The sequence below is a fragment of the Bombina bombina genome, chromosome 7 (genome assembly GCF_027579735.1).
Source record: "Bombina bombina isolate aBomBom1 chromosome 7, aBomBom1.pri, whole genome shotgun sequence".
In the NCBI taxonomy this organism is placed as follows: Eukaryota; Metazoa; Chordata; class Amphibia; order Anura; family Bombinatoridae; genus Bombina; species Bombina bombina.
This window is the reverse complement of record NC_069505.1, coordinates 213,913,645-214,057,823: the sequence shown is the minus strand read 5'-3', so window position 1 is coordinate 214,057,823 and position 144,179 is coordinate 213,913,645. Positions and strand designations below refer to the sequence as shown.

The 144,179-nt window shown below is 40.4% G+C and overlaps 1 protein-coding gene across 2 annotated transcripts; it reads left to right on the top strand.

Annotated features, from left to right (window-relative positions):
* Positions 1-24,378: 24,378 nt before the first annotated feature.
* Positions 24,379-88,695, top strand: AKIP1 (A-kinase interacting protein 1). 2 transcript variants are annotated; one of them, XM_053720606.1, is made up of 5 exons: positions 24,379-24,462; positions 33,828-33,998; positions 36,234-36,314; positions 60,717-60,830; positions 86,471-88,695. In XM_053720606.1, exons 2-5 carry the CDS (start codon positions 33,831-33,833, stop codon positions 86,663-86,665), a joined length of 558 nt encoding a protein of 185 aa, XP_053576581.1. In that variant the 5' UTR covers positions 24,379-24,462; positions 33,828-33,830; the 3' UTR covers positions 86,666-88,695. The 2 variants fall into 2 exon arrangements, with proteins under 2 accessions (XP_053576581.1, XP_053576579.1); XM_053720604.1 differs by having other exon boundaries at positions 36,231-36,314.
* The last annotated feature ends 55,484 nt before the right edge of the window (positions 88,696-144,179 follow it).

Genomic DNA, 144,179 nt, shown 5'->3' with positions numbered 1-144,179 from the left:
TAATATTTATATGTTATATAATACAGCTTATACATGTAACCTAAAGGTAGTTATATATCATGTTTATACACAGCACCCTCAGACAGTACAGTAATCAGACAGGTAATATTTATATGTTATATAATACAGCTTATACATGTAATCTAAAGGTAGTTTTATATCATGTTTATACACAGCACCCTCAGAGAGACAGTACTGTAATCAGACAGGTAATATTTATATGTTATATAATACAGCTTATACATGTAACCTAAAGGTAGTTTTATATCATGTTTATACACAGCACCCTCAGACAGACAGTACAGTACAGTAATCAGACAGGTAATATTTATATGTTATATAATACAGCTTATACATGTAACCTAAAGGTAGTTTATATCATGTTTATACACAGCACCCTCAGACAGACAATACAGTTCTGTAATCAGACAGGTAATATTTATATGTTATATAATACAGTTTATACATGTAACCTAAAGGTAGTTTTATATCATGTTTATACACAGCACCCTCAGACAGACAGTACTGTAATCAGACAGGTAATATTTATATGTTATATAATACAGCTTATACATGTAACTTAAAGGTAGTTTTATATCATGTTTATACACAGCACCCTCAGACAGACAGTACAGTAATTAGACAGGTAATATTTATATGTTATATAATACAGCTTATACATGTAACCTAAAGGTAGTTTTATATACAGCACCCTCAGATAGACAGTACACTACAGTAATCAGACAGGTAATATTTATATGTTATATAATACAGCTTATACATGTAACCTAAAGGTAGTTTTATATCATGTTTATACACAGCACCCTCAGACAGACAGTACAGTAATCAGACAGGTAGTATTTATATGTTATATAATACAGCTTATACATGTAACCTAAAGGTAGTTTTATATCGTGTTTATACATAGCACCCTCAGACAGACAGTACAGTAATCAGACAGGTAATATTTATATGTTATATAATACAGCTTATACCTGTAACCTAAAGGTAGTTTTATATCATGTTTATACACAGCACCCTCAGACAGACAGTACTGTAATCATACAGGTAATATTTATATTATATAATACAGTTTATACATGTAACCTAAAGGTAGTTTTATATCATGTTTATATACAGCACCCTCAGACAGACAGTACAGTAATCAGACAGGTAATATTTATATGTTATATAATACAGCTTATACATGTAACCTAAAGGTAGTTTATATCATGTTTATACACAGCACCCTCAGACAGACAGTACTGTAATCAGACAGGTAGTATTTATATGTTATATAATACAGCTTATACATGTAACCTAAAGGTAGTTTATATCATGTTTATACACAGCACCCTCAGACAGACAGTACAGTACTGTAATCAGACAGTAATATTTATATGTTATATAATACAGCTTATACATGTAACCTAAAGGTAGTTTTATATCATGTTTATACATAGCACCCTCAGACAGACAGTACTGTAATCAGACAGGTAATATTTATATGTTATATAATACAGCTTATACATGTAACCTAATGGTAGTTTTATATCATGTGTATACACAGCACCCTCAGACAGACAGTACTGTAATCAGACAGTAATATTTATATGTTATATAATACAGCTTATACATGTAACCTAAAGGTAGTTTTATATCATGTTTATACACAGCACCCTCAGATAGACAGTACTGTAATCAGACAGGTAATATTTATATGTTATATAATACAGCTTATACATGTAACCTAAAGGTAGTTTTATATCATGTTTATACACAGCACTCTCAGACAGACAGTACAGTACTGTAATCAGACAGTAATATTTATATTATATAATACAGCTTATACATGTAACCTAAAGGTAGTTTTATATCATGTTTATACACAGCACCCTCAGACAGACAGTACAGTACTGTAATCAGACAGTAATATTTATATGTTATATAATACAGCTTATACATGTAACCTAAAGGTAGTTTTATATCATATATCATATTTATACACAGCACCCTCAGACAGACAGTACAGTACTGTAATCAGACAGTAATATTTATATGTTATATAATACAGCTTATACATGTAACCTAAAGGTAGTTTAATATAATGTTTATACATAGCACCCTCAGACAGTACTGTAATCAGACAGGTAATATTTATATGTTATATAATACAGCTCATACATGTAACCTAAAGGTAGTTTTATATCATATTTATACACAGCACCCTCAGACAGATTGTACTGTAATCAGACAGGTAATATTTATATGTTATATAATACAGCTCATACATGTAACCTAAAGGTAGTTTTATATCATGTTTATACACAGCACCCTCAGACAGACAGCACAGTAATCAGACAGGTAATATTTATATGTTATATAATACAGCTTATGTAACCTATAGGTAGTTTTATATCATGTTTATACACAGCACCCTCAGACAGACAGTACTGTAATCAGACAGGTAATATTTATATGTTATATAATACAGCTTATACATGTAACCTAAAGGTAGTTTTATATCATGTTTATACACAGCACCCTCAGACAGACAGTACAGTACTGTAATCAGACAGTAATATGTATGTTATATAATACAGCTTATACATGTAACCTAAAGGTAGTTTTATATCATGTTTATACACAGCACCATCAGACAGACAGTACTGTAATCGTGTAGGTAATAGTTATATGTTATATAATACAGCTTATATATGTAACATAAAGGTAGTTTTATATCATGTTTATACACAGCACCCTCAGACAGACAGTACAGTACTGTAATCAGACAGGTAATATTTATATGTTATATAATACAGCTTATATATGTAACATAAAGGTAGTTTTATATCATGTTTATACACAGCACACTCACACAGACAGTACAGTACTGTAATCAGACAGGTAATATTTATATGTTATATAATACAGTTTATACATGTAACCTAAAGGTAGTTTTATATCATGTTTATACACAGCTCCCTCAGACAGACAGTACAGTAATCAGACAGTAATATGTATATGTTATATAATACAGCTTATACATGTAACCTAAAGGTAGTTTATATCATGTTTACACACAGCACCCTCAGACAGATAGTAATCAGACAGTAATATTTATATGTTATATAATACAGCTTATATATGTAACCTAAAAGTAGTTTTATATCATGTTTAAACATAGCACCCTCAGACAGACAGACAGTAATCAGACAGTAATATGTATATGTTATATAATACAGCTTATACATGTAACCTAAAGGTAGTTTTATATCATGTTTATACACAGCACCCTCAGACAGACAGTACAGTAATCAGACAGTAATATGTATATGTTATATAATACAGCTTATACATGTAACCTAAAGGTAGTTTTATATCATGTTTATACACAGCACCCTCAGACAGACAGTACTGTAATCAGACAGGTAATATGTATATGTTATATAATACAGCTTATACATGTAACCTAAAGGTAGTTTTATATCATGTTTATACACAGCACCCTCAGACAGACAGTACTGTAATCAGACAGGTAATATGTATATGTTATATAATACAGCTTATACATGTAACCTAAAGGTAGTTTTATATCATGTTTATACACAGCACCCTCAGACAGACAGACAGACAGTACTGTAATCAGTCAGGTAATATTTATATGTTATATAATACAGCTTATACAAAGGTAGTTTAGCTATAATGGTCTGCTTAATAAGGGGGGGGGGGGAGCTATATAACGGTCTGCTTCATAAGGGGGGGGAAGCTATATAATGGTCTGCTTAATAAGGGGGGAAAAGGCTATATAACGGTCTGCTTCATAAGGGGGGAAAAGGCTATATAACGGTGTGCTTCATAAGGGGGGAAAGCTATATAATGGTCTGCTTAATAAGGGGGGAAAAGGCTATATAACGGTCTGCTTCATAAGGGGGGAAAAGGCGATATAACGGTCTGCTTCATAAGGGGGGAAAAGGCTATATAACGGTGTGCTTCATAAGGGGGGGAAAGCTATATGATGGTCTGCTTAATAAGGGGGGGAGCTATATAATGGTCTGCTTAATAAAGAGAAAAAAAAGCTTTAACAGTCTGCTTGCCCACAGCAGGGCAAAAAGTTACAAAAAAAATACATGCCCTGCACCCAGAACTGCAGGCGGGCGTCGGGCAATAGGAATTGCGCATCCCGGTTGACTACTGCAATAACCTACTTACTGGCCTTCCTCTTTCCACCTCTCCCCCCTTCAATCCATCCTAAATGCCTCTGCAAGGCTAATCCACCTTTCCCGTCGCTCTGTGTCTGCTGCACCTCTCTGCGAGTCCCTTCATTGGCTCCCTATTCACAGCAGAATTAAATTCAAACTTCTTACCCTTACATACAAAGCTTTCACCAATGCCGCTCCCCTCTACCTATCCTCTCTAATGAACAAGTATATTCCAGCCCGCCCACTAAGATCCAACAATGACCTGCTCCTTGCATCTTCGACTATCACCTCCTCCCATGCTAGACTGCAGGACTTCTGTCGTGCAGCACCTACCCTCTGGAACACTCTCCCTTGTGCTGTCAGACTTTGCCCTAATCGTTCTTCTTTTAAATGCTCGCTGAAAACTTTTTTGTTCAGAGAAGCCGACCACCCAACTCAATAATAAATTAATTTCACTTACCTAACATTTCCCTCATCTAACTCTGTATTAACATCTTTCTCACTCTTGCAGTCCTCACCTCCTGTTTCTCAACCCCCTACCCTTCTAGATTGTAAGTTCCCACGGGAATAGAGCCCTCAATTCTTTCTGTATGTGTTTGTAAATTTTGTCTTGTCTCTTACAAGTTTTACATCATTGTTTTATTTAAATGAATTGTACCCATGGACAGCGTTGTGGAATATGTTGGTGCTTCATAAATAAAGTATAATAATAATAATGCTCTCTCTTTATCACTAGAGAAATGGCACAACCCATAATGCTCTCTCTTTATCACTAGAGACATGGCACAACCCATAATGCTCTATCTTTATCACTAGAGACATGGCACAACCCATAATGCTCTATATTTATCACTAGAGACATGGCACAACCCATAATGCTCTCTCTTTATCACTAGAGACATGGCACAACCCATAATGCTCTATCTTTATCACTAGAGACATGGCACAACCCATAATGCTCTATATTTATCACTAGAGACATGGCACAACCCATAATGCTCTATATTTATCACTAGAGACATGGCACAACCCATAATACTCTATCTTTATCACTAGAGACATGGCACAACCCATAATGCTCTATATTTATCACTAGAGACATGGCACAACCCATAATGCTCTCTCTTTATCACTAGAGACATGGCACAACCCATAATGCTCTCTCTTTATCACTAGAGACATGGCACGACCCATAATGCTCTCTCTTTATCACTAGAGACATGGCACGACCCATAATGCTCTCTCTTTATCACTAGAGACATGGCACAACCCATAATGCTCTCTCTTTATCACTAGAGACATGGCACAACCCATAATGCTCTATCTTTATCACTAGAGACATGGCACAACCCATAATGCTCTATATTTATCACTAGAGACATGGCACAACCCATAATACTCTATCTTTATCACTAGAGACATGGCACAACCCATAATGCTCTCTCTTTATCACTAGAGACATGGCACAACCCATAATGCTCTCTCTTTATCACTAGAGACATGGCACAACCCATAATGCTCTATCTTTATCACTAGAGACATGGCACAACCCATAATGCTCTCTCTTTATCACTAGAGACATGGCACAACCCATAATGCTCTCTCTTTATCACTAGAGACATGGCACAACCCATAATGCTCTATCTTTATCACTAGAGACATGGCACAACCCATAATGCTCTCTCTTTATCACTAGAGACATGGCACGACCCATAATGCTCTATCTTTATCACTAGAGACATGGCACAACCCATAATGCTCTATCTTTATCACTAGAGACATGGCACAACCCATAATACTCTATCTTTATCACTAGAGACATGGCACAACCCATAATGCTCTCTCTTTATCACTAGAGACATGGCACAACCCATAATGCTCTCTCTTTATCACTAGAGACATGGCACAACCCATAATGCTCTATCTTTATCACTAGAGACATGGCACAACCCATAATGCTCTATATTTATCACTAGAGACATGGCACAACCCATAATACTCTATCTTTATCACTAGAGACATGGCACAACCCATAATGCTCTATATTTATCACTAGAGACATGGCACAACCCATAATGCTCTCTCTTTATCACTAGAGACATGGCACGACCCATAATGCTCTATCTTTATCACTAGAGACATGGCACAACCCATAATGCTCTATATTTATCACTAGAGACATGGCACAACCCATAATGCTCTCTCTTTATCACTAGAGACATGGCACGACCCATAATGCTCTCTCTTTATCACTAGAGACATGGCACAACCCATAATGCTCTATATTTATCACTAGAGACATGGCACAACCCATAATGCTCTCTCTTTATCACTAAAGACCTGGCACAACCCATAATGCTCTATCTTTATCACTAGAGACATGGCACAACCCATAATGCTCTCTCTTTATCACTAGAGACATGGCACGACCCATAATGCTCTATCTTTATCACTAGAGACCTGGCACAACCCATAATGCTCTCTCTTTATCACTAGAGACATGGCACAACCCATAATGCTCTCTCTTTATCACTAGAGACATGGCACAACCCATAATGCTCTATCTTTATCACTAGAGACATGGCACAACCCATAATGCTCTATATTTATCACTAGAGACATGGCACAACCCATAATGCTCTCTCTTTATCACTAGAGACCTGGCACAACCCATAATGCTCTCTCTTTATCACTAGAGACATGGCACGACCCATAATGCTATATCTTTATCACTAGAGACCTGGCACAACCCATAATGCTCTCTCTTTATCACTAGAGACATGGCACAACCCATAATGCTCTCTCTTTATCACTAGAGACATGGCACAACCCATAATGCTCTCTCTTTATCACTAGAGACATGGCACAACCCATAATGCTCTCTCTTTATCACTAGAGACATGGCACAACCCATAATGCTCTCTCTTTATCACTAGAGACATGGTACGACCCATAATGCTCTCTCTTTATCACTAGAGACATGGCACGACCCATAATGCTCTCTCTTTATCACTAGAGACCTGGCACAACCCATAATGCTCTCTCTTTATCACTAGAGACATGGCACAACCCATAATGCTCTCTCTTTATCACTAGAGACATGGTACGACCCATAATGCTCTCTCTTTATCACTAGAGACATGGCACGACCCATAATGCTCTCTCTTTATCACTAGAGACCTGGCACAACCCATAATGCTCTCTCTTTATCACTAGAGACATGGCACGACCCATAATGCTCTCTCTTTATCACTAGAGACATGGCACAACCCATAATGCTCTCTCTTTATCACTAGAGACATGGCACGACCCATAATGCTCTCTCTTTATCACTAGAGACATGGCACAACCCATAATGCTCTCTCTTTATCACTAGAGACATGGCACGACCCATAATGCTCTCTCTTTATCACTAGAGACATGGCACAACCCATAATGCTCTCTCTTTATCACTAGAGACATGGCATGACCCATAATGCTCTCTCTTTATCACTAGAGACATGGCACAACCCATAATGCTCTCTCTTTATCACTAGAGACATGGCACAACCCATAATGCTCTCTCTTTATCACTAGAAACATGGCACAACCCATAATGCTCTCTCTTTATCACTAGAGACATGGCACGACCCATAATGCTCTCTCTTTATCACTAGAGACATGGCACAACCCATAATGCTCTCTCTTTATCACTAGAAACATCTTTGTCATCTACACAAGGCTTTTGGCCTAGTCTAATTATACTCTCATATAGCCTTTGAATGGTATATAATAGGCCACACCCTATTGAATTGGGCATAAGGGGGAGGCAGTAACTAGGCTTTCGCTCTTCTTTTTTTTCCTCCTGCTAATATATATATCTTTATACACACACTTCTCATATAGATGGCACTCTCCTTCGCAACACAACACTCCTGGTGCTCATGCCATATCAATTACAGTCCACATACAGAGCCTTTGAGGGACAGCCACATCCTCAATAGTGAAAACTCCAAAGCAGGCACCCAGGATAGGACATATTATTATTATACTTTATTTATGAAGCTCCAACATATTCCGCAGCGCTGTCCATGGGTACAATTTATTTAAATAAAACAATGATGTAAAACTTGTAAGAGACATGACAAAAATTTCACAAATACAGGAGGAATTGAGGGCCCTATTCCCGTGGGAACTTACAATCTAGAAGGGTAGGAGGTTGAGAAACAGGAGGTGAGGACTGAAAGATTGAGAAAGATGTTAATACAGAGTTAGATGAGGGAAATGTTAGGTAAGTGGAATTAATTTATTACTGAGTTGGGTGGTAAGCTTCTCTGTGTGTGTGTGTGTGTGTGTGTGTGTGTATATATATATATATATATATATATATATACACAGTATATAAACACACACATGATACAGGTAACAGGACAAAGCTGTAGGTATTTACTGTCTTCCAGGCAATAAGGGTACAACACCATACAGCCAATATGTGAAACTAGACCTCCCAGAATCCTCTGTTGCCAAATGCTGCTACTGTGCATGTCTTGTATTTTTTAAACCTTTATATCTTAGAAACCAATGTTATTTTCTCTCCAAAAATTGCACCTACTATCAGCAGAATAAACCAACCTATGTACTATCACTCACGAGAATGGTGATTAAAGGGACAGATTTTGTATTTGTTGCTATACAAAGAGGGCAATTTAAAATGTAATACAAATGTTTATTTTATGTGAGGTATTGAGAAAAATAAACCACTTTTTGTTTTTTTGTGAGGTGTGTCTCTACCCCCCAATAGAGTTGTGCGAGATCTGTCAGAGCTTCTATCCCCTGGGCCCCTCATGCACATCTTTTTAGTTTCAAGATTCTAAAAGCAGCTTTATTGTTAAAGGGACATTAAACACTTCGGTAAGATTACGAGTCTTGCGTTAGCCTTAAAAAGCAGCGTTAAGGGGTCCTAAAGCTGCTTTTTAACGCCCGCTGGTATTACGAGTCAGGCAGGTACAGGTGTACCGCTCACTTTTTTTCCGCGATTTTAGCATACCGCAAATCCCCTTACGTCAATTGCGTATCCTATCTTTTTAATGGGATTTTCCTAACGCCGGTATTACGATTGCTGGAAATAGTGAGCGGTACACCTTCTCCAGTCCAGACTCCTAACACATTTAAAAGTCAGTAGGTAAGAGTTTTATGGGCTAACGCTGGAACATAAAGCTCTTAACTAAAATGCTAAAAAGTACACTAACACCCATAAACTACCTATTAACCCCTAAACCGAGCCCCCCCCTCCACATCGCAAACACTATAATAAAATTATTTAACCCCTAATCTGCCGACCGGACATCGCCGCCACTTTAATAAATGTATTAACCCCTAAACCGCCGCACTCCCAGCTCGCAAACACTAGTTAAATTTTATTAACCCCTAATCTGCCTTCCCTAACATTGCCAACACCTACCTACATTTATTAACCCATAATCTGCTGCCCACATCGCCGCCACTATAATAAATATATTAACCCCTAAATCTAAGTCTAACCCTAACCCAAACAACCCCTAACTTAAATATAATTTAAATAAAATTAAATTAAATTACTACAATTAAATAAATTAATTAATACATTTTATTTATTAACCCATAATCTGCCGCCACCAATGTCGCCGCCACTACAATAAATGTATTAACCCCTAAACATAAGTCTAACCCTAACCCCCCTAACTTAAATATAATTTAAATAAATCTAAATAAATTTACTATAATTAACTAAATTATTCCAATTTAAAACTAAATACTTACCTATAAAATAAACCCTAAGCTATATAACTAATAATTACATTGTAGCCATCTTAGGGTTTATTTTTATTTTACAGGCAACTTTGTATTTATTTTAACTAGGTACAATAGTTATTAAATAGTTATTAACTATTTAATAACTACCTAGCTAAAATAATTACAAAAGGACCTGTAAAATAAACCCTAACCTAAGTTACAATTACACCTAACACTACACTATAATTAAACTAATTAACCAAACTACCTACAATTAATTACAATTAATTTAAATAAACTAAATTACGAAAAAAAAAAAACACTAAATTACAGAAAATAAAAAAAGAATTACAATTTTTTAAATCTAATTACACCTACTCTAATCCCCCTAATAAAATAAAAAAGCCGCCCAAAATAATAAAATTCCCTACCCTATACTAATTAGTTTGGGGCAATGCCCCGCAAAAGGCCCTTTTAAGGGCTATTTGTAATTTAGTATAGGGTAGGGAATTTTATTATTTGGGGGGCTTTTTTATTTTATTAGGGGGATTAGAGTAGGTGTAATTATCTTTAAAAAATTGTAATTCTTTTTTATTTTCTGTAATTTAGTTTGTTGTTTTTTGTACTTTAGTTTATTTAATTTAATTGCAGTTAGTTTATGTAATTAATTTAATTATAGTGTAGTGTTAGGTTTAATTGTAATTTAGGTTAGGATTTATTTTACAGGTAAATTTGTACTTATTTTAACTAGGTAGTTATTAAATAGTTAATAACTATTTAATAACTATTGTACCTTGTTAAAATAAATACAAAGTTGCCTGCAAAATAAATATTAATCCTAAAATGGCTACAATGTAACTATTAGTTATATTGTAGCTAGCTTAGGGTTTATTTTATAGGTAAGTATTTAGTTTTAAATAGGAATAATTTAGTTAATTATAGTAAATTTATTTAAATTATATTTAAGTTAGGGGGGGTTAGGGTTAGACTTAGGTTTAGGGGTTAATAAATTTATTATAGTGGCGGGTACGTTGGCGGCGGCAGATTAAGGGTTAATAAATTTATTATAGTTGCGGCGACGTTGCAGGGGCAGGTTAGGGGTTAATAAATAAAATGTAGGGTTCGGCGATGTTGGGAGCAGCAGATTAGGGGTTTATAGGGATAATGTAGGTGGCAGCGGTGTCCGGAGCAGCATATTAGGGGTTAATAAATATAATGTAGTTGTCAATAATGTCGGAGGCGGCAGATTAGGGGTTAATAAATATAATGTAGGTGTCGGCAATGTCTGGGGCGGCAGATTAGGGGTTAATAAGTGTAAGATTAGGGGTGTTTAGATTTGGGGTTCATGTTAGGGTGTTAGGTGCAGACATAAAAAGTATTTCCCCATAGGAAACAATGGGGCTGCGTTAGGAGCTGAACGCTGCTTTTTTGCAGGTGTTAGGTTTTTTTTCAGCCAGCTTAGCCCCATTGTTTCCTATGGGGAAATCGTGCACGAGCACGTTTTGCCAGCTTACCGCTGACTTAAGCAACGCTGGTATTGAGGTGAGATGTGGAGCTAAATTTTGCTCAACGCTCACTTTTCTGAGGCTTACGCTGGCTTGCAGAAAACTCGTAATACCAGTGTTGTCTTAAGTGAGCGGTAAGAAAAAAAGGAGCGTTAGCACCGCTCACCATTACCGACAAAAACTCGTAATCTAGCCGTTTGTGATTGTAATATAAAATGAAAATTTGAATATATAAAAAAACCTCTACAATATGCTTTCATTATTTATTTTGTCTTATTTTCCCGTAAATCCATTCTAAAGTTGTGAGCTTATCAGTTCCTTTTAGAAATTGGAGTGCAGAACACTGTTATATTCCACACAGCCATTGGCTGCACACTCTAGTGAGCTATTTATAACTGTTCCTAATTGGCCACAGCAGCGAAGGTAACCTAAGTTACAACATGGCAGCTCCCATTGTTTTATAGACACTAAAACTTTACACTTATTCTTGTCCATATTTAAACAGCTAATGAAACTATAAAAAATCAATCTACATGTTATTCTCACACTAATCTTTTCTTTAATGCACCATTCTATCTTGCATTTATATACGGCTAGATTTAGAGTTTTGTCGGTAACGACCCGCGTAGCTAACGCTGGCTTTTTTCTGGCCGCACCTTTTAAATAACTCTGGTATTGAGAGTTCACAGAATGGCTGCGTTAGGCTCCAAAAAGGGAGCATACAGGCATATTTAACGCCACTGCAACTCTCGATACCAGAGTTGCTTATGGACGCGGCCAGCCTCAAAAACGTGCTCGTGCACGATTCCCCCATAGAAAACAATGGGGCTGTTTGAGCTGAAAAAAAACCTAACACCTGCAAAAAAGCCGCGTTCAGCTCCTAACGCAGCCCCATTGTTGTCTATGGGGAAACACTTCCTACGTCTGCACCTAACACCCTAACATGTACCCCGAGTCTAAACACCCCTAACCTTACACTTATTAACCCCTATTCTGCCGCCCCCGCTATCGCTGACCCCTGCATATTATTTTTAACCCCTAATCTGCCGCTCCGTAAACCGCCGCTACTTACATTATCCCTATGTACCCCTAATCTGCTGCCCCTAACACCGCCGACCCCTATATTATATTTATTAACCCCTAACCTGCCCCCCACAACGTCGCCTCCACCTGCCTACACTTATTAACCCCTAATCTGCCGAGCGGACCGCACCGCTATTATAATAAATTTATTAACCCCTAATCCGCCTCACTAACCCTATAATAAATAGTATTAACCCCTAATCTGCCCTCCCTAACATCGCCGACACCTAACTTCAAACATTAACCCCTAATCTGCCTACTGGAGCTCACCGCTATTCTAATAAATGTATTAACCCCTAAAGCTAAGTCTAACCCTAACACTAACACCCCCCTAAGTTAAATATAATTTAAATCTAACGAAATTAATTAACTCTTATTAAATAAATTATTCCTATTTAAAGCTAAATACTTACCTGTAAAATAAATCCTAATATAGCTACAATATAAATTATATTTATATTATAGCTATTTTAGGATTTATATTTATTTTACAGGTAACTTTGTATTTATTTTAACCAGGTACAATAGCTAAAATAGTTAAAATAATTACAAAATTACCTGTAAAATAAATCCTAACCTAAGTTACAAATAAACCTAACACTACACTATCAATAAATTAATTAAATAAAATACCTACAATTACCTACAATTAAACCTAACACTACACTATCAATAAATTAATTAAATACAATATCTACAAATAAATACAATGAAATAAACTAACTAAAGTACAAAAAATAAAAAAGAACTAAGTTACAAAAAATAAAAAAATATTTACAAACATCAGAAAAATATTACAACAATTTTAAACTAATTACACCTACTCTAAGCCCCCTAATAAAATAACAAAGACCCCCAAAATAAAAAAATGCCCTACCCTATTCTAAATTACTAAAGTTCAAAGCTCTTTTACCTTACCAGCCCTGAACAGGGCCCTTTGCGGGGCATGCCCAAAAGAATTCAGCTCTTTTGCCTGTAAAAAAAACACATACAATATACCCCCCCCCCAACATTACAACCCACCACCCACATACCCCTAATCTAACCCAAACCCCCCTAAAATAAACCTAACACTAAGCCCCTGAAGATCTTCCTACCTTATCTTCACCATACCAGGTTCACCGATCGATCCAGAAGAGCTCCTCCGATGTCCTGATCCAAGCCCAAGCGGGGGGCTGAAGATGTCCATGATCCGGCTGAAGTCATCATCCAAGCGGGAGCTGAAGAGGTCCATGATCCGGCTGAAGTCATCATCCAAGCGGGAGCTGAAGAGGTCCATGATCCGGCTGAAGTCTTCTATCAACGGCATCTTCAATCTTCTTTCTTCCGGACCCATCTTGCAGACCTCCGACGCGGAACATCCTGCTGGCCCGACGGACTACCGACGAATGAAGGCTCCTTTAAGGGACGTCATCCAAGATGGCGTCCGACGAATTTCGATTGGCTGATAGGATTCTGATTCCATCAGCCAATCAGAATTTTCCTACCTTAATTCCGATTGGCTGATAGAATCCTATCAGCCAATCGGAATTCGAGGGACGCCATCTTGGATGACGTCCCTTAAAGGAGCCTTCATTCGTCGGTAGTCCGTCGGGCCAGCAGGATGTTCCGCGTCGGAGGTCTGCAAGATGGATCCGGAAGAAAGAAGATTGAAGATGCCGTTGATAGAAGACTTCAGCCGGATCATGGACCTCTTCAGCTCCCGCTTGGATGATGACTTCAGCCGGATCATGGACCTCTTCAGCTCCCGCTTGGATGATGACTTCAGCCGGATCATGGACATCTTCAGCCCCCCGCTTGGGCTTGGATCAGGACATCGGAGGAGCTCTTCTGGATCGATCGGTGAACCTGGTATGGTGAAGATAAGGTAGGAAGATCTTCAGGGGCTTAGTGTTAGGTTTATTTAAGGGGGGTTTGGGTTAGATTAGGGGTATGTTGGTGGTGGGTTGTAATGTTGGGGGGGGTATTGTATGTGTTTTTTTTACAGGCAAAAGAGCTGAATTCTTTGGGGCATGCCCCGCAAAGGGCCCTGTTCAGGGCTGGTAAGGTAAAAGAGCTTTGAACTTTAGTAATTTAGAATAGGGTAGGGCATTTTTTTATTTTGGGGGTCTTTGTTATTTTATTAGGGGGCTTAGAGTAGGTGTAATTAGTTTAAAATTGTTGTAATATTTTTCTGATGTTTGTAAATATTTTTTTATTTTTTGTAACTTAGTTCTTTTTTATTTTTTGTACTTTAGTTAGTTTATTTCATTGTATTTATTTGTAGATATTGTATTTAATTAATTTATTGATAGTGTAGTGTTAGGTTTAATTGTAGGTAATTGTAGGTATTTTATTTAATTAATTTATTGATAGTGTAGTGTTAGGTTTAATTGTAACTTAGGTTAGGATTTATTTTACAGGTAATTTTGTAATTATTTTAACTATTTTAGCTATTGTACCTGGTTAAAATAAATACAAAGTTACCTGTAAAATAAATATAAATCCTAAAATAGCTATAATATAAATATAATTTATATTGTAGCTATATTAGGATTTATTTTAGCTTTAAATAGGAATAATTTATTTAATAAGAGTTAATTAATTTCGTTAGATTTAAATTATATTTAATTTAGGGGGGTGTTAGTTTTAGGGTTAGACTTAGCTTTAGGGGTTAATACATTTATTAGAATAGCGGTGAGCTCCAGTCGGCAGATTAGGGGTTAATGTTTGAAGTTAGGTGTCAGTGATGTTAGGGAGGGCAGATTAGGGGTTAATACTATTTATTATAGGGTTAGTGAGGCGGATTAGGGGTTAATAAATTTATTATAATAGCGGTGCGGTCCGCTCGGCAGATTAGGGGTTAATAAGTGTAGGCAGGTGGAGGCGACGTTGTGGGGGGCAGGTTAGGGGTTAATAAATATAATACAGGGGTCGGCGGTGTTAGGGGCAGCAGATTAGGGGTACATAAGGATAACGTAGGTGGCGGTCGGCAGATTATGGGTTAAAAAAATTTAATTGAGTGGCGGCGATGTGGGGGGACTTCGGTTTAGGGGTACATAGGTAGTTTATGGGTGTTAGTGTACTTTAGAGCACACTAGTTAAGAGCTTTATAAACCGGCGTTAGCCCAGAAAGCTCTTAACTACTGACTTTTTTCTGCGGCTGGAGTTTGATTTCTAACGCTCACTTCAGGCACGACTCTAAATACCGGAGTTAGAAAGATCCCATTGAAAAGATAGGATACGCAATTGACGTAAGGGGATCTGCGGTATGGAAAAGTCGCGGCTGAAAAGTGAGCGTTAGACCCTTTCCTGACTGACTCCAAATACCGGCGGTAGCCTAAAACCAGCGTTAGGAGCCTCTAACGCTGGTTTTCACGGCTACCGCCAAACTCTAAATCTAGGCCCATAGTGTTTAATGTCCCTTTAATTATTCTCATGTACACATATGCTTCAACATTTAAATAATTCTCTTTCACGTGTACAATAACATTTTTTTATTATTTGAATGTTCCTTTAACTCAACATAAACTCACTAAATCTTAACATTTGCTCCTGTCTTTTTTGCATGAGTTTTCATTTTGTGGTTTTGGCAGATTTTGATGCATAATCTGCACAGATTTGTTTTAACTTGTATTTGGTTAGTATGTTAGTGTTCTCTGGCAACAGGTGTATCATGTCTCTCCAGCGCTGTGTTTTGTTTAGTTTATACGGCTACATTTAGTATGAATTTTATGTGGCTATTTAAACAGAACAGTTGCCAAAGTAGGTAAGGCGTAAACAAGCATATAAAAACTACACTACTTATCTAGATAATAAATTAAATATGTGATTAAGTAAACTTTGTACAATTAAATAAACCAAGTCCCAGCATATATGTTTGCTGTCAGTGTACAATTAACAGTAAAGTGTACAACGGTTGACTTATCCAGCAGATACAGTGCCTATGGCCAACAATATCTGTAGGAGTCTACGAAAACGTTTTAATTTATTTTAAAATGAAGAAAAAAACTTTTGGGGTTGTAGAAAATGTTTTATTTCTCTTCTCATGTTAGACATACCTAATTTAAATAGATGAAAACTTACTGATGAAATTACTTTTAATACTTCTCCTGCAGCTCAGGAGCAGGGTATCTGTTCTGGGCCTGGTATTCATAACTTCAGCATGGAGAGAAATCTCGCAAAATCTTTTGGATTATTTTTAGACCTCATATTGTAACGTAGGATTCTCTGTTTCACGTCAAGATCACTGCATAGCAACATAAACGTTTCTCAAAATAAAATTTGTGTTTCCAAATGTTTTTAAGGGCCTCACCGTACAGACAAGACTTCTTAGAATTTCTCACCTGAGCGGCAGAGTTTTGAATATTAGGTCCAAAGTCTGCCTCAGCCTTCCTCCCTGCATATGTCAGTGCCACTGTCTGTCATTTATGTGCACAGGACCACAGTCTGCCTCAGCCTCCCTCCCTGCCTATGTCAGTGTCATTGTCTGTCATTTATGTGCACAGCACCACAGTCTGCCTCAGCCTGCCTGCATATGTCAGTAGCACTGCCTGTCATTTATGTGCACAGCACCACAGTCTGCCTCAGCCTGCCTGCCTGCATATGTCAGTAGCACTGCCTGTCATTTATGTGCACAGCACCACAGTCTGCCTCAGCCTGCCTGCATATGTCAATGTCACTGTCTGTCATTTATGTGCACAGCACCACAGTCTGCCTCAGCCTACCTGCCTGCCTGCATATGTCAGTAGCACTGCCTGTCATTTATGTGCACAGCACCACAGCCTGCCTCAGCCTCCCTCCCTGCCTGCATATGTCAGTAGCACTGCCTGTCATTTATGTGCACAGCACCACAGCCTGCCTCAGCCTCCCTCCCTGCCTGCATATGTCAGTAGCACTGCCTGCCATTTATGTGCACAGCACCACAGTCTACCTCAGCCTCCCTGTCTGCCTGCATATGTCAGTAGCACTGCCTGTCATTTATGTGCACAGCACCACAGTCTACCTCAGCCTCCCTGTCTGCCTGCATATGTCAGTGTCACTGCCTGTCATTTATGTGCACAGCACCACAGACTCAGCCTCCCTGCCTGCCTGCATATGTCAGTGTCACTGTCTGTCATCTATGTTTACAGGACCACAGACTCAGCCTGCCTGCATATGTCAGTAGCACTGTCTGTCATTTATGTGCACAGCACCACAGTCTGCATCAGTCTCCCTCCCTGCATATGTCAGTAGCACTGCCTGTCATTTATGTGCACAGCACCACAGTCTGCATCAGTCTCCCTCCCTGCCTGCATATGTCAGTAGAACTGCCTGTCATTTATGTGCACAGCACCACAGTCTGCATCAGTCTCCCTCCCTGCCTGCATATGTCAGTAGAACTGCCTGTCATTTATGTGCACAGCACCACAGTCTGCATCAGTCTCCCTCCCTGCATATGTCAGTAGCACTGCCTGTCATTTATGTGCACAGCACCACAGTCTGCATCAGTCTCCCTCCCTGCCTGCATATTTCAGTAGCACTGCCTGTCATTTATGTGCACAGGACCACAGACTCAGCCTCCCTGCCTGCATACTGTATGTCAGTAGCACTGCCTGTCATTTATGTACACAGAACCATAGACTCAGCCTCCCTCGCTGCCTGCATATGTCAGTGCAACTGCCTGTTAATTATGTGCAAAGCACCACAGTCTGCCTCAGCCTCCTTCCCTGCCTGCATATGTCAGTGTCGCTGTCTGTCATTTATGTGCACAGGACCACAGTCTGCCTCAGCCTCCCTGCCTGCCTCCATATGTCAGTAGCACTGCCTGTCATTTATGTGCACAGCACCACAGTCTGCCTCAGCCTCCCTCCCTGCCTGCATATGTCAGTAGCACTGCCTGTCATTTATGTGCACAGCACCACAGTCTACCTCAGCCTCCCTGCCTGCCTGCATATGTCAGTGTCACTGCCTGTCATTTATGTGCACAGCACCACAGACTCAGCCTCCCTGCCTGCCTGCATATGTCAGTGTCAATGTCTGTCATCTATGTTTACAGGACCACAGACTCAGCCTGCCTGCACATGTCAGTAGCACTGCCTGTCATTTATGTGCACAGCACCACAGTCTGCATCAGTCTCCCTCCCTGCCTGCATATGTCAGTAGCACTGCCTGTCATTTATGTGCACAGCACCACAGTCTGCATCAGTCTCCCTCCCTGCATACGTCAGTAGCACTGCCTGTCATTTATGTGCACAGCACCACAGTCTGCATCAGTCTCCCTTCCTGCCTGCATATGTCAGTAGCACTGCCTGTCATTTATGTGCACAGGACCACAGACTCAGCCTCCCTGCCTGCCTGCATACTGTATGTCAGTAGCACTGCCTGTCATTTATGTGCACAGAACCATAGACTCAGCCTCCCTCGCTGCCTGCATATGTCAGTGCAACTGCCTGTTATTTATGTGCAAAGCACCACAGTCTGCCTCAGCCTCCTTCCCTGCCTGCATATGTCAGTGTCACTGTCTGTCATTTATGTGCACAGCACCTCGGACTGCCTCAGCCTCCCTGCCTGCATATGTCAGTAGCACTGCCTGTCATTTATGTGAACAGCACCACAGTCTGCCTCAGCCTCCCTGCCTGCATATGTCAGTAGCACTGCCTGTCATTTATGTGCACAGCACCACAGTCTTCCTCAGCCTCCCTGCCTGCCTGCATATGTCAGTGTCACTGTCTGTCATTTATGTGCACAGGACCACAGTCTGCCTCAGCCTCCCTGCCTGCCTCCATATGTCAGTAGCACTGCCTGTCATTTATGTGCACAGGACCACAGACTCAGCCTCCCTGCCTATGTCAGTAGCACTGCCTGTCATTTATGTGCACAGCACCACAGTCTGCCTCAGCCTCCCTGCCTGCCTGCATATGTCAGTAGCACTGCCTGTCATTTATGTGCACAGGACCACAGTCTGCCTCAGCCTCCCTCCCTGCCTGCATATGTCAGTAGCACTGCCTGTCATTTATGTGCACAGGACCACAGACTCAGCCTCTCTCCCTGCCTGCATATGTCAGTGTCACTGCCTGTCATTTATGTGCACAGCACCACAGACTCAGCCTCCCTGCCTGCCTGCATATGTCAGTGTCACTGTCTGTCATCTATGTTTACAGGACCACAGACTCAGCCTGCCTGCATATGTCAGTAGCACTGCCTGTCATTTATGTGCACAGCACCACAGTCTGCATCAGTCTCCCTCCCTGCATATGTCAGTAGCACTGCCTGTCATTTATGTGCACAGCACCACAGTCTGCATCAGTCTCCCTCCCTGCCTGCATATGTCAGTAGCACTGCCTGTCATTTATGTGCACAGGACCACAGACTCAGCCTCCCTGCCTGCCTGCATACTGTATGTCAGTAGCACTGCCTGTCATTTATGTGCACAGAACCATAGACTCAGCCTCCCTCGCTGCCTGCATATGTCAGTGCAACTGCCTGTTATTTATGTGCAAAGCACCACAGTCTGCCTCAGCCTCCTTCCCTGCCTGCATATGTCAGTGTCACTGTCTGTCATTTATGTGCACAGCACCTCGGTCTGCCTCAGCCTCCCTGCCTGCATATGTCAGTAGCACTTCCTGTCATTTATGTGAACAGCACCACAGTCTGCCTCAGCCTCCCTGCCTGCATATGTCAGTAGCACTGCCTGTCATTTATGTGCACAGCACCACAGTCTTCCTCAGCCTCCCTGCCTGCCTGCATATGTCAGTGTCACTGTCTGTCATTTATGTGCACAGGACCACAGTCTGCCTCAGCCTCCCTGCCTGCCTCCATATGTCAGTAGCACTGCCTGTCATTTATGTGCAAAGCACCACAGTCTGCCTCAGCCTCCTTCCCTGCCTGCATATGTCAGTGTCACTGTCTGTCATTTATGTGCACAGCACCTCGGTCTGCCTCAGCCTCCCTGCCTGCATATGTCAGTAGCACTTCCTGTCATTTATGTGCACAGCACCACAGTCTGCCTCAGCCTCCCTGCCTGCCTGCATATGTCAGTAGCACTGCCTGTCATTTATGTGCACAGGACCACAGTCTGCCTCAGCCTGCCTGCATATGTCAGTAGCACTGCCTGTCATTTATGTGCACAGGACCACAGTCTGCCTCAGCCTGCCTGCATATGTCAGTAGCACTGCCTGTCATTTATGTGCACAGGACCACAGTCTGCCTCAGCCTCCCTCCCTCCCTGCATATGTCAGTAGCACTGCCTGTCATTTATGTGCACAGCACCACAGTCTGCCTCAGCCTCCCTGCATATGTCAGTAGCAGTGCCTGTCATTTATGTGCACAGCACCACAGTCTGCCTCAGCCTCCCTGCATATGTCAGTAGCAGTGCCTGTCATTTATGTGCACAGGACCACAGTCTGCCTCAGCCTCCCTCCCTGCCTGCATATGTCAGTAGCACTGCCTGTCATTTATGTGCACAGCACCACAGTCTGCCTCAGCCTCCCTCCTCTCCACCATTTAGCTTAGACTCCCTTCACCAAAAATGGTCCATGCTCACAGTCTGCCATGACCCTGCCCCTCCTGATGTGGCCCTGGTCACAAAATGTCAGAGAGCCACTGCCCACAAGCTGATTAATTTAAAGGAACATAAAACCCAACATTTTTCTTTCATGATTCAGATAGAGCATACAACTACCGAATGTATTTCTATTAGCAAATGTACTTCATTCTCTATCCTTTGTTAAAGGAGCTGCAATACAATACTGGGAGTTAGCTGAACACAATGATGAGTAATGACAAGAGGCATATTGGTGCAGCCACCACTCAGCATCTAGCTCCCAGTAATGCATTGCTGCTTCTGAGTCTACCTACGTACCAAGAGAACAAAGCAAATTAGATAACAAAAGTAAATTGGAAGGTTTTTGACTTTACTATCCCTTTAATCTCCTGCATCTCCTGGGAATCCTTGGAAGATAAGTCAATGTGAAATGTGAGCTTAAAGTGAAGGTAAATTTACCCTAATGTCAACAGAGTATAGCATTTTGCTTGTAAAATAAATATGACTTTCATTCATCAATTTTCATATTTTTGTGTATATATAAAGTTATCGCTATATAAAGCAATGCATAAATGATCCACAAATTCAACCCATTTTTTTTTTTATCTGTTGATCAGGTTTTTCTATTACCCAATTGAAATTCTGGCCGTTAGGCGGCCGTCACTCCACGACATCCGCCCCTTCTTTCAGCTGCGCATGCGATATTTCATTTTTCTTCATAATGAAATCCAAACGCGCTCCCGTTTCGTGTATGCGTATTTGTAACAGCTATGATTTCCCATAGCATCAAATATCGAACGGCGATTATTGCATGCGCATTGAAAAACGGCATTGGCGGTTTGCGCATGCGCATTGTAATCCAAGATCGCGAGCGCGCATTTGAGAGCACCTGGAGAGCAGGTGGGACCGCTGAAGACTTCACACAATGAAGAAGGAAGTAGGGCTTGGGAGGAGTCAGGATCAAAACAGTGGTGAATTAGAAATATATTTTTTATTAAAACTATGGCAGAAAACGAAAAAATAACTAAGCGACTACATGAAGGGGATAATGATAAATGGTAGGTTGTCTTTAAGAAAGGCTAACTTTACCTTCACTTTAAGGTGCTGTTTTTTCATTTGTGGAAGCATATTGGACAAACACAGTCTTAATTCATGTTCCATTGACTGAAGTTTGGATCTGAATTTAGTCTGAATTTGAGTAAGCCTAAAAAATTGCATAAGTAAGTGGCGGCTAATGGCAACAGAACTGAAAATGCCTATCTGGAAATATCCGGCAAAAAATGCCTATCTGGAAATAAGTCTAAATTATACTATTACTGTGTGTTTTGATTGCAGAACTGAGTGGGCGGAGCAGTTGAACAGTAGGTCGTCAATACTCCAGTAACCCACTTGCTTGCTCTGCTGCAAAGTGTCCCTGGAATTTTTTATGAAATGTTGACAACTATGTCCAACTCGGTGGCACCACACGTTTTCTATAGACATATCCTAAACTATAATATATAATACATAAATATAAAACATAATCCATTATAATTGTAAAAAGTGATCTGTAATTTGGACAAAAATAGTGTTTGTTATCATAATTTAGAGGCACCACTCTACCTCTCATTGGTAGAGCCATAAGAATTTGGGTAACTGAATAATTCTTATATTTTTTAACCAATTCATGCCATGCTGTGTTTTTCTGTGTCCTCTGTTGTATGTAGCAGTATATTATGCCTCACATTATACATAAATATAATAAGCATAATAGACATAAGCAAAACAATCAAATGAATCCAGTTAAAGGGACATAAAACCCACATTTTTTTTTCATGATTCAGAGAATACAATTTTAAACAACATTACAATGTACAGCTATTATATAATTTGCTTAATTCTTTGCTAAACAAATAGCAATGCACCTGGGTGAGTCAATAACACGAGGCACTGATGTGCAGCCAGCAGTTCCTGCTCCTATTTAGATATGCTTTTCAACAAAGGATATCAAGAGAATGAAGCAAATTAGATAACAGAAGTAAATTGGAATGTTGTTTAAAACTGTATTCTCTATCTGAATAATAAAAGGAAAAAAATGTGTTGCATGTCCCTTTAATTATTAACATTAATTTTAAAGTACAGTCATATTCTGTATTAGTAAACAATGGGGTGTATTGCACATAAAGTACAGTCATATTCTGGGCAAAATTTATCAAGCCCCGAAAAAATGCGCCGAAAAAGTCGCGATTATTTTCGCAATAGTTCGCAATGTGTGAATTCAAAAATGTCGCCAGTATTTATCAAAATTCTAGAGACATTTTTGGGGCAAAACTTTTTTGCGATGTCAAGCGAATGGCTGATCCTAGTTTTCTTGCGAAAATGTCATTTTCACTTTATTTATCAATCCTAATTTTAGACACTGGTAAATGGTTTATTGTTTTAATCAAGTGATTGTTTAAAAGAATGCTATTTCTTATATATTAAAGTTAGTTTTATTTTGCCCCTTCTTTGGCTCTCTTTCATTAAGGAAGGTTGCCCGTTTTTTGGAGCTCATCTTCGTTCTTTTTAATACACTTATTTCAATTGCACTTAAATTATTTTACTTTTTTATAATATATTTATTATTATTCAGGATCTGCGCCTTGTTGTGGGCAATTTCTAACCCTAGATAAAGCAAGTAAAAGAAATATTTCCATTTTCCCTCCAGACAAACAACAATATTGCTCTTTATTTTTCACTCCTCGCAACCTACAAATTGGCGAGATTAAAAGCAGTGAATATTACATGCACCACTTTTCATAAATATATGAGAACTGCGAATATATACAGGCATTTTAAAATGCCAATAGAGAATAATACAAGAATTAGGCATTTCCAGACAATTTATTCGCATATACTTAAGACTTGCGAATGTTATGAGTCAATTTGTTCGCACATATGAAAAGTTGAGACTTTATTGGCGCATAACCTTTCATAAATATGGTGATATAATTTGTGAGGTTTTTTTTGACGACAAATGTGAGAATTTTCTTATTCTCACTTTGATAAATCTTGCCCACTGTATTAGTAAACAATGGGGCGCATTGCACAGGGCACATTGAGAAGACTGATAGAAAGTTTATGCGCATAGCAATTGGTGCTACAGTTTTGTAAAACATGATATTTTAACAGCAGAAAATAAACAAGTCACCTGACATGAGTACAGCAGTGCTTTTTATCTGAGGTAACTTTCCTGAAGGAGACTGTATTAGAAAACAGCTAATAACTACAATTCCCGACATGCAACAACACGTGTGTAACGCGTTTGTAACGCCCGTATTTCCGGCTGTGCTGTGTAGTGTCACGTGCCCCCCTACTGAGCCTAGATATAAACATGAGCCATTACGTTGTCCTTCTTCCCTCCCTCTGCTGTGCTGTCGCTGAGGTTCCTGGCTAACAGGTCAGTCACAAGAGCACTCATGGATGAAGTAATTACACTGACAGCTTAATAAAGTTTTGTTGATATACATTATATCTAGTACAACGTTTTAACATTATTTAAAAAGGAAATGAACATTTTTACAAGGGAGTCAAACCCTTTTTTTCTCAGTGCCAGATAAATATGTATTTAAGGACCTTTCATTACTGCCCACCGCACGCCAGACTCTAGGTCCATCTGTGCTGCTTCATATACAGACAGCAATGACACAGGAAGTGATGTTTAATTAATAATAGTATACTGTAAAGAGTTTATGTACAGTACAGAGTTTAAACCCTTGTCGGAGGGACAACACATACCAGTGATGTATTCAAGTCTTTTACTCCAAGTCTCTACCTTTAAAGGGACAGTCTAGTCAAAATTAAACTTTCATGACTCAGATAGGGAATGCAATTTTAATACATTTTACAATTTACTTTTATAATCGAATTTGCTTTGTTCCCTTGATATTCTTTGTTGAAAGCTAAGCCTAGATAGGCTCATAGGATAATTTCTGAGCCATTGAAGGCCACTGCATTTTGACATTTTTTTACAGCTAGACAGCGCTAGTTTGTGTGCCATATAAATAATATTGTGCTCACTCCCTTGGAGTTATTTATGAGTCAGCACTGATTGGCTAAAATGCAAATCTGTCAAAAGAACTGAAAAAATGGTGTGGACAGTTGTCAGAGGCTTAAATAAAAGGTAATCACAGAGGTAAAAAGTATATTAATATAACAGTGTTGGTTATGCAAAACTGGGGGATGGGTAATAAAGAGATTATCTACCTTTTTAAACAATAAAAATTCTGGAGTAGACTGTCCCTTTAAGGAAAAAAATCCAGACACAGTTAGTAGGAAGTGAAGGAAGATTGCTTAGGTGGAGCATCCAGATACATATCTAGATATCTACGTTTAGCACTTTAGCTGCAGCTCAAATAGTACTGCTAATCTGACCCTGCTGCCATGTTTGTATCCAGGGAGGACTTGATTGAGTTGAGTAAAGCCTTGTGCAAACACACTGGCACTTTCCAGCATAAAGCCTCATGCATGCACCCTGGCACTTTACAATCTTGTGTGCACACAATGGCACTTTGTAGCGTAAAGCCTTGTGCATACACCCTGGCACTTTCCATTCTTGTGCGCACACAATGGCACTTTCCAGCATAAAGCCTTGTGCAAACACACTGGTACATTCCAGCATAAAGCCTTGTGCAAACACACTGGTACATTCCAGCATAAAGCCTTGTGCAAACACACTGGTACATTCCAGCATAAAGCCTTGTGCAAACACACTGGTACATTCCAGCATAAAGCCTTGTGCAAACACACTGGTACATTCTAGCATAAAGCCTTGTGCAAACACACTGGTACATTCTAGCATAAAGCCTTGTGCAAACACACTTGTACATTCCAGCATAAAGCCTTGTGCAAACACACTGGTACATTCCAGCATAAAGCCTTGTGCAAACACACTGGTACATTCCAACATAAAGCCTTGTGCAAACACACTGGTACATTCTAGCATAAAGCCTTGTGCGCACACACTGGTACATTCTAGCATAAAGCCTTGTGCAAACACACTGGTACATTCCAGCATAAAGCCTTGTGCAAACACACTGGTACATTCTAGCATAAAGCCTTGTGCAAACACACTGGTACATTCCAGCATGAAGCCTTGTGCAAACACACTGGTACATTCCAGCATAAAGCCTTGTGCAAACACACTGGTACATTCCAACATAAAGCCTTGTGCAAACACACTGGTACATTCCAGCATAAAGCCTTGTGCAAACACACTGGTACATTCTAGCATAAAGCCTTGTGCAAACACACTGGTACATTCCAGCATAAAGCCTTGTGCAAACACACTGGTACATTCTAGCATAAAGCCTTGTGCACACACACTGGTACATTCTAGCATAAAGCCTTGTGCAAACACACTGGTACATTCCAACATAAAGCCTTGTGCAAACACACTGGTACATTCCAACATAAAGCCTTGTGCAAACACACTGGTACATTCTAGCATAAAGCCTTGTGCAAACACACTGGTACATTCTAGCATAAAGCCTTGTGCAAACACACTGGTACATTCCAACATAAAGCCTTGTGCAAACACACTGGTACATTCTAGCATAAAGCCTTGTGCAAACACACTGGTACATTCCAGCATAAAGCCTTGTGCAAACACACTTGTACATTCCAGCATAAAGCCTTGTGCAAACACACTGGTACATTCCAACATAAAGCCTTGTGCAAACACACTGGTACATTCCAACATAAAGCCTTGTGCAAACACACTGGTACATTCTAGCATAAAGCCTTGTGCAAACACACTGGTACATTCTAGCATAAAGCCTTGTGCAAACACACTGGTACATTCCAGCATAAAGCCTTGTGCAAACACACTGGTACATTCTAGCATAAAGCCTTGTGCACACACACTGGTACATTCTAGCATAAAGCCTTGTGCAAACACACTGGTACATTCTAGCATAAAGCCTTGTGCGCACACACTGGTACATTCTAGCATAAAGCCTTGTGCAAACACACTGGTACATTCTAGCATAAAGCCTTGTGCAAACACACTGGTACATTCCAGCATAAAGCCTTGTGCAAACACACTGGTACATTCCAGCATAAAGCCTTGTGCAAACACACTGGTACATTCTAGCATAAAGCCTTGTGCAAACACACTGGTACATTCTAGCATAAAGCCTTGTGCAAACACACTGGTACATTCTAGCATAAAGCCTTGTGCAAACACACTGGTACATTCTAGCATAAAGCCTTGTGCAAACACACTGGTACATTCTAGCATAAAGCCTTGTGCAAACACACTGGTACATTCTAGCATAAAGCCTTGTGCAAACACACTGGTACATTCCAGCATAAAGCCTTGTGCAAACACACTGGTACATTCTAGCATAAAGCCTTGTGCAAACACACTGGTACATTCCAACATAAAGCCTTGTGCAAACACACTGGTACATTCTAGCATAAAGCCTTGTGCAAACACACTGGTACATTCTAGCATAAAGCCTTGTGCAAACACACTGGTACATTCTAGCATAAAGCCTTGTGCAAACACACTGGTACATTCCAGCATAAAGCCTTGTGCAAACACACTGGTACATTCCAGCATAAAGCCTTGTGCAAACACACTGGTACATTCCAGCATAAAGCCTTGTGCAAACACACTGGTACATTCCAGCATAAAGCCTTGTGCAAACACACTGGTACATTCCAACATAAAGCCTTGTGCAAACACACTGGTACATTCTAGCATAAAGCCTTGTGCAAACACACTGGTACATTCTAGCATAAAGCCTTGTGCAAACACACTGGTACATTCCAACATAAAGCCTTGTGCAAACACACTGGTACATTCCAGCATAAAGCCTTGTGCAAACACACTGGTACATTCCAGCATAAAGCCTTGTGCAAACACACTGGTACATTCTAGCATAAAGCCTTGTGCTAACACACTGGTACATTCCAGCATAAAGCCTTGTGCAAACACACTGGTACATTCTAGCATAAAGCCTTGTGCAAACACACTGGTACATTCTAGCATAAAGCCTTGTGCAAACACACTGGTACATTCTAGCATAAAGCCTTGTGCAAACACACTGGTACATTCTAGCATAAAGCCTTGTGCAAACACACTGGTACATTCCAGCATAAAGCCTTGTGCAAACACACTGGTACATTCCAGCATAAAGCCTTGTGCAAACACACTGGTACATTCCAGCATAAAGCCTTGTGCAAACACACTGGTACATTCTAGCATAAAGCCTTGTGCAAACACACTGGTACATTCCAGCATAAAGCCTTGTGCAAACACACTGGTACATTCTAGCATAAAGCCTTGTGCAAACACACTGGTACATTCTAGCATAAAGCCTTGTGCAAACACACTGGTACATTCCAGCATAAAGCCTTGTGCAAACACACTGGTACATTCCAGCATAAAGCCTTGTATGCACACACTGGTACATTCCAGCATAAAGCCTTGTGCAAACACACTGGTACATTCCAGCATAAAGCCTTGTGCAAACACACTGGTACATTCCAGCATAAAGCCTTGTGCAAACACACTGGTACATTCCAGCATAAAGCCTTGTGCAAACACACTGGTACATTCTAGCATAAAGCCTTGTGCAAACACACTGGTACATTCTAGCATAAAGCCTTGTGCAAACACACTGGTACATTCCAACATAAAGCCTTGTGCAAACACACTGGTACATTCCAGCATAAAGCCTTGTGCAAACACACTGGTACATTCTAGCATAAAGCCTTGTGCAAACACACTGGTACATTCCAGCATAAAGCCTTGTGCAAACACACTGGTACATTCCAGCATAAAGCCTTGTATGCACACACTGGTACATTCCAGCATAAAGCCTTGTGCAAACACACTGGTACATTCCAGCATAAAGCCTTGTGCAAACACACTGGTACATTCCAGCATAAAGCCTTGTGCAAACACACTGGTACATTCTAGCATAAAGCCTTGTGCAAACACACTGGTACATTCTAGCATAAAGCCTTGTGCAAACACACTGGTACATTCTAGCATAAAGCCTTGTGCAAACACACTGGTACATTCCAACATAAAGCCTTGTGCAAACACACTGGTACATTCTAGCATAAAGCCTTGTGCAAACACACTGGTACATTCCAGCATAAAGCCTTGTGCAAACACACTGGTACATTCTAGCATAAAGCCTTGTGCAAACACACTGGTACATTCTAGCATAAAGCCTTGTGCAAACACACTGGTACATTCTAGCATAAAGCCTTGTGCAAACACACTGGTACATTCCAACATAAAGCCTTGTGCAAACACACTGGTACATTCTAGCATAAAGCCTTGTGCAAACACACTGGTACATTCTAGCATAAAGCCTTGTGCAAACACACTGGTACATTCTAGCATAAAGCCTTGTGCAAACACACTGGTACATTCCAACATAAAGCCTTGTGCAAACACACTGGTACATTCTAGCATAAAGCCTTGTGCAAACACACTGGTACATTCTAGCATAAAGCCTTGTGCAAACACACTGGTACATTCCAACATAAAGCCTTGTGCAAACACACTGGTACATTCCAGCATAAAGCCTTGTGCAAACACACTGGTACATTCCAGCATAAAGCCTTGTGCAAACACACTGGTACATTCTAGCATAAAGCCTTGTGCTAACACACTGGTACATTCCAGCATAAAGCCTTGTGCAAACACACTGGTACATTCCAGCATAAAGCCTTGTGCAAACACACTGGTACATTCCAGCATAAAGCCTTGTGCAAACACACTGGTACATTCCAGCATAAAGCCTTGTGCAAACACACTGGTACATTCTAGCATAAAGCCTTGTGCAAACACACTGGTACATTCCAGCATAAAGCCTTGTATGCACACACTGGTACATTCCAGCATAAAGCCTTGTGCAAACACACTGGTACATTCTAGCATAAAGCCTTGTGCAAACACACTGGTACATTCCAGCATAAAGCCTTGTGCAAACACACTGGTACATTCTAGCATAAAGCCTTGTGCTAACACACTGGTACATTCCAGCATAAAGCCTTGTGCAAACACACTGGTACATTCTAGCATAAAGCCTTGTGCAAACACACTGGTACATTCCAGCATAAAGCCTTGTGCAAACACACTGGTACATTCTAGCATAAAGCCTTGTGCAAACACACTGGTACATTCTAGCATAAAGCCTTGTGCAAACACACTGGTACATTCTAGCATAAAGCCTTGTGCAAACACACTGGTACATTCCAGCATAAAGCCTTGTGCAAACACACTGGTACATTCCAGCATAAAGCCTTGTGCAAACACACTGGTACATTCCAGCATAAAGCCTTGTGCAAACACACTGGTACATTCCAGCATAAAGCCTTGTGCAAACACACTGGTACATTCTAGCATAAAGCCTTGTGCAAACACACTGGTACATTCCAGCATAAAGCCTTGTGCAAACACACTGGTACATTCCAGCATAAAGCCTTGTGCAAACACACTGGTACATTCCAGCATAAAGCCTTGTGCAAACACACTGGTACATTCCAGCATAAAGCCTTGTGCAAACACACTGGTACATTCCAGCATAAAGCCTTGTATGCACACACTGGTACATTCCAGCATAAAGCCTTGTGCAAACACACTGGTACATTCCAGCATAAAGCCTTGTATGCACACACTGGTACATTCCAGCATAAAGCCTTGTGCAAACACACTGGCACTTTCCAATCTTGTGCGCACACACTGGCACTTTCCTGGGTAAAGCCTTGTATGTACACACTGGTACATTCCAGCATAAAGCCTTGTGCACACACCCTGGCACTTTCCAATCTTTTACGCACACACTGGCACTTTCCTGGGTAAAGCCTTGTATGTACACACTGGTACATTCCAGCATAAAGCCTTGTGCGCACACCCTGGCACTTTCCAATCTTGTACGCACACACTGGCACTTTCCTGGGTAAAGCCTTGTATGTACACACTGGTACATTCCAGCATAAAGCCTTGTATGCACACACTGGCACTTTCCTGGGTAAAGCCTTGTATGTACACACTGGTACATTCCAGCATAAAGCCTTGTGCGCACACACTGGCACTTTCCTGGGTAAAGCCTTGTATGTACACACTGGTACATTCCAGCATAAAGCCTTGTGCAAACACACTGGTACATTCTAGCATAAAGCCTTGTGCAAACACACTGGCACTTTCCTGGGTAAAGCCTTGTATGTACACACTGGTACATTCTAGCATAAAGCCTTGTGCGCACACACTGGCACTTTCCTGGGTAAAGCCTTGTATGTACACACTGGTACATTCCAGCATAAAGCCTTGTGCAAACACACTGGTACATTCTAGCATAAAGCCTTGTGCAAACACACTGGTACTTTCCTGGGTAAAGCCTTGTATGTACACACTGGTACATTCTAGCATAAAGCCTTGTGCAAACACACTGGCACTTTCCTGGGTAAAGCCTTGTATGTACACACTGGTACATTCTAGCATAAAGCCTTGTGCGCACACACTGGCACTTTCCTGGGTAAAGCCTTGTATGTACACACTGGTACATTCCAGCATAAAGCCTTGTGCAAACACACTGGCACTTTCCTGGGTAAAGCCTTGTATGTACACACTGGTACATTCCAGCATAAAGCCTTGTGCAAACACACTGGTACATTCCAGCATAAAGCCTTGTGCAAACACACTGGTACATTCTAGCATAAAGCCTTGTGCAAACACACTGGCACTTTCCAATCTCAGGCATCCCAACTCTCCCTGAGGTTCAGGGAGTCTCCCTGATGTCCACAAATGAAATGCAATCTCCCTGAAACTACAATACCATGATCCAACGTTGCCCAAATCCGGAAACAGTGTTTCTTTAAGGCAGTGTTTTTCAACCAGTGTGCCGCGGCAGACTGACAACAGTGCGGGGGTGTCCCTCTTTCAAATTTTGAAATATTGGGAGGTATGTGACAGGCTCATCAGGCATCATTTACAACCATGACATTGACATTCATTCACAGACAATCATTATGATTGTTTGTGAATGAATGTCAATATGTCATGTATAGTTTGTAGGAGGCATGGCATGACAGCACAGTACAGTGTGTGTGTATATACAGTATGTGTGTGTGTGTATATATATATATATATATATATATATCTCCTGTATTAGGCTACAATGTGTCATTTTGTAAAATTTTGGGATGGTGGTGTGCCGCAGGATTTTTTAATGTAAAAAGTGTGTCACGGCAAAAAAAAGGTTGCAAATCACTGCTTTAAGGAATGCCTGTAGTTGCAGTGACGTCATCGAGCAGGAAGGTATTGTCACAGCAAGTCTGGCTTTATTTTCAGTGTATTGCCTGTCTGCCACCCTCCCTCCTGCTGTTTGGAGGCGGCGATAAGGCTCTTGGGGGAGGAGGAGAATCAGCAGCAGTCAACATTGGCTGCAGCATAAGCTGAGTGAGAACTGAGAAGAGGGCAAAGAGAATGCGCGCCTGTGAGGGAGAGGAGATAGACACCCCTGCTGTCAGGTCCTTATTAAACTGACTCTACTGTGAGTAAGAAACATAATTACAAATAGCCCCTCAAACTCAAAATCACACACGCTCCCATACACAAAATCCGAAAGTCGTACAGGAAATACTATACTGAGTACTTCACAAGCTAGGAAGCTATGGAACCCTCAAAGAATGCATCAGTAACCAAAAAGCCCCACTGATTTTAATAAAATAAAACACAAATACTACCTTATTCGCTGAACGTAATTAAACTTCGTATTCTAAAATAGTTTAGCATTCAACAAGCATACGATCACTGGAAAATAGGTTTGTTGTATGTGGTTGTGCAATAAAGCTACTTTTTTATGTGAGTTTAGTGGGAAGCTACTTTAATAAGTCTCTTATTTAGGGTTTCCATGTGTCCATTATATAACGGGGGGGGGGGGGGGGGCACAGCACACTGCGCAGTAGCTGGTGAAGCCACCTCCCTGAAATGAGTTTTTACAGGTTGGGATGTCTGCAATCTTGTGCAAACACTTTCCAGAGTAAGCTTTGTGTGTACACACTGCCACTTTCAAGAGTACAGATTCTCATCAGTGCAAGACACAGATTAGAAGAAGGCTCTTGTAATGTGTATTGAGCACCTAGTATGTGCCAGTGATGTAGACTTGAGTCGATTGACTCTGATTCAAGTTGCTTCAATGACTCGACTTGTGACTTGTATATTTTTAGCAACCAACTTGCTGGCCTGAAGATGTATAGTAAACTATTGGTGAATCTGTTGTAGCAAACCAAACAATCTAGTAGACTATATCTCTATAGGAGATTAAAAATAATTAATTATATATAATTACACAGTATCAAGTGGAAGAAAATGTTTTTTTATGTTTGTTTAAAATCTTGTAGTTAATACTTATGTGTGGTATTGCAAAAATGTATAAACCAATTGTGGAAACTTTCTAAATAGATTAACACTTTGTTTGCAGCACTTGTTTTTGAAGGAGACCATTCCAGACTTGTTTCTGGAGTAGACATAGCTAGCCGCTGTCATTTTATTAACAAAACTTGCATTGTTTCACAGTATATTGTATTATCCTGCTGTGGCCAAATAGGACACAGAATCGTCTCACCCAAAATGTTCAGTTAAACTACAGGAAAATAGGCAAAATAAATAATAAAACGATGTTGCAAGTTTATTTTGTTTAGCTAGACATAAGTTAGCATTTTATATTACTAGCTCATTGTTTCATGGCCAATGTAATAACTACATCAGATAGTTACAAGTGCCTTTTTTACCCATAGAAAATGGGAATGGAGAATAGATACAGAAGGATGGAAGACTCTTTAAGACAAACTGCCGAGCTTGGTCTGGAGGTGCTACATCGAGTGAAAAGCAGAGAAGTGGACTGGAGCACAGGATACAAAGCAACGCCCAGAATGTGTAGAAAACCGGAAAGTAAGGAGGTTACACAGGTCAGTAAAATATGTCCTATAGTGAATTGTCTCTCCATGATCCTTAAAGGGCAGAAATAAAATACTGTTTGTGTTAGAGCAGTTTATTATTTCACTGTGTTTAATTCCTGCAGAGGGGTTACACTCATAGTTAATGTCCGCTCCAGACAAGCAGTGCTCTACTGGGAGCTAGCTGGACACATGACAAGCCAATGACAAGACATAAATGTGTAGCCACCAATCAGCAGCTAGCTCCCAGTACCGCATTGCTGCTCCTGAAGGACATTTGATAACAGATGAAAATTTAATTTTTTTCTTTCATGCTTAAAAGAGAATGTCATTTTAAACAACTTTCTAATTTACTTCTATTACATTCTGTTCTCTTTTTATGTTTTGTTAAAAAGCAAGGATGTGCGCTCAGGAGCGTGCACGTGTCTGTAGAACTATATGGTAGCAGTTTTGCAAGAATATTATACATTTGCAAGAGCACTAGAGGGCAGCACTATTTCCTGTCTTGTCGTGCTGCAAACACATACTCCACTATCTCTTTAACAAGGAATACCATGGGAATTAAGCAAATTAGATAATAGAAGTAAATTGGAAAGTTGTTTAAAATTGTATGTTCTGTCTGAATCATGACAAAAAAATGGGTTTAATTTCCCTTTAAGTGTGTAATTTGCACTCAGGGATGTGGAAATATCAAGATCTTTACTTGTTTAAGTGATATCTGTAGACCACTGATTTTCAAACCTGTCCTCACCTCCCTGACAGGCCAGATTGTGAGGATATCTGAACTGGAGCACAGGTGAAATAATCAGCTGATTAGTAAACATGGTTACTTTACCTGCTCTCATCCAAGGTAATCCTGAAAACCTGGCCTGTTGGGGAGGTCTGAGGACGGGTTTGAAAACCAGTGGTCTAGCCCCATCTGATGCATAAAATAATTTCAGGAAGTCAAACCTGTTATCCTATTAACCACTTGTCACATCAGACCTCAGATCAAGCCCATATGACCCTTTACCTTAATATTAGCACTGTCCGTAGCTTGTCTGTGACACACGGCATATCAGTGTCCTCATAGAGTGAATCCTGGCAAAAACGCCACACCACTCCCTAGCTGAATCCTAAAACTGACATTTATAACAAATCAGAGTGCAGTGAGTCTAATCTGTGAATAAAGTAAAGTCAGTGATGATTCCAATACACCATGTAAGTGATTTAGTTCATATGTGTGGTAGCTAAAGGATAAAACGTATTCAGCACATCACTCAGACCACATGTAAAATAATAGCGCAATTTTTCTGATTTTTAGAAAACAGTAATCCCAGACATTTATGTCTATTAAGTTCTGCATTTTTATTTCAGACTGTCATTTCAGACAGCTGGCATATCAGCATATCCTTACATGCGTATCAGCATATCCTTACATGCGTATCAGCATATCCTTACATGCGTATCAGCATATCCTTACATGCGTATCAGCATATCCTTACATGCGTATCAGCATATCCTTACATGCGTATCAGCATATCCTCACATGCATGTCAGTATATCCTCACATGCATATCCTCACATGCGTATCAGCATATCCTCACATGCGTATCAGCATATCCTCACATGCGTATCAGCATATCCTTACATGCGTATCAGCATATCCTTACATGCATAGCCTTACATGCATATCAGCATATCCTTACATGCATATCAGAATATCCTTACATGCATATCAGAATATCCTTACATGCATATCAGAATATCCTTACATGCATATCAGAATATCCTTACATGCATATCAGAATATCCTTACATGCATATCCTTACATTCATATCAGCATATCCTTACATTCATATCAGCATATCCTTACATGCATATCAGCATATCCTTACATGCATATCAGCATATCCTTACATGCATATCAGCATATCCTTACATGCATATCAGCATATCCTTACATGCATATCAGCATATCCTTACATGCATATCCTTACATGCATATCCTTACATGCATATCAGAATATCCTTACATGCATATCCTTACATGCATATCAGAATATCCTTACATGCATATCCTTACATGCATATCAGCATATCCTTACATGCCATATAATTATCACCCTGTGCTGTAGCAAGTGGTTATTAATAAATACTGCTTGTAAGGACCATGGCTGCCTTCACTGGAGCTTATAATATTACAGGGACAATTTTATCAATATTAAGTTTTAAGTATTTCTGCAAAATGTTTGTATCCCCAGCAGGAAGGAGAGGATGATGGGAATCTGGAACAGGCTTTTGATACAATTGCAAACTTTATGCATCACACTATGGAACAATGCAAGGTAACTGTTATTTCTTAGTGAGCTGTCTGCACTTTTCATTGGTACTTAAAGGGACAGTTTAGCCCAAAACGTTCTCTCCTTTAATTTGTTCCCAATGATCCATTTTACCCGCTTGAGTGTGTTAAATTGTTTCGAAATATCCCCTTAGCCTTTATATTGGCATTTGAAATAGCTGATTTAGCCTGTAGTATCCCTACTTATACTGAAAGTTTCTGTACCTAGGTATAAACTATTGAGTAACTATGTAAACACAGCCAGCAAAAGAAATTACACTCACAGTGGGAGGTGAAATAGATAAAGCTCCAAAATGTTCATTTCAATAGTTCTAAGTATTGTACAGAGACAGTGATAAGAAAGGGAAGCATTTGAGTAATAACGAAATCTGATCTGTCACCAAGCCTCTTTTGATGGGTTGTGGTTTAAAAGAGCAAATCCAGCTATTTATTTTGCAAAAAGAAGCATAAATGAACAATTTCTTATACATTTTGTAATCTGCAGCTGGTATAATAAGTTATGGGGGATCACATTCAGGGAAAAACAATATTACAGTGAACTGTCCCTTTAAGTAACACAGACGTTCAAAATCAAGCAGCAGTGTATTTACATTACTTACTCTTCCTCCATTCACAGTGTATGGTTCATTAGAAACTTTGGACTTGTTATATAACCTTTTTGATTAACTGTTTTTAAATTTATATTGCTTGTTTCTTTTACTAGATACGACAAGTCCACGGATTCTTCCTTACTTGTGGGATATTATCCTCCTGCTAACAGGAAGTGGCAAAGAGCACCACAGTAGAGCTGTCTATATAGCTCCTCCCTTGACTCCACCCCCCAGTCATTCTCTTTGCCTCTACTAAGTAATAGGAAGGGTAAAGTGGAAGAGGTGATAAATATGATAGTTTTTATTTTCTCAAGCAAGACTTTTTTATTTTAAATGGTACCGGTGAGTGCTATTTTTTCTCAGGCAGCAGATGGATGAAGATTTCTGTCTGGAGACTGATGATCTTAGCAGTTGTCACTAAGATCCAGAGAAGTTCCCACAGAATGGCTGAGGAGTACTTAAGAAACTTCAGTGTGAGGAGCGTTTTTCATGCTACTAGCATTGAGGTATGTTCAGTCATTTTTTTATGGATAGACTGTGTTATTTCAGAACTGGCTGACCGTATTCCCATATGGGAAGGGGTAAGCAGTAATCCTACATGTGACATAGAAGGGTATTACTGGGACCTGTATGTTGGGCTGAAAAAATGGTTGACACTGAGGACATAATGTTTGTTGGAGACAAAACGATTTTAGGTTTGGGAGGCAATTAACTTTTTTTGTGTAAAGCAAACGTTTTTACTTTGATGGCACTGGAGGGTTCACATGGCTTTTTTAAGACCTGGGTATATAGAAACCCACATGGCTAGGCTCTAGACCTCTTTAGAGCGGTTTTTACAAGGCAGAGAGACATCGATGTAGATGGGCGGGGCCTAATTTTGCGCCTCAGATGCGCAGTTGAATTCCCTATGCAAGCAACAAGCTCCGGTGGGCCTCAAAGGAAAGATTTGGCCTAATCGAAGGGTTAGTGTTTTTACAGACCCCTGAGGGCAGGTAGGCGCCACAGCAGAGCTGTGGCAAGGTGCAGGGGGTTGATATGGTTAATCATAACGTTTTTTGAGTAACGTTTTTGCCCATTAAGGGTTAAGCATAACTTTTCTTGTGGTGCAATCCTAGCTAGCAAGATAACACACATATATTCTAAAATTGGGATAATTATAACATTTTAGAGCAGTTTTGGAAGACTTTGTATGCTTTTTTTCTCTTAAAGGCGCAGTACCGTTTTTCAGATTATTTTTTTTCACTAAATAAAGTGTTTTCAAGCCTGTTTGTGGTCATTACTAGCCTGTTTTAACATGTCTGACATTGAGAAAAGTCAATGTTCTATGTGTTTAGAAGCCATTGTGGAACCCCCACTTAATATGTGTCCTTCATGTACTGCAAGGGCCTTACATTGCAAAGAACATATTTTAGGTGATAAAAGTATGTCTCAGGATGATTCTCAGTCAGAAGAGAATCAGGTTATGCCATCTAATTCTCCCCAAGTGTCACAACCCTTAACGCCTGCTCAAGCGACGCCTAGTACTTCTAGCGCGTCTAATTCTTTCACCCTGCAAGATATGGCTGCAGTTATGTCTACTACCCTTACAGAGGTATTATCTAAACTGCCAGGTTTACAGGGTAAGTGTGGCAGGTCAGGTATTAGAGTAAATGCTGAGCCCTCTGATGCTTTATTGGCCATCTCCGATGTACCCTCACAGTGTTCTGAATTGGGGGTGGGGGAATTGCTGTCTGAGGGAGAGCTTTCAGACTCAGGAAAGATGTTCCCTCAAACAGACTCAGATGTGACGGCCTTTAAGTTTAAAGGGACACTGAACACAATTTTTTTCTTTTGTGAATCAGATAGAGCATGAAATTTTAAGCAACTTTCTAATTAACTCCTATTATCACATTTTCTTCATTGTCTTGGTATTTTTATTTGAAATGCAAGAATGTAAATTTAGATGCTGGCCCATTTTTGGTGAACAACCTGGGTTGTCCTTGCTGATTGGTGAATAAATTCATCCACCAATAAAAAAAATGCTGTCCAGAGTTCTGAATAAAAAAAAAAAGCTTAGCTGCCTTCGTTCTCAAATAAAGATAGCAAGAGAACGAAGAAAAATTGATAATAGGAGTAAATTAGAAAGTTGCTTAAAATTGCATGCTCTATCTGAATCACAAAATAAAAAATTTGGATGCAATGTCCCTTTAAGCTTTAACACCTCCGCTTGTTACTCAGAGAGGTTTTAGCGACTCTGGATGAGTGTGACCCTATTGTCATCCCACCAGAGAAATTGTGTAAAATGGATAAATATCTAGAGGTCCCTACTTACACTAATGTTTTTCCAGTCCCTAGAAGAATTTCGGACATTGTTACTAAGGAATGGGATAGACCAGGCATTCCGTTCTCTCCCCCTCCTACTTTTAAGAAAATGTTTCCCATATCTGACACCATTCGGGATTCCTGGCAGACGGTCCCTAAGGTGGAGGGAGCTATTTCTACCCTGGCTAAGCGTACAACTATACCTATTGAGGACAGTTGTGCTTCAAAGATCCTATGGATAAAAAATTGGAGGGTCTTCTAAAGAAATTATTTATTCATCAGGGCTTTCTTCTACAACCTATAGCGTGCATTGTTCCAGTAACTACTGCTGCAGCTTTTTGGTTTGAGGCTCTAGAGGAGTCTTTTAAGGTTGAGACCCCATTAGATGAAATTTTGTATAGAATTAAGGCTCTCAAGCTTGCTAATTCTTTTATTACAGATGCCGCTTTCCAAATGGCTAAATTAGCGGCAAAGAATGCAGGCTTTGCCATTTTAGCGTGTAGAGCGTTATGGCTTAAGTCTTGGTCTGCTGATGTGTCAACTAAATCCAAGCTTTTAGCTATTCCTTTTAAGGGTAAGACCCTGTTCGGACCTGAACAAAAGTAGATCATTTCCGACATTACTGGAGGTAAAGGTCATGCCCTTCCTCAGGACAAGACGGTTAAAATGAGGACCAAACAGAATAATTTTCGTTTCTTTCGAAACTTTAAAGGTGGATCCTCTACTTCCTCCTCCGCTACCAAGCAGGAGGGGAATTTTGCACAATCCAAGTCAGTCTGGAGACCTAACTAGACCTGGAATAAAGGTAAACAGTCCAAGAAGCCCGCTGCTGCTACCAAGACAGCATGAAGGGGCAGCCCCCGATCCGGGACCGGATCTAGTAGGGGGCAGACTTTCTCTCTTCGCTCAGGCTTGGGCAAGAGATGTTCAGGATCCTTGGGCATTAGAAATCGTGACCCAGGGGTATCGATTAAAATTCAAGGATTCTCTCCCAAGAAGGAGATTTCATCTTTCACGTTTGTCTGTAGACCAGACAAAAAGAAAGGCGTTCTTAAGCTGTGTAGAAGACCTATATACCATGGGTGTTATCTGCCCAGTTCCAAAATTAGAACAGGGACAGGGGTTTTACTCAAATCTGTTCGTGGTTCCCAAAAAAGAGGGAACCTTCAGACCGATTTTAGATCTCAAAAGTCTAAACAAATTTCTAAAAGTCCCATCGTTCAAGATGGAGACCATACGAACAATTTTACCAATGATCCAGGAGGGTCAATATATGACCACCGTGGATTTAAAGGATGCGTATCTTCACATTCCTATCCACAGAGATCATTACCAGTTTCTCAGGTTCTCCTTCCTGAACAAACACTACCAGTTTGTGGCCCTCCCCTTCGGGTTGGCCACAGCTCCCAGAATCTTCACAAAGGTGCTAGGGTCCCTTCTGGTGGTGCTAAGGCCGCGGGGCATAGCAGTGGCGCCCTATCTGGACAATATTTTGATTCAGGCGTCAAATTACCAGCTAGCCAAATCTCACACGGACATTGTGTTGGCTTTTCTGAGTACTCACGGGTGGAAGGTGAATATACAAAAGAGTTCACTAGTTCCACTGACAAGAGTTCCTTTCTTAGGAACTCTGATAGACTCGGTAGACATGAAAAATTTTCTGACGGAGGTCAGAAAGTCAAAGATCCTAACTACTTGCCTAGCACTTCAGTCCACTCCTCAGCCATCAGTGGCGCAGTGTATGGAGGTCATCGGATTAATGGTAGCGGCAATGGACATCGTGCCGTTTGCTCGCTTACATCTCAGACCACTGCAGCTGTGCATGCTCAGACAGTGGAATGGGGATTATGCGGATTTATCTCCTCGGATAAATCTGGATCTAGAAACCAGAGACTCTCTTCTTTGGTGGTTGTCACAGGATCATCTGTCCCAGGGAATGTGCTTCCGCAGGCCAGCATGGGTCATAGTGACACTGTAGCAACTTGGCAGTACAGCAACAAACCGGATATTAGTGCTCGTGAAGACAGGGACTCTGCCACGGTCCCCCAATCACAATAGTACAAACAGTCTTGTCCACAGCACTATTTTCTCAAATTATCTTTATTTTCTGTTAGATTACAGACATAAAATAGCGACGTTTCGAGTGTTGCCACTCTTACTCATGCTAGTTACATTGTGTCACTCTACACCAATTTAAAACCCTCAGTTTCGCGCCAACCACTCCATTCAGTGGCTCTGCTGCCATCTACTGACCATCAAAGTTATTACACTTTAAAAACATTACAAAAATGTAACTATGTACTTAAATTTGATTGCCTATACAGTGTATCCTTACTCAATCTAATAATTCAGAATTTATGCAGACCAGTTCGTTACACATACAGAATTAATGCAGAATTTATACAGACCAGTTCATTACACTTACAGAATTGATCAATTCATTAAACATTTTATGGATAGACTATTTAAATGTCAATTTCATTAAATATATTTACAATGTATTCATAATGTCAAAATTGATTTTTTTCCTTACAGTATTTTTCACAAAAATCCCTTACAGAAAATTTTTACAAATAGTCTTTACAAAAAAATTTTTACAAAAAAATAGGTGGATTAAACATACTTTTATTTCTTAATGACAAATCTTTTAATTACTAATTTTTTTGAATTGAATAAAGATCTGCAGAGGTTTTTTAGGAATATTAAATTGAAAATATGGTTTCATGAAAATAAACATATAGAATTTGGAACAAAAGGTGTTGAAACTGATTGGAAATTAAAAGATTTGTCATTAAGAAATAAAAGTATGTTTAATCCACCTACTAATAATTATAGTGTCAACACATTTGTAACGATATAGAGGAATTAAAAAGCAAAAATGAAAGGAGAAACTTAAAGACAATATAAGAACAAAATTACAGGGTTTAATTTAACAAAAGGTGAATATAAGGCAATTAAAGAACTGAAAGGTAAATCTAGGGAACTTACTATCAAAAAAGCAGATAAGGGCGGAGCTACCATAGTGTTAGATAGAACATACTACATTAATGAAATAGAGAATCAACTCATGGATGAGGAAACATAGGAAACATACAAGAAATGAAATTACAATCCTGTAAATAAAATCCAGAAAGAAATTGAATTAACACTTAATAGAGCCTTTGATAACAGGGTGATAGATAAGAAATTGAGGGAATATCTGTTTAACAAGGAGCCTAAGAACCCAATTTTTTATACTGTACATAAGAATTTAGCTAGACCACCAGGGAGGCCCATAGTCTCCAGTGTAAATTCTGCTTTAACTAATATTTCAATATTCCTAGATAAAATATTACAGCCAGAGGTAACACTAATATCATCATATTTGAAGGATACAGGAGACTTTATGAATAAAGCCAAGGATCTATGCTTAGAATCAGATACATTTTTACTTTATACTATGGATGTAAAAAGCCTCTACACGGCTATCAAACATGAGACAGGGATTGGAATAGTTAAAAAGGTGTGTAAAGTGAATATCTACAAGTTGAATTTATTGAGGATCTATTGAGGCTTATCCTCTATTGGAACCATTTTTTATTCCAAGATGATTGGTATATCCAGGTGAAAGGGACAGCTATGGGGACCAACGTTGCCCCATCATATGCCAACCTGTTTATGAATGAAATAGAGGAAAGAGTTGTGTATGAAAATGAGAAATTCCAGTTATACGGAGCCACCTGGTGGCGATTCATAGACGATGTGTTTGGCATATGGTGGGGCAGCGTTGAGTCCCTTATAGAATTTGTTAATGAAATTAATGGAATGGAGTGAGGAGTCAGTAACCTTTCTAGCTACTAGAGTAATGAAAGAAGGAAATAAGTTAATATTTGATATGTATAATAAAGAAACAGACAGAAACACATTACTGAGCTATAACAGCTTTCATCCTAGAGGGCTAGTGGACTCCCTACCCAAGAGCCAACTGCTAAGGGTGGATAGAATTGTAACAGATCCTGAGATAAAGCAAATAAGAATGAAAGAAATGCAGAAAAAATTCTTAAATAGAGGATATCCAAGTACATTAATTGATAAACATACTAGTAGTATGAGGACTAGGGAACAAAGGACAGGAAAAAGGGCAGAAGAAGATAAGTTGATTTTAGTCACACAGTTCAATCCTATCAGTGAAGAAATTAAATGTATTGTGAAGAGACACTGGCACATATTAAGAGAGTGTAACAAGGAATTGGAGATTTTTAAAATTCCACCATTAATGGCTTACAAAAGAGTAAAAAATTTAAGAGACCAACTCACTAGTACAGATGTAGGGCCTAAGAAACAGGAAAGACAGACACTCCTAGGTAAAAAAAAGTAAAGGTTCATTCCCATGTCTAGGATGTATGAGTTGTCACTTCATAATTAAAGGAAAATATTTTTTCCACCCAAGAAATGGGAAGAAATATGAGATAAGAGAACACTATACGTGTGAGTCAAGATATGTCATCTATCTCATAAAATGTGCCTGTTCCCTAATCTACATAGTGGAAACTACCCGTATGGTCAGGGACAGGATATGCCAGCATCGCTCTAACATACGGTTTAAAAATCTTGAAGCCCCTGTGTCCCACCATTTCTTAAAATGTGGGCACCAGATAAGCCAATTAAGATGGCAAGTAATAGACAGTGTGGGTCCACAGAGAAACGGCAGTAACAGAGAAAAAAATATTGAAACAAAAAGAAATGTACTGGATATTTGAACTAGGGAGCATGGAACCTAATGGGCTCAATAGAAACTTTGATTGGTCAATTTTTTTAAAAAAAAATTTTTGTAAAAATTTTCTGTAAGGGATTTTTGTGAAAAATACTTTAAGGAAAAAATCAATTTTAACATGAATACATTGTAAATATATTTAATGAAATTGACATTTAACCCCTTAACGACCGACGACGTATGCCATACGTCCTCAAAAAAAAAAAAGCACTTAACGACCGAGGACGTATGGCATACGTCGTCGGTTAAACAGAGCACTGGAAGCGATCGAAATCGCTTCCAGCTGCTCTAACAGTATTGCAGGGATGCCTCGATGTCTAGGCATCCTGCAATACTGTTGCCGAGTGCCGGGACCGGATTGATCACTCCCCCATGAGTGATCACTTCCGGTTTTGCTCCACGTGGAGCCCGGCAGTGTTTCAGAGCATCGGAAGCGATCGGACACGCTTCCGATGCTCTGCTTGTGTGCTAAGTGCCTCGGTGGGTCGAGGCACTTAGTTAGTTGTAAAATAATAAATAAAATTAAAAAAAAAACGGATAAAATTAAAAAAAAGCCCAAATAGCCCCCCCTCCCCCTTCACTAGGCATCCAAGATGGCGATGCCCAGTGCATCATGGGGCCTCTGGGGGTGTCCCTAGCCTGCATCATCATAGGGGCAAGCTAGGGTCACCCAATCTGAGCCTCCCACCCAAAAAAAAAAAAATAATAATAAAATACCCCATTTGTCTGATCATGTCAATATTTGTAAATATTGACTATGATCAGTGTGGATCTCCCTCCCTCTCCTCACTTGCCATTTTGTTGGAGAGAGAGAGAGACCTGTATTTAGCAGAGAGAGAGATTTATTTCTTTTATTTGTTAAAAAATATAGAACCAAAGGCTCTTTTCAGAGCCATTAACCCCTAGCTTGCCAGTGATCACTATACATCACTGGCAGTAGCATAGCTGCACTTTTTTTTGCTGCATTTTGCTGTCTGTGCATTTTTAGGGGTTAATTTGTTGTAATTTTTTAAAAACCCAAAGGCTCTTTTCAGAAACATTTAGTTAATTTAATTTTCAGAGCCATTAACCCCTAGCTTGCCAGTGATCGCTATAAATCACTGGCAGTAGCATAGCTGTACTTTTTTGCTAGTTAATTTAGTTAATTAATTTAGTTAATTTAATTTTTTTTAGTAATTTTTTTCTGTGACAGATACAAAAATGTCACAGAAAAGATATAGTGCTGAGGAGGCGTATGCCATCCTTGCGTCAGAGTCAGATGCCTCTATGTCTGACTCAGACCCCAATTTTGACCCTGCCATATGCTCAGATACATCACTAGATGCAGTCTCAACTGATAGTGATGTATCTGTGTCTGCTAGCCCCCTGCCAGAAGGAGGCGTGTTGCTGCCATTGCTGCTGAAGAGTGGGTAACGCCTCATCTCCAGAGGCCAGATATCCCACCCTTCACAGCAAATGCTGGCATAAATATAGATGTGGCAGGTTTTAGCCCCCAGCAGTTTTTGGAAGTGTTTCTGGGCGATGATATATTGGGGAACATTGTCGCCCAAACTAATTTATATGCCCATCAGTTCCGTGCTGCAAAGCCTGGAACATATTTGGCAAAGCAGCAATGGGCCCCCATCAATGTGCCAAAATTCAAAAAATTCTGGGCATTGACTATGCTGATGGGCATCATAAAGAAACCCTCCATTCGCTCCTACTGGAGTAGTAGCCCCATCTGCTCTACCCCCATTTTCTCCCAGTCTATGTTGAGGAAGAGGTATGAAATGATTCTGCATTTCATGCACTTCAGCGACAACAGCCTGTGCCCCCCTAGGGAGCATCCCCAATTTGACAGGCTGTATAAAATCCGCCCCCCTGATAACCCACTTTTCTGCCAGGTTTGCAAAGGCTTATACACCTGGAAGGAATATATGCGTTGATGAATCCCTAATGAAGTATAAGGGAAGGCTGGGATTCAAGCAGTATATTCCTTCCAAACGCTCCAGATATGGGGTAAAGGTGTATAAGCTCTGTGACAGTGAGACTGGGTATACTCAGGCCTTCCGGGTGTATGAGGGAAAGGATAGCCACCTTGACCCTCCAGGTTGCCCAGAACATGGGAACCACTGGCAAGATTGTCTGGGACCTGATATTACCCCTAATGAACAAAGGGTATCACTTGTACTTAGACAATTTTTATACAAGTGTCCTTTTGTTCAAGCTACTGTATTGCTTTGATACAGTAGCTTGCGGTACAATTAAAAAGAACCGCGCAGGTTTCCCAGGACAACTTGTACGCACCCGGCTACGAAGGGGGGAGACCTCAGCTCTGCGCCAAGAGGAGCTGTTGGCACTTAAGTACAGAGACAAGAAGGATGTATACCTTCTTACCACCATCCACACAGAGAGGACGGTGGCGGTTTCTGTACGTGGCAGAGCTGAGATCATAAGGAAGCCAGTGTGCATCAAGTCTTATAACCGGCATATGGGTGGGGTTGATCTGGCTGATCAGCTGCTGCAGCCCTACCTAATTATGCGGAAGACAAGGGCCTGGTACAAAAAAGGTTGCAATTTACCTAATGCAGATTGCAACCCACAACTCTTTTTTTGTTGTTCAAAAAAGCAAACCCCAGAGTTAAAAAAAAACTTTTTTACAGTTTCAGCTCCAGATTATTACAGGGATTTTGTACCATGATGCACCTGCTCCCCGGGCGGTGATGGGAGAGAGCAGAGTTGGGGCTACTCATTTTATTTTTAAAATCCCCCCCTACTGCCACAAAGCAGAAACCACAAAAAAAATGCAGAGTCTGTACCAAGAGGGGGAAGAGAAGGGACACCATATATCACTGTCCTGATTGCCCTGGACAGCCTGCACTCTGCATTGGGGACTGCTTCAAGCGGGTACCATACAATGGTCAATTTTTAAAAAAATAAATACATTTGCTGTTATATATATATATTTTTTTTTTTTATTTTTTTTTGGTTATGTTTACTGTTAGATGTTTTTTGGGGTTTTTTACTTTTACTGTGCCAGATTTTTACATTTCACTACTCTATTTTTTTCTAAAATTGGGCCTGGTTTTTTTTTTTGTTTTTTTTTTTTTGTTTGTTTTTTAACCAAAACCCCTGTCAAACCTATGCATGGGGGACATAGGTGTTCTCAGGGTGCCTTGCAAAAAACAACCTGAAGTATGTTTTTGTAATAACTTACAACAGTCTCTCCTAAATCATAGTCAAAAAGCAATGTGTCTGTAAAAATGAAAATTGAAAAATTACCACCATACACTTTCTCCAATTTTTTGGGCTAAAACGGTTGCTTCAAAGGCATCAAAGCACACCATATACAATACCTTGGGGTGTCAACATTTCAAAAATATACACTTTCATGGCAATAAATAAAAGTGGGGTATGCGATAGGCCACAAACTAAAGATAGGCCTATCAGAAGAAATACTCTCATTGTTAATAACTAAAATCACAAGTCATAAAATTGTAACATAACCTTCCCAAAATCCTGGCAAACCTATGCATGGGGGGCATAGGTGTACTCAGGGTGCCTTGCAGAAAACAACCTGAAGTATTCTTTTGCAATAACTTACAACAGTCTCTCCTAAATCATAGTCAAAAAGCAATGCGTTTTTAAAAGTTAAAATTGAAAAATAACCACCATACACTTTCTCCAATTTTTTGGGCTAAAACGGTTGCTTCAAAGGCATCAAAGCACACCATATACAATACCTTGGGGTGTCAACATTTCAAAAATATACACTTTCATGGCAATAAATAAAAGTGGGGTATGTGATAGGCCCCAAACTAAAGATAGGCCTATCAGAAGAAATACTCTCATTGTTAATAACTAAAATCACAAGTCATAAAATTGTAACATAACATTCAAAATATCCTGGCAAACCTATGCATGGGGGGCATAGGTGTACTCAGGGTGCCTTGCAGAAAACAACCTGAAGTATTCTTTTGCAATAACTTACAACAATCTCTCCTAAATCATAGTCCAAAAGCAATGTGTCTGTAAAAATTAAAATTGAAAAATAACCACCATACACTTTCTCCAATTTTTTTGGGCTAAAACGGTTGCTTCAAAGGCATCAAAGCACACCATATACAATACCTTGGGGTGTCAACTTTTCAAATATATGCACATTAATGGAAAACAAATAAATTGGGGTATGTTAAAAGACCCCCAAAAAGACGATAGGCAAAGAAAATATGTTAAATGTGAAAAAAAATCACAAACGCATGTCAGACATTTGGCATTGGACACCCCAAACAAGCCACCAAACCTATGCATAGGTGGTATCACTGAACTCAGGAGATGTTGGTGACCACATATTGGTGTCTTCTTTGGTAGTAACACATAACAGGAGCTGTGAATCCATGTCTAAAGTACAATGTGTGTGAAAAATAACACAAAAAAATGACTACCCAAAAGTTTGACAAAGACTAGTGGTTGAATTAGTGCATGGAAAGTGTTAAAATACCTGCATTTGAAATACCCTAGGGTGTCTACTTTTCAAAAATATATGGTTTGATGGGGGGTAAATTCCATTGGCCAGCTTCAGAAATGTCCCAAATAGGACATGGGTGCATGATGACCGATGTGAAAATTCCAAGTTGAAAAACTGGAATGCGCTACCTAAAAATAAGGCCTTTTAGCCCCCAGAGAACCCGACACACCTATACATGGGTGGTATCACTGTACTCAGGAGATGTTGTTGAACACATATTGAGGTGGTTTTTGGCAGTAACACATAACAGGAACTGAAAATCCATGCCTAAAGTACAATGTGTGTGAAAAATAACACAAAAAAATGACTACCCTAAAGTTTGACAAAGACTGGTGGTTAAATTAGTGCATGGAAAGTGTTAAAATACCAGCATTTGAAATACCCTAGGGTGTCTACTTTTCAAAAATATATGGTTTGATGGGGGTAAATTCCATTGGCCAGCTTCAGAAATGTCCCAAATAGGACATGGGTGCATGATGACCGATGTGAAAATTCCAAGTTGAAAAACTGGAATGCGCTCTCTAAAAATAAGGGCTTTTAGCCCACAGAGAACCCGACACACCTATACATGGGTGGTATCACTGTACCCAGGAGATGCTACTGAAGACATATTAGGGTGTTATTTGGCAGTAACCCTTAACATTTTATCAGTAAATGTATTCTTAAATTGCTATTTTGTCAAAAAATCTAATTATTTTTTTTCCCCCCCCAAACTTTGGCATAGATTGGTGGTAAAATGGTTTCATGAAAAAAGTCAAAATACCCCAAGTTTAATACCTTAGGTTGTCTTCTTTTAAAAAATATATACATTTGAAGGGTTATTCAGGGATTCCTGACAGATATTGGTGTTACAATGTAACTATCGCCAATTTTGAAAAAACATGGTTTTGAAATAGCAAAGTGCTACTTGTACTTATTGCCCTATAACTTGCAAAAAAAGCAAAGAACATGTAAACATTGGGTATTTCTAAACTCAAGACAAAATTTAGAAACTGTTTAGCATTGGTATTTTATGGTGGTTGTAGATGTGTAAGAGATTATGGGGCTCAAAGTTAGAAAAAGTGTTTTTTTTTCTTTTTTTCCTAATATTTTATAATTTTTTTATAGTAAATTATAAGATATGATGAAAATAATGGTATCTTTAGAAAGTCCATTTAATGGCGAGAAAAACGGTATATAATATGTGTGGGTACAGTAAATGAGTAAGAGGAAAATTACAGTTAAACACAAAAATCGCAGAAATGCAAAAATAGCCTTGGTCCCAGATGGTCAACAAATTGAAAAGTGGTCTGGTCACTAAGGGGTTAAATAGTCTATCCATAAAATGTTTAATGAATTGATCAATTCTGTAAGTGTAATAAACTGGTCTGTATAAATTCTGCATTAATTCTGTAAGTGTAATGAACTGGTCTGCATAAATACACTGTATAGGCAATCAAATTTAAGTACATAGTTTCATTTTTTTAATTTTTGTAATGTTTTTAAAGTGTAATAACTTTGATGGTCAGTAGATGGCAGCAGAGCCACTGAATGGAGTGGTTGGCTCGAAACTGAGGGTTTTAAATTGGTGTAGAGTGGCACAATGTAACTAGCATGGATGGGTCATAGTGACGACGGACGCCAGCCTCTTGGGCTGGGGTGCAGTCTGGAATTCCCTGAAGGCTCAGGGTGTTTGGACTCAGGAGGAGTCCCTACTACCAATAAATATTCTGGAACTGAGAGCAATATTCAACGCGCTTCAAGCGTGGCCTCAGCTGGCTTCAGCCAAATTCATAAGATTCCAGTCGGACAATATCACGACTGTGGCATATATCAATCATCAAGGGGGAACAAAGAGTTCTCTAGGGATGATAGAGGTTTCCAAGATAATTCGATGGGCAAAGACTCACTCTTGCCATCTATCAGCAATCTATATCCCAGGAGTAGAGAACTGGGAAGCGGATTTTCTAAGTCGTCAGACTTTTCATTCGGGGGAGTGGGAGCTCCATCCGGAGGTGTTTGCGGCATTTATTCATCAATGGGGCACACCGGAATTGGATCTGATGGCATCTCGTCAGAATGCCAAACTTCCTTGTTACGGGTCCAGATCAAGGGATCCTCAAGCAGTACTGATAGATGCTCTAGCAGTACCTTGGTCGTTCAACCTGGCTTATGTGTTTCCTCCTTTTCCTCTCCTACGTCGTCTGATTGAAAGAATCAAACAGGAGAGGGTTTCGGTAAACTTAATAGCGCCTGCGTGGCCACGCAGGAGTTGGTACGCAGATCTGGTGGAAAGGTCATCTCTGCCACCGTGGAAACTGCCACTGAGACGGGACCTTCTCATTCAAGGTCCATTCCAACATCCAAATCTAATTTCTCTGCAACTGACTGCCTGGAGATTGAACGCTTGATTTTATCTAAGCAGGGATTTTCTGAGTCGGTCATTGACACCTTGATTCAGGCTCGAAAGCCTGTCACTAGGAAAATTTACCATAAGATATGACGTAAATATCTTTATTGGTGGAATCCAAGGGTTACTCATGGAGTAAGATCAGGATTCCTAGGATTTTGTCATTTCTCCAAGAAGGATTGGAGAAGGGATTATCAGCTAGTTCCTTAAAGGGACTGATTTCTGCTTTGTCAATCTTACTACATAAGCGTCTGGCGGATGTCCCAGACGTTCAGTCGTTTTGTCAGGCTTTAGTTAGAATCAAGCCTGTGTTTAAACCTGTTGCTCCGCCATGGAGTTTGAATTTAGTTCTAAATGTTCTTCAAGGGGTTCCGTTTGAACCCATGCATTCCATAGATATTAAGCTTCTATCTTGGAAAGTTCTGTTTTTAGTTGCTATCTCTTCTGATCGAAGAGTTTCTGAGCTTGCTACGTTACAATGCGACTCGCCTTATCTTATCTTCCATTCTGATAAGGTGGTTTTGCGCACTAAACCTGGTTTCCTTCCCAAGGTTGTTTCAAATAAGAATATTAATCAAGAAATTGTTGTTCCTTCTCTATGTCCTAATACTTCTTCTAAGAAGGAGCGTCTGTACATAACTTGGAAGTGGTTCGTGCCTTGAAGTTTTACTTGCAAGCAACAAATTCTGTAAAAATGCTCAATATATTCATATTCCTTTTTGCTACCCTTTGTCTCTATAACAAAATACACTATTCAATTACTCCTTCTCCCTCTCCACCTGCACTGTTCATTAGCCCATCTCTCTTAAACTCACCTTACTTTTCTACTCATTAACTTTACCTATTCCTAAACACTCTCTCTACCCCCTGCAGCTCATCTCAAAAGCAGTCTCATTACTGCAAATCTGTATCTCATCTCATGTCACTCTCCCTCTTGCTTCTACTTACTGCTGGTGACATCTCCCCTAATCCTGGTCCCCAACCACTGATAAGCCGTGCACATCCATGTGTACCATCCCATAGACTCAGAAAACAAAACTCTGCACACCTTACTCACATTCCTCTTGCATCTAAAGCCACTACCCCTTTCACTTGTGCACTCTGGAACTCTCGCTCTGTTTGCAACAAACTCACTTCTATACATGACCTCTTCATCTCCCGCTCCCTCAACCTTCTGGCCCTAACAGAAACCTGGCTCTCTCCCCTAGACACAGCATCCACTGCTGCCCTGTCACATGGGGGTCTCCACTTCAGCCACACTCCTAGGTCTGGTAATAGACAAGGAGGTGGTGTAGGTATTTTACTTTCCTCTTGTTGCACCTTTCAACAAATACACCCCATCTCTTCCCTCACTTTTCCCTCATTCGAAACCAACATGATTAGCTTATTCTCCCCTCTCTCTGTACGTGTTGCAGTCATATACCGACCCCCTGGCTCCTCAACTCAATTTCTAGATCACTTGGCTGCCTGGCTACCGTATTTCCTTTCCTCAGACACCTCTGCCCTCATTCTTGGCGACTTCAACATCCCCCTTAACAATCCAACTGCCTCATCTGCTAAACAACTTCTGCAACTCACTTCCTCTTTCGGTCTGTCACAATGGACTGATTCTCCCACTCACAGATGGTCACTCTCTTGACCTGATCTTTAGCTATCGATGCACTCTCTCAAACTTCTCAAATTCCCCTTTTCCTCTTTCTGACCACCATCTCCTTACTTGCAACATATCCCTTCCTACAACTCTCCCTCCTTCTACTCCTCACACCAAACTTCACAGAAGCATTATGTCTTTAGATCAGCAACAACTTGCTAATTCCCTTAAACCGCTCCTCTCATCCTTCTCCTTTTCCTGCCCTGAACAATCTATCTGCCACTATAATTCTACCCTTATATCCGTCCTTGACAATCTCGCCCCTCTTACCATTGCTCGGAAATCACACACTCATCCCCAGCCCTGGCTTACTCCCGTACTGCTGAACGGCATTGGAGAAAATCACGGAGTTCAGCTGATTTTCTTCATCACAAATTTATCTTGAACTCCTACTATTCTGCCCTTTAATTTCCACAAGCAACACTTCTTCTCTACTCTTATCTCTAATCTGTCTTCTAACCCAAAACGTCTATTCTTCACTTTCAATACTCTCCTCCGCCCTCCCCCACTTCCTAATACCACTTCTCTGTAGCTCAAGACTTTGCCAGTCACTTCATTAACAAAATTGACTCCATCAGACATGAAATCAGCTGTTAACATAATTCCTTTCTCTCCCCCCCCTCAAACACTCTCACTCAACCACAACCCTCATAACCTGAAACTTAGTTCATTCTCCCCTGTTACTGAGGAAGAAGTTTTGGCACTTATACTGAGCTCTCACCTCACTACCTGTCCCCTTGACCCTATCCCCTCACAGCTACTCCCCTCCCTCTCTGCTACCATAACCCCTATACTAACACACATTTTCAACCTCTCCCTCAGCACTGGTACATTTCCCTCATCGATGAAACATGCACTGGTCACACCTATCCTCAAAAAACCTTCCCTTGATCCTACCTCCCCATCCAACTACCGCCCTATTTCCCTCCTCCCTCTTGCTTCAAAGCTTCTCGAAAAACTAGTATATGCACGCCTATCCCATTTCCTTACGTTAAACTGTCTTCTTGACCCGCTGCAATCTGTATTTCGTCCCTATCACTCCACAGAGACAGCTATTGTTAAGGTCACCAACGACCTACTTACAGCAAAATCAAAAGGCCACTTCTCTCTGCTTATCCTCCTTGATCTGTCCGCAGCCTTTGACACTGTCGAACACCCTCTTTTGCTCCAAACCCTCCAATCCTTCGGCATCTGTAACACAGCCCTTTCATGGCTCTCTTCCTACCTATCAAACCGTACCTTCAGTGTAGTCTTCTCTGGGGCCTCCTCTGCCCCGTCACCACTTTCTGTCGGAGTACCGCAAGGCTCTGTCCTCGGTCCCCTTCTCTTCTCAATCTATACGTCATCACTAGGCTCCCTAATTAAGTCCCACGGTTTCCAATATCATTTGTATGCCGATGACACCCAAATCTACTTCTCCGCACCAGACCTATCTCCTTCCCTGCTAACCCTTGTCACTAACTGTCTTTCTCACATCTCTTCCTGGATGTCCTCCCACTGCCTCAAGCTAAATCTCTCCAAAACTGAGCTCCTCATTTTCCCCCCTTCTTCCAAAATCTCCCCCCCCCCCCCTATATCTCTATAACTGTCGACAACTCCATCATTACCACTACCCCGCATGCTCGGGGTCATATTTGACTCAGATCTTTCCTTCACTCCTCACATTCAGTCCTTGGCTAAAGCCTGCCGCTTCCACCTTAAAAACATCTCCAAAATTAGACACTTCCTTACACAAGATACAACTAAGATTTTAATACACTCTCTCATTCTTTCCCGCCTTGATTACTGCAACTCTGTCCTCTCTGGTCTCCCCATCTGCCGCCTAGCTCCCTTACAATCCATAATGAATGCCTCTGCCAGACTCATCTTCCTTACACGTTGCTCTTCATCTGCTGCTCCTCTCTGCCAATCCCTTCACTGGCTTCCTCCTGCCTCTAGGATCAAACACAAAATTCTCACTCTGACATACAAAGCCCTCAACTGCACTGCTCCCCCCCTATATCTCAGACCTTGTCTCCAGATACTCTCCCTCCCGTCCCCTTCGCTCTGCTCATGACCTCCTACTCTCCTCCTCTCTGGTTACCTCATCGCACTCCCGTTTACAGGACTTCTCCAGACTGGCTCCCATCTTGTGGAACTCTCTGCCTCGCCCCACAAGACTCTCCCCTAGTTTTGAAAGCTTCAAGCGCTCCCTAAAGACTCTACTGTTCAAGGCTGCATACAACCTATGCTAACCTTACTTTATACCAGTTCCACTCCTCCATTGCTATCCCCTGAACCCCCTTAGCATGTAAGCCTAAGAGTCCAGCTGTTTGTAGATCACCTTCTTAAGAGTGGATTACAACAGTGCAACTCTTGGCAGGGCCCTCTACCCATCTGATCCCTTTAATTGTTTTGTTGTACTCCCCTTTGTTTATAGCGCTGTGGAATCTGTTGGCGCTCTACAAATAACCGATAATAATAATAATAATAACTAAGGATTTCCATCAAACATCTTCTTTATTTGTTGTTTATTCTGGAAAACGTAGGGGTCAAAAAGCTACGGCTACCTCTTTCTTTTTGGCTGAAAAGCATCATCCGTTTGGCATACGAGACTGCTGGACAGCAGCCTCCTGAAAAAATTACAGCTCATTCTACTAGAGCGGTGGCTTCCACATGGGCTTTTAAAAACGATGCTTCTGTTGAACAGATTTGTAAGACTGCGACTTGGTCTTCCCTTCATACTTTTTCCAAATTTTACAAATTTGATACTTTTGCTTCTTCTGAGGCTATTTTTGGGAGAAAAGTTCTTCAAGCAGTGGTGCCTTCTGTTTAGGTATCTGTCTTGTCCCTCCCGTTCATCCGTGTCCTGTAGCTTTGGTATTGTATCCCACAAGTAAGGATGAATCTGTGGACTCGTTGTATCTAGTAGAAGAAAAGGAAATTTATGCTTACCTGATAAATTGATTTCTTCTACGATACGATGAGTCCACGGCCCTCCCTGTCAATTTAAGACAGATTATATTTTTGTGTTCAAAACTTCAGTCACCTCTGCACCTTTTAGTTTTCTCCTTTTTCTTCCTATACCTTCGGTCGAATGATTGGGGGGAGGAGTCAAGGGAGGAGCTATAAAGACAGCTCTGCTGTGGTGCTCTTTGCCACTTCCTGTTAGCAGGGGGATAATATCCCACATGTAAGGAATCCGTGGACTCGTCGTATCGTAGAAGAAATCAATTTATCAGGTAAGCATAAATTGCCTTTTTTGTCGTAAAATACGATGCTCCTATACACCTTAGACAGAACAAAAAGTAAATTCTGTAATCTAGGTTTCTTTCAATATGCTGCATATTACCTTAACCAGTTACCCACTACACAGTGATTGCTTAGAGCAGTGGAGACTCATTTTACAGCTTGCACCGAATTGTCCACAGTTAAGGGAGACAACAGAAATTTTCTTTCCAGAGGTTTCAAGCAGTTTTAAGCATTTTTTTTTCAAATCGTTAATAAAGTGGCAGTTTAAATGTTTGCAGTTCATTACTTACAGCCATATTACAAGTTCCATGCTTCACCCAAATACAAGCGCTGCTTTGACGTGCTCGTGCACGATTTCCCCATAGACATCAATGGGGAGAGCTGGCAAAAAAAAGCCTAACACCTGCGATCGCGGAAACAAAAGCTCCGTAACGCAGCCCCATTGATGTCTATGGGGAAAGAAAAAGTTACCTTTAAACCTAACACCCTAACATAAAAACCACATCTAAACACCCCTAATCTGCTGCCCCTAACATTGCCGCCACCTACATAAAACTATTAACCACTAATCTGCCGCCCTTAACATCACCGCCACATAAGTAAAACTATTAACCTCTAATCTGCTGCCCCTAACATTGCCGCCACTTACATTACAGTTATTAAACCCTATACCGCCGCCCTCCCGCATCGCAAACACTATTTAAATATTATTAACCCCTAATATGCCGTCCGCCCACACCGCCGCTATAATAAACCTATTAACCCCTAAACCTAACCCTAACGTAACCCTAACACCCCCTAACTTAAATATAATTAAAATAAATCTAAATTAAACTTACAATTATTACCTAAATAATTCCTATTTAAAACTAAATACATACTTACCTGTAAAATAAAACCTAAGCTAGCTACAATATAACTAATAGTTATATTGTAGCTATCTTAGGTTTTATTTTTATTTCACAGTTAAGTTTGTATTTATTTTAACTAGGTAGACTAGTTAGTAAATAGTTATTAACTATTTACTAGCTACCTAGTTAAAATAAATACAAAGTTACCTGTGAAATAAAACCTAACATTACAATAAAATAAATTTAAACTAATAAAATACATTTATCTAAATTACAAAAAGATAAACACTAAATTACACAAAATAAAAAACGAAATGATCAAAAATAAAAAATAATTACTCCTAATCTAATAGCCCTATCAAAATAAAAAAGCACCCCCCCCCAAAAAAAACAAAAAAAAACCCTAGCCTACACTAAACTGCCAATGGACCTTAAAAGGGCCTTTTGCTGGGCATTGCCCCAAAGAAATCAACTTTTACCTGTAAAAAAAAAAATACAAACAACCCCCCAACAGTAAAACCCACCACCCACACAACCAAACCCCCCAAATAAAAACCTATCAAAATAAACCTAAGCTCCCCATTGCCCTGAAAAGGGCATTTGGATGGGCATTGCCCTTAAAAGGGCATTTAGCTCTTTTACTGCCCAAACCCTAAGCTAAAAATAAAACCCACCCAATAAACCCTTAAAGAAAACCTAACACTAACCCCCGACAATCCACTTACAGTTTTCGAAGACCGGACATCCATCCTCATCCATGCGGGCAGAAGTCCTCCTTGAAGCCAGCAGAAGTCTTCATCCAAGCGGGCAGAAGTCTTCATCCAGGCGGCACCTTCTATCTTCATCCATCCGGCACGGAGAGGGTCCATCTTCAAGACATCCGGCGCGGAGCATCCTCTTCTTCCGATGGTCAACGAAGAATGAAGTTTCCCTTTAAGGTACGTCATCCAAGATGGCGTCCCTTACAACGCGATTGGCTGATAGAATTCTATCAGCCAATAGGAATTAAAGGGTAAAAAATCCTATTGGCTGTTGAAATCAGCCAATAGGATTGAGCTTTCATCCTATTGGCTGATCCTATCAGCCAATAGGATTGAGCTCACATTCTATTGGCTGATTGGATCAGCCAATAAAATGAAAGCTCAATCCTATTGGCTGATTGCAACAGCCAATAGGATTTTTTACCCTTTAATTCCTATTGGCTTATATAATTCTATCAGCCAATCGGAATGTAAGGGGCGCCATCTTGGATGATGAACCTTAAAGCGAAATTTCATTCTTCATTGACGATCGGAAGAACTGGATGCTCCGCGCCGGATGTCTTGAAGATGGACCCGCTCTGCGCCGGATGGATGAAGATAGAAGATGCCGTCTGGATGAAGACTTCTGCCCGCTTGGATGAAGACTTCTGCCGGCTTCAAGGAGGACTTCTGCCCGCTTGGATGAAGACTTCTGCCGCCTGGATGAGGATGGATGTCCGGTCTTCGAAAACTGTAAGTGGATCGTCGGGGGTTAGTGTTAGTTTTTTTTTTTTAAGGGTTTATTGGGTGGGTTTTATTTGTAGCTTAGGGTTTGGGCAGTAAAATAGCTAAATGCCCTTTTAAGGGCAATGCCCATCCATATGCCCTTTTCAAGGGCAATGGTTAGCTTAGGTTTATTTAGATAGGTTTTTATTTGGGGGGGTTTGGTTGTGTGGGTGGTGGGTTATACTGTTGGGGTTTTTTTTTTTTTTTGGTTTTTTTTTTACAGGTAAAAGAGCTGATTTCTTTGGGGCAATGCCCGGCAATTGGCCCTTTTAAGGGCCATTGGCAGTTTAGTGTAGGCTATGTTTTTTTTTTATTTTGGGGGGGCTTTTTTATTTTGATAGGGCTATTAGATTAGGAGTAATTCTTTTTTATTTTTGATAATTTCATTTTTTATTTTGGGTAATTTAGTGTTTTGTTTTTTTGTTTTTTTTAAGATTTATTTTAGATAAATTTTAGATAAATGTATTATATTTAATTTATTTTATTGTAATGTTAGGTTTTATTGTAAGGCAGGTTAGGTTTTATTTTACAGTAGAAGATGTACAATATTCCTTATGCCCGTTGCTTCTGTACAACTATAAGACATTCCTTGTCATACATACATAAATACATGCTTGCTAACATACATACATACTTGCTTACATACATACCTGTACTACACACATGCATACTTGCTTTCATGCATACCTGTACTACATACATACCTACCTGTACTACATACTTACATACATACTTGCTTACATACATACCTGTACTACATACTTACATACATACAAATCTGTACTATATACATACATACAAATCTGTACTATATACATACATACAAATCTGTACTATATACATACATACAAATCTGTACTATATACATACATACAAATCTGTACTATATACATACATACAAATCTGTACTACATACATACATACCTGTACTACATACATACATACCTGTACTACATACATACATACCTGTACTACATACATACCTGTACTACATACATACATACATACATACAAACCTGTACTACATACATACATGCTTGCTTACATACATACCTGTACTGCATACATACATACTGTACATGCTTCCTAACATACCTGTACTACATGCATACATGCTTGCTTACATACATACATACTTACATACATACTTGCTTGCATACTTACATACATACTTACATACATACTTACTTACATACTTACATACATAGATACTTACATAAATACCTGTACTACATACATGCTTGCATACTTACATACATACCTGTACTACATACACATATACTTACATACATACATACATGCTTGCATACATACATACCTGTACTACATACGTACATACATACATACCTGTACTACATACATACTTGCTTACATACATACATACCTGTACTACATACACATACACACATACATACATACCTGTACTACATACATACGTGCTTGCATACTTACATACTTAAATACATACCTGTACTACATACATAGATACATACATACCTGTACTACATACATACATACATACCTGTACTACATACTTGCATACATGCATACCTGTACTACATACACACATACTTACATACATACATACATACCTGTACTACATACATGCTTGCATACATACATACCTGTACTACATACATACATACTTAGATACACACATGCATGCATACATACTTGCTTACATACATACTTACATACATACCTGTACTACATACATACTTGCTTACATACATACCTGTACTACATACATACTTACATACATACCTGTACTACATACATACATGCTTGCTTGCATACATACATACCTGTACTACATACATACTTACATACATACCTGTACTATATACATACTTACATACATACCTGTACTACATACATACATGCTTGCTTACATACATACCTGTACTACATACATACATGCTTGCTTACATACATACCTGTACTACATACATACATACATGCTTGCTTACATACATACCTGTACTACATACATACATACTTGCTTACATGCATACATACATACTTACACACATACTTACATACCTGTACTATATACATGCTTACATACATACTTACATACCTGTACTATATACATGCTTACATACATACTTACATACCTGTACTATATACATGCTTACATACATACCTGTACTACATACATACTTGCTTGCTTACATACATACCTGTACTACATACTTACATTCATACTTACATACCTGTATACATACATACTTGCATACATACATACTTTTCATACATACATACGGGGGTTATAGTTTGATAGTCAGGAAGTGAAAGGTTCTAGCCCAGAAACAAAAAAGTTACTAGTCCAATCAATGTTAAAGATAGGAAACTAGTGGAAATTTCAAGACTTGTGTATGTAGATATTAGTAATAAGATAGAAAAGCCAGCAGAGGGCAGCAGAGCAGCAGTTAATAATTGAGTGAACCTAGTTTCTGATGGTTTAGGCTGTTGTACAATATCTTATAGTTTGTTTTATTTTATCTTTATTTTTGTTTTTTACTTTTAGTTCTGTACCAAACAATTTCTAATTCACTATTCTACATATTCATTGCTTTTTATTTTAAGATGTTTCATAAGTGTATGCCGGCCAGTAGCCTGAGTAAGCAGGAAATGAATCATATCTGCAGGTTTCACTGGAGACGATCAGCACAGATGGTGTTAAGTCCTGGTGCATCTCAGGTAAGTAATGCGTGTAAAATATTATTGTTATTATTATTATTGTTGTTGTTGTTACTATTATTAGCATTATTATTTTTATTATTACTATTGTTATTGTTATTATTATTATTGTTGTTGTTGTTACTATTATTAGCATTATTATTTTTATTATTACTATTGTTATTATTATTGTTACTATTATTATTGTTATTATTATTACTATTGTTATTACTATTGTTATTATTATTGTTGTTGTTGTTACTATTATTAGCATTATTATTTTTATTATTACTATTGTTATTATTATTGTTACTATTATTATTGTTATTATTATTACTATTGTTATTACTATTGTTATTATTATTGTTGTTGTTGCTGTTATAACTATTATTATTAGCTAGCCAGATTATAAAGCCTGTAGAAAAATCAGAATGTAAAGAACAAGGTGGTGGTGAGAATATTAGATAATCCCTTTATTATCCATTCCTCAGTTTTACATAACCAACACTGTTATATTATTATATTTATTACCTCTAATTAATACTTAAGGTAGGGATACCAATTGAAATCAGTGTTTGGGGGGGGGGGGGGGTTTGTAGGTATTTTGTTTGTTTGTATCTTTGTTAAATTTTAGTTATGTTAATAATTTTTGTTAGCTCGGTCTAAAGATGGACAATTTAGACTAATGAACAATAGTGATGGATCTTTGTGTAATTTTCTTCTTGTTATAATTTGTATTTATTTATTAAAACTTGTTGAAGGAAATGAATACAAAGGCATCTACTTATTAAGCCGTCAACTTACTTGCATTCGACGGCACCAATACGCTCGCCTAAGATCGCCTAACATCGCAACCGCGGACCTGAATACGTACTCCAAAGTTACCAAAAAAGCTGTAAAAAAGCCGTGCACCAAGTACGGGGCGATGAGCAGCGGACTGTTTTGGACTAACAGTCATCGATCTCGCTGCTCTTCAGCTTTTTCCGAGCTTTATTGGTATACTGTCACTTCACACTCACACTATACTACACTGTTTTACCCCTATACCGCCGCTCCCGGAGCCCACTGCAACTCTAATAAATATATTAACCCCTAAACCGCCGCTCACGGACCCCACCGCAACTAAATAAAGTGTTTAACCCCTAAACTGCCGCTCCCGGAGACCACCGCAACCTACATTATACTTATTAACCCCTAATCTGCCGCCACCTACATTATACTTATTAACCCCTAATCTGCCCCCCTACACCGCCGCCACTATATTAAATTTATTAACCCCTAAACCTAAGTCTAACCCTAACACTCCCTAACTTAAATCTAATTTAAATAAATCTAAATAAATATTCCTATCATTAAATAAATTATTCATATTTAAAACTAAATACTTACTTATAAAATAAACCCTAAGATAGCTACAATATAACTAATAGTTACATTGTATCTAGCTTAGGGTTTATTTTTATTTTACAGGCAAGTTTGTATTTATTTTAACTAGGTATAATAGTTACTAAATAGTTATTAACTATTTAATAACTACCTAGCTAAAATAAATACAAATTTATCTGTAAAATAAAACCTAACCTAACACCTAACACTACCCTATAATTAAATTAATTCCCTACATTAAATACAATTAAATTATCTAAAGTACAAAAACCCCCACTAAATTACAAAAAATAATAAACAAATTAATACATTTTTAAACTAATTACACCTAATCTAATCCCCCTAACAAAATAAAAAAGCCCCCCAAAAATAAAAAAAGCCCTACCCTACACTAAATTACAAATAGCCCTTAAAAGGGCCTTTTGTGGGGCATTGCCCCAAAGTAATCAGCTCTTTTATCTGTAAAAAAAATTACAAATCCCCCCCCAACATTAAAACCCACCACCCACACAACCAACCCTACTCTAAAACCCACCCAATACCCCCTTAAAAAACCTAACACTAACCCCTTGAAGATCACCTTACCGGGAGAAGTCTTCTAACCCCTTGAAGATCACCTTACCGGGAGAAGTCTTCACCCAACCGGGCCGAAGTCCTCAACGAATCCGGCAGAAGTGGTCCTCCAGACGGCAGAAGTCTTCATCCATCTGGCGCGGAGAGGCTCCATCTTCAAGACATCCGACGAGGAGCATCCTCTTCGGCCGACGTCTTCTTGTTGAATAAAGGTACCTTTAAGTGACGCCATCCAAGATGGCGTCCCTTAGATTCCGATTGGCTGATAGAATTCTATCAGCCAATCAGAATTAAGGTAGAAAAAATCCTATTGGCTGATGCAATCAGGCAATAGGATTTAAGTTCAATCCTATTGGCTGATCCAACTTTTTTGTTAATTTGTCCAAAGGGTCAGTTTATCAAAAATCTCTCCCATAAAAATAATCCTTTATTGGCACTTTAATACTGATGTTATTGTTTGAATCAATTCAATGTTAGCGAAATATCAAATACTGCCCTGTGAGCAGCAGCAATTACCTGAATATTAAGTTAAAGGCATATTTTGCAACATTAGAGTCTAAGAATAATGACATATTGAGATGTAATGAATTGCTGCATGATGAAAATCCCTTATCTTTAAACACTTTAGATCTTAAAAACAAAAGTTCTTTTACACCTAATGTCTATAACAATAGCATTGAAACATTTATACAGTTAGTGTTAAGGGATATCAATATATTGAAAGAAAAAAATCGTGTATCTATAACATCGAATAAGCATAAGAATTTCTCTAAGGCTGAATGGCTTGCCCTGTCTAAATTAAAGGAGAACAAAGATATTATTTGTAAACAGGCCGACAAGGGCGGCGCAACTGTCATCCTAGACAAAACATACTATATACAAGAAATTGAGAAACAACTTTCAGACCAGAATGTATATAAGGTTTTGAATACTGATCCATCTTTTGGGATCAAGAAATGTCTTGTTAATTGTGTGAATAGGGCAGTGTGTAATGGACTTATTTCTATAAAAGAACAGAAGTATTTAATACCTGATTCATTCTCTATACCAGTCCTTTACACACTGCCCAAAATACACAAAGATAGTTCTGCTCCACCTGGACGCCCCATAGTAGCCAGCACAGATTCTATTCTATCTAATGTATCTAAATATCTTGACAGAGTACTAAGACCATTTGCTACTCAATCTATGTCTTACATTAGAGATACTGGGGATTTTATAACAAAGTTAGATTCCGTACAATTACAAAGTGACAAATTTATCTTATTCTCATTAGATGTAACATCATTGTACACATCAATCACACATGAGAGCGGGATGGGCGCTATGAAACAAACCATTATGTCTAGTGGTAAATTCTCTAATTCTCAATGTCATTTTATTCTTGAGCTACTACAGTTAATTTTATACCACAATTATTTTCTTTTTCAGGATACTTTTTACATTCAATGTCAGGGGACTGCGATGGGGTCCAATGTCGCCCCCACATATGCCAATGTCTTTATGAATATCTATGAAGAGAGGTTTGTATACACTCAGAAAGCATTCCAAAAATATGGATTATGTTGGTATAGATATATAGACGATATTTTTGGCATATGGGGGGGCGACATTGGCTCATTGCAGTCCTTTGTAGATGACCTCAACATTTCAACTAGACACATTAAACTTAAATTGGTATGTAGTGAGGTATCTATAGATTTTTTGGATACTACTATTCAAAAGAATGGTAGAGAACTAAAGGTTGATTTATTTAGGAAAGAAAGTGATAGGAACAACCTATTGAAATATGAAAGTGCACACTATCCACCTCTTATCAACAGTCTTCCCAAGAGTCAGCTCTTAAGAGTTAAAAAAATTGTTTCAGATGATCAGCTAGCTCACAGTAGACTTAGAGAAATGGGTAATCTGTTTCTACAGAGGGGTTATCCAAAGCCCTTGATTGAACGCCATATTAAAGAAGTAGAAAATATCCCCAGACAAACTATTCTTAAAGGAGAATATAATTTAGACAAGAGACAAGAGAAGAATAAAAATAAACGTATGATTTTCATATCTAGATTTAACCCTTTAAGTAATAAGATCAATAACATTATTAAGAAACATTGGTCCACCATCAAAGACTTGAACCCTAATGTTATTGATTTCCAACAGTTACCTATGCCTGCATACAGGCGATGTAAAAATATTAAAGACTCATTAATAAAAGCAGATATAGGTCCAAAAAAGAAACAAGTTCAAACAGTGTTATCTACTCCCAAATTAGGATGTTTCCCCTGTCTCAATTGCTGTAATTGTAATAATATCATTAGAGGAGATAGCTTTTTTCACCCTCTCACTGGAAGGAAATATAAAATACCAGGCTTCTTTACTTGCAACTCTGATTATATAGTCTATCTAATTAAATGTCCTTGCTCCAAAATTTACATAGGAGAGTCGACTAGGAGAATAAGAGATAGAATAAATGAACATAAATCTAACATACGATGTGGCATTAAAGAAGCCCCTGTTGCCAATCATTTTTTGACTGCAGGACATAGTATTTCTCAATTGAGATTTCAGATAATTGAGCAAGTTAAGAGACCAAGAAGAGGGGGGAATAGACAAAAATTACTAAAAAGTAGAGAGACTTTTTGGATTTATACTCTGCAATCCCTCATTCCATATGGAATGAATAAAGAGATGGATTGGAACATTACAATGTGAGTTAGTTCCACTTGAGATTTATTCATTTCTGTCAATAGTCTGGCTATGTGATTTGAAACATTTATTTTAATCATATATGTGTGGGATATTATTATATCTTTGTTTAGGGGTTTTGCATTTTTTCATATATCTTCTGAAATGTTATAAGCATTTATGTATGTACATATATATATTGCCATCCCTTTTTTTGTTTTTTGCCTGTGAGTTAACCAAGTAATATGTAAGAATGATAAATGACCTTGTTTTACCACTAGAGGTTGCTAAAGAGTTCAATGTTGAAACAATGCATAAAATTCACCTGTATAGGTAATTATCACCTCCCCCAAGGTGGGTATATAAGGAGTGGTTATAGGTCTTGTTTTTAATCACATGATTAAGGTCATCTGACCGAAACGTCGTGTTCTGTGCTGTGTTTGGAGATGTCCCAATAAAGATACACTTTTACTCATCTTTGGTTGGTGCTGTTCTTTTTGTGAAATTGGAAGATTTACAGGAAACAAAATCTTTTTACAGATTAGAGAGTGAGTATCCTGTTTAAACCATAGAATTTTGACAGTTCATAAATGTAATATGTGACTTAAAGAGACATGGGAGTTTACTGTAAAGGGACATGATACCCAAATGCTAATTCACTTGAAAGTGACGTAGCATAGCTGTAAAAAGCTGGCTAGAAAGTATTGCGTACAAGGGAGAGGCATCTGCCATATTCAGGCACAGTCACTTTATTTCCCTGCTTGTTTTAAAGGAAAAGTAAAGTATCAAAGACCTCTATGCAGAAACGCAAAGTACATATAAATTTAGGTTAAGTTAAATTCATGATTTTTTTATTGAATTACTAAAAAACTTATAATTTTACTATTAAATCCGCAAATATAAATAGCCGTTCCTCCGCCTGGATAAATAAAAAATTATTTATTTGTAAATGACGAATATCGTCTTCCGGATTCTGATTGGTCCCCCAGTGGCCTCTGGATTACTCACTCACACCCTCAATTTAAAGTACGAATGCGTGTCTCATTGAATTCACTCCCTGTATAGCAGCGCGTTCATGAGACACGCATGCACACTGCTTCAACATCGAGATCACATAGAGTGATTCATATGAATCACAGCAGAGACCGCAGCTAAACGCATGCGCAAAACCTGATGTTTCATGGGAACGAGCGCAAATTACCACGTAAGAGCGGGTGGGACCGCTCTTACTTGAGAAACCAGGAAATGAACGGGTGGGCGGTGGATAAAAAAACCCAGATATGTTAAATTCAACAAACAAATGAGAAGAAATTTAAATAAATTAACTTAGCGACTACATACTGTGTTAGAAGCTGAATCTATGGCATTAATTGTATGGTTAAAACTTTACATTCACTTTAAAGAAGTTTACTATGAAATCTCATGAGATTATGGTGAAATCCCACAGGATCACAGTGAAGCAAAGTATGACCTCAGCACTGAGGATGTTTATTAGCTGTTTGTTTTTATTTTCTTCCATCAAATGACAATAGCTAAAGGATAATTGCTCACAAAGCTTTTACTCTGGGAGCTGAGGATTTTTTAGGTCAATGTACCCTTCAAAGTTTTTGAGCGCTGTATGTGCGCGCACTTTATTCTTAAAGGGATATGAAATCCAAAAATATTATTTTATGGCTCAGACAGAGAATACAATTTAAAAAAAGTTTCCAAATTACTTCTATTATCAAATTTGCTTCATTCCATGGTATTCTTGGTTGAAGAAATTCCTAGGTAGGTGTATGGAGCACCACATTGCAGGAAATAGTGCTGCCATCTAGTGCTCTTACAAATGGATAACATTCTGACAAAACTGCTGCCATCTAGTGCTCTTACAAATGGATAACATTCTGACAAAACTGCTGCCATATAGTGCTCTTACAAATGGTTAAGATTCTGACAAAACTGCTGCCATATAGTGCTCCAGACATGTGCATGCTCCTGAGCTTACATCCCTGCTTTTTAACAAAATATACCACAAGAATGAAGCAAATGTAATAAGAGAAGTACATTTGAAAATTGCTGCTCTCTCTGAATCATGAAAAACAAATCATTTAGATTTTATGTTGTAATAAAGGAATTAACATACACACAATAGAGGGGGGGGGAGAGAGAGAAGGAGAGAAACCTAGAGAGAACAGGAGAGAGAGAGAGAGAAGGGGAAAGAACAGAAGGGAGAGAGAAACCTATAGAGGACAGGAGAGAGAGAGAGAGAGAAGGGGGAAAGAACAGAAGGGATAGAGAAACCTATAGAGGACAGGAGAGAGAGAGTGAAGGGGGAAAGAACAGAAGGGATAGAGAAACCTAGAGATAACAGGAGAGAGAGAAGGGGAAAGAACAGAAGGGAGAGAGAAACCTAGAGAGAACAGGAGAGAGAGAGAGAGAAGGGGAAAGAACAGAAGGGAGAGAGAAACCTAGAGAGAACAGGAGAGAGAGAAGGGGGAAGAACAGAAGGGAGAGAGAAACCTAGAGAGAACAGGAGAGAAAGAAGGGGAAAGAACAGAAGGGAGAGAGAAACCTAGAGAGAACAGGAGAGAGAGAGAAGGGGAACGAACAGAAGGGAGAGAGAAGGGGGAAGAACAGAAGGGAGAGAGGAACCTAGAGATAACAGGAGAGAGAGAAGGGGAAAGAACAGAAGGGAGAGAGAAACCTAGAGAGAACAGGAGAGAGAGAGAGAAGGGGAAATAACAGAAGGGAGAGAGAAACCTAGAGAGAACAGGAGAGAGAGAAGGGGGAAGAACAGAAGGGAGAGAGAAACCTAGAGAGAACAGGAGAGAGAGAGAGAGAGAGAGAGAAGGGGGAAATAACAGAATGGAGAGAGAAATCTAGAGATAAAAGGAGAGAGAAGAGGGAAAGAACAGAAGGGAGAGAGAAACCTAGAGATAACAGGAGAGAGAGAGAGAAGGGGAAAGAACAGAAGGGAGAGAGAAACCTAGAGAGAACAGGAGAGGGAGAGAATGGGGAAAGAACAGAAGGGAGAGAGGAACCTAGAGAGGACAATAGAGAGAGAAGGGGGAAAGAACAGAAGAGAGAGAAACCTAGAGAGGACAGGAGAGAGAGAGAAGGGGAAGGAACAGAAGGGGGAAAGAGAGAGAGAGAGAAGGGGGAATGAACAGATGGGACAAAGAAACCTAGAGAGAACAGAAGAGAGAGAGAAGGGGAATGAACAAAAGGGAGAGAGAAACCTAGAGAGAGCAGGAGAGAGAGAAGGGGGGATGAACAGATGGGAGAGAGAGACCTAGAGAGAACAGGAGAGAGAGAGAGAAGGGGGAATGAATAGATGAGAGAGAGAGAGAAGGGGAAAGAACAGAAGGGAGAGGGAAACCTAGAGAGGACATGAGAGAAAACAAGAGAGAGAGAAGGGGGAAAGAACAGAAGGGGGAGAGAAACCTAGAGAGGACAGGAGAGAGAGAAGGGGGAAAGAACATAAGGGAGAGAGAAACCTAGAGATAACAGGAGAGAGAGAGAGAGAAGGGGGAAATAACAGAATGGAGAGAGAAACCTAGAGATAACAGGAGAGAAAGAGAAGGGGGAAAGAACATAAGGGGGAGAGAGAGAGAAGGGGAATGAACAGAAGGGGGAGAGAGAGAGGGAGAGAAGGGGGAATGAACATATGGGAGAGAGAAACCTAGAGAGAACAGAAGAGAGACAGAAGGGGAATGAACAGAAGGGAGAGAAAACCTAGAGAGAACGGGAGAGAGAGAAGGGGATATAACAGAAGGGAGAGATAAACCTAGAGAGGACGAGAGAGAGAAGGGGGAAAGAACAGAAGGGAGAGAGAAACCTAGAGAGGACAGGAGAGAGAGAGAGAGAGAGAAAGGGGAAAGAACAGAAGGGAGAGAGAAACCTAGAGAGAACAGGAGAGAGAGAGAAAGGGGAATGAACATATGGGAGAGAGAAACCTAGAGAGAACAGAAGAGAGACAGAAGGGGAATGAACAGAAGGGAGAGAAAACCTAGAGAGAACAGGAGAGAGAGGGAGAGAGAGAGAAGGGGATATAACAGAAGGGAGAGATAAACCTAGAGATAACAAAAGAGAGATAAGGGGGAAAGAACAGAAGGGATAGAGAAACCTAGAGATAACAGGAGAGAGAGCGAAGGGGGAAAGAACAGAAGGGAGATAGAAACCTAGAGAGAACAGGAGAGAGAGAGAGAGAGAAGGGGGAAGAACAGAAGGAAGAGAGAAATCTAGAGAGAACAGGAGAGAGAGAGAAGGGGGAAAGAACAGAAGGGAGAGAGAAACCTAGAGAGAACAGGAGAGAGAGAGAGAGAAGGGGGAAAGAACAGAAGGGAGAGAGAAACCTAGAGAGAACAGGAGAGAGAGAGAGAAGGGGGAAGAACAGAAGGGAGAGAGAGAGAGAAGGGGGAAGAACAGAAGGGAGAGAGAAACCTAGAGATAACAGGAGAGAGAGCGAAGGGGGAAAGAACAGAAGGGAGATAGAAACCTAGAGAGAACAGGAGAGAGAGAGGGAAGGGGGAAGAACAGAAGGAAGAGAGAAATCTAGAGAGAACAGGAGAGAGAGAGAAGGGGGAAAGAACAGAAGGGAGAGAGAAACCTAGAGAGAACAGGAGAGAGAGAGAGAGAAGGGGGAAAGAACAGAAGGGAGAGAGAAACCTAGAGAGAACAGGAGAGAGAGAGAGAAGGGGGAAGAACAGAAGGGAGAGAGAGAGAGAAGGGGGAAGAACAGAAGGGAGAGAGAAACCTAGAGATAACAGGAGAGAGAGCGAAGGGGGAAAGAACAGAAGGGAGATAGAAACCTAGAGAGAACAGGAGAGAGGGAGAAGGGGGATAGAACAGAAGGGAGAGAGAAACCTAGAGAGAACAGGAGAGAGGGAGAAGGGGGATAGAACAGAAGGGAGAGAGAAACCTAGAGAGAACAGGAGAGAGGGAGAAGGGGAGAGAACAGAAGGGAGAGAGAAACCTAGAGAGAACAGGAGAGAGAGAGAGAGAGAGAGAAGGGGGAAGAACAGAAAGGAGAGAGAAACCTAGCGATAACAGGAGAGAGATAGAGAGAGAGAAGGGGGATGAACAGAAGGGAGAGGGAAACCTAGAGAGGACAGGAGAGAGAGATAGAGAGAGAGAAGGGGGAAAGGACAGAAGGGAGAGAAAAACCTAGAGAGGACAGGAGAGAGAGAAGGGGGAAAGAACAGAAGATAGAAACCTATAGAGGACAGGAGAGAGAGAGAGAAGGGGGAAAGAACAGAAAGGAGATAGAAACCTAGAGAGAACAGGAGAGAGAGAGAAGGGGAAGGAACAGAAGGGGGAGAGAGAGAGAGAGAGAGAGAAGGGGGAATGAACAGATGTGACAGAGAAACCTAGAGAGAACAGAAGAGAGAGAGAAGGGGAATGAACAGATGGGCGAGAGAGAAGGGGAAAGAACAGAAGGGAGAGAGAAACCTAGAGAGGACAGGAGAGAGAGAGAGAAGGGGAAAAGAACAGAAGGGAGAGAGAAACCTAGAGAGAGAGAAGGGAGAGAGAAACCTATAGAGGACAGGAGAGAGTGAAGGGGGAAAGAACAGAAGGGAGAGAGAAACCTAGAGAGAGAAGGGGGGGATGAACAGATGGGAGAGAAAGACCTAGAGAGAACAGGAGAGAGATAGAAGGGGGAATGAACAGATGGGCGAGAGAGAGAGAAGGGGAAAGAACAGAAGGGAGAGAGAAACCTAGAGAGAGAGAAGGGGGAAAGAACAGAAGGGAGAGAGAAGGGGGAAAGAACAGAAGGGAGAGAGAAACCTAGAGAGGACAGGAGAGAGAGAAGGGGGAAAGAACAGAAGGGAGAGAGAAACCTAGAGAGAGAGAAGGGGGAAAGAACCGAAGGGAGAGAGAAACCTAGAGAGAACAGGAGAGAGGGAGAAGGGGGAAAGAACAGAAGGGAGAGAGAAACCTAGTGAGAACAGGAGAGGGAGAGAAGGGGGAAAGAACAGAAGGGAGAGAGAGAGAAGGGGAAATAACAGAAGGGAGAAAGAGAGGGAGAGAAGGGGGAATGAACATATGGGAGAGAGAAACCTAGAGAGAACAGAAGAGAGACAGAAGGGAGAGAAATCCTAGAGAGAACAGCAGAGAGAGAGAAGGGGAAAGAATAGGAGGGAGAGAGAAACCTAGAGAGGACAGGAGAGAGAGAGAAGGGGGAAAGAACAGAAGGGAGAGAAAGATACAGAGAACAGGAGAGAGGGAGAAGGGGGAAAGAACAGAAGGGAGAGAGAAACCTAGAGAGGACAGGAGAGAGAGAGAGAAAGGGGAAAGAACAGAAGGGAGAGAGAAAGATACAGAGAACAGGAGAGAGGGAGAAGGGGGAAAGAACAGAAGGGAGAGAGAAACCTAGAGAGGACAGGAGAGAGAGAGAGAGAAAGGGGAAAGAACAGAAGGTAGAGAGAAACCTAGAGAGAACAGGAGAGAGAGAGAAGGGGGAAAGAACAGAAGGGAGAGAGAAAGATACAGAGAACAGGAGAGAGGGAGAAGGGGGAAAGAACAGAAGGGAGAGAGAAACCTAGAGAGAACAGGAGAGGGACTGAAGGGGGAAAGAACAGAAGGGAGTGAGAAACCTAGAGAGGACAGGAGAGAGAGAGAGAAGGGGGAAAGGACAGAAGGGAGAGATAAACCTAGAGAGAATAGGAGAGAGAGAGAGAGAGAGAGAAGGGGGAAGGAACAGAAGGGAGAGAGAGAGAAGGGGAAAGAACAGAAGGGAGATGGACACCTAGAGAGAACAGAAGAGAGAGAGAAGGGGAATGAACAGAAGGGAGACAGAAACCTAGAGAGAACAGAAGAGAGAGAGAGAAGGGGAATGAACAGAAGGGAGAGAAGGGGGAATGAACAGATGGTAGAGAGAGAGAGAGAAGGGGGAGAACAGAAGGGAGAGAGAAACCTAGAGAGAACAAGAGAGAGAGAAGAGGGAAAGAACAGAAGGGAGATAGAAACCTAGAGAGAACAGGAGAGAGAGAAAAAGAAATGAACAGAAGGGAGAGAGAGAGAGAGAGAGGGACAGAACAGAAGGGAGATAGAAACCTAGAGAGAACAGCAGAAGGGGAAAAGAACAGAAGGGAGAGCGAAATCTGGAGAGAGAGAGAGGAAAAAGGGGAAAGAACAGAGGGGAGAGAAAAACCTAGAGAGAACAGGCGAGAGAGAGAGAGGGGGGGGGGAGAACAGAAGGGAGAGATAAACCTAGAGAGAAAAGAAAGCAAAGACAGGCGCAGCCCAATTCAAGTGTAGTATTCTTTAATTCAGTGTAAGTGCACACATACAAATGGCTACTTACAAGAGGCACAAATAAAATCTGCATATAAAGGTATCTTTACATCCAAACTGTGTTATAATATAACATACAGCTATGAAACAAACTCTACGCGTTTCGTCTGAGGACGCCCAGACTTTCTCAAGAGATGAAAAATTAGAAGTTCATCTCTTGAGAAAGTCTGGGCGTCCTCAGACGAAACGCGTAGAGTTTGTTTCATAGCTGTATGTTATATTATAACACAGTTTGGATGTAAAGATACCTTTATATGCAGATTTTATTTGTGCCTCTTGTAAGTAGCCATTTGTATGTGTGCACTTACACTGAATTAAAGAATACTACACTTGAATTGGGCTGCGCCTGTCTTTGCTTTCTTTTCACAGACTACTACCTGCTGGAGGTGTTTGGAGAATACACCCCCCTTTGTCTCAGGCAGCGCTCATCACTACAGTGACACAGGAAGCAGACTTTCACTGACACCTGCAACACGCTATTACAGTGGATCTACTTCCTGCTCAACAGAGCAACCGGCTTTTTCACAGCTCACAGACTTAACCCAGGAACGTAAGCGCCCCTCTGCTTTTCAGTTTCTCTGTTTTTCTAAACCTAGAGAGAACAGGAGAGAGAGAGAGGGGGAAAGAACAGAAGGGAGAGATAAACCTAGAGAGAACAGGAGAGAGAGAAGGGGGAGAGAACAGATGGGGGAGAGAGAGAGAGAAGGGGAAAGAACAGAAGGGAGAGAGAGAGAGAGAGAGAAGGGAGAGAGAAACCTAGAGAGAACAGCAGAAGGGGGAAAGAACAGAAGGGAGAGCGAAATCTGGAGATAGAGAGAGAGAAAAGGGTAAAGAACAGAAGGTAGAGAGAAACCTAGAGAGAACAGGAGAGAGGGAGAAGAGGAAAGAACAGAAGGGAGAGAGAAACCTAGAGAGAAAAGGAGAAGGGGAAAGAACAGGAGAGAGAGAGAAGGGGAATGAACAGAAGAGAGAGAGGGAGAGAAGGGGGAATGAACATATGGGAGAGAGAAACCTAGAGAGAACAGAAGAGAGACAGAAGGGGAATGAACAGAAGGGAGAGAAAAACCTAGAGAGAACAGGAGAGAGAGAGAAGGGGAATGAACAGATGGGCGAGAGAGAGAGAAGGGGAAAGAACAGCAGGGAGAGAGAAACATAGAGAGGACAGGGGAGAGAGAGAGAAGGGGAAAAGAACAGAAGGGAGAGAGAAACCTATAGAGGACAGGAGAGAGAGAAGGGGGAAAGAACAGAAGGGAGAGAGAAACCTAGAGAGAGAGAAGGGGGAAAGAACAGAAGGGAGAGAGAAACCTAGAGAGCGAAGGGGGGATGAACAGATGGGAGAGAGAGACCTAGAGAGAACAGGAGAGAGATAGAAGGGGGAATGAACAGATGTGCGAGAGAGAGAGAAACCTAGAGAGGACAGGAGAGAGAGAAGGGGAAAAGAACAGAAGGGAGAGAGAAACCTAGAGAGAGAGAAGGGGGAAAGAACAGAAGGGAGAGAGAAACCTAGAGAGAGAGAAGGGGGAAAGAACAGAAGGGAGAGAGAAACCTAGAGAGAACAGGAGAGGGAGAAGGGGAATGAACAGAAGGGAGAAAGAGAGGGAGAGAATTGGGAATGAACATATGGGAGAGAGAAACCTAGAGAGAACAGAAGAGAGACAGAAGGGAGAGAAATCCTAGAGAGAACAGCAGAGAGAGAGAGAGAAGGGGAAAGAACAGAAGGGAGAGAGAAACCTAGAGAGGACAGGAGAGAGAGGGAAGGGGGAAAGAACAGAAGGGAGAGAGAGAGAAGGGGAAATAACAGAAGGGAGAGATAAACCGAGAGAGAGAGAAGGGGGAAAGAACAGAAGGGAGAGAGAAACCTGGAGAGAGAAACCTAGAGAGGACAGGAGAGAGAGAGAGAGAAAGGGGAAAGAACAGAAGGTAGAGAGAAACCTAGAGAGAACAGGAGAGAGAGAGAAGGGGGAAAGAACAGAAGGGAGAGAGAAAGATACAGAGAACAGGAGAGAGGGAGAAGGGGGAAAGAAAAGAAGGGAGAGAGAAACCTAGAGAGGACAGGAGAGAGAGAAGGGGGAAAGAACAGAAGGGAGAGAGAAACCTAAAGAGAACAGGAGAGGGAGGGAAGGGGGAAAGAACAGAAGGGAGTGAGAAACCTAGAGAGGACAGGAGAGAGAGGGAAGGGGGAAAGAACAGAAGGGAGAGAGAGAGAAGGGGAAATAACAGAAGGGAGAGATAAACCTAGAGAGGACAGGAGAGAGAGAGAAGGGGGAAAGAACAGAAGGGAGAGAGAAACCTGGAGAGAGAAACCTAGAGAGGACAGGAGAGAGAGAGAGAGAGAGAGAGAGAGAGAAAGGGGAAAGAACAGAAGGTAGAGAGAAACCTAGAGAGAACAGGAGAGAGAGAGAAGGGGGAAAGGACAGAAGGGAGAGATAAACCTAGAGAGAATAGGAGAGAGAGAGAGAAGGGGGAAGGAACAGAAGGGAGAGAGAGAGAGAGAAGGGGAAAGAACAGAAGGGAGATGGAAACCTAGAGAGAACAGAGGAGAGAGAGAGAAGGGTAAAGAACAGAAGGGAGAGAGAAACCTAGAGAGAACAGGAGAGAGGGAGAAGGGGGAAAGAACAGAAGGGAGAGAGAAACCTAGAGAGAACAGGAGAGGGAGAGAAGGGAGAATGAACATATGGGGGAGAGAAACCTAGAGAGAACAGAAGAGAGACAGAAGGGGAATGAACAGAAGGGAGAGAAAAACCTAGAGAGAACAGGAGAGAGAGAGAGAAGGGGAAAGACCAGAAGGGAGAGAGAAACCTAGAGAGAACAAGAGAGAGAGAGAAGGGGGAATGAACAGATGGGAGAGAGAGAGAAGGGGAAATAACAGAAGGGAGAGATAAACCTAGAGAGGACAGGAGAGAGAGAGAGAGAGAGAGAGAGAAGGGGGAAAGAACAGAAGGGAGAGAGAAACCTAGAAAGAACAAGAGAGAGAGAAGGGGGAAGGAACAGAAGGGAGACAGAGAGAAAAGGGGAAAGAACAGAAGGGAGAGAGAAACCTAGAGAGAACAGGAGAGGGAGTGAAGGGGAAAGAACAGGAGAGAGAGAGAGAGAAGGGGAATGAACAGAAGGGAGAGAGAGAGGGAGAGAAGGGGGAATGAACATATGGGAGAGAGAAACCTATAGATTACAAAAGGGAGAGAAAAACCTCGAGAGAACAGGAGAGAGAGAAGGGTAAAGAACAGAAGGGAGAGAGAAACCTAGAGAGAACAGGAGAGAGGGAGAAGGGGGAAAGAACAGAAGGGAGAGAGAAACCTAGAGAGAACAGGAGAAGGAGAGAAGGGGAAAGAACAGGAGAGAGAGAGAAGGGGAATGAACAGAAGGGAGAGAGAGGGAGAGAAGGGGGAATGAACATATGGGGGAGAGAAACCTAGAGAGAACAGAAGAGAGACAGAAGGGGAATGAACAGAAGGGAGAGAAAAACCTAGAGAGAACAGAAGGGAGAGAGAAACCTAGAGAGAACAGGAGAGAGAGAGAAGGGGGAATGAACAGATGGGAGAGAGAGAGAAGGGAGAGATAAACCTAGAGAGGACAAGAGAGAGAGAGAAGGGGGAAAGAACAGAAGGGAAAGAGAAACCTAGAAAGAACAAGAGAGAGAGAAGGGGGAAGGAACAGAAGGGAGAGAGAAACCTAGAGAGAACAGCAGAAGGGGGAAAGAACAGAAGGGAGAGAGAAACCTAGAAAGAACAAGAGAGAGGGAGTGAAGGGGAAAGAACAGGAGAGAGAGAAGGGGAATGAACAGAAGGGAGAGAGAGAGGGAGAGAAGGGGGAATGAACATATGGGAGAGAGAAACCTAGAGAGAACAGGAGAGAGAGAGAAGGGTAAAGAACAGAAGGGAGAGAGGGAGAAGGGGGAAAGAACAGAAGGGAGAGAGAAACCTAGAGAGAACAGGAGAGGGAGAGAAGGGGAAAGAACAGGAGAGAGAGAGAAGGGGAATGAACAGAAGGGAGAGAAGGGGGAATGAACATATGGGGGAGAGAAACCTAGAGAGAACAGAAGAGAGACAGAAGGGGAATGAACAGAAGGGAGAGAAAAACCTAGAGAGAACAGGAGAGAGAGAGAGAGAGAGAGAGAAGGGGAAAGAACAGAAGGGAGAGAGAAACCTAGAGAGAACAGGAGAGAGGGAGAAGGGGGAATGAACAGAAGGGAGAGAGAAACCTAGAGAGAACAGGAGAGGGAGAGAAGGGGAAAGAACAGGAGAGAGAGAGAAGGGGAATGAACAGAAGGGAGAGAGAGGGAGAGAAGGGGGAATGAACATATGGGGGAGAGAAACCTAGAGAGAACAGAAGAGAGAGAGAGAAGGGAGAGAGAAACCTAGAGAGAACAGGAGAGAGAGAGAAGGGGGAATGAACAGATGGGAGAGAGAGAGAAGGGAGAGATAAACCTAGAGAGGACAAGAGAGAGAGAGAGAGAGAGAGAGAGAGAAGGGGGAAAGAACAGAAGGGAAAGAGAAACCTAGAAAGAACAAGAGAGAGAGAAGGGGGAAGGAACAGAAGGGAGAGAGAAACCTAGAGAGAACAGCAGAAGGGGGAAAGAACAGAAGGGAGAGAGAAACCTAGAAAGAACAAGAGAGAGAGAAGGGGGAAGGAACAGAAGGGAGACAGAGAGAAAAGGGGAAAGAACAGAAGGGAGAGAGAAACCTAGAGAGAACAGGAGAGGGAGAGAAGGGGAAAGAACAGGAGAGAGAGAGAGAGAGAAGGGGAATGAACAGAAGGGAGAGAGAGAGGGAGAGAAGGGGGAATGAACATATGGGAGAGAGAAACTTAGAGAGAACAGAAGGGGAATGAACAGAAGGGAGAGAAAAACCTAGAGAGAACTGGAGAGAGAGAGAGAAGGGGAAAGAACAGAAGGGAGAGAGAAACCTAGAGAGAACAGGAGAGACAGAGAAGGGGGATTGAACAGATAAGAGAGAGAGAAGGGGGAAAGAACAGAAGGGAGAGATAAACCTAGAGAGGACAGGGGAGAGAGAGAGAAGGGGGAAAGAACAGAAGGGGGAGAGAAACCTAGAGAGGAAAGGGGAGAGAGAGAGAGAGAGAGAGAGAGAGAGAAGGGGGAAAGAACAGAAGGGAGAGAGAAACCTAGAGAGAACAGGAGAGATAGAGAAGGGGGAAAGAACAGAAGGGAGAGAGAAACCTAGAGAGAACAGCAGAAGGGGGAAAGAACAGAAGGGAGAGCGAAATCTGGAGAGAGAGAGAAAAAGGGAAAGAACAGATGGGAGAGAGAAACCTAGAGAGAACAGGAGAGAGAGAGAGAGAGAGAGAGAGAGAGAGAGAAGGGGGAAAGAACAGAAGGGAGAGAGAAACCTAGAGTGAACAGGAGAAATAGAGAAGGGGGAAAGAACAGAAGGGACAGAGAAACCTAGAGTGAACAGGAGAGATAGAGAAGGGGGAAAGAACAGAAGGGACAGAGAAACCTTGAGAGGACAGGGGAGAGAGAGAGAGAGAGAGAGAGAAGGGGGAAAGAACAGAAGGGAGAGAGAAACCTAGAGAGAACAGGAGAGATAGAGAAGGGGGAAAGAACAGAAGGGAGAGAGAAACCTAGAGAGAACAGCAGAAGGGGGAAAGAACAGAAGGGAGAGCGAAATCTGGAGAGAGAGAGAAAAAGGGAAAGAACAGATGGGAGAGAGAAACCTAGAGAGAAGAGAAGAGAGAGCAGGGGAAAGAACATATGGGGGAGAGAAACCTAGAGAGAACAGAAGGGGAATGAACAGAAGGGAGAGAAAAACCTAGAGAGAACTGGAGAGAGAGAGAGAAGGGGAAAGAACAGAAGGGAGAGAGAAACCTAGAGAGAACAGGAGAGACAGAGAAGGGGGATTGAACAGATAAGAGAGACAGAAGGGGAAATAACAGAAGGGAGAGATAAACATAGAGAGGACAGGAGAGACAGAGAGAGAGAAGGGGGAAGGAACAGAAGGGAGACAGAGAGAAGGGGGAAAGAACAGAAGGGAGAGATAAACCTAGAGAGGACAGGGGGGAGAGAGAGAGAGAGAGAGAAGGGGGAAAGAACAGAAGGGAGAGAGAAACCTAGAGAGAACAGGAGAGATAGAGAAGGGGGAAAGAACAGAAGGGAGAGAGAAACCTAGAGAGAACAGGAGAGAGAGAGAGAGAAGGGGGAAGGAACAGAAGGGAGACAGAGAGGGGGGGGAGAACAGAAGGGAGAGAGAAACCTAGAGAGGACAGGAGAGAGAGAGAAGGGGGAAGGAACAGAAGGGAGACAGAGAGAAGGGGGAAAGAACAGAAGGGAGAGAGAAACCTACAGAGGACAGGGGAGAGAGAGAGAGAAGGGGGAAGGAACAGAAGGGAGACAGAGAGGGGGGGGAGAACAGAAGGGAGAGAGAAACCTAGAGAGGACAGGGGAGAGAGAGAAGGGGAAAGAACAGAAGGGAGAGAGAAACCTAGAGAGAACAGGAGAGATAGAGAAGGGGGAAAGAACAGAAGGGAGAGAGAAACCTAGAGAGAACAGCAGAAGGGGGAAAGAACAGAAGGGAGAGCGAAATCTGGAGAGAGAGAGAGAGAAAAAGGGAAAGAACAGATGGGAGAGAGAAACCTAGAGAGAACAGAAGAGAGAGCAGGGGAAAGAACAGAAGGGAGAGAGAAACCTAGAGAGAACAGGGGAGAGAGAGAGAGAGAGAGAGAAAGAACAGAAGGGAGAGAGAAACCTAGAGAGAACAGGAGAGAGAGAGAGAAGGGGGAAGGAACAGAAGGGAGACAGAGAGAAAAGGGGAAAGAACAGAAGGGAGAGAGAAACCTAGAGAGAACAGGAGAGGGAGTGAAGGGGAAAGAACAGGAGAGAGAGAGAGAGAAGGGGAATGAACAGAAGGGAGAGAGAGAGGGAGAGAAGGGGGAATGAACATATGGGAGAGAGAAACCTATAGATTACAAAAGGGAGAGAAAAACCTAGAGAGAACAGGAGAGAGAGAAGGGTAAAGAACAGAAGGGAGAGAGAAACCTAGAGAGAACAGGAGAGAGGGAGAAGGGGGAAAGAACAGAAGGGAGAGAGAAACCTAGAGAGAACAGGAGAGGGAGAGAAGGGGAAAGAACAGGAGAGAGAGAGAAGGGGAATGAACAGAATGGAGAGAGAGGGAGAGAGGGGGAATGAACATATGGGGGAGAGAAACCTAGAGTGAACAGAAGAGAGACAGAAGGGGAATGAACAGAAGGGAGAGAAAAACCTAGAGAGAACAGAAGGGAGAGAGAAACCTAGAGAGAACAGGAGAGAGAGAGAAGGGGGAATGAACAGATGGGAGAGAGAGAGAAGGGAGAGATAAACCTAGAGAGGACAAGAGAGAGAGAGAAGGGGGAAAGAACAGAAGGGAAAGAGAAACCTAGAAAGAACAAGAGAGAGAGAAGGGGGAAGGAACAGAAGGGAGAGAGAAACCTAGAGAGAACAGCAGAAGGGGGAAAGAACAGAAGGGAGAGAGAAACCTAGAAAGAACAAGAGAGAGGGAGTGAAGGGGAAAGAACAGGAGAGAGAGAGAGAAGGGGAATGAACAGAAGGGAGAGAGAGAGGGAGAGAAGGGGGAATGAACATATGGGAGAGAGAAACCTAGAGATTACAGAAGGGAGAGAAAAACCTAGAGAGAACAGGAGAGAGAGAGAAGGGTAAAGAACAGAAGGGAGAGAGGGAGAAGGGGGAAAGAACAGAAGGGAGAGAGAAACCTAGAGAGAACAGGAGAGGGAGAGAAGGGGAAAGAACAGGAGAGAGAGAGAAGGGGAATGAACAGAAGGGAGAGAATGGGGAATGAACATATGGGGGAGAGAAACCTAGAGAGAACAGAAGAGAGACAGAAGGGGAATGAACAGAAGGGAGAGAAAAACCTAGAGAGAACAGGAGAGGGAGAGAAGGGGAATGAACAGAAGGGAGAGAGAGGGAGAGAAGGGGGAATGAACATATGGGGGAGAGAAACCTAGAGAGAACAGAAGAGAGAGAGAGAAGGGGAAAGAACAGAAGGGAGAGAGAAACCTAGAGAGAACAGGAGAGAGAGAGAAGGGGGAATGAACAGATGGGAGAGAGAGAGAAGGGAGAGATAAACCTAGAGAGGACAAGAGAGAGAGAGAGAGAGAGAGAGAAGGGGGAAAGAACAGAAGGGAAAGAGAAACCTAGAAAGAACAAGAGAGAGAGAAGGGGGAAGGAACAGAAGGGAGAGAGAAACCTAGAGAGAACAGCAGAAGGGGGAAAGAACAGAAGGGAGAGAGAAACCTAGAAAGAACAAGAGAGAGAGAAGGGGGAAGGAACAGAAGGGAGACAGAGAGAAAAGGGGAAAGAACAGAAGGGAGAGAGAGACCTAGAGAGAACAGGAGAGGGAGAGAAGGGGAAAGAACAGGAGAGAGAGAGAGAATGGGAATGAACAGAAGGGAGAGAGAGGGAGAGAAGGGGGAATGAACATATGGGAGAGAGAAACCTAGAGAGAACAGAAGGGGAATGAACAGAAGGGAGAGAAAAACCTAGAGAGAACTGGAGAGAGAGAGAGAAGGGGAAAGAACAGAAGGGAGAGAGAAACCTAGAGAGAACAGGAGAGACAGAGAAGGGGGATTGAACAGATAAGAGAGAGAGAAGGGGGAGAGAAACCTAGAGAGGACAGGGGAGAGAGAGAGAGAGAGAAGGGGGAAAGAACAGAAGGGGGAGAGAAACCTAGAGAGGAAAGGGGAGAGAGAGAGAGAGAGAGAGAGAGAGAGAAGGGGGAAAGAACAGAAGGGAGAGAGAAACCTAGAGAGAACAGGAGAGATAGAGAAGGGGGAAAGAACAGAAGGGAGAGAGAAACCTAGAGAGAACAGCAGAAGGGGGAAAGAACAGAAGGGAGAGCGAAATCTGGAGAGAGAGAGAAATAGGGAAAGAACAGATGGGAGAGAGAAACCTAGAGAGAACAGGAGAGAGAGAGAAGGGGGAAAGAACAGAAGGGAGAGAGAAACCTAGAGTGAACAGGAGAGATAGAGAAGGGGGAAAGAACAGAAGGGACAGAGAAACCTAGAGTGAACAGGAGAGATAGAGAAGGGGGAAAGAACAGAAGGGACAGAGAAACCTTGAGAGGACAGGGGAGAGAGAGAGAGAGAAGGGGGAAAGAACAGAAGGGAGAGAGAAACCTAGAGAGAACAGGAGAGATAGAGAAGGGGGAAAGAACAGAAGGGAGAGAGAAACCTAGAGAGAACAGCAGAAGGGGGAAAGAACAGAAGGGAGAGCGAAATCTGGAGAGAGAGAGAAAAAGGGAAAGAACAGATGGGAGAGAGAAACCTAGAGAGAAGAGAAGAGAGAGCAGGGGAAAGAACATATGGGGGAGAGAAACCTAGAGAGAACAGAAGGGGAATGAACAGAAGGGAGAGAAAAACCTAGAGAGAACTGGAGAGAGAGAGAGAAGGGGAAAGAACAGAAGGGAGAGAGAAACCTAGAGAGAACAGGAGAGACAGAGAAGGGGGATTGAACAGATAAGAGAGACAGAAGGGGAAATAACAGAAGGGAGAGATAAACATAGAGAGGACAGGAGAGACAGAGAGAGAGAAGGGGGAAGGAACAGAAGGGAGACAGAGAGAAGGGGGAAAGAACAGAAGGGAGAGAGAAACCTAGAGAGGACAGGGGAGAGAGAGAGAGAGAGAGAGAGAGAGAGAGAGAGAGAGAGAGAGAGAGAAGGGGGAAAGAACAGAAGGGAGAGAGAAACCTAGAGAGAACAGGAGAGAGAGAGAGAGAGAGAGAAGGGGGAAGGAACAGAAGGGAGACAGAGAGGGGGGGGGGAGAACAGAAGGGAGAGAGAAACCTAGAGAGGACAGGAGAGAGAGAGAAGGGGGAAGGAACAGAAGGGAGACAGAGAGAAGGGGGAAAGAACAGAAGGGAGAGAGAAACCTACAGAGGACAGGGGAGAGAGAGAGAGAGAGAGAGATAGAGAGAGAGAGAGGGGGGAGAGAACAGAAGGGAGAAAGAAATCTAGAGAGAACAGGAGAGATAGAGAAGGGGGAAAGAACAGAAGGGAGAGAGAAACCTAGAGAGAACAGGAGAGAGAGAGAGAGAAGGGGGAAGGAACAGAAGGGAGACAGAGAGGGGGGGGGGAGAACAGAAGGGAGAGAGAAACCTAGAGAGGACAGGGGAGAGAGAGAAGGGGAAAGAACAGAAGGGAGAGAGAAACCTAGAGAGAACAGGAGAGATAGAGAAGGGGGAAAGAACAGAAGGGAGAGAGAAACCTAGAGAGAACAGCAGAAGGGGGAAAGAACAGAAGGGAGAGCGAAATCTGGAGAGAGAGAGAGAGAAAAAGGGAAAGAACAGATGGGAGAGAGAAACCTAGAGAGAACAGAAGAGAGAGCAGGGGAAAGAACAGAAGGGAGAGAGAAACCTAAAGAGAACAGGGGAGAGAGAGAGAGAGAGAGAGAGAGAAAGAACAGAAGGGAGAGAGAAACCTAGAGAGAACAGGAGAGAGAGAGAGAAGGGGGAAGGAACAGAAGGGAGACAGAGAGAAGGGGGGAAAGAACAGAAGGGAGAGAGAAACCTAGAGAGAACAGCAGAAGGGGGAAAGAACAGAAGGGAGAGTGAAATCTGGAGAGAGAGAGAGAGAGAGAGAAAAGGGGAAAGAACAGAAGGGAGAGAGAAACCTAGAGAGAACAGGAGAGAGAGAGAGAAGGGGAAAGAACAGAAGGGAGAGAGAAACCTAGAGAGAACAGGAGAGAGAGAGAGAAGGGGGAAAGAACAGAAGGGAGAGAGAAGCCTAGAGAGAACAGTAGAGAGGGAGAAGGGGAGAGAACAGAAGGGAGAGAGGAACAAGAGAGAGAGAGAGAGAAGGGGGGGGGAAAGAACAGAAGGGAGAGAGAATCCTAGAGAGAACAGGAGAGAGAGAGAGAGAGAGAGAGAGAAGGGGGAAAGAATAGAAGGGAGAGAGAAACCTAGAGAGAACAGGAGAGAGAGAAGAGGGAGAGAACAGAGGAAGGGAGAGAGTGGGGGAGAAGAGAGGGAGGGAGAGAGCACAGAGGACTGTTAGAAACATATTAATAACACTTTCCCAACAGATGACAATCTAAAATAAGGTTTTACGGATATTGCAGTTTAGCTGAGCTCTCACTATTCACATGAAAAACACATTATTGCCCAATCCACACTCATTGCATTCATTTAGGGTTGGCTAATAAAATAGTACATTATAATCAGGCAAACTTATTACATAGACCAGAAGTTGACTTTACCAAAACACAAGGTCAAGGGGAACACAAAATTTAATAAATATTAATGGTGTGACAATAAAATGAACAGGGCATAGAACATTGTTTAGCCTTTAGTGTTGTGTTTTTTAATTGGCTAAATAAATAAGATCTGCATCTGAATAAGCACGTTACCTTCAGTCTGGGTTTGAGAGTATAGCCTCGTGCTGGGCAGATCAGTGATTTGTGATCAGGTTTCTCTAAAATATTAACGTCTCAGACTTGGGTTCGGCCTTAACTGTTCCAATACTGCGACCCCTCACCTGTCCACACACAACTTCCACATGCCTCAATGTGGCTCACGGCGCTCAGCCCATATGAAGAAAGGGGGACAGAAGCCTAGAAACCGCACTAAGCAACTGAATCGTAGGCTCGCCCCAGGACTGTCTGCAGCTTAATCTAAAGTAAGACTTTAAGATGAATAAGGTGTAAATAGCCTCCTGCACTATTTCTATTTCATGCAGCAGGAACAGTAAAAAAGTTATTTTAAAATTAATATTGTTTCTGGTCACTTTGAAATGGCTGTCAAGCTCCGCCCACTGATGACATCACAATCTGGGCTGCATTAAAGGCTTCACTAGTTACAAAAGACTCACTAACTGGATTAAACAGACTATCAATGCTATTCAGCACCATCAGTGGGCGGAGCTTGGCAGCCATTCCAAAGTGACTAGAAAAATAACTTTTTTTACTGTTCCTGCTGCATGATATAGAAATGGTGCAGGAGGATATTTGCAGCTTAATCTAAAGTAAGACGTTAAGATGACTAAGGTGTAGACTGTCCCTTTAAAATAAAATTAACCACAAAAAAGTGAATAAATACAGGCTCCTACTGTGGGTTTCAAAGGTTGCATGTGCGCTCTCATAGATGTTAATTTGGTATATTCTGGTCAACTTTTTCCAGATATACTGCATCACTTTCAAGTGATTTAGCAGTTAGGTTTCATGTCCCTTTAAAGGGATACTGAAGCCAAATTTTTTCTTTCGTGATTCAGATAGAGCTTGCAATTTTAAGCAACTTTCTAATTTACTCCTATTAATTATTCTTCGTTGTCTTGCTATCTTTATTTAAAAAGCAGGAATGTAAAACTTACCAGCCAGGCCATTTTATGTTCAGCACCCTGAATAGTGCTTGCTTTATTGGTGGCTACATTTAAGAAGCTTAGATACCAGGCAATCACAGAGATAAAGTGTGTATTATTATAACTGTGTTGGTTATGCAAAACTGGGGAATGGATAATAAAGGGATTATCTTTCTTTTTAAACAACAAAAAATTCTGGTGTTGACTGTTCCTTTAACAACTCTCCTGCCATATATTGCCCAAGACACATACAGTACCTGCTCCTGAGCCTACCTCACTATACTCTCATGAAAAGGGGCAACAATACTTAGAGAAAGAGGTTTTTAATGGAAGAAATCATTGAACATTTTTGAAATGAAACAATATATATCATGAGTTTAGCTTTTAACTTCCGTGTCCCGTTAATGAAAACCAGAAGACTGATATTGTATCAAGGCTGCGCGATATAAGACGTGAGACACTCAGTGTAAAACAAGACATTAGTGCATTCTTTTGGGATGAACAGGACTTTCTCTGGCGCTGTTGAGAAGTTTATATTTACCCTTCATAGTCTGATATTTGCATCAGTTAAATAAAAAGATCAGCATGATTTTCCCCTAATTTACTAGAATTGCCAATAATTACACATTCACAGCTACTGCCTCAGCAATTCAAATTATTCATGGGACAGGAAAACCAAAGTTAAACTTGAATAGATTGGAAATAGCAGGAAATTTTAAACACCTCTCCAATGTTTAAAATACCACTGTGTGTTATCAATTTAGCTTAGTTCTCTTGGTATCCCTTATTAAAGAGTAATCCTACGTGAGCTCAGGAGCGTGCACGTTTCTTTAGCCATCTGGCAGCAATGTGTGCCACAATGTTTATAACAATGTTACACATGGTTACAAATACTACTGACATAGAATGCCAAATACATGTGCACACTCATTAGCTTCTATTAGCCTACTTAGGTTTACAACAGAGTATACAAAGAGGAAAAAAAGCAAATTTGATCATATACATAAAGTTCAAATCTGACTCGTGAACTTTTCATTTTGACCTTGCTTTACCTTTAATCTAGCTATATAGCTTTATTCCTAGTTGGCTCCTCTATTAATTGTGACAAGAAGTTATCCCTGAGAACATTTAAAAAGCTCTCTCCCTTAGCTGAATTACTAGTTTCATTGGCCCAGTTTAATATCATCGTCCTCTTCTGCAACTAAGAGCTCCAGCTCCCTCATTTTACCCGTCAGGCTTCTTGCATTTGCTATCATACATTTCATTTTCATGTGCTTTCTGCTGCTACTGGGTGCAATTTCCTCCAAACTTTCTAAAACATTTCCTAAGTGTACCTTTCTGTCATCCCTTCCTTGAGATATTCTAGGTGTGACCCATTCATAGACTGATCTATCTTTTCAATTATGCTTGGACTGACACTATATAATATAAATCCTTATTTTTTTTATGCAGAGCTGCTCCACTGGTCACCTTTGGGATACAGATCACCACCAGCCTATAAAGGGGCAAAGGGAACCTCACAATGTTTGTATTGAAGTTGCCCCTGGCACTTATAGTATCTCAGCAGGTTTACAAAAGTCTCAGCGACAAACGCAAGTGGTGAATATCACACCAGGACAAAGCGTTGATTTAACCTTCAGTCTGTAATTCAATATCACCAATACTGTAACAACAGCCATAATGTTGTATTTCATTGGTTTTGGTTTTGACGTTCTCTGACATGTGCTGGGTTTATATTTCCTACCCAGTTCCACCAAAGACTTTACTGATGTGTCTGAGATGACCATAATGATATAGTTCTATTTATTATTAAGCAAGAAAAATAATCATAAACCATTGTATTTATATTTACTTTGCCTTATTGAGCTAATATGCACTTTATTTAAATGTTCCTGTGTATTTCTTCTGGGTTAAAGAAACAGCACAACATTCTCTCTTTCTGTAGCGCTTGTGCTCACTGTTCTCCTGTATAATGTCTCAAATAAGGCTATATAGATATTTTAAGCTTTCATTATTTGTTTAATGATTTTGTCTGTGCTGCAGTGTGACATGACTGGGGACGACTGCTGTTACTGTGTCATAAACCCAGTGTCTGCCAGAGAGAACTGTAATGCATTCTAACACTATCAGTTAAAGGGACAGTCTACTCCAGAATTTGTATTGTTTGAAGAAAAAAAATCCTTTTATTACCCATTTCCATTATCCAGTTTTGCATAACCAACACAGTTTTATATTAATATACTTTTTACCTCTGTGATTACCTTGTATCTAAGCCTCTGCAGACTGCCCCTTATCTCAGTTCCTTTGACAAAGTTGCATTTTAGACAGTCAGTGCTGACTTATAAATAACTCCATGGGAGTGAGCACAATGTTATCTCTATGGCACACATGAACTAGCTTAACTAGGTTTAGCTTTCAACAAAGAATACCAAAAGAACAAAGTAAATTTGATGATAAAGTTTAATTTTGACTAGACTGTCCCTTTAAGGGGTTTAAACATTAATATTTTTTACAGGTTTTTTTTTTTTTTTTTCTTTACAAACACACTAGTGCTGAAAAGAACATCAAACTCAAATGAAAATTTACATGAGCAGGCACGCTGTTTAAATACAGGGGCACAAGGCATACATACATAGGTTTGGTCCATGCACTATAAAACCTATCACCTAAGCAGCTATAACTTTTGCCAGAAGCATTTTTTCTAATTTGTGTACATTTGTTTTATATTCCTTTAAAGCCGGAGATTATAGAATGTCAGGGTGTTGCTTTAAGGGACGCTCAAATCAAAATTAAACTTTAAAGGGACACTGAACCCAAATTTTTTCTTTCGTGATTCAGATAGAGCATGCAATTTTAAGCAACTTTCTAATTTACTCTTATTATCAATTTTTCGTTGTTCTCTTGCTATCTTTGTTTGAAAAAGTAGGCATCTAAGCTTTTTTTTTTTGTTTTGTTTAGGACTCTGGACAGCACTTTTTTATGGTGGATGAATTTATCCACCAATCAGCAAGAACAACCCAGGTTGTTCACCAAAAATGGGCCGGCATCTAAACTTACATTCTTGCATTTCAAATAAAGATACCAAGAGAATGAAGAAAATTTGATAATAGGAGAAAATGTCATGCTCTATCTGAATCACGAAAGAAAAAATGTGGGTTCAGTGTCCCTTTAATGATTCAGATAGATCACACAATTCTAAAAAACCTTTCCAATTTACTTCCATTAACAAAATGTGCAGTCTTTTTATAATTACTCTTTCTGAGTCACCAGCTCCTACTGAGCATGTGCAGGAATTCACAGAATATACGTATATGCATTTGTGATTGGTTGATGGCTGTCACATGATGCAGTGGGAGTGAAAATTAGACGTAATTTTGAAATGAGTCAGAAACAAATATACTTAATAAAAGTTCAGACTAAGTGCTATTACATTGTCTTCTTATCATGCATTTGTTGTTTATGTAAATCTACTGTGTCCAAACCAAGCCCTTTATTTGAAGGTCTTGCCAGATATACAGGCACATTTCTTATTAATGTAATGCACACTAGGTGGCAGATTTATGATCTTTAAAACTGATACTAAACAGAAATGAATTTTACCTTTTTCTGAGTTACAGCTTTTTTTTACTTCTTTCACTCATATTTTATAATAAAGCTTTTTTATATTTTTATCTGAACTCCATATTCTCTGTTTATTTCATACACTTCAAATGAAAATGCATTTTGCTGTACAAAGGCCACTACATATGTTCAGATGTATTACATGCTCGTGACCTGCAATCAGGGACTGCCATTAGCTTAGAAAAGGTTTAGTGCCAGTCATCTCCTTGACACACGAGCATCCCTGCAGGTAACCCACATGAAAGGCTAAATGTAATGAAATACAGCATGTGGCCAAGATGAATTTTCTATTTTCTGCCTGGGCTGAGTCTGTACTGAAATACCAATCAGTGAGATTGTTGTGTTCTTTATAGCTGGAGCTCCGAAATGTTCTGTGGTGTTTCAAGAGCTTTTTTTTTTTAGCTATAACCATTTACAAGAAAATGTACAAAGGTGTTTTTACAGTTTCTAGGCTCACCTACATATATAGGTGACTGTAACTTATCAAAGGCCGAGTAAGTTACAAATAGAGAATTGGCCAAACAAGCTAGAAGACCTCTACAGAGGGAGTAAGATAACTTACTGGGACATGAAACTCTAAATATTTCTCTCATGATTTAAGTAGAACATACCATTTGAAACAACTTTCCCGTTTACTTCTATTACTTCTAATTTTGCTTCTGTGAGGGTGAGGGGAGGTGTGTGGAACTCAGTATGCAGGAATGGAAAACCAAAACAAAGAAAGTCTTTTCTAGAACAAACTTTACTGAAGAAATGTAAGGTAAATCAATTTGAGGTCATAATCCAACCTGATAAAAATCAAATAGTCTTTTACAACGAAACAGGAATCAGACAGAAGGAACCTTCTTAGGCAATAATTCAGTACAGATTGATGTACTGAGTAGCCTTTTATAGGAACTCGCACACCTGCGCCTTCCAGGTGGGAGCTCCTGCAATTAGTCACTGGCCCTTTAAATCTAGGCAGCATGGGGGGGGGGCGGAGCCTGGAGCTCAAGAGAGATGGTGGGGAAATAGAGGAGCTCCGCTAACCACTGCTTATATAACTAATTGCAGAGGGCAAATATCTGAAAGCATCTATACCAAAAGCTTCATGGAGTGATTTTGACACTAGCGGTGATAGCCAAGAGGGTATTTGAGAGGAGGGGAGGACTGATAACCCGCTAAAGCAAAGTTGAAAAGACGGAGCTAGCCGCCATCTTGACCATGCGGTTTATGATCTGACGGAGCCGACAGTTCACAGCACACTGGCATGTCTCTGCAGCGAAAACAAAACTTGACAGCGCAATAGGGAACCGGATCCCAGAGAGACATACAAACAAGTAAGCAATCTTATGCAGGGGGAATAACGGTGGGAACAAGAGGTGAAGGGAGGAATCCCCATCTCCCCCAAACAAAGATTAAAAGCGAGAGAAGTGCATACAGAGTAGGCTCCGAGTCAAGGCTGCACAATTAGGAGAGCACTGAGATAGTCAGACGGTTTAGCAAAACAAACTAAAACAGCCTAAAAGTATGGGAATACGTAGCAACTAAAAAGTGATGTCTGCAGGCCCAATGCTCATTTGACCATACAGAGTAACATAAATGCACAATCAGAAAGACACCGGGTAACCTACTAGATGAAACTATACTCAATGCTCACTATTTAGCTGGACATGACGAAGGGCTGAGCTGTCTGCAACACATATACACATAGCAAGCTGTGAAGCAGACGACTAGCGACGCCATACCTAAATAGCACAAAGAGGCTTCCCTATTGGGGGGACAAGAAGCATAATAACACAGTAATGAATGCAATGTGAGCCTTATTGCCGATAAGCTGGATACCTCAAGATCCAAATACATATCACTGTTGAGCATCACTGGCTGCTGAAATGTCCACATGAATATGTAAATATTAACAGAAAGAGAAAATAAAAGTCTATGCATGAGATGAAAAAGTGAGAATTTGAATATCTTTATCTGCAACAGGGTCTAACACAAGCAACTGATTTCTGACTGACAATGTTTAACTTTTGTTTTGCTAAAGCCTGAAAGGAAAATAATTAAACCCTTAGGAACTGAGGGGACTGTGTTGGGCGAGAGGGAACATTACAGCTCTCTCTTTCTGTTAAGACAGCTTCTAATCCCTTAAGGCTGACTTTATATCGATACCATGGCAGCCAGAAAACAAAATAAACCCTCTCAAGGCATCAAAACCCCTACAGCTACTCTGTTTTTTAAACCCATAAAAGAGAAAACGCTGGATTTAGCAAATAATGATGCAGAGGAAGATGTAGATTCTGAAACAGACTCTCAAATCAACGAAGACGACTCTATCCCTGCAACAAGAGCAGATTTAAAAACCTTGGTATCTAAACAAGATATCAATAAAAACTTCGAAAAGTTGTGGGACAAGTTCGATGCATTCCAAAACACAGTGACTAACAGCCTTACGGAGATTAAACAAGATGTTGCAGACCTTGGCTCTAGAGTGGCGGCTTTGGAAGAAGCCGACACCACAGTATCGGAAGACCTCACTAATGTTACCCACCAACTAACTACACAGCAACAAGAGATCAACGATTTACAGGAAAAATTGGAAGATCTCGAAAATAGAAGTCGTAGATGCAATTTACGTTTAAAGGGAATCCCCGAATCTATTGCAACAGAGGAACTGCATATCTATCTATATCAGCTCTTTCAGGCCATCACAGGGGAAACGGAGGAAGGCAAATATCAACTGGAAAGGGCACACAGAGCACTCAGGGCCAAACCAAAGGGGGAGGCTCCACCAAGAGATGTGGTTGTGAAATTCTCCAGATTCCCAGAGAAAGAAGAGGTTTTGGCAGCAGCAAGGAAGAACCCCACGTTCAAATTTCAAGGATCAGTGATCCAATTTTATCAAGACCTCTGTGTCAAGACACTACAACGAAGAAGCCATCTAAGACCCCTCACTTCAATGTTGAGGAAACATCAGATCAGATACAGATGGGGGTTCCCTTTCTACCTACATATCTCACACAATGGAAGATCTCTGAGCCTCAGAGAACCGGCAGAAATTCCAATGATCTGCAGTAAGTTGAATTTGGAAACGCCGGAATTACCACAGCAGGACAAAGAGGTAAATATACCACAATCATCTACCGGTTCATCCCTTCCACAAAGACAAAAATGGACAAGGGTTGCTAAAAAAAAAACCAAGACATGAAGGCCTGATTCTACACAAAGGTATGAAATATGTTACATCTATTTTACACCAAGAATAAACATGAGGAAAAGTCACTAGACATAGAACTTTTATTCTTCCTCATTAACAAAGTCCTTCAGACTGAAATGCCATAGGACATAAGCCAATCTGGTTATCGGGACATTAAATGTATATAGGACATGACCTGATATATAGGCTTTGTACAAACTTCACTAAAAATTTTTTTGTGTGATATAGATAGTCTAAGATAACCGTGCAAACATGTTATGCCCAATGACTCTCTACTAGCAGTGGAAACACACTGTACTTACATTATAGTTACTGCAAAGGGGATGGGTGGAGTGGGAGGGGGAGTTATTGTTCTTTTCTGGGTTTTTCTTCTGCAGACAGTTAGGATCTGCAAAGGAAATTGTTTTTTTACTGTTTTTTCTGTCTTCATTCACTGGTGGGGAAATGTTGTTTTGAAATTAACCTGTAACTGGCAAAAGTATATGCTTGTTTCTGACTGTATATATCATTTGTTTGAGATATCTGTTGCCTCCAAGGGAAGGGAGGCTTGTATAACAAGACCATGGGAATATCATAGAGTCTGGAATAAAGGCGGGTCCAGAGGAGAGAGTCCCACACCTCACACCACAAACTGTAAGTAATGACTGGAGACATACATTTAATATCACATAATGTGAGAGGCCTTAATACAGACCCTAAACGTAGGACAGCAATGACCCAATACATGAGACTTAAAGCCAACATAATATTTCTTCAAGAGACTCACTTTACAAAGGATGTCATACCAAAGTACTGGACGAAAAGCTTCACACAGCATTACCATTCAGCAACAGACAAAAAGAAGAGAGGGGTTTCAATTCTGATTCATAGATCCTTGGGGTTTGTGGTAGAGGAGACGGTTAGTGATCCAGAAGGGAGGTTCTTAATAGTGCGGGGGAGATTAAGAGATAAGCAAATCACCCTATGTAACATATACGCGCCAAATGAGACACAAATCTCATTCTTTTCCCACATCTCATTTTTGCTGACTCAATGGTCACAATATAGGATTTTACTGGGTGGAGACTTCAATGTGGAGATGTATGCATACCAACCCACAATTAAAACTAAGTTGACTTCAAAACAACAAAGACATAATTCCATGATTAAAAAAATTAAAGAAGTTTTTCTAACACACAATATTATAGACTCGTGGGATACCTTGTATGGAAGGACTTTAGAATATACTTATTATTCACATGTACATAAAAGATATTCAAAACTAGATTATGTCTACATAAGTCAGGTGTGGATCCCAGATCTGCTTTCTACTATTATACATGCATGCGCATGGTCCGACCACTCTATAGTCCAAGTTAATATTAAGGATACATTTCATACAAGCTCAACACGCTCATGGAACTATGACCCGAATGTACTACAGAAACCAGGCACACTAAATTCTATCACACAAACTATGCAAGAATATTGGAGGTTAAATACGGGCTCCACAACTAATACAACTTACACGTGGGCGGCACACAAGCCATACCTAAGGGGATTACTCATTAAAGAAAAAGCGATCCTTTCCAAAGCAAATAGAAGCCAGATAGACTTATTACAGACCCAGATAGACACCCTCACCAGATTACACCAACAACAATTATCAAATACAATATTTCAGGAACTACAATCCAAGAGACTAGAACTATCCACGATTTTGAATAAAGCGTCTCTTAGAGCGGCCCATAGGTTGAGGTCACACTACTTTCTTTATTCCAACAAACCTGATAAATATTTAGCACACAAACTCAGAGAACAAACCAGATCCTTTTCTATCCCACTGCTACAAAGGGAGGATGGGGTGTGTACTTCAAATCCACAAGAGATAGCTAACGAATTTGCTAACTACTATGCCCATCTTTACGACGGGGAAAAAACACATCGAACCGAACAAAATAGACAGCTGCTGCATAGATTTCTAGAGGATGCCAACCTCACACCAATAGATGACCACATTAACGATGCACTAAACGCAGAGGTGTCGGCTCGGGAGGTCTTAACAGCCCTCAAGGAGCTTAAGCCGGGAAAGGCGGCAGGTCCGGATGGATTCCCAGGGGAATATTACAAACTTTTTAAGTCAACTCTTACCCCCCATATTATCAAATTCTGTAATGATATTTTACAAGGAAGGGATATCCCAAAGGAAATTTTGCAGGCTAAGATAGTCGTGATACCCAAACCTGGACGAAATCCAAAACTATGTAAAAATTATAGACCGATATCCCTGATTAATCAGGATATTAAAATCTTCACTAAAATCTTAGCAAATAGACTCAAAATACACTTACCCACCTTAATCCATCCGGACCAGGTGGGATTTATCTTAGATAGAGAAGCTCCAGACAACACCAGACGGGTGATCTCCCTGGTCGACTACCTAAACAAAACACGAACGCCTTCTCTGATCCTCTCTCTGGATGCGGAGAAGGCGTTCGACAGGATAGACTGGGGATTTATGCTGGAGGTCATGACCAAGATGGGATTCGAGGGACCGTTTGTCCAGGCAATAAAAAATATATACTCATATCCCACAGCACACATAAGAGCAGCGGGCTACCAATCCAAAGAGATAGATATCAGGAACGGTACGAGGCAGGGTTGCCCTTTGTCACCGCTTCTATTCGCTATCTGCATAGAACCTCTAGCGGCTAGGATTCGTCTTGCCCGTGAGGTTCATGGGGTCTCGGTGGGAGGGGCGGAATTTAAGATATCTCTGTTTGCAGATGATATTCTTCTTACTTTAACTAAACCCTTGACATCTTTGCCCCATCTGTATCAAATCTTACAAGACTACTCAAATGTTTCAGGGTACAAGATCAATCAAGATAAATGCGAGGCATTATCCATAGCCCTCCCAGCCCACACTAAAAAACTGATTGAAACTAATTTCTCATTCCTCTGGGCCAAAGAATCCATCAAATACTTGGGAATTCACCTCTCAGATGACAATGACCAATTATACAAATTGAATTATACCCCACTATACAAGAAAATTAGAAAGGAGATCAAAAATTGGAAAAAGGGAGGTTTTTCATGGTATGGCCGTTTTTCGGCTATTAAGATGAATGTACTCCCAAGATTATTATATCTTTTTAGGGCACTGCCAATAAAGATACCCCTACCAGAGCTAACTAAGCGCCAGACAGAATTAACCGGATTTCTGAGGGGGAACAAGAAGGCTAGGATACCCTCACAGATACTAATGCAGCATAGAAAATTGGGGGGGGTTGGAGTTCCAAATTTGATTAGATACTACCACTCAGCGAGACTAGCACAAAACACATTGTTGAGCCAAAAAAATAGTACACTGGTGTGGGTTAAAATGGAGACTCTTATGGCAGGTTACAGCCGTCCAGATGATATTTTATGGGATTATAGGAAACACAAGGTGAAACAGGTAAAGACCCCAAAGATATTAGATGACACTATGGAACTCGTTGACCTCCAGCTTAAAGTTACTACCATCTGACTCTTTAATTCGACCACTAAAGACACTGTTGTGTCAGGACTTTCAAGGACAATTAGGCAAATGGGAAAACAAAGGGCTCTATAGAGTAGCAGACTTCATACACAATGACAGAATAGCTACATACCAACAGATACAAGAAAAAATACTGCCAGACAAATTACAATGGTTTTTATATCTGCAGGTAGCATCAGCTGTCACTAAGGTCTTGCCCCAGCCTGGTAGGAAGGGCTTGACCACAATTGAAAAACTCTGTAGTACTGACACTAGACACAAAAAACTAATATCTTCCATATATCTTACATTACTATCAACTAAATCTGAGGTAAAATCCTCCTTAATGGATAAATGGGAACTAGATACTAACACTACATATTCAAGAGAAGAATGGGAAGAGGTATTTTATAACTCTGGTAGAGGTATGGTCAGTGCAGACTACAAGGAAAACTGCGTTAAGACAGTATTTAGATGGTACCTTACACCGCTTATTACCTCACATTACACACAAAACGGAAGTAAAGATTGCTATAGGGGTTGCGGAGAAATAGGGACATACATCCATATGTGGTGGGAATGCCCTCAGATACAACAAATATGGTCCAACTTATCTAGATTGCTGAGTGATGTGTTGTCTGAAGATATAATTTTAACAAAGACACAGGCCCTACTTAACGATCGGGTGAGGCCCTTTAATTCGGCAATAAATACATTCATACGCACCTTATGCACAGCTACAAGGATAAGTATAGCTCGATATTGGAAGACAGGATCACCCTCTTGGGGGGAGGTAATAGAAAAAATCAAGCTTACATATAGGTTATCTGAGTCAGCATCATTTGTACAGGCAAATCATGAGCAGTTCCTTAAGATCTGGAACCATTGGATATTAAGCGGACATTGAGCCCTATATGACGACAAAGGGATTCTACGGAGACAAATCATAATCAAAAACATAACAGGGGAGGGGTAGACCCACGGTCCATTACAAGACAACAAGAGACTTATTTAGGAACACAATGGTTGGGGCTCTCTCCCTGGATTGACGACAGTTGCGGGATGAAGACAGACAAGTTATTGTTTGAAATTGAGTTTAAGGGGGGGGGGGGGGAGGGAATTTTATTGGTTAATGTTGAACTTGTTTAAGATAAAGATTAAGGGATGTTGAAAAGGAGAAGAGAAATGTATTATTTATTACTAAGAAATACAACTAAATGGGACAGAGAAAAGGAGGAAAATTGAGTAAGTCATTTATACTATTACCAACATATATCCTCTATTCTCAGTCACTATGGAAGATGGGTAGCTTCATATACCAAACAACAATACTTTCTAATCCCAATTGAACAAAGAATGAAGTTTAATGGGAATATTGACTTATTCTTCTGAATGGAACTGGTACCACAGGACTAACGTATTTGATCCCATTTGGAAGGAACTCTTACATAAGAGCAGGGGATGGGAAAGTTTTACACTGGCAATTGTTAAAGCTATGTTTCACTCTTTTTTTTATGTGTTGTACAATAAAAAATATTTTAACTAAATCTAGGCAGCATGCACCTGCGCGCGTCTAAAGGGCTGCAGCTGCCAGTCACACCGGTCTCTGCGTCTCTCCACGTGGGACGCCGAGACGGCCTGCCGGGGACCCTGCATTCACCCTGATAGGCTTGCGGTAAGGACCCTGACAGTGCCCCCTCCTTAGGCGTAACCTCTGGGGACGGCTGTGAGCAGGATGGTTAGGATATTTCTTATTAAAATCTCAAATTTGTGCAGAAGCATCAACCTCTGATGCTGGTACCCAACTTCTTTCATCAGGACCATATTCTTTACAGTGGATGAAGTACTCCAATTTTCCTCTGGATTCTGGCATTCAAGATCTCTTCAACATCATATTCCTCTGATCCATCCACCATGACAGGTCCTGGGTAGATGGTGTACGGGATGGGAATGGATCTGGTATTACTGGTTTGAGAAGTGAAACGTGAAAAACTGGATGAATATGATCGGAAGATGGTAATTGGAGACGTATTGCAACTGGGGATATGATTTTGTCAATGGTGAAAGGTCCAATAAAATATGGACCTTATTTCCTGGAAGGCAGAGTAAGTCGAAGATGAGAGGTAGATAAATATACTTTATCCCCTACTTGATAATCAGGAGTATGATGTCTTTTCTTATCAGCATAGTGTGTGTATTGTTGTTGAGCCTCCACTAATCTCTCTTATACAATAGAGAATGTACTTTGAGCTTCTTGTAGGCATTGATCAGCAGCTGGTACCGAACTTTGGAGAGGAGAGCCAGGTAAAATGGTTGGATGATACCCATAAATACACAAGAAAGGAAACATGGATGTAGATCTATGAACTTGGTTATTTTAAACAAATTTGGCCAAGGCAAGGTATTCAACCCAGTCATCTTGTAATGTTGTGGTATAACATTGTAGGTATTGTTCAAGGGTCTGGTTTGTGTGCTCTGTTTGACCATCTGTTTGAGGGTGAAAGGCAGTAGATAGTACTCGCTGGATATGCAAACCTTTACAAAAGGTGGCCCAGAACTTGGAGGTAAATTGGGGACCTCTGTCAGATACAATAATCTCTGGTAAGCCATGTAAACGAAAGATTTCTTGAGAAAGATGGTAGCTTTTTGGTTGGCAACAGGTATGCCTTTGGCAGCAACAAAATGAGCCATCTTAGAAAACCGGTCAACCACTACTAAGATAGAAGTGTAGCCTTGAGCAGAGGGTAAATAAACTATAAAGTCCATGGCTATGTTGGTCCAGGGTCTTTTGGGAACAGGAAGTGGTTGCAAAAGACCAACAAAGTCCTTGTTTACTGCACAGACAGGACAATATTGTATTTAAGACTTAATGTCTTTTTGCATACCGGGCCACCAGAACTGCTGATTGATTAATTCTTGAGTTTTGTGTATGCCACCATGTCCTCCCAATGGAGTATTGTGAAAATAATGTAGTACCTTCAGGAACAATAGAGGATGGCACTACCACCCTATTGTTCTGAATCTGGAACTTAGGATGCTGTGTAGATGCTTCCGAGGGAACAAGGTAGATTCTGGGTTGGTAGTCTGTTGAGGGATTGTGTCCCATAAAGAGTTTTTATTGGCTAGAAAGTGCTTCGACTGTAGGATAGTGGTTTGTCCAGACTACATTTTGTCTGCTTCTCCGATGCGGGATAGAGCATCTGCTTTACCATTTTTGGCTCCAGGACGGTATGTGACAATAAAATGAAAATGATTTTTTTTTAAAAAGTGCACATCTGGCTTGTCTGGCTCTTAGTCTGCGAGCTGGGCGCAGATATTTCAAGTTTTTGTGGTTTGCATATACAATAAGGGGGTGATCAGCTCTTTCCAGAAGGTGTCTCCATTCTTCAAATGCTGTCTTGTCAGGGTATAAGAATATCCTAAAATAATATACACATGTATACTTATAAATAATAATATGTCTGTGTACACCAAATAATTCATTTTATTTATGGGACCCAAGAGGGAAAATGTATGTAAACCAGCCCCCTCTCTCACTCATCAAATAAATTACTTGCAGAACAAAGAAATGTTTTCAAAGTAATCTTAGAGGAGACATTTGGTCTATTTAAACAGTCATTTCAAAGAAAATGACAAAAGTTTAAACTGTTGTGATAGGATAGGACCATTGAGTCATTTCAAAGAAGGACAAATTGACTCAAAAGATATTAGCTATATGCTCAGTATATGACATCAGATAGGAGACACTTTTTCCTGATTAACATAGCTTTTGAAGCTCACAGCCCTGCTGTGTATGGAAACAATTAAAAATGTGACCAGTAAAAACACGTTTACAACGTAGCCTAGTTGTCTGGCGTAGGTGACATATTTTGTGGAAAAGAAACCATTCAATGCAAATTAGTGCCTGCTGTGTCAAGTATACAAACACTGAACCATGAACTTAAAGATAAAAACATTTATTTTATTCTCTCTTGGCTAGATTTAGAGTTTTGCGGCCAAAGGGGTGCGTTAGCTACGCATGCTTTTTTTCCCCCGCACCTTTTAAATACCGCTGGTATTTAGAGTTCACAGAATGGCTGCGTTAGGCTCCAAAAAAGGGAGCGTAGAGCATATTTACCGCCACTGCAACTCTCGATACCAGCGGTGCTTACGGACGCGGCCAGCTTCAAAAACGTGCTCGTGCACAAATCCCCCATAGAAAACAATGGGGCAGTTTGAGCTGAAAAAAAAAAAAGCAGCGTTAAGCTCCTAACGCAGCCCCATTGTTTCCTATGGGGAAACACTTCCTAAGTCTGCACTTAACACCCTAACATGTACCCCGAGTCTAAACACCCCTAACCTTACACTTATTAACCTCTAATCTGCCGCCCCCGCTATCGCTGACCCCTGCATATTATTATTAACCCCTAATCTGCCGCTCCGTACACCGCCGCAACCTACGTTATCCCTATGTACCCCTAATCTGCTGCCCCTAACGCCGCCGACCCCTATATTATATTTATTAACCCCTAATCTGCCGCCCCCGCTATCGCTGACCCCTGAATATTATTATTAACCCCTAATCTGCCGCTCCGTACACCGCCGCAACCTACATTATCCCTATGTACCCCTAATCTGCTGCCCCTAACACCGCCGACCCCTATATTATATTTATTAACCCCTAATCTGCCGCCCCCAACGTCGCCTCCACCTACCTACAATAATTAACCCCTAATCTGCCGACCGGATCTCATCGCTACTCTAATAAATGTATTAACCCCTAAAGCTAAGTCTAACCATAACACTAACACCCCCCTAAGTTAAATATAATTTAAATCTAACTAAATAAATTAACTCTTATTAAATAAATTATTCCTATTTAAAGCTAAATACTTACCTGTAAAATAAACCCTAATATAGCTACAATATAAATTATATTGTAGCTATTTTAGGATTAATATTTATTTTACAGGCAACTTTGTAATTATTTTAACCAGGTACAATAGCTATTAAATAGTTAATAACTATTTAATAGTTACCTAGTTAAAATAATTACAAAATTACCTGTAAAATAAATCCTAACCTAAGTTACAATTAAACCTAACACTACACTATCAATAAATAAATTAAATAAAATATCTACAATTATCTACAATTAAACCTAACACTACACTATCAATAAATTAATTAAATACAATACCTACAAATAAATACAATGAAATAAACTAAACTAAATAAACTAACTAAAGTACAAAAAATAAAAAAGAACTGTTACAAAAAATTAAAAAATATTTACAAACATTAGAAAAATATTACAACAATTTTAAACTAATTACACCTACTCTAAGCCCCCTAATAAAATAACAAAGACCCCCAAAATAAAAAAATGCCCTACCCTATTCTAAAATTAAAATTGAAAAGCTCTTTTACCTTACCAGCCCTGAAAAGGGCCCTTTGCTGGGCATGCCCCAAAGAATTCAGCGGGAGCTGAAGAGGTCCATGATCCGACTGAAGTCTTCTATCAAGCAGCATCTTCAATCTTCTTTCTTCCGGATCCATGTAGTTCATCCCGCCGACGCGGAACATCCATCTTCACCGACGAATGACGGTTCCTTTAAGGGACGTCATCCAAGATGGCGTCCCTCGAATTCCGATTGGCTGATAGGATTCGTTCAGCCAATTGGAATTAAGGTAGGAAAATTCTGATTGGCTGATGGAATCAGCCAATCAGATTCAAGTTCAATCCGATTGGCTGATCCAATCAGCCAATCAGACTGAGATTGCATTCTATTGGCTGTTCCGATCAGATCTTGGATTGAACTTGAATCTGATTGGCTGATTCCATCAGCCAATCAGAATTTTCCTACCTTAATTCCGATTGGCTGATAGAATCCTATCAGCCAATCGGAATTCGAGGGACACCATCTTGGATGACGTCCCTTAAAGGAACAGTCATTCGTCGGGAAGTCGTCGGAAGAAGAGGATGGATCCGCGATGGAGGTCTTGAAGATCAGCCGGTCGTCATCGGATGGAAGAACATAGAAGATGCGGCTTGGAAGAAGATGTTTGCCGGTCCGGATGTCCTCTTCTGCCCGCTTGGATCAAGACTTCAGCCGGAGGATGGATGTCTTCAGCCCCCCGCTTGGGCTTGGATCAAGACATTGGAGCCTGGACGGATCGCTGATACCCGGCGTTGTTAAGATAAGGTAGGAAGATCTTCAGGGGCTTAGTGTTAGGTTTATTTAAGGGGGGTTTGGGTTAGATTAGGGGTATGTGGGTGGTGGGTTGTAATGTTGGGGGGGGTATTGTATGGTTTTTTTCCAGGCAAAAGAGCTGAATTCTTTGGGGCATGCCCTGCAAATGGCCCTTTTCAGGGCTGAAAAGGTAAAAGAGCTTTTCTATTTTAATTTTAGAATAGGGTAGGGCATTTTTTTATTTTGGGGGTCTTTGTTATTTTATTAGGGGGCTTAGAGTAGGTGTAATTAGTTTAAAATTGTAATATTTTTCTAATGTTTGTAAATATTTTTTTATTTTTTGTAACTTAGTTCTTTTTTATTTTTTGTACTTTAGTTAGTTTATTTAATTGTATTTAATTGTAGGTATTGTATTTAATTAATTTATTGATAGTGTAGTGTTAGGTTTAATTGTAACTTAGGTTAGGATTTATTTTACAGGTAATTTTGTAATTATTTTAACTAGGTAGCTATTAAATAGTTAACTATTTAATAGCTATTGTACCTGGTTAAAATAATTACAAAGTTGCCTGTAAAATAAATATTAATCCTAAAATAGCTACAATATAATTATAATTTATATTGTAGCTATATTAGGGTTTATTTTACAGGTAAGTATTTAGCTTTAAATAGGAATAATTTATTTAATAAGAGTTAATTTATTTCGTTAGATTTAAATTATATTTAATTTAGGGGGGTGTTAGTGTTAGGGTTAGACTTAGCTTTAGGGGTTAATACATTTATTAGAGTAGCGGTGAGATCCGGTCGGCAGATTAGGGGTTAATTATTGTAGGTAGGTGGAGGCGACGTTGGGGGCGGCAGATTAGGGGTTAATAAATATAATATAGGGGTCGGCGGTGTTAGGGGCAGCAGATTAGGGGTACATAGGGATAACGTAGGTTGCGGCGGTGTACGGAGCGACAGATTAGGGGTTAATAATAATATGCAGGGGTCAGCGATAGCGGGGGCGGCAGATTAGGGGTTAATAAATATAATATAGGGGTCGGCGGTATTAGGGGTACCAGATTAGGGGTACATAGGGATAACGTAGGTGGCGGCGGTGTGCGGTCGGCAGATTAGGGGTTAATAATTGTAGGTAGGTGGCGGCGACGTTTGGGGCGGCAGATTAGGGGTTACTAAATATTATGTAGGGGTTGGCGGTGTTAGGGGCAGCAGATTAGGGGTACATAGGGATAACGTAGGTGGCGGCGGTGTTCAGTCGGCAGATTAGGGGTTAAACAATTTTAATAGAGTGGCGGCTATGTGGAGGGACCTCTGTTTAGGGGTACATAGGTAGTTTATGGGTGTTAGGGTACTTTAGAGCACAGTGGTTAAGAGCTTTATGAACAGGCGTTAGCCCAGAAAGCTCTTAACTACTGACTTTTTTTCTAGGGCTGGAGTTTTGTCGTTAGATTCCTAACGCTCACTTCAGCCACGACTCTAAATTCCGGCGTTAGGAAGATCCCATTGAAAAGATAGGATACGCAAATGGTGTAGGGGGATCTGCGGTATGGAAAAGTCGCGGCTGGAAAGTGAGCGTTAGACCCTTTCCTGACTGACTCCAAATACCAGCGGTAGCCCAAAACCAGCATTAGGAGCCTCTAACGCTGGTTTTGACGGCTAACGCCAAACTCTAAATCTAGCCGTCTGTTTTCCAGAAATCTAATGAAAATTTAAATAACTATATAACAATGTACAATCTGCTGGATTTTTGTATAATTGTAAACACTGCATAGAAATGAATGTGTGTGTGTATATGTGTGTGTGTGTGTGTGTATATATGTGTGTATATATATATATATATATATATATATATATATATATATATATATATATATATATATATATATATAGGAAGAATAGAATGTAGAGATATACAGATATGAAATATTAATCTGTATGGAATAATAACCTCTGTATCTCTATATTTTTCAGACATATAATAACAAGATGTCCTATGAATATGGACCATAGACAAGATTCATGCATTCAGGATTTATTAGAAATATGGAATATAAAACATGCTGTATTTGTATGAATATATATATCAGGATTTTAAATGTTATTAATTTTGGAATAGTTAGCAATATAAATTACTTAAATGTAATATGATATTAAAATTTGATGTTTCATATTAAAATAATCAAGAAATTGACATGATGCTACCCTGTCTGGAATTTAGGTTGTAAGTGATTGATGCACAAAGTTATGGTCTGATAAATGATTTACTTTAAAAATGTATTAAATTGTTAAAAATGTTAGAAATGGTTAAATTAATCTGTTGTCTGTTGCCCCCGATGGCCAAAATCTGGTATTACAGCCAAAAAACTTGACTGTTAAAAGATACTTCCCAGATAAACCAATCCATGTTCAGTTTCAAAGGGCCAATCCGAGACAAGCTTCCGTTGGGCGTTTCCAATCTCACCAATGATGGTACTGATCAAAAAAGGGGAGGGGTGAGATCAGATGATTTAACCCCAAGCATAGAGAGAGAAGGGATGCTTCTGGCTAACTCTTGCTAACTTTCGGCTAGATTTAGAGTTTTGTGGGTAAAGACCCATGTAGCTAACGCAGCTGGTATTTAGAGTTGTCTGAAGGGCTGCGTTAGGCTCCAAAAAGGGTGCGTTGAGCCGAATGAACCACCACTTCAACCCTCAATCCCAGCGTTGCTTACGGTAGCGGTAAGCTGGCAAAACTTGCTCGTGCACGATTCCCCCATAGGAAACAATGGGGCAGTTTGGGATGAAAAAAAACTTACACCTGCAAAAAAGCAGCGTTAAGCTCCCAACGCAGCCCCATTGTTTCCTATGGGGAAACACTTTCTAAGTCTGCACCTAACACCCTAACATGAACCCCGAGTCTAAACACCCCTAACCTTACACTCATTAACCCCTAATCTGCCGCCCCCGCTCTCGCTGACACCTGCATTATACTATTAACCCCTAATCTGCCGCTCCGGACAACGCTGCAACCTACATTATACCTATGTACCCCTAATCTGCTGCCCCTAACATCGCCAACCCCTATATTATATTTGTTAACCCCTAATCTGCCCCCCCAACGCCGCCGCTACCTTACCTACACTTATTAACCCCTAATCTGCTGACCGGACCTCGCCGCTACTCTAATAAAGTTATTAACCCCTAAACTGCCGCACTCCCACCTCGCAAACCCTATAATAAATAGTATTAACCCCTAATCTGCCCCCCCAACGTCACCGCCACCTAACTTCAAGTATTAACCCCTAATCTGCCGACCGGACCTCGCCGCTACTATAATAAATGTATTAACCCATAAAGCTAAGTCTAACCCTAACACCCCCCCTAAATTAAATATAATTTTAATCTAACAAAATAAATTAAATCTTATTAACTAAAGTATTCCTATTTAAAACGAAATACTTACCTGTAAAATAAACCCTAATATCGCTACAATATAACGAATAATTATATTGTAGCTATTTTAGGATTTATATTTATTTTACAGGCAACTTTGTATTTATTTTAACTAGGTACAATAGCTATTAAATAGTTATTAACTATTTAATAGCTACCTAGTTAAAATAATTACAAAATTACCTGTAAAATAAATCCTAAATTACAATTAAACCTAACACTACACTATCAATAAATTAATTAAATAAATTACCTACAATTACATACAATAAAATAAAATAAATTACAAAAAAAGATTACAAGAATATTAGGCTAATTACACCTACTCTAAGCCTCCTAATAAAATAAAAAAGCCCCCCAAAATAATAAAGGCCCCTACCCTATTCTAAATTAAAAATTAACCAGCTCTTTTACCAGCCCTTAAAAGGGCATTTTGCGGGGCATGCCCCTAAGTAATCAGCTCTTTTGACTGTAAAAAAAAATACAACCCCCCCCCACATACCCCTACTCTAACCTATCAATTCATCAATAGACTGAACAACAATAATGTTAACATCAAATTAACCCATGAAGCGAACCAACACTGCATCAACTTCTTGGATCTAACAATACTAAAAGATGATGGAGGTACTATAAAGACAGATCTTTTCAGAAAAATCACGGCAACTAACAGCCTACTCCATAACAGCAGTGCACATGCAATCAACACAATGAAGAGTCTACCCACAGGGGAATTCCTGAGAATCAGGAGAAACTGCTCGGATTTACATACTTTCGAAATACGGGCTCAAGAATTGGAGAGCAGACTGTTAGAGAGAGGATACAGTAAAAGAACCATCAAAAAAGCAAAATATAGAGCACAGGAAACTAACAGACAAGAACTCCTAAAGAAGAAATCCAGATCTAGGAGTGATGCTCCAAGACTCATAACCACATACAATTCTCAAAGTAAAAGAGTTAATGAAATTCTGAATAAATACTGGTACATTCTCAAATCTGATCCAATTCTAAAGGATATCATAGGGACAAGACCCTCCATTTCGTACAAACGAACACGTAACATCAAAGATATGATTACAAGTAGCCATCTACAGAGGCACAAAACTTAGACAGCATTAGCACCAGGATCACACAAATGTGGCAAATGCAGTACCTGTAAATATATGATTAAATCTGATCACATAATAGATCGATTTAGGAACAAACATGTCATCAAAGACTACATCAGTTGCCAAACGGAGGGAGTAATATATTTACTCATATGCAAGTGTGAAAAATTCTACGTAGGGATGACGACACGAAAATTGAGAGTGAGAATAATGGAACATCTACGCAACATCAGAAATGCTGAGAAAGATAAGAAAGATGACAAAACTCTAACAAGTGTCGCGCAACATTTCCTACAGTATCACAAAGCCAATGCTGAAGAATTACAATGCAAAGGTATAGACAGAATAAGATTGGGCATCAGAGGAGGAAATCTTGAAACAGCTTTGTTGAAAAGAGAAAGTAGATGGATATACCTTCTAAATACTGTTCAACCATTTGGCATGAATGAAAGTAATAATTTTTATGTACATCTTCAAACCTAGATTAGAGGTAATAATTCAAATAATGTCCTAAATAAACATGGGGACGGACACACTAGCCTGATTAAACAAATAACATACTTGATACAGTTGTACAAATAATAAAACCACCAGCTCTTATTTTATTAAGAGCAATGTGGTTAATAAATTTATACAGAAATACCCATCTTAATCAAAACACATTATACTCAGTTAACAACTGAAATTTATGGACCACATGAACTTCACAAATCTAATTTCCATAGAATTTTCAGCAGTGAATCTATTTCACACACAAAAAAACATTTAATCTACAGTATTCTATCAAAATAAGGTCACAATTCTTTCATTGTAATGTCACACTTTTCACGTTATACATAACTGACTGCACTCACTAGTATGTACTATCCCTCACTTGGGAGTACATAACACACTTGTGCTAAAATAATATATTTTTTGACACAGCACATACTGGTATGCACTGAATGTGCAATGCACACATTGCATTATATTGAAACATGACACAGTCAGATCACACCATATTCACACAACTATTGTTGTTCACATAGTCAGATTTTTTATTTTTATTGTGTTTTTTTAACAAGCAAGAGCACATTGTAACTTAGATTTTCTATTATTTTTTATTATTTTTCAACACACTGTCACAGTTAACACGGCTTTAAAAGATCTAAATTTAAATAATATATTTTTTAATTCATAGTATTTTAGGTATTCACTGGGCCATAGTGCATAATATACAAAAGCTCAAGTAACTTAGGTCCCTAACAGGTACTGATAATTTCAGTGACAACATATATTTTAGACAATATCACAGGCACAGATCTATCTGTATTAAATATCATCTAATAAAATATTTACCTCTAACTAATCTTTATTTAACGAATTATAATACCAACACAAACAAAGTACCTTAAATCAAATGAATGGATATATATAATTCAAAACAAGAAACAAAACAAAAAATGAGATAAAACAGAACAAACATGAAACTTTAATGAACGTATTTATTGTTATATCATCCTGCATATTACTTTATTACAGTAAAAAGAAATATCAAAGATTAGGATAATAATCTGAGGGGAGAATATCGTTATAATAAAATCGTTTTAATTTTATCTCAGTTTTTTCTATGAGGTTTTCTATTTTGTTTTAGTATTTATCATCTGATACAAAATTTATCATCATATGTTTAAAACCTTCACACAGAATTCATGGTGTAATTAGACACAAAACACAATAGATAAGATACACAGAATTACAAGATACATAGCTCTTCAAGATGGAAACTTTGTTTTTCCCCCTCTTCATTGGTAATAACCTCTAGCCAATATCCAATCAGACGCATATCTGCATCTTACGTTCGTGATCTCCTGGCTCCTATAGCTATTGCAAGAACTTATTACCTAATGATTGGTAGAACTAATCAAACTGACAAGCAGACTATCCAATCAAATAGGAGATGTTTCTGTGGGACCGGGTCCTCAACCCATTTATATTTTCAAACTTCCGGCGGCTCGCCGCCTTTGAAAAAGCCCTATATGGGCGAAACCGGTCAGGGGGTTGCTTAGGGGAGCTCTATTTATTTTTAAAACTTTACCTAGAATTGTTGGCCTGTATAGGCGGGAACAGATACAATGCAAATACCTAATAGGTGTAACAAACAAACTTACAAATAATGTTACTTGGTTAAAAATTGAGCTATTGCTAATTCAGACCGAATAGAATGTATCTAGTCACACACTATTAGCGAGTAATCTTATTCACAACTGGCTATTTAATCTGAGCGGCATATTGGCACTTTATGTAGGGGATATGTTTGATACCAACCGACTTTAACTAAGAAGTTAGGCAAACGGTCATTCCAATTGCTAATGTACTGCCGATTTTGCTGCAACTAGTAATAATTTGGTTACTACTGTTATAAAGAACTAATAGGATTGACATTATTATTGAAGCACAAAATAATAAAATAATAATTTTTTTACCAAGTGGCTTCATAAGTGGATATATTTTTTTAGCAGCATCAAGCACAGACCGGATATCTATCGGCACAGTTATATGACTATAAAGAACTTATTACACTAGTACATTCCATAGATGCACGCTTAGCCATCGCAAATCTACTTGCTTGTATTCTGCAACTTATTGCACATAAACCTTGTACAAAAGCAAATAATCAGCAATTTTATTAACTCAAGTTATTGGCAATGAGATATATTAGATGTAAATGACTTATTCAATTTAGAAAATATACTCCTACCTGACATTTCAGGAAAAATATTCCAACCTGGTATGCCGAACTAAATTATGTGTTAACACATACCACTACAGTAATATTAAGAAATTAAGCCAGAACTATATTGCAAGGATAAGTAATTAGACACGGACACCACTTTATCTAAGTTGATCTTTATTAATCTTAGAAACCAAATATGGAAAATGTATTATAAAATCATTTACTTGGTGCTACGTGTGTTTCTATTGCCTTATCTAATATCAGCTCAAGGATAATATGAAGGTGATACTAAAGTGATATCACACAGTCACAAACAACATATACAAATACACTCACAAGGGGTTGTGTGCTATTTGAATGCTTTGAAATCTATAATCTCAATTCTAGTACAATATGAATATGACGGTACAAGCACAAATAAAGTGATATCACACAGCTATAAAAGTGAATAAAAACACTAATAAGGTGTCACGTTCTATTTATATGCTTTGAAGATACATAATCACAACATATCTTGTGAATGATATTGCAATATTGATCCTCACTACCTATTATTAATTTGTCTAATAGTGGTCACAGATATAGCTCCCCACCTATACAAATTCCTTATATTACTTTGGACATATCAAAGGCTTACTGATAATTAAGGAATGGGCTTTCAATTCTTTGGTTGTTTTTAATTGAGAGTTTTATTTTAAATATACCAAATAAAAGTTATATTTTAATTTTCCCAATTTCTCCACTACTCGTCCAGGCTTAGAGTGCTATATGTGCAGTCTTTTGAGAGGTCTCTTCTTCTTTTTTGCTCATTATATTACATACTGCACAGCACCAACTTTTCTGCTATAATAATAATATAGACAAGAACAAGTTTTTTTGTCAGCTAATACTAATATAGAAAAGGTCGCCATTGTGGTGCCACTGTATTTGTGTTGTGGTAGGTATCTAACCCAAACCACCCTTAAATAAACCTAACACTACCCCCCTGAAGATCTCCCTACCTTGAGTCGTGTTCACCCAGCTGGGCATCGATGGACCAAAAGAGGACATCTGGAACGGCAGAAGTCTTCATCCTATCCGGGCAGAAGAGGACATCGCTGGTAAAAGAGCTGGTTACTTTTTAATTTAGAATAGGGTAGGGACCTTTATTATTTTGGGGGGCTTTTTTATTTTATTAGGGGGCTTAGAGTAGGTGTAATTAGGTGTAATGTTTTTATTTTTTTGTAAGTTAGTCTTTTTTTTTTTTTGTAGTTAGTTTATTTAATTGTATGTAATTGTAGGTAATTTATTTAATTAATTTATTGATAGTGTAGTGTTAGGTTTAATTGTAACTTAGGTTATGATTTATTTTACAGGTAATTTTGTAATTATTTTAACTAGGTAGCTATTAAATAGTTAATAACTATTTAATAGCTATGGTACCTGGTTAAAATAAATACAAAGTTGCCTGTAAAATAAATATATATCCTAAAATAGCTACAATATAATTATTCGTTATATTGTAGCTATATTAGGGTTTATTTTACAGGTAAGTATTTCGTTTTAAATAGGAATACTTTAGTTAATAAGATTCAATTTATTTCGTTATATTAAAATTATATTTAACTTAAGGGGGTGTTAGGGTTAGGGTTAGACTTAGCTTTAGGGGTTAATAACTTTATTAGAGTAGCGGCGAGGTCCGGTCGGCAGATTAGGGGTTAATACTTGAAGTTAGGTGGCGACGATGTTACCGAGGGCAGATTAGGGGTTAATACTATTTATTATAGTGTTTGTGAGGCGGGAGTGCAGCAGTTTAGGGGTTAATATATTTATTATAGTGGCGGCGAGGTCCAGTCAGCAGATTAGGGGTTAATAAGTGTATTTAGGTAGCGGCGACGTTGGGGGGGCAGATTAGGGGTTAATAAATATTATATAGGTGTCGGCGATGTTAGGGACAGCAGATTAGGGGTTCATAGGGATGATGTAGGTGGCGGCGGTGTGCGGTCGGCAGATTAGGGGTTAAAAATATTTATTATAGTGGCGGCGATGTGGGGGGACCTCGGTTTAGGGGTACATAGGTAGTTTATGGGTGTTAGTGTACTTTAGAGCACTGTAGTTAAGAGCTTTATAAACCGGCGTTAGCCCATAAAGCTCTTAACTACTGACTTTTTTTTGCGGCTGGAGTCTTGTCGGTAGAGGCTCTACCGCTCACTTCAACCAAGACTCTAAATACCGGAGTTAGGAAGATCGCATTGAAAAGATAGGATACGCAATTGGCGTAAGGGGATCTGCGGTATGGAAAAGTCACGGCTTGAAAGTGAGCGTTAGACCCTTTCCTGCCTGACTCTAAATACCAGCGGGCGGCCAAAAGCAGCGTTAGGAGCCCTTAACGCTGCTTTTGACGGCTAACGCAGAACTCTAAATTTAGGCGTTTGGCTGGTAAACTGTTTTGCTAAAACCCTGGACGAATAACTGCTGCAGTTATTATAAGCAAACAGCTACTTTTATTCTCCATATGCGAAAATACTCCAAATTTTGGTATTCTGAGGTGAGATTGAACCTGTTAAGAAATATTGGATATCGATTTGTTTTATCTGGGTAAAGTATACAAAGGTTATCGGTAAGATCATAGTCAAATTGTAAGTAATAAATTAAAGAGAGCATTTCTCTTACTTGGTGTATTCAGTCCACTGATTCATCCTTACTTGTGGGATATTCTCAATCCCTACAGGAAGTGGCAAAGAGAGCACACAGCAAAGCTGTCCATATAGCTCCCCTCAGGCTCCGCCCCCCAGTCATTCTCTTTGCCGCTCTAACAAGTAGCATCTCCACGGGTGGGTAAAGAGTTTGTGGTGTTAGATTTGTAGTTTTATTTCTTCAATCAAGAGTTTGTTATTTTAAAATAGTGCCGGTTTGTACTATTTACTCTGAGGCAGAAAGTGATGAAGATTTCTGCTGAGAGGAAAAAGATTTTAGCATGTTGTAACTAAAATCCATTGCTGTTTCCACACAGGACTGTTGAGTACCGGAGAACTTCAGTTGGGGGAATAGTTTGCAGGCTTAACTGCTTAAGGTATGCTCAGTCATTTATTTCTAACAAGACCTGGTAATGCTAGAAGACTGACAGAAATCCCCATGAGGGAAGGTAAGCCATTTTCTGAGACGCAGTATAGAAGGATGGCTTCAGTTAAGGGCTTAAATACTGGTAGACACTGTGATGGGCTAAATCAATTGTTTTATTAATGGAATCTTATATTTATTCAAGTGTTTGAAACGTTGGAAACACTTTTGGGGTTTTTATTACGCCTGGCATATTATTAGACGCCTAGTCTGACTCAGGAAGACCCCATAACTCTGGACTGAAGAGGGAGGGGGCCTCATTTTCGCGCCTCAGTTGCGCAGTTGATTTTCAAGACAGCTTCATGCAGCTTCACGTGTAGAGTCCTGAGAGTGCAGGAGGACATCAAGGAGGCTTATATTTCTGCTACACATAACCCTAAAGGAAGGTAGGGCCGCAGCAAAGACTGTGGCACCGTGCTGTAGTGTGTTAAACCGGTTGTTTACTGCAATTTGCTCCGGTTTGGTCAAAAAGGGGTTAATTGATTTGAAAATTTGTGTGCAATCATTTCAAAGCATTAGGATCATATGGTGAAATTTTCATAAAGATCGGATGTTTTTTGGTGATTTGGTAAAAAAGTGTGTGCTTTTTATTATTTAAAGACACAGTAACGTTTTTTCAAAAAGTGATTTTTTTCTGTATTGTAGTGCTGTATAAGTCTGTCATGTCTGAGACTTCAGATAGACCTTGTTCTTTATGTTTAAAAGCCATGGCGGTACCCCCATTGCATTTATGTGTAAAGTGTGCTAAAACATCTAAGCATTTTAAAGACCATCCAGTGACACTTAAAAATGTAGCCCAAGATGATTCTTTAACAGAGGGTAATGAGGATAGTCCATCTTCCTCTCCCCATGTGTCGACACCAGTTACGCCCGCACAAGTGATGCTGTGACAGACCCTTCTGTCAGGACTGAAGGAGTTAATTGTGTTTAGCTAAGAAACTAATTTCTAAAGACAGAGTTGCTGGCTCCAGCTATAATCTAATTAGTGCTAAGCATTCTATTGTTTGATCACCTCCAGAGAGAAAACGCCTAAGTGATAAGAAGGGCCAAGAGTGTCTTGTGGTTGAAGTGTTTAAGTAATATAATTCTATTGTATCATGTCAAAGGGCTTGTTCCCTCCATGTAATGTACAACAGTCTTTCAACCCCCATCTGGGGGGGTGTCAAACCTGTATAAATACTAGGCATCTAGCCTTTAATAAATGATTCTGTTTAAACCTGAAAACTGGCTGGTTTGTGAATTGCTGATTCCCTATGCAGGACGTTGTTCCCTGGTATTAACCCTTGGTACACTGTTGGTACCGTAACAATTGGTGGCAGCAACGGAATGAACCTTATCGCCCAGAAGAGCAACTACACAAGCCAGTAACCTCAGGAAGAGGGGGATTATTACAATACTGACTAAGATGGAAAAGAGAAAAGTAAATTTTGCAGTTTTTAAAAACTTCCTGGAAACAGAAGGAGAGATTGATGGGTACCTTGCGGATTTTGAGAGGCAATGTGCACTACACAAGGTACCCGCAGAGGACTGGGTCACGATATTATCTGGAAAATTATCCGGCCGGGCCAGAGAGGCTTTTCGGGCCATTCCAGATGAGGAAGTCAGGGATTATAATACGGTAAAAGAGGCTCTGCTCTCCAGGTATGCGGTTACACCGGAGGCATACCGGAGGCGGTTCAGAGACACTGTTAAATTAGCTGGAGATTCCTACCTTGAGTGGGCATGTAAGGTGCACCGCACAGCAGCTCACTGGATAGCGGGGTGCCAAGCCATATCTGGGGAAGAGGTGCTGCAGCTATTCCTGTTGGAACATTGTTTCGACAAGTTACCCGCAGGAGTTCGAGAGTGGGTTCGGGACCGTAAACCCTCCACCCTGCAGGAAGCGGCTCACTTGGCAGATGAGTATACGGATGCCCGCAAACTGGACACTGCTACCACTAAGCCCCCTGCTAGAGTGGAGTACAGACCCCCAGTCACCCCAGCAGCTGCCGGTTACCAAACCCTGGCGCACCGCTATACCACACGGCCTCCGGCCACGAACTACCCTCAGAGAGCCCTGTTCAATTTGCGGGGCTACTCACAACCGATTCGATGCTTTGGATGTAAGCAACTAGGGCACAAAAGACCAGAGTGTCCCCTAAACGCAGCGAACCAAGCGCAGTCCTGGAGAAGACCTGCCGGCGGAATCCCACGTAATCCTCAGCCTGTGGCCCGCTACGTAGAGGCGCAAGAATGCTGGAGCATCCTACATGAGGCAGACCTTGTGCAAGCTGCCCACCGGAATAACCGGCAACTGGTTAAAGTGAATGGGAAGAAGGTCAGTGGTCTACGGGATACTGGTGCTACCATGACCTTGCTTCAAAAGAACTTGGTGTCTGAGAAACAGTACACTGGAGACACTGTGGCTGTGAGGGTAGCAAGGGGCGATGTGTTCAGCCTACCTGTTGCCAGGGTACATTTGGATTGGGGAGTGGGCGCTAGACCTGTGAATGTGGGGGTCAAGAAGGACTTACCTGCTGATGTTCTTCTTGGAAATGACTTGGCCCCCCTTGTTTCTGCCTACGCTCCTATGGGTCCCGCTGATGTTAACTCTGTGACTACCCGTGCCCAGATCCGTGCAGCAGAGACTGACCCACCTGCTGCTAAGCCCCAGGACGCTGAGCTCAGTAAATCTCTATCCGCTATTGATATGTGGAGGTCCCGTTACAATGCGCTGATGAAGGAGAAGAGGAGCGCAGAGGAAAAAGCACGTTTAGAACGTGAATCTCTGCTAGACAAGCTGCACCGACAGACTGCAGAAAACACCAGCTTGAGAGTGGGACATGAAACCTTAAAGACAAACTTAGCGACACTTGAGGAGAAGCTGACGCTGGCTCATAGTGAGGTGCAGCAACTCAAGGGCACCCTATGTCAGTATGAAGGGATTGTGGATACCTATAAAGAGCAGGTACAGAAAACTCGTAAAGAAGCTGATGGGATTTTGAAGGACTGTTTAGCCCTAGTCTGGGCACTGAGGAAGTTGAACCCTTCTTTGTATGGACAGGAATTCTCTCTCATAACGGGAATACAGATGGATTGTCCTGGCAAACTGACATGCCTACCACCTCCTAGTCCGGTCATCCCCAGGTTGACCCGCCAAAGGGTCAAGCCGGGTCTGCCGGAGTGTTCCACAACGGGGGAGATATGTGACAGACCCTTCTGTCAGGACTGAAGGAGTTAATTGTGTTTAGCTAAGAAACTAATTTCTAAAGACAGAGTTGCTGGCTCCAGCTATAATCTAATTAGTGCTAAGCATTCTATTGTTTGATCACCTCCAGAGAGAAAACGCCTAAGTGATAAGAAGGGCCAAGAGTGTCTTGTGGTTGAAGTGTTTAAGTAATATAATTCTATTGTATCATGTCAAAGGGCTTGTTCCCTCCATGTAATGTACAACAGTCTTTCAACCCCCATCTGGGGGGGTGTCAAACCTGTATAAATACTAGGCATCTAGCCTTTAATAAATGATTCTGTTTAAACCTGAAAACTGGCTGGTTTGTGAATTGCTGATTCCCTATGCAGGACGTTGTTCCCTGGTATTAACCCTTGGTACACTGTTGGTACCGTAACAGATGCCTAGTACCTCTAGCGCATTGGCCCCTATTACTTTACAACAATTAGCAGCAGTAATGGATAATTCCCTTGCAGCTTTTTTATCCAAACTGCCAGTTTTTCCAAAAAAGCACGATAGCTCAGTATTAAATACAGAGGATGAGCAATCAGAAGCTTTGGATGATTTATCTGTAGTACCCTCACAAAACTCAGAAGTAGCAGTGAGGGAAGGTCTGTCTGAGGGAGAAATTTCTGATACAGGAAAAGTTTCTCAGCGGGCAGATTCAGATTCCTTAGCGTTTAAATTTAAGCTGGAACACCTCTGCGTCCTGCTTAAGGAGGTTTTAGCTACACTGGATGATTGTGACAGCATGGTGGTCCCAGAAAAATTGTGTAAGATGGACAGGTTTTTAGAGGTCCCTGTATACACTGAGGCATTTCCGATCCCAAAGAGGGTGGCGGATATTGTGACTAGGGAGTGGGAGAGGCCAGGTGTACCCTTTGTTCCCCCCCCTGTCTTTAAGAAAATGTTCCCCATAAACGACACCAGGCGGGACGAGAGGCAGACGGTCCCTAAGGTAGAGGGGGCTGTTTCAACACTTGCTAAGCGTACAACTATACCAATAGAGGACAGTTGTGCTTTCAAAGATCCTATGGATAAAAAAATTGGATAATTTAATAATTCATATAATCCACCAGCACTTATGGGTATAAAACATTCATCTTTTATTGAAGGATCAAGTTAAAAATAGCAACGTTTCGTGACCTTATGTCACTTAATCATGCTCTCATGATTAAGTGACATAAGGTCACAAAACGTTGCTATTTTTGTTTTATACCCATAAGTGCTGGAGGATTATATGAATTATTAAGTGATTTAGAGGAGTTGCAGTTTTTCCTCTCCACCGTGCACATTCAGTGGTGCTGTATTCACACATGGTGTTGGATAAAAAATTGGAAGGATTGCTGAAGAAAATTTTTTTTCAGCAAGGTTTTCTGCTTCAACCAATTGCCTGCATTATTCCTGTAACTACTGCAGCAGCTTTTTGGTTCGAGGCCCTGGAGGAGTCGCTCCAGAGGGAGACTTCATACGATGAGGTCATGGATAGAATTCATGCTCTAAAGCTGGCTAATTCTTTTATCACTGATGCCGCTCTCCAGTTAGCTAAACTAGCGGCAAAAAACTCAGGTTTTGCCATCATGGCGCGAAGAGCGCTTTGGCTCAAGTCATGGTCGGCGAATGTGTCGTCCAAAACAAAACTGTTAAATATTCCCTTCAAGGGGAAGACCCTTTTCGGCCCAGAGCTGAAAGAAATTATTTCAGATATCACTGGGGGCAAGGGCCATGCCCTTCCACAAGATAGGCTGTTTAAGGATAAAAACAAGGCTAATTTTCGCTCCTTTCGCAACTTCAGGAGCAGACCTGCTGCAACCTCTGCTGTCGCAAAGCAAGATAACACTTCCCAGCCCAAAGCAACCTGGAAACCCTTGCAGGGCTGGAATAAGGGTAAACAGGCCAAGAAGCCTGCTCCTGCTACCAAGACAGCATGAAGGGGTAGCCCCCGATCCGGGACCGGATCTAGTAGGGGGCAGACTTTCTCTCTTTGCACAGGCTTGGGCAAGAGACGTTTCGAATCCCTGGGCATTAGAAATAGTTGCTCAGGGGTACCTTCTAGATTTCAAGGATTCTCCCCCAAGGGGAAGGTTCCACATTTCTTGTTTGTCTTCAGACCAAACAAAGAAACAGGCGTTCTTACGCTGTGTAGAAGATCTCCTAAAAATGGGAGTAATACACCCAGTTCCAATTGCAGAACAAGGACTGGGCTTTTACTTAAACCTGTTCGTAGTTCCCAAAAAGGAGGGAACTTTCAGGCCAATCCTGGATCTAAAAATTCTAAACAAATTCCTCAGAGTTCCGTCTTTCAAGATGGAAACCATTCGGAAAATCTTGCCGATGCTCCAGGAAGGTCAATATATGACTACCGTGGATCTAAAGGATGCGTACCTACATATTCCTATCCACATAGATCACCATCAGTTCCTAAGGTTCGCCTTTCTGGACAAACATTACCAGTTCATGGCCCTTCCTTTCGGGTTGGCCACCGCTCCCAGAATTTTCACAAAGGTGCTAGGGTCCCTTCTGGCGGTGCTAAGACAGCGGGGCATTGCAGTAGCACCTTACCTAGACGACATATTAATACAAGCGTCGTCTTTCCACAGAGTCAAGGCTCATACGGACATTGTTCTGGCCTTTCTAAGGTCTCACGGGTGGAAGGTGAGCGTAGAAAAAAGTTCTCTGTCCCCGCTTACAAGGGTTCCCTTCCTGGGAACACTAATAGACTCGGTAGAAATGAAAATCTTTCTGACAGAGGTCAGGAAGTCCAAACTGTTGAATACTTGCCGAGCTCTTCATTCCATTCCTCGGACTTCTGTGGCTCAGTGCATGGAGGTAATTGGTTTAATGGTGGCGGCAATGGACGTAGTCCCTTTTGCCCGAATTCATCTCAGACCACTGCAACTGTGCATGCTCAAGCAGTGGAATGGGGATTACGCAGATTTATCTCCTCAAGTACAAATGGACCAGAAAACCAGAGACTCTCTTCTCTGGTGGTTGTCTCAAGATCACCTGTCTCAGGGGATGAGTTTCCGCAGACCGGAGTGGATCATTGTCACGACCGATGCCAGTCTGTTAGGCTGGGGTGCGGTCTGGAACTCCCTGAAGGCTCAGGGTCTATGGTCTCGGGAAGAATCTCTTCTCCCGATAAACATTTTGGAGCTGAGAGCGATATTCAACACGCTCCAGGCATGGCCTCAACTAGCGGAGGCCAAATTCATCAGATTTCAGTCGGACAACATCACGACTGTAGCATACATCAATCATCAGGGAGGAACAAAGAGTTCCCTAGCGATGAAGGAAGTATCCAAGATCATCAAATGGGCGGAGGATCACTCCTGCCATCTATCTGCAATTCACATCCCAGGGGTAGACAACTGGGAGGCGGATTTTCTAAGTCGTCAGACTTTTCATCCGGGGGAGTGGGAACTCCACCCGGAGGTTTTTGTTCAGCTGACCCAGCTATGGGGCATTCCAGAATTTGATCTGATGGCGTCCCGTCAGAACACCAAACTTCCCCTTTACGGATCCAGATCCAGGGATCCCAAGGTGGCATTGATAGATGCTTTAACAGCGCCTTGGTCATTCAGTCTAGCTTATTTATTTCCACTGTTTCCTCTTCTCCCTCGGCTAATAGCCAGAATCAAACAGGAGAAGGCTTCGGTAATTCTGATAGCGCCTTCGTGGCCACGCAGGACTTGGTATGCAGACCTAGTGGACATGTCATTGGTCCCACCATGGAAACTGCCATCGAGGCAGGATCTTCTAATTCAAGGTCCTTTCAAGCATACAAATCTAGTTTTTCTGCAACTGACTGCTTGGAGATTGAAAGCTTAATTCTAGCTAAGCGTGGTTTCTCTGAATCAGTTATAGACAGCCTGTCACCAGGAAAATTTACCATAAGATATGGTGGAAATATCTTGGTTGGTGTGAATACAAAGGGTTACTCGTGGAGTAAGGTTAGGATTCCAAGGATACTAGCTTTTCTCCAAGAAGGATTGGAGAAAGGTCTGTCAGCTAGTTCCTTAAAGGGACAGATATCTGCTCTGTCTATTCTGTTACATAAGCGCCTGGCAGCTGTACCAGACGTTCAGGTGTTTGCACAGGCCCTAGTTAGAATCAAGCCTGTTTACAAGCCTGTGGCTCCTCCTTGGAGTCTAAATTTAGTTCTTTCAGTTCTTCAAGGGGTTCCGTTTGAACCTTTACATTCCATAGATATTAAGTTATTATCTTGGAAAGTTTCGTTTTTAGTAGCCATTTCTTCTGCTCAAAGAGTTTCTGAATTGTGTGCTTTGCAGTGTGATTCACCCTATCTGGTGTTCCATGCAGATAAGATTGTTTTGCGTACCAAACCTGGTTTTCTTCCAAAAGTGGTTTCTAATAAGAATATTAACCAGGAAATCATTGTTCCTTCTCTGTGTCCTAATCCAGTTTCTAGGAAGGAACGACTTTTACACAATCTTGACGTGGTTCGTGCTTTAAAATTCTATTTAAAAGCAACTAATGATTTCAGACAAACATCATCCTTGTTTGTCCTCTATTCTGGTAAGAGGAGAGGTCAGAAAGCGACTGCTACCTCTCTTTCCTTTTGGCTGAAAAGCATCATCCGATTGGCTTATGAGACTGCTGGACAGCAGCCTCCCGAACGAATTACAGCTCATTCCAACAGAGCTGTGGCTTCCACATGGGCTTTCAAGAATGAGGCTTCTGTTGTACAGATTTGTAAGGCAGCGACTTGGTCTTCACTGCATACATTCGCCAAATTTTACAAATTCGATACTTTTGCTTCTTCGGAGGCTATTTTTGGGAGAAAGGTTTTGCAAGCAGTGGTGTCTTCCGTTTAGGTGACCTGACTTGTTCCCTCCCTTCATCCGTGTCCTAAAAGCTTTGGTATTGGTATCCCACAAGTAAGGATGAATCCGTGGACTGAATACACCAAGTAAGAGAAAACAGAATTTATGCTTACCTGATAAATTACTTTCTCTTACGGTGTATTCAGTCCACGGCCCGCCCTGACATTTAAGTCAGGTTCAAATTTAATTTAAAATAACTACAGTCACCACTGCACCCTATGGTTCTCCTTTTTCTCCTAACCGTCGGTCGAATGACTGGGGGGGCGGAGCCTGAGGGGAGCTATATGGACAGCTTTGCTGTGTGCTCTCTTTGCCACTTCCTGTAGGGATTGAGAATATCCCACAAGTAAGGATGAATCCGTGGACTGAATACACCGTAAGAGAATGTAATTTATCAGGTAAGCATAAATTCTGTTTTTGTATTTTAGCTTATATTCATAGCCTGTGTATTTTAAACTAATCCTAAATTTTAAGTTGTTTATCTTTGCAAAATATATATATATATATATATACAGGGAGTGCAGAATTATTAGGCAAATGAGTATTTTGACCACATCATCCTCTTTATGCATGTTGTCTTACTCCAAGCTGTATAGGCTCGAAAGCCTACTACCAATTAAGCATATTAGGTGATGTGCATCTCTGTAATGAGAAGGGGTGTGGTCTAATGACATCAACACCCTATATCAGGTGTGCATAATTATTAGGCAACTTCCTTTCCTTTGGCAAAATGGGTCAAAAGAAGGAATTGACAGGCTCAGAAAAGTCAAAAATAGTGAGATATCTTGCAGAGGGATGCAGCACTCTTAAAATTGCAAAGCTTCTGAAGCGTGATCATCGAACAATCAAGCGTTTCATTCAAAATAGTCAACAGGGTCGCAAGAAGCGTGTGGAAAAACCAAGGCGCAAAATAACTGCCCATGAACTGAGAAAAGTCAAGCGTGCAGCTGCCAAGATGCCACTTGCCACCAGTTTGGCCATATTTCAGAGCTGCAACATCACTGGAGTGCCCAAAAGCACAAGGTGTGCAATACTCAGAGACATGGCCAAGGTAAGAAAGGCTGAAAGACGACCACCACTGAACAAGACACACAAGCTGAAACGTCAAGACTGGGCCAAGAAATATCTCAAGACTGATTTTTCTAAGGTTTTATAAACTGATGAAATGAGAGTGAGTCTTGATGGGCCAGATGGATGGGCCCGTGGCTGGATTGGTAAAGGGCAGAGAGCTCCAGTCCGACTCAGACGCCAGCAAGGTGGAGGTGGAGTACTGGTTTGGGCTGGTATTATCAAAGATGAGCTTGTGGTGCCTTTTCGGGTTGAGGATGGAGTCAAGCTCAACTCCCAGTCCTACTGCCAGTTTCTGGAAGACACCTTCTTCAAGCAGTGGTACAGGAAGAAGTCTGCATCCTTCAAGAAAAACATGATTTTCATGCAGGACAATGCTCCATCACACGCGTCCAAGTACTCCACAGCGTGGCTGGCAAGAAAGGGTATAAAAGAAGAAAATCTAATGACATGGCCTCTTTGTTCACCTGATCTGAACCCCATTGAGAACCTGTGGTCCATCATCAAATGTGAGATTTACAAGGAGGGAAAACAGTACACCTCTCTGAACAGTGTCTGGGAGGCTGTGGTTGCTGCTGCACGCAATGTTGATGGTGAACAGATCAAAACACTGACAGAATCCATGGATGGCAGGCTTTTGAGTGTCCTTGCAAAGAAAGGTGGCTATATTGGTCACTGATTTGTTTTTGTTTTGTTTTTGAATGTCAGAAATGTATATTTGTGAATGTTGAGATGTTATATTGGTTTCACTGGTAAAAATAAATAATTGAAATGGGTATATATTTGTTTTTTGTTAAGTTGCCTAATTATTATGCACAGTAATAGTCACCTGCACACACAGATATCCCCCTAAAATAGCTATAACTAAAAACAAACTAAAAACTACTTCCAAAACTATTCAGCTTTATTATGATATTAATGAGTTTTTTGGGTTCATTGAGAACATGGCTGTTGTTCAATAATAAAATTAATCCTTAAAAATACAACTTGCCTAATAATTCTGCACTCCCTGTATATATATAGTATATCTTAGAATTGGTTTTAATTATAAGTAAATAAGAATTTATTTCAGCTAGATTAGGACATTTAAAGTGACTGTTTACATTAAGAATATATGTACTTTTAGTGTCCTAATTAGAATTGTATTAGAACAAATTGTATCTATATAGCTGATTGTACTGTTGAATGTTAGTAGCTAAAATCTTGGAATCTCATTGTGTTAATTGAATGAATTTTTTTTAGTTTTAAAGGTAATTTTTTATGAACTTTGCATAGCATATTTTAATAGTTTTAGTGTATAGTATTGATTCATATTCTGGTTCCTACAAAAATATTTAAATGTGTTTATAGATATTAACTAATAAAAAGAATTCAGAAATTTATATTCATTTTATTGTCTTAGTATATGCATATTTGATTGTGGGTTTATTTTAAAGAATAATTATTAAATATATTGTGTTATAATCCTGCCATATACTGGCAGTCTTTATGGCAAGTAATTCTCTGTCCCCAACATCATAGTTTCTCTTCTTCCGGGGAGAGAACTCAAAATAAAAAAAGCCACTAGGTGAAGATAATCTTTGTCATCAGCTCTTTATGATAATACCGCCCCATAGCGGTTTCATAAGCGTCAACTTCAACATAAAAGGGTCGTCGTGGCTCAGGCAAAATTAAAATAGGTGAAGAGGTGTAACGCTGTTTTAGATTGTCAAAAGCTAGTTGAGCTTTGTCAGTGCAGCAAAATGTAACCATCTTTTTGATGAGCAGTTATGGTTTGGATAATACAAGAAAAGTTCCTTATAAACCTTCTATAAAGGTTTGCAAAGCCAACAAAATGTGTGGCCTTTTTACTGTCTGGAGTAGGCCAATTAATTATGGCCTCAATCTTCTTAGAGTCCATACATATTTTTCCAGGAGTTAAGATGAAGCCTAGGAATTCAACTGATGTAGTTTTAAAGATGCATTTTTCTAGTTTTGCGTATAGATTATTACTTCTTAAACGGGATAATACTGTTTTCACATGCTCACAATCTTGTTGTTGTTGGAGTAAATGAGTATATTGTCAAGGTAAGCTACCACAAAGATATCCAGGATATCACGGTAGATGTCATTGACCAACCACCTGGAAAGGTAGCAGGGGCGTTGCATAACCCAAAATACATCACAGTATACTCTTAGTGCCCATAAAGTGAACGAAAAGCATTTTTCCATTCATCCCCTCTTCTTACACTAACATGGTTGTAAGCATCCCTTAGATCAATTTTGCTAAAGATGACTGCTGATCTGAGTCGATCCATTAGCTCTGGGATAAGTGGTAAAGGGTATTTATTTTTTACAGTAATGGCGTTAAGATCCCTGTAATCAATGCAGGGGCGAAGTCCTCCATGTTTCTTGCTGACTATATGCCAGCCCTGGCAGGAGACTTAAAAGGCTTGATAAATCCTTTTTGAAGGTTTTCTTCAATATATTCTTTTAAACTTTTTAGTTCAGGTTCAGATAATGGATAAATACGCCCAAAGGGAATCAGAGACCCTGGGAAAAGATCTATGGGGCAATCATACTCCCTATTAGGAGGAAGAATATCTGCTCATTTATTTTTGAAGACATCATGAAAGTCGTTATACATTTTGGGTACTTGAACAGAAGTATTTACTGGTGTCTTGGTTTGAAGGTTAGCATTGATAAAGGGTTTAAGGCAAGATTGAAGACAGAATGATGATTTAAATTGTACAGTTCCAGTCTCCCAATTGATTACAGGATTATGTTTTCACAACCAGGGCAGGCCAAGCACAAGAGGAAACACAGGTGATGTCGCTAAATCAAAGATTAATTTCTCTTGATGTCCAGGCCCAATCATGATCAATAAGGGGATTTTTTCCTTGGTGATGGGGCCAGTCTTTAGTTGTGAACCATCAATGAGCTGTATATGGATTGGTGTATTCTTAGAAACACTGGGAATCTGGAGTCTTTGGGTTAATGTCCATAAAACAATCACTGGCACCTGAATCAATCATAGCTGGTAATTCAGAGTTCTTGTTTCACTGTAGAGAGAGAGAGATAGAGAAGGATAAATGAACTATTTAATATCTTGGTATTTGATCAATAGGAAAAAAAAGGAAGTAGGTTGCTTTCCCCTAGTGGTTTTTGGTTTAACGGTACATTCTCGGACTACATGTCCTAGTTTTCCACAGTATAAGCAGAGGTGTAATGATCTTCTTCTTTGCGTTTCAGCATCAGAAAGAGGACCCCTTAAACCTCCAATCTGCATAGTTTCTTCAACGGAACTTGTTGGAGAAGGTGAAGACAGAGGACTTATGAATCATTTATGTGGTAGAATATATGTAGCAGTCTTTTCCATACGTCTCTTCCTTAAACAACGGTCTATCTGAGTTTTTGGGACTCCTACCCGTGCTAACTCGTCCTTTAAAGTATCAGGCCCAACCGAAACTGATTAAGAAGGGCTGCTTCATTCCAGGTCGTAAGGGTGGCAAGCTGGCGAGACTCTGTTGTGTATTCTTCTACATCTCTTTTTGCCTTGTTTAAGAGCACAAATTTTTGCTTGAGCAGTGGAGGTCTTATAGAGATCTTCGTATTGTGTCTCTAGGGTTTGCAAAAACGGATCCCAAGTCTCTAGGATGGGGCTGTGAGGAACAAGGAGTTGATAAAACCATAAATGAGGCTCGCCAGTAAGGAGAGTAATGACAGTACACATATGGAATCTGAGTGGTAAGTTTTTGATTGTAGGGAAAATAATATTTGGCAAGAGGGGATAAAAGTTAAAAAGCGAGATCGATTTCCATCAAATTTTTCTGGTAGAGCCACTCTGGGTTCAGATATACTACTTGTGGCGGGTTCAGGTACAGATACATTAGCCATTGAGGTGGGGGAGCTAGGACCCTGTGGAAGTCTTTGGAATAGCTGCTACAGTCTGTTCTGATTCTCTTGCAGTGCACGCACAGTCTGGGTAACTGCGTTTAGTTGCTGAGTAAGGTCTTCAACTATTCCCGCGAGTTCCATTTTATGACTGACTTATTCTCAGAGGGTGAGGAGCGGTGTGCGGAAATCAGTATGCAGGAATTGAAAACCAAAACAAAGAAAGTCTTTTCTAGAACAAACTTTACTGAAGAAATGTAAGGCAGCAACAGGTAAATCAATTTGATGTCAAAATCCAACCTGATACACATCAAATAAAGTATTTTACAACAAATACTTTAAGCACAAGTCTCTCAGCAAGCACAGACCACCCAGCTGGTACTGTTGGTGAGGTCTCTCTTAAATGCCCAGAACAAGGTGAGCATACACATGTATTAAAGTAGAGAAGTTCAAGTTTCTCAGCAATCACAGACTACCAAGCGGGTACTGTTGGTGAGGTCACTTGTAAAATGTCCAGGAACAAGATAAGCATACACAAGTATTACAGCAGAGGTGCTTGGTCTCAGCAGTAAGGTAAGCATATACAGGTATCACAGCAGAGGATACTTAGCTTCAGAGGCAGGGTATGCACAGGAATCGGCAAGAAGGAACCTTCTTAGACAATAACTCAGTACAGAGTGATGCACTGAGTAGCCTTTTAAAGGAACTCACTCACCTGCACCTTCCAGATGGGAGCTCCTGCAATTAGTCACTGGCCTTTTAAATCTAGGCAGCGTGCGGCTGCGTGTGCCTAGAGGGCTGCAGCTGCCAGTCAGACCTGTCTCAGCAATTCTCTACGTGGGGCGCTGAGACAGACCGCCGGGGGCCCTGCATTCACTGTGACAGGCAGCTTGCGGTAAGGACCCTGAAAGTTTCATTCTCTTGGTATCACTTGTTGATGAGCAGCAAAGCACAACTGGTTTGTAACTGAACACATGGGTAAGAAAATGACAATTGGTATATATATATGCAGCCGCCAATCAGCAGCTAGAACCTAGGTTATTTGCTGCTCCTGAGCTTATCTAGCTTAGCCTTTCAACAAAGGATAATAAGAGAAGGAAGCACATTAAATAGAAGTAGATTGAAAAAGTTTTTTAAATTTGTGTGCTCTGTCTAAACCATGAATGTCTAATTATGACTTTACTGTCCCTTTAATGCAAAAGATGGTTAGTAATAAACTAGAGAACAAAAACAAAACTTATAAATATATAAAATGACAATTACTCAAGTGACTGTACAAGGACAACAAATAAGATTATATGCCAACAGGCATGTAAATATACACATGCAGTACTGTAAATGACCACTAGGAACATAAATATACACATGCAGTACTGTAAATGACCACTAGGCACATAAATATACACTTGCAGTACTGTAAATGACCACTAGATACAAATATTCACATGCAGTATTGTAAATTACCACTAGGCACATAAATATACACATGAAGTTCTGTAAGTTACAACTAGGCACATACATATACACATGCAGTACTGTAAATGACCACTAGACACATAAATATACACATGCAGTACTGTAAATGACTACTAGGCACATAAATATACACATGCAGTACTGTAAATGACCACTAGGCACATAAAAATACACTGTAGTACTGTAAATGACCACTAGGCACATAAATATACACATGCAGTACTGTGAATTACCACTATGCACATACAAATACACAATCAGTACTGTAAATGACCACTAGGAACATAAATATACACATGCAGTACTGTAAATGACCACTAGGCACATACATATACACATGCAGTACTGTAAATGATCACTAGGTACATAAATATCCACATGCAGCACTGTAAATGACCACTAGGCACATAAATATAGACATGCAGTACTGTAAATGACCACTAGGCACAAACGTTTAAAGCTTGAGAGATGTTTATCCTGCTATGCAGCTGAATGTGAGGTAGAGACAAACACATAATATAATTATTTTTTCTTAGGTCTCTTGGTATCATTATTTGAAAAAGCAGGAATGTAATCTTAGGAGCCGGCCCAAGAAAGGAGTTCTGAACCAAAAATGGGCCGGTTCCTAAGCTTACATTCCTGCTTTTAAAATAAAGATACCAAGAGAAAGATAATGATACTCATCTGTACTATTATAATGAAACTCATATGTACTATTATAAAGATATTTTAATGTATAATACCATACAGCAGCTCCGGAGGATCGGGACTCTGCTTAGGAACAATTGCTTTTGCTTGTGTTGCTGTGGTGAGTGCCATACATAGTACTCTGATCGGATTGCCTGCAAAAGCGTTATTTAAAGACCTCACACAGCCTGATCGGTTCTGACCAACAGCCTGCAACAACTCCAAGTTTTCCTCCAGATAGCCAAACTTAACAAATTGGCATCCGCTTTTTTTTTTTCCATTCCCCTATCCCCCTCTCCTCTTCTCTTTTCCTATCTCTGATCTTTCCTTTCCCTCCCACCCAGTAATTTCTGACACCTTTGAATCTATTTTATAGCTTTTACACCCAGTCAGTATGTATTTTAGGATAAAACAGAAAATGGACATACAGCTTCCCTCCGACTCGGACGGTGTCTGATGGAAGTGTACAATTACTTAAGATGTGAAATATACCTAGTGTCATCTGGTTGTTGACGAAATGTATAACCACAAACAGACAAGACAAAGACCGAGCACTATCCACTCTTTGCTTAATTAGAGTGTTATACACCTGTGTTTGGTGTGTTTACCGGGACATAAGAAAAACACCTTGGTTTTGGATCATGGTAATAGAATAATGTCTATATTGTATTCTTGCAAAACAACTGTTCACATGGAGGAATGGAAAGAATGCATCTTACCACTTTGCTTGTTCTCTAGGCTGAATATGTATCCTTCCCGTCTGTAGAAATAGGGGTTGGTCCACAGGAGCTGTAATGGCTCTACTGCCTTGCTCCCTCCTCGCTCCCTCTATTGACGACCGGGAAAACAGCCTGTCTTTGCACTGTGTGGGCGCCTCGTCAACGTACTTTTTCCGGTCCACAGGAGCTGTTACCTATTCGGTCTTGCTCCCTCCTCGGTCTGTTACCAGACGGCCTCCGCTGCTCACACTAGACTCTCCACTGCAACCTCGATCAGTCGTTGCAAATTGTCCTCCGGTGTTTGCCGGCTGCACACCTTTTGATTATTCACAGGGTCTGACTTCTGTCTGTGCTCACTCGAATACTCCCCTTGCTCGGTACACAATCAAAAGTTCAAATGAGGAGCACCAGACTGTTTTGTGCTTAGAATAAAACGTAACTTTTATTAGGCTCCATAGCCTGTTAAAATGACATCAATAATGGACATGTACACAGTTAGTGAACTAACTGTGTACATGTCCATTATTGATGTCATTTTAACAGGCTATGGAGCCTAATAAAAGTTACGTTTTATTCTAAGCACAAAACAGTCTGGTGCTCCTCATTTGAACTTTTGATTGTTGACGAAATGTAACTGGCTCTTTTATGTTTTGATTTTTGTTTGTAAATGACATTTCACATCAATAAAGCTCTAAAAAAAAAAAAAAAAAATTGGCATCCGCTTAATTCATTTACTTGCATGAACTTTATTCACAATCCAACTGAAGACTGCATTAGCCTGCTTCAAGCTGAGTGGTGCGAACGGTCGCCATTTTGCCTTCTCTTCCTGTATTTGGAGTCCGTCTATCTCACAAATCCTGGATGTGGAACCTACTCAGCAACTAAGAGTATAGTAGACCTAACCTATCCCAGGACGCTTTTTTCCTGGATCTGCTTCTCCCTGATGCGACTGGAGGACATAGACTTGGTCTGATTTAAAATCTTTCCTGTCTCAGACTTACAAACAACACATAGCTACATTCAGCTGTTCCACTACCCTCTGCATGCAAGTAAAATTAAGAAGGACAGTTTTCCACCCATCCCAAGCTCATTCCCTCAATTATAGATAGTCTCCCACACAACTTTCATTCTCCTGAAATTACAGATGCAAACACTTATCAACACATCCTCCCAATCACTCTATTTGTGTTTTGTTTTCATCTACACACCTCATACCACTAACCTGAATCCAAATATGACCATACTGTTATTCGTGATAACCCTTTTCTCTCTCCAATTTTGTTCACATCACTGCCGCTATAAGCACACACCTCAAACTGGAAAACAAATGATCATACATCATGGCCTTCTCTGTTGCTGTAACTTATCTGCTGAGTGCTGGTGAAGAGTTAAAAAAAATAGCCTTCCTGCCCCCACCTCACAAAATTATAAAGTATCCTATTCACTATATGACCAAACAAAAAATATCTACAAATTCCTATTCCTTATGTTACTTGCCCTTGCAAATGATGTAGAGTCTAACCCTGGTCCCCCAACAGGCCTTTCCTTTGTGCACTGTAATATCCGCAGTTTACTACCAAAAATGGATGCACTGTAAGCATGGTGTTCACATTACAAGCCCAAAATCATTGTGCTCTCTGAATCGTGGCTAACTGTAAAAATACCTGACTCTGCCATTGCAATACAAAGCTCTCCTGCCACCTTTGATTTGACATAATGTCTAAGATAAGTTTCAAGGCACTGGTTTACCCTTTCGGTCTGGCCATTAGATTTTGGATGATGTGAAGTAGACAAAGAGATCGTTGTTCCAAAGTGTTTACAGAGTGATTTCCAAAACCGGGAAACAAATTGTACCCCTCTATCTGAAACGATATCCAGAGGGAACCCATGTAATCTCACAATGTGTAAAAGAAAAAGTTCAGAAAGTCTTTTGGCAGAAGGTAAACCAGGTAAAGGAATGAAATGTGCTGTCTTAGTGAATGTGTCAACTACCACCCAAATAGTGTTGTTTCCAGCTGAAAAAATCCATAGATAAATGGGTCTAAGGCTGATGAGGAATGGGTAATGGTTGGAGCAAACCAGAAGGAAGTTGACGAGGAGTCTTATTAGTGGCACATTGTGTACATACTGAGACATAATCTTTAACATCTTGAGTGAGAGTAGGCCACCAGACATGTTGCTTGAGATTCCGAGCGGTGTTACGGATGCCAGGATGTCCAGAGAGAGGATTATCATGAGCCCAATATAGAATCTTGGAATGAAGACGTTCAGGAACAAAGAGTAGACCATCAGGGGGTTTGCAAGACAAAGGAAGATCTTTCTGAGCAGATTGTAAGTCTTGTAACCAGGAAGTTGATAACTGGGCTAAGACTTTATGAGGTTGAAGAATGGTACCAGACTCAGGAGTTGAGGTATCTTGAAATTGTCTGGAAATGGCGTCAGCTTTAATATTCTTAGAACCGGGTATATAAGACAGATTGTAATGAAAACGTGAGAAGAATAAAGACCAACGTGCTTGCCTGGAATTCAGTCGTTTGGCCGTTTGGAGATATAGAAGGTTCTTATGATCTGTGAGTATGGAAAACGGTAAAGAAGTATCCTCCAGCCAATGTCTCCATTCGTCCAGGGCCATTTTTTTTTTTTTTAAAACTTTTATTTATAGCAAAGAAGACACAATACAATAATCAGATATAAAATAGTGCATCACAGTAAAATTATTCCATACAAAATTTAAGAAATAACACTCAGTGTCAAGGTAAGGGTCAAAAATCCCCCTTACATTAGTACATGACATAATAAAATACAAAAAATAGAAACTCAAGCCAAGATTGGCCATGTAAATACCAGTTCCAGATAACATATTACACTTGTGCCGTATTTATAATCATTCTTCTCCTTCGCTTATTTTTTACAGTTAATACCCCCCCCCCGACCCACAAACAAACCAAAACACAAACCAAAACAAAAACAACAAAACAAAAAAAAAAAAAAAAAAAAAAGGTACTTATATATCCAGCTCTCTCCTCTCCCCCGCCCCCCCTAATCATCTCCCACGGCGTCCGTCCCCCACTCTCCAGGAAAGTGGCCTGCAAGAATGTTTACCATGACATACTCAGCATCTCTGAAGGGTTTAATCAGTTTCTTTTGATGTACAAGGGGAAGAGATCTTACAAATGTTTACCATTTTTTGAAAAATGCAGGCAGAAATTTATCTTGTGGATATGGAATATTAAATTGCTCAGTTGTGAAATGACTAATCATAGCGCTTTTAAATTGTGTCATTGTGGGTGCGGAAGAAGCTTTCCAAGATTTAAAAATAAGATTACGAGCCGTTAAGATTACAGTGTTTATCAAACTGTAGTTCTTGGCTATTCCCTGAAATTTCACCAAAAAAAAAATCTCCATTGGAGATAGTTTATGATCCACTTTCAGAACTACAGTCATCCAGTAGGATATTTTCCCCCAGTATTGGCGAATTTTGGGGCAACTCCACAAGCAGTGAAATAGATCTGCACCTGATGACGAGCATCTAGAGCAAAGAACCCTTGTCTTGTACCACTTGGAGAGAGCGGCAGGTGTAAGATATCTCTTAAGACCAATTTTTATCTGTGACTCTCTCCAAGAAGTCGGAACCCAGCTTTGTTGTACTATCTTAAAGCTCCCAGTAATAGCCTGTTCGTTTATATCCGGGAAGTACGTGCCCCACATTGTAACCATATCGCTCACCTGCGTCCTTGACGCTTTCTGATTTATGAGAAGATATATTGGGGAGATTGTATATATTCCTGCCGCATACAAGGAGATCTTGGCCTGTAGCTCCCCCCAGGACCAGTTATTCCCATATTTTGTGCGCAGCTCTTGAAGAAAGTGCCTAACTTGGAGATAAGCGTAAAATTTGTGTGAATGTAAGTCAAAATGCCTTGCAATATCTTCAAACAACAATGGGAAACCATCTGAGTCCTGTAGTTGGCTCATATTTTGAAGGCCTTTTAAAGCCCAAACTTTAAATATCTGATTAGTAAGACCTGGCCCAAACTCGGGATTACCACATATAGGTAAATATTGCGAGATGTAGGGGGAGCAGTCATTTTCCCCGCAAAGCCTCTGCCAAGCCACTATAACGTTCTTAAAGGTGGTCAGATAGAATATATTAGAAGGAAGAGAGGTAAGAGGGCAATGTAAAAGTGCCCTCAAACTAAAAGGGGCCACCATTTGATTTTCCCAAGTAACTGAGGAAATTTGGTCTTTCCAAGTTAACCAGTCTAAAGCAAATCTGGCTATAGTGACCAAATTATACGTTTGAATGTTAGGGAGTGCAAGGCCTGCTGACAACTTGGAATTCATGAGTCTATGGGGCGCAATGCGTGATCTCTTTCCGTTCCATAAAAAATTGGAACATGCCCTATTAAACATGATAATATCTTTTTTATGTAAAAAACACGGGATATTCTGAAAAATGTAAAAAAGTTTTGGAAAAATGACTGATTTAATCAACGTCACGCGCCATTAAGGATATAGGCAGCAAAGTCCACTCCTCTAGTTTTCTTTTACAGTAATCCAAGCCCGGCCTATAGTTTAACTTGTACCACTCTTCAGGGTTTCTAGATAGACAGAGACCAAGATAGGTAATCTGGGAGACCTCAAGAAAGGGATGGTTACAATAATAGGGGGATTTTCTATATAGCCACATTAATTCTGATTTTGAGATGTTTATCTTAAATCCGGAGATTTCCCCAAATTCTTGAATAATCGCTTGAAAAATAGGTAAAGTAACCTTAAGATTGGAGAGGAATAATAAAAGATCATCCGCATATAGAAGCAGCACTAGCTTTTCCCCTGCCATTAAGATCCCATCCAATTCTTGTCTTAATCGGATGGCAAGAGGTTCTACACTCAGGTTAAACAGGAAAGGGGAAAGAGGGCATCCTTGTCTGGTCCCTCTAAAAAGATCGAAGCGTTGGGTAGATGCGTTATTTATGATGACCGCTGAGGAAGGGGTGCTATAGATTAGCCGAATATAATTAATAAAGTATCCAGGGAATCCGAACCGATCTAAAACAAAAAACAGATGATCCCAGCCAACACGGTCAAATGCTTTCTCCACGTCGACCGTTAGAATAGCCTTATCTTCAGCCTCAAGTGCGCTGAAGGACTTATACTTATTCCAAAACGATTCAATCAGGATTAATAATTTCCTTGTGTTTCTCACGGGGTTCCGACCTGACATAAAGCCAGATTGATTCTCATGAATTAAATCACCCATGTATGGTTTCAGTCGAGAGGCTATTATGGCTGCAAGTAGTTTATAATCAATTTTAAGGACAGAGATCGGTCTGTAGGAGCTCGGTAATTCGGGATCTTTACCCTTTTTTAAGATTAACGAGATATTCGCAGTTGTAAAGAAGGGGGAACAACTAGTATTCTCTGAAAAGTAAAAGTTAAATAACTTAGTCAATATCGGAGTCACCTGTGACTGTAGAATTCTATAATACTCAATGGGGAGGGCATCAGGTCCGGCCGCTTTATTGGCTTTTGCATTCTTAATTGCCAATGTGATTTCCTCCTCAGTGATGGTAGCATTAATCACATCTCTGGCCTCGGAGGATAATCTTTGCAACTTAATCTTATCCCAAAATACCTCTTTCTTAACGGGGTTGATAGGATCTTTTTTGTATAGATCTTGAAAAAAATAAAAAAATACTCTTTCAATGTCAGAGTGTTTGGTATATCTCATATCTCTCTGTTTAATAGCAGATATTGGATGTCTGGGAGAAGATTTAGCTAGTCTGGCCAAGAACTTCGCCGATCTACCTGTAAAGCCCCCATATATTGCTTTCATTCTCAGTTCTTCCTGGACACTGTTCTGCTTAAGATGCGTGTCACGGAGAGTTTTTACAGCCACATATGCATCCCAACATTCTTTAGTCCAGGGCCATTTTAATGGCAAGCAACTCTTTATTGCCTACATCATAGTTTAATTCAGAAGGAGAACATTTCTTGGAGAAGAATCCAACAGGATGAATCTTTCCTGTGTCAGGTAGTCGTTGTGAAAGAACAGCCCCAGCAGCAACAGAGGAAGCATCCACTTCTAGGATAAATTGAAAATCCAGATTGGGGTGACGGAGGATAGGTGCAGAAGAAAAAGCTTCTTTGAGAGAATCAAAAGCTTTAACAGCCTTAGGAGGCCATTCTTTACAATTTTTCCCTTTTCTGGTGAGAGAAGTAAGAGGTGACGTAATTGTTGCAAAACCTTTGATGAATTTTCTATAATAACTGGCGAAGCCCAGAAAATGTTGTAGAGCTTTAAGAGAGTCAGTTCTAGGCCAATCCAAAATGGCAGACAGTTTAGTTGGATCAATTTCAAATCCTGATTCAGATATTACATAACGCAGGAAGGGTATGGATCTTTGATAAAATGAACATTTTTCCAGTTTAGCAAACAGATGGTTGGCTCTTAGAAGTTGAAGTACCTTCCTGACGTGATGTACATGATCTTGGTAGTTTTGAGAAAAAAATCATGATATCGTCAAGGTAAATGATGACAAAGATATTCAAAAAAGTCCTAAAAAATCTCATTCACAAAGTGTTGAAAAACAGCAGGAGCATTACACAGCCCAAAAGGCATGACCAGATACTCGTAATGCCCAAATTGAGTGTTAAAGGCTGTCTTCCATTCATCACCCTTGCGCATACGGATAAGATTGTATGCACCACGAAGATCTAGTTTGGTAAATATGGTGGAACCTTGAAGATAGGTGAATAATTCAGGAATAAGGGGTAAAGGATAACTGTTCTTGATGGTAATTTGATTTAGACCTCTGTAATCGATACAAGGTCGCAGTCCGCCATCCTTCTTTCCCACAAAAAAAAATCCAGCCCCTACAGGAGAAGAGGAGGGTCGAATAAATCCTCTGGCCAAATTATCTTTAATATATTCTTCCAAAGCTACATTTTCAGGCCTTGAAAGTGGGTAAGTCTTGCCTCGAGGATAAGGAGGCCCAGGGAGGAGATCAATGGGGCAATCAAACGGACGGTGAGGAGGGAGGCGTTCTGCTTCTTTCTTGGAAAAAACATCAACAAAGTCTTGATAAGGCATAGGTAAAGGGCCAGAGGTGTCGGTAGTAAGAGCAATAGTAAGTGGTATCTTAGTAAGTTCTTGAAGACAATTAATCTGACATGATGATCCCCAGGAGGTGAGTTCGCCATGGGTCCAAGAAAAGGTAGGATTATGTAATTGAAGCCGAGGAAGACCCAAAATTATGGGAAATTGAGGAGTAGAAATAACGTCAAAACATATTGTCTCAGAATGAAGTACTCCGACAGAAAAAAGTATGGGTTTAGTAGCAAACTGGATGAATCTGGAACCCAAAGGATCTCCACTAACAGTAGAGACAGAAACTGAATACTTTTTTCTTAATAAGGGAATTGTGTGAGTAGACACAAATATGGAGTCAATGAACACTCCTCCAGCACCAGAATCAATAAGAGCTTGTGTATGTATCTTACTATCACCAAATTGAAGAGTTACTGGAACAAAGAGTTTATTATAGAGGGAATGAAATCTTTTCTGGCTTAATTCAGTTCCCTGGAGAGAAGTTAAGCCCTGGCTTTTACTGGCCTGGTAGGGCAATCCCTTAATAAATGCCCTTTAAGGCCACAGTACAAACACAGGCCAAGAGAACGTCTCCTCAGACGCTCAGTCTCTGTTAATTTTATGGTTCCCACTTCCATAGGTTCAGCCTGATCAGGAGAAGGAGAGGCAGGCGTTACTGGGTTAGAAAAACGAGGAGCCAGACGAAAAGGAGTTCGAGTTGAAGACCTCTGAGTTTTCTCTCTTTCTTGTTTACGTTCACGATATCTGGAATCGAGACTGATACAAAGATTTATCAAGGATTCTAGGGATTCTGGAAGTTCCCGATACACCAATTCATCTTTGAGACGTTCAGAAAGTCCTTTGCGAAAAGCTGCTCTAAGAGCTCCCTGATTCCAAGTAGTTTCAGATGCAAGAGTACGAAACTCAATGGTATATTGAGACACTGGTTGGCCACCCTGTCACAGGTCTAAAAGAGAAGCTTCGGCAGCGGAAGACCTTCTAGGTTTGTCAAATACGTTTGAGAATACAGAGAGAAAAGCATCCACTACCTGAAGTATTGGATCATTCTTTTCTAACAAAGGTGATAACTAGGCCAAGGCTTTTCATTTCATTAAGGAAATGAGGAATGTAATCCTAGAAGAGGGAGTAGCAAAAAGGGTAGGACTGTTTCGAAAGTGAAGTCGGCATTGATTCAGAAAACCCTTACAGTCTTCAGGATTCCCATCATATTTGTCTGGAAGAGGTATCCTGGGACTCAATTGTCCTTGTGACTGGTTGTTGGGGATCGAAGGAGGAGATGCCTCAATAGGATTAGGATTGGGAGGAATAGGCGCAACCAAGCTCTGTAATAATGTAGTTATTTGATCTAGCTTTGAGTCCAAGGATTGCAAGTGGGTAGCATGAGATCCCAGTAATTGTCCCTGGTGGGCCACGGCCATGGATAATTCAGTGGGGTCCATTTATGGCCCGTTTGTAATGTCAGTCGTATAGGATCAGCCCAGGATTTAACCCAACTGCTAGCATGAAAAGTAAAACACACGCTAGCACACTGAGAAATATCCAGGACGTGACCCACTCAGGAAACAAAATAAGCAGGATACAATGTCTTCCCAAAATAAATAGCAGCTCTGTATATTTTCTTGAGAACTGAATTGATACTCAAGTGATAACGGTAGACTTCTTTTAGTAAGATTACCTTTAGGTAGTTGAAAGGAAAAAATGAAAATAATGTCTCTTTAAACAGGTCTGCAATAAAAATAATAAGTGTCCCTTAAAGCAAGTTTGCAACAAACAAATGATAAGCGTCCCTTTAAGTAGGTTTGAATCCAACAATAAATAAATGTTCCTTTAAACAGGATTGCAAAAAATAAATGATAAGCGTCCCTTTAAGAAGATTTGAATCCAACAAAGAAATTAATGATCCTTTAAGCAGGTTTGCAACAATTAAATGATAAGCGTCCCTTTAAGCAGATTTGAATCCAACAAAGTAATTAATGATCCTTTAAGCAGTTTTGCATCAAATAAAAGATAATGACCCTTTTAGCAGGTTTGCAGCAAACAAATAATAATGTCCCTTTAAACAGGTTAATAGAAAACAAATGATAAATGTTCTTTCTTTTTTAGCAGATTTGCAACAAACAAAAGATAATGTCCCTTTAAGCAGGTTTGCAAGGATTGAGGCAAATAGCAAGGTCAGACAGGAAAAGGTTAATATTTCCAGGAGAGCAGATTGAGGGTCTAGGCATAAGCAAGGTTAGGCAGGCAATAGTCGTTATCCAGAAGTCAGTTTGTGGGTCTAGGCATAAGCAAGGTCAGGCAGGCAATAGTCGGTATCCAGGAGACAGTTTGAGGGTATAGAATAAGCAAGGTCAGGCAGGCTATGATCAGATACAGGTTTCAGGAATAGAGTACTCACAGCACCGGAGACAGGTTAACAAACGGGCCCCGAGTAAGATCTCCCGCCGTCCTTTAAAGGCAGGGGAGATGGGCCGTGACATCAGAGGGAGTGTCCGAGAACGCGCCACGTTGATCCGGGAGCCACGGCGATGAACGGAGTGAATCGTGACAGCACCCCCCCCTCAAGGACCCCTCCGGGGGACAGGACCAGGCCTAGTAGGGTGAGTCTTGTGGAAGGCCTTAACCAAGGCAGGGGCGTTCACCTGTTGGGCAGGTTCCCAGGATCGCTCCGTGACCGGATAACCTTTCCAATGGATGAGATAATACAATTTTTTGCCACAAAGTTTGGAATCTAGAATGTGGCTGACCTCAAATTCAGGTTGTCCATGAATCAAAAGAGGTGGAGGTTTGGGCATAGGTTTAGAATACCTATTAGATAACATAGGTTTCAGAAGAGAAACGTGGAATACAGGATGGGCTTTGAGAGTTTTGGGTAGAGCAATTTGGTAAGCAGTAGAACATACTTGACCCAGTATCCGGAAAGGACCCACATATCGAGGTCCCAATTTGATTGAAGGCTGCTTGAGGTGAAGATGACGTGAAGAAATCCAAACCTTATCGCCAGGCCGATATTTTGGAGCTCTCTTCCGTTGAAGATCTGAAAAGAACTTATAACGTTTAGAAGCTTTGGAAAGAAGAAGACGTATCCTCCTACAATGACGAGTTAACCTTCGAGCAGATAGATCAGAAGCAGGATTTTCTGTGGAAGAAGTATGCAGAGGAAACGTTCTGGGTTGAAATCCATAGGCCGCATGTAAAGGAGAGGTCTGAAGAGAGGAATTGTATCGGGCATTATGAGCCAATTCTGCTAGTGGGAGATAACAAGTCCAATTAGAATGATGATGGTCCACATAATGTCTAAGATAAGTTTCAAGGCACTGGGTTACCCTTTCGGTGACGTAATGCAAACAGAGGAGATCCGGGAGCCGCGGCGACACGGCAATGAACGGAGTGAATCATGACAATTATAATGATACTCATATGTGCTATTATAATTATATTTATATGTACTATTATAATGATACTCATATGTGCTATTATAATAATACTCATATGTGCTATTATAATGATATTCATATGTACTATTATAATGATTCTCATATGTACTTTTATAATGATATTTATATGTACTATTATAATGATATTCATATGTACTATTAGAATGATATTCATATGTACTATTAGAATGATACTCATATGTACTATTATAATGATATTCATATGTACTATTATAATGATACTGATATGTACTATTATAATGATACTGATATGTATTATTATAATGATACTGATATGTACTATTATAATGATACTCATACATACTATTATAATGATATTCATATGTACTATTATAATGATACTCATATGTACTATTATAATGATACTCATATGTACTATTATAATGATACTGATATGTACTATTATAATGATACTCATATGTACTATTAAAATGATATTTATATGTACTATTATAATGATACTCATATGTACTGTTATAATGATATTTATATGTACTATTATAATGATACTCATATGTACTGTTATAATGATACTCATATGTACTATTATAATGATACTGATATGTACTATTATAATGATACTCATATGTACTATTAAAATGATATTTATATGTACTATTATAATGATACTCATATGTACTGTTATAATGATATTTATATGTACTATTATAATGATACTCATATGTACTGTTATAATGATATTTATATGTACTATTATAATGATACTCATATGTACTATTATAATGATACTCATATGTACTATTATAATGATACTGATATGTACTATTATAATAATACTCATATGTACTATTAAAATGATATTTATATGTACTATTATAATGATACTCATATGTACTGTTATAATGATATTTATATGTACTATTATAATGATACTCATATGTACTGTTATAATGATATTTATATGTACTATTATAATGATACTCATATGTATTATTATAATGATATTTATATGTACTATTATAATGATACTCATATGTATTATTATAATGATATTTATATGTACTATTATAATGATACTGATATGTACTATTATAATGATACTCATATGTACAATTATAAGGATACTGATATGTACTATTATAATGATACTCATATGTACTATTATAATGATAAATGTACAAGGATGACGGCTAATATAATATTGCAGATTATTTTTCTCTATACAGGTAGAAAACACTTTATCCAAACTGCTTGAGCCCCGGAAATAGTTTGGATTTTGTAATATTTGTATATTGAAAATAAGACAGTTGGGGGAGAGGATGGGAGTCCAAGTGTAAATAATAATATCTTATGTCATTTAGGTAATATTTACATGTCATAATACCGTTTATACATGTGACCTAAAGGTAGTTTTTTTATATATTTTTTTATACTTTTGTATACATAGTTTCCTCAGGAAGATAGTACAGTACTGCAATCAGAAAGGTAACGGTTATTAAATATAGACTATTATTTGGATTTTAGAACACAAAAAAACAAACTAAAAACACAGGCAGAGAAGATTGTGACTTAAAGGCAGAAAAATAGTAATTTTTGATAATTTTCTTTTTCAAAATATATAAATTAAAAAGTTTGGATTTCAGAATAAGTTTGGATATTGGAATTCTGCATTTAAGGATTTGTACCCTCTATCCGTCTATTAATAAAATGGGAACCACCATTTTTTTTGGTTGGTTGTTTTTTGATAACAAAGCAATTACAATCTTTCTGAGTCAAACACAACTGAGATTAGCTCAGACGAGATCCGATCTCCATTTCTCCACAATGGCACCCTGAATTACTTATGAGTTAATGGAGTCTGTGTGTGTGTTTTGCAGTTGGATAGAATGGTGTTTAACAATCTAAATGCCATTTGTACAATGGCAGGATGGGTATTCTGAGAATGTTTGTTCAATTCCTATTATTTAACTTTTTAGTATATTAAATTTTTTCCGTTTGCCTTCTGCAGACTGATTGTTGTCTAACCGGCACCTTCTGCAGACAGATTGTTGTCTAACCTGCGCCTTCTGCAGACAGATTGTTGAGCATGCATTTACCCTTCCACTTGGCACACAGATTAAACAGTGGATAGCAAAGGGTATGTCATTGTGACTTACTGTTTAAGGGCTCTTGTGTCTAACAAAAAGAATACCTGACTTCACCAGCATAAACAGCAAATTGCAATAACATACTGTCAAAGTTTTTTCCCTGTTGTGTTTTCCATGTGCTGCTGGCAGCTATTTTACTCACCTCTCTTCCTGACTATGGTGCATTGTGGGGGATGCTGCTCATTTCCTGCACTTCCTTTTATGGCCAGACTGGTGTGCATCATCCATGTGAGACAGGATGCAGTCTCAGAATTGTGATCACTTATTATTTAAAGGGCCTCTGCTCAGTATGCTTTGCCTTTGCGTTGTCTCAGACCTGTTTGTGAGAGTTCCTGTGTATTACCTGGCTGCCTGACGTCCTTCCTGGTTCCTGATCCCTGGCTTGTTCCTGACTCTGCTGTTTTCCTTGTTCCTGATTCTGGCTCATCGGACTATTCGCTTTGGCTCCTGGCTCAGCTCGTCTGACTACCAGCTCTGGTTTTGACTCCTGGCTTGTTATTTGACTTGTGGACTTTTTATTATTTTTTGATATTAATAAAGGTGTGATTATTTTTGCACTTCTCGTCTCAGTCTGATTCCTGGCACCCTGACATTACGCAAAGGCCATGAATCCTGATGGTGCTAATAATCCACCTTTACCTGCCATCATTTCCAGAATGGATGAACAGGATCACCGCTTGGATCAATTTGCACTAGCCCTGCAAACCCTGATTACTCGCACTGCACATTTGGACCAAAGTGTTGCGCAAGTTATGGCTGCTCCTGTTTCCACTGCTGCACCTATGCCTACCAGGAGCATGTCCGGTTCTGCACCTCTACCTCAGCAATATGGAGGCGATCCTATTCAGTGCAGAGGGTTTTTGAACCAGGTGGGCATTTACTTTGAGATGTTACCTCAGGCGTTTCCCTCTGACAGAGCTAAGGTGGGATTTCTCATCTCGTTACTCTCTGACACAGCTCTTGCCTGGGCTAATCCCTTGTGGGAGACTAATAAACCTGTGATTTCAAATTACCCTGAATTTGTGGCCTCCTTTAGAAGGGTATTTGATGTTCCGGCTCGCTCCTCCTCTGCTGCTAAACAACTCATGTCCATTCAGCAAGGTACAAGATCTGTTGCTCAGTATGCTATTGAGTTCCGTACGCTTGCCGCAGAGGTAGGTTGGAACAATGAAGCCCTTGTTGCCGCCTTCTTTCATGGGCTCTCTGATGCGATTAAAGACGAAGTTGCTGCCAGAGATTAACTAGAGGATCTTGAGGCATTGGTGTCTTTTTTGATCCTAATTGACATCAGACTCAGAGAGAGGCCCTCTTTCAAGGAGCGCTTGCGGAAGCCTCCTGTTCCGTTGACTCCTACGTGTTCGTTCCCACCCATGCCTCCCTCTCCTCCCATGCCTCCTGGTCCCGAGTCACCAGGTACTGCTGAGCCGATGCAGCTGGGATTCACGCTTCTCTCGGCGGCGGAGAGGGCCTTTAGGAGGAGGGAGGGGCTCTGCCTCTATTGTGGGTTACAGGGTCACCTTTTGAAGTCTTGTCCTACACGGCCTGTCGGGGGCAGACCTTGGGTGGTTTATCCTCGTCCCCGGAACCGCTTAAGGAGAAACCTTTGGTCACGGTTATCCTTTCCTGGGTGGACTCCTCCATAGTCACTCAGGCTCTTGTTGACTCCGGTGCTGCGGGCTATTTCATTGACAGTGCTTTTGTATCAAAGCATGGATAAGAGAAAAAGGGACCCAATGGCACTACTGAGACGTTATATGGAATATAATTACTAGTAATAGTTATTTGGATAATAACTTGGAGGAAATGACATACATGTATACCTCCTAATGTTCCGTGATGCAAATGTTGGTGCTGTGTACTAGTTAATGATAGAACGAAAGAAGATCAAAGTCTTCAGAAAATGTACACATTTATAGCACTCAAATTCCCTGAATGTAGTTACAATTGGCAAGTGTATAGGGAAAATTAAAATATAACTTTTATTGGAACCTTAAAATAATAATAGAACAATACACATTAAAAACACAGGAATTGTGTTAGCTCAAAAGTGGAGAGAGTGGTAATAAGGGTTTGGATCACAGACTTAGCAGGGATTAATCCTTGCAGTTTGTAGTTTATCAGAAGGTTGTAATAGTGAAAACTGAGAGTACATCTATGGTTCCTCAATCAGATGGTTGATCCTTGTTCATGTATCACAAGGGTCAGGTACAATAATTAGATCAGGCACCGTTGTTGAATACAGGGTGGTTTAACATAAGAGACCATGCATGGATAGTTAGTATGATGCAACACATATGTTAATGGATATGATTATGGCATATTTGTGATATACCATGTACTTGGTCTCACATTTAGTATTTTTGGATAGTCTAAATATCATATGTTGTGCAAGAATATTTCCTCTGACGTTCCTATTTGATTATTTCGTGACAGTAATAATTTTTAATACAGCTTGTGATGGTAGCGGTTTATACCCAGGTTGGTAATTATTCAGACCAAATATATCTCTATCAGGATTAATGTACCCACTTAATGACCTGGACTACTGTTTATATTAATAATGATCAATGTGAAGAATCACAGTATAGTCAATATTTATATCTCTAGACACTTCCTGAAATTAGCCCAGAACATTGGACAGGTAGTAAATTAAATCGTAGTTATACTAAAATGTGTTCTAAATCACTGATATTTGGTTAAATTCGTCTCTAAAAGTTAATTATCCTGTTAATATATATCCCCCATATATTGTACCAATATTGCTGTGTATTATAATTGTCTGCAAGTATCGCTTGTCACGATTTGCAAAGCTGTTATAATAACTGTCAGAGACAGATCAGGTTTACTATATACCAGGTCTCTAGTCTGTTAACAACACTCAGTATTTTAAATCTTAGATAGCGTTCACGGCAGTATACTTGCTAAACACTTATACATAAATTGTTAGATATGAAATACTACTGCCTCCAAAATGGTATAAGTGCCTGATTAATTCCTGATTGAGGTTACAAGTATAAATTCATCACAGATGCCGGTCAGTAATATTCTAATATATCCCTCTGGCATTATCAAAAGATGATGATCCACAAATGATTTTGAAGAAACAGCACACCTTTGCTTTTTCAGTGGGGCACGGAACAAAAAAGGACTTGCCAGGTCCCAGTCAATCCAGATTCAAAGAGTATTCCAGCCACGAAGTTTTCTTAAAAGACCTTTATTTCACATGGGGTCCCAAACAAACAGTTACAACGTTTCAAGCCACACCAGGCTCTTAATCATGTATATGATTAAGAGCCTGGTGTGGCTTGAAACGTTGTAACTGTTTGTTTGAGACCCCATGTGAAATAAAGGTCTTTTAAGAAAACTTGGTGGCTGGAATACTCTTTGAATCTGGATTATCAAAAGATGTGCCGGTTGTGAAGTTTCCCTTATACTCTCTCAAACGTATGATAGTAGTATTAGGCTGCTAAAGTAGATTATTTAGTATATAGTCACCAGTGTGACCTTAAATAAGCAGACTAAATAGTGTAAGTGCTAAAGTATCGCAACGCTTTTAAGCTAATTCCTGCCAGTTTAAAACAACATATATAGAGCCCATTGTCCCCCAACCATCTCTGGCATGTTTCGCCGAGTTGCTCGGCTTTATCAAAGGGTTTTTGATAAAGCACTCCATTCCTGTTTTGCCTCGGTCTGTTCCGCTTGCTATTGAGGCTATTGATGGCAGGCCCCTTCAGCCCGCACTCGTTACTCACGAAA

Bases quoted from the DNA above. Each gene is read 5' to 3' on its own strand.
- AKIP1 (XM_053720604.1), top strand. From the start codon at position 33,831: ATGGGAATGGAGAATAGATACAGAAGGATGGAAGACTCTTTAAGACAA. The intron at 33,999-36,230 runs GTCAGTAAAATA...TTGTATCCCCAG, and splicing joins AAAGTAAGGAGGTTACACAG to CAGGAAGGAGAGGATGATGG. The intron at 36,315-60,716 runs GTAACTGTTATT...TTTTATTTTAAG, and splicing joins ACACTATGGAACAATGCAAG to ATGTTTCATAAGTGTATGCC.